Here is a 144179-nt window from a genome sequence, read left to right on the forward strand (position 1 = left end):
GAGCCGAAGTGAAAATTAGTAAATAGGAAGAGAGTTTCAAATCCCAGAAAAAGAGGACAGAAGTAATATTCAAAGAGTCCATGAAATAAATTTTCAGATCAGAAAGATACACATCACAAATATAAGAATCACAATGTATACTAGCAGGACAAATACAAAGACACATCTAGATACATTATAGTGAAACTACAGAACAGATGAGATCTTAAAAGCAGAAGAGAAAAAGGAGATCCTGTAGGAAGGAAAGACTGCAGCTGTACTGAAGTACAAAGGAAACCAGATGACAGTGGAATAACAACTTCAAAACACCAAGAGAAAACCAACTAGAATTGTATCTAGTACAACTATCAGGAATAACAGTACATGTATTTACTGAGTGTAAACCTTAAGTGTTCTCACCACACACACAAAGGTAGGTAACTGTGAGGTAATGGATGTGTTCATTAACCTGCATAACAATATGCATATGTCAAATCATCAAAATATATACAATTTTGTCAATTACACTTCCATAAAGCTGAAAAAATTAAAAATGACAGTAAAGTAAGGACATTTTTCAGCTGAACCAAAACTGAGATTACTTGAACAGAACTTCCCTCATATAACTTCTAGAAATACATCCTTTAGAAAAAAATTAGTTCAGAAGGAATGTCTGAGATACACAAAAGAAATACGATCAAAGTAAACCCAAATAAATATTTAATAATGTTTAAATGTGAGTTGGGAAATAACGGAAATACTGAACAAAGGTTGGAAAGAAAGGTGATGAATTTTAGTGTTCTAAGGTCCTCATTGTTCAGAAAGGCATTAAACACATTGATTAACTTTAGATTGTTAACTACGCCATAAAAATTCCAAGGTTAACCACTAAAAGAAGGAGGTGGAGGGGAAACACAAAAAACCTTCATTTAAAAAAAAGTTCCTGGGGCTTCCCTGGTGGCGTAGTGGTTGAGAGTCTGCCTGCCAATGCAGGGAACACGGGTTCGAGCCCTGGTCTGGGAAGATCACACATGCTGCAGAGCGACTAGGCCCGTGAGCCACAATCGCTGAGCCTGCGCGTCTGGAGCCTGTGCTCCGCAACAAGAGAGGCCGCGACAGTGAGAGGCCCGCGCACCGCGATGAAGAGTGACCCCCGCTTGCCGCAACTAGAGAAAGCCCTCGCACAGAAACGAAGACCCAACACAGCCATTAATTAATTAATTAATTAATTAATTAATAAAAATTTTTAAAAAGTTCCTGGACAACAGTGGTAAAATTTCTGACCAGTTAATCCTCACCCCTCCAAAAACATAAACCAGCCAGGACAAGTAGGATAACAAAAATTTTAAAACAATATCCTAATCAAACTAGGTGTTTCAGGAACCCCACAGTTTGAGCAGACATAAGACCTGCGCAATATTAATAACTGAGCAGGGGGAAAGCAAGCAGTATGTGAATCACAAGAGAGCCAAAGGCACTCACTGAGATATTTGGAGGACCAACTCCAGAACAGCACTGAAACTGGAAGGTGCTTTTGCCTGCTCCAATAGCAAGAGAGAACAAAGGGTCTGAGGCAGGTCTGAAAGGGCTGGGCCTCATGAACGCTTCAAAACTAACCCATACAAGTTCCAGTCCAGGATAAAGCCCCTACGAACAGACAGAATCAAATACATATCTGAAAATACACTACTTAAAAATAAAACAATTTTTTTAAATTAGCATAAATGTACATCAGAAAACCTCAACATACACACACACACACAGAAAACTAATCACAATATGGAATGGCAACACACTTCCGTCTATTGATAGGTCAAACAGCCAAAAGAAAAAAACAGCAATATATATATGAAGACTGAGAACACAATTAGCTAGTTTGATATGATGTACAAATACAGAAACTGCATTACAACATTAGTCAGGCTTTTCAAGAATACACAAATAACAACAAATTATAACATAACAGGCAATAAAACAAGTCTCAATACATTTCCATGAAGTGGAGTCAAACAGATCATGGTCAGACCAAAGTAAAGAAAAAAACATACTTGGTAATTTTAAAATATACTTCTAAACTCACAGATCAAAAGAAAACACGGAATGAACATTTACAAAATGTTTAGAAGTGAACATTAATGAAAACAGTACAAATAAAACTTGTGGGATCCAGCAAATGATATTTTAAAAAGTAAATCTTACCAAAATGGACTTAAAACAAAAATCCTAAAAGGTCATATAACCAGTAAGATATTGAATTGGTAGTTAATTTTTCCTCAAAAGGTGGTAGGTTCAGGTGGTTTTACAAGTAAGTTCTATTAAATGTTTGAGAAATGGATTATTTCAATGTTAAATAATTCAGAGAATAGAAAAGAGAGAATACTTTGTAATTCATCCTATGTGTCACTCAGCTCTCGGTTAGACAGACTGACCAATGGAATAGAATAGAAAGTCCCAGATGTTTACTTACATGGAAATTGGCCATGTAGATAAAGTTCAGAGGTAAGCATGGATTAATCACTAAACAGTGTGAAGAAAACTGGCTATCCACACAGTAAAAAAATAAATATTGTCTCTCTCACACATACACAAACCAATTCCAGGTGGACTAAAGACTATATATGAGAGACTTTCTGACTTTCAGAAGAGACAATAAATTTCTTAAAACACAAAAAAGAACATGTGAGTACATTAAAGTTAAGAAGTTTTCTTTATCAAAAAACAAAGTGAAAAGCCACAAACTAGAACATATGTGCAATAAAAATAAATGGAAATATTAGTATCCTATTATGAAGAACTCATGTAAATGAGAAAAAAATAGAAAAAATGGAAAAGGGACATCAAGAAGCATTTCACAGGAGAAACTGGAAAGACTAATAATCATGGGAACATGTTCAGCTCAACAATCAAGAAAATGCAAATTAAAGCCACAATAAAATATCATCTTAACACCTAACAGATTGGCAAGAATCAGGTCTTACAACAGAAAGTAAATGATAAACCATAATGTAAACTCACACAACCATTTTGGTAAATAATTTCACATTACCTTATAAAACTGTTATGAAGCTGATCAAGCATATGTCTTACAACCAACTCTTTTAGGTTTATACTCTAAAGAAACTTGCACATGTGTACCAAGAAACTGTATACAAGTGTTCATTTTAGCACTGTAAAAGCAAAAATATGGAAAACTATACCCAACATAAATTATAAAAATGAACCTGTTGAATGAAAAGATCAAATTACTAAGACTACATACAGAATACTATTTTTTATAAAGCTCACCAACAAAAGTAAACAATATGTGGCTTTGGTATATTTGTATAAAAACAAAAGAAAAAAAGCTAAGGAATGAATGATTGGTTCAGGACAGTACTCACCTCTGGGGAGAAGGGGAGGCTGGGGATTGGAATAGAGAAGGAACACAAAAGTAGAGTCAATACTACCAGAAATGTTCTAGTTCTTAATTAGGGAGTGAATACATAGGTGTTTTATTACTATGCTTAATAACTTCAATGTTACATATATTTTTGTATATGTATCAAATATTACATACAGAAATATAGTGATCAGTGGTTACCAGAGGCAATGTAGCGGGTGGGAGAAATGGGTACAGGGGGTCAAAAGGTACAAATTTCCAGTTATAAAATAAATAAGTCCTGGGGATGTAACATACACCATTGTGACTATAGTTAATAGAACTGTATTGCATATCTGAAAGTGCTAAGAGAGTAGATCTTAAAACTTCTCATCACAAGAAAAAAAATTGTAACTATGTGTGATGACGGATTCTTGTGGTGACCATTTCACAATACATACATTGAATCATTGTTGCGCACCTAAAACTTATGTCAATTATATCTCAGTAAATGGAAATGTGACCCAAAAAGAGAAATGGTGACCATAAATACTTTCATACTGCTACGAAGAAACTATGAAAAAGAAAATCATCTTTCCTTAAATATATATCTACAGATATTTGAGAAAGCAGAGGCATATAGCTGGTTAGGTGGAACAGTGGAATTTTTCAGTCACAAAGAATATTGGTCAACCAGTGATTAGTTGTGGATCTTGGACAAGTTATTGTATTTGAATCTAATCTTTAACTCTCTGGTGGTCCAGTGGTCAGGACTCCACACTTCCACTGCAGGGGGCACAGGTTCAAACCCTAGTCAGAGAACTAAGATCCCGCATGCCGTGGGACTTGGGACTGTAAAAATTAAAAGGTTATTATAAAGTGACTGGTGGGACTTCCCTGGTGGCACAGTGGTTAAGAATCCGCCTGCCAGTGCAGGGGACACGGGTTTGAGCCCTGGTCCGGGAAGATCCACATGCCGTGGAGCAACTAAGCCCGTGCGCCACAACTACTGAGCCTGTGCTCTAGAGCCCGCGAGCCACAACTACTGAAGTCTGCATGCCACAACTACTGAAGCCCGCTTGCCTAGAGCCCGTGCTCCTCAACAAGAGAAGCCACTGCAATGAGAAGCCGCCGCTCACCGGAACTAGAGAAAGCCCGCGCACAGCAACAAAGACCCAACACAGCCATCAATCAATCAATCAATCAATCAATCAATAAAGTGACTGGTGAAGACTATACATTAAACAAATTGTAGTTATTAATACTCCCCATGACTACTACCCAAATTTAAGAAACTCCTTATGGTTCAGATGGACTAAATTTAGCCACAACCAATAAGATAATGGAAAAATGACTTGTTAAAACAACAAAAACCACCAGAATTTTTGCATTAGTTTCCTTTCAAAGAAACCCCCCCCCTTTTTTTCACACCTATGATTCATGTATTTTGCAACTAGAAGTCTGTACCTCATAATCTCCCTCACCTATTTCTCTCCCCTCTCCCCATCCTCCTCTCTGGCAACCACCTGTTTATTCTCTGTATCTATAACTCTGTTTCTGTTATGTTCATGCGTTTTGTTTTTTTTAGATTCCACATATAACTGAAATCATACAGTATTTGACTTTCTAAAGATGATATAGACTTCTTTCACTGAAGTTACTATTGCTCAGGGTAATTTTAGAAATCTTCCATTGGAACTGTTTACTTTTGAAAAATTTTTTTCCAGTAGAGGAAAACCTAATTCTTTGAGGGTAGATTTAACCTGTGATAGTCATAAAATATTTTGAATCAAGTCTGATGAATAAAGTACATAGGGCTATTATTAAGTTAAGATTCTGGTCCAAATTAACATATAACTATGATGAGACTAATTCTCTTGGATGACTTACAAATGGATCTTCAGGTTGTTTTCAAAGAGAAGTTTCAGAAAAGTTTTTAGCAATGGCAAGTGGAAAAACATAATTATAGCTTCATGAGGTTACTAATTGGAAGGACAACATCTTAATGCATAAGGAATCTTATTTCTATATAGTACAAGTCTACAATTGCTGAAGAGACAATTGCTCAAATCAGTTGCCTTTAACCTTTAATTTTTGTAAGGGTTAACAAAAATCTTCCTATTTTCAGTTAAACATAAAGATCTTTTCTTTGAGGAGAAAAATATTCCAGCAACTACTAAATCAATTTTGTATTTGAAGGATCAAGAATAAACAATTACATAGTTTTGAAAAGATTCTATAAAAGCAATCAAACAATGAAAAGCAAAGTTATGAACACTATATAGGAAGAAGTTCCTATTCATAATAGGTACATGCAACATATTTTGAATCAATAAATAGCAACTTTCTGATCTCAGTACTTGGTAGTATATATGATAATTTATTATTTTGATTTGCTGGAGTACTACTACACTAATACATGGTTTTAAGAAAATATTATAGAGAAGTTTTATTGCCACTTGTTTACTCCACATAAAGGAGAAAAAGAGACAGAGTCAATGACATCCCAATATAATTTCTTTAGAAGTCTGATACGAGAAACCACAGAAAACATTCTTAACCAATAAGACATGAATTAGATTCTAAATGCATTTTCTATAAGACATGGAGAAAAAAGGAACAAAACTCTCAAGTGTACCATTTGCAAGAGTAGTTGATGCAATTTCAACAATCTCTTATCTAGGCATTTAACAGCACTGTAAGTTTAAAATGCATTTAGGAATTAAGAGAATGAATAATACTCCTTAGAGTACAAAGTTTATTCAGACATTTAAAAATAAATTAGTTACACAGAATACAGTGAAATTAGTCAAAAACAGTATCAAGTAATTTGTTTTTAAAGTGGCAGTACAACACAGTAAAAGCAGTGGCTTTAATAACTATTCGGGAGAATCACACAGAAGCAACTAGAAGTATTTTTTAAAGAAATATGCAAATTTTTACTTTTTCCCATTTATAATTTAGAATTTTAGCTCTACTTTATGTCTTTTTGGTAGGTGATATTAACATCTGAGGTTAAAGGGACAGGCCTCACAATTAAGTAGCCATCTTCTTTGAATATTTCATCCTTCTGTTCCTATGAATATAATCACCTTTCAGTTGCATGATTCCTTCAGCCTGATTCACATTTCATATCTCAAAGAATACGTTTTTAATAAAGAGACTGTGCATATTGACTCTACTATTAATCTTTTCATACCACTGTCAGGTCCTTCAAGGCTGTGCTTCTGACTACCCACACATGATGTAACAGGCAGCCACATGTTCCATTTACTTCACTTTACTTCCCTTATGAGTAGTTCATATTTTATGGGTAGCTAGGGTACCAACTTAGTAATGTTAGATGACTACTGTATAGATAAAACCAGTAATGGAAATGTAACACCTTCATGTTCCTAAATGCTATACACATGACAAAGGCAGAAATATGTTAAAGAAAAAAACATTTTAAATAATCTTAGAAAGAATAAAAGATCCCCTCCCCCACAAAAATACATGTAACACACTAGTAACCATACCTAGACAAGCATTAGAATACAAGAACTCCATTAGACATAAGAAATAGCTGAAGCCAGGTTTTGAGCCTTATTCTCCACATCCAGCCAGTTGTAGCCAGTCCACTGAGTGCTACGGAGTTAAATGCTTTTGGGATTGACTGAAATACGGTTACAATTGTACAAGAGAACACTGGTTCAGATCCAGCAATGACTTATGGACTTGCCCACAGGCTGACAGCAAAAAATTGGGAACATTTAAATCTGCTTCACGACAGACCTTTATCTGCTAGCTGAGCCCACTTACAATTTTTTCTTCTTATTTTTTTGATCTAATATACCCAAGGCACTGGCTTTTGTAATGTGGCCTTCTGCCTTACTGTACTGACAAGCCTAGGTTGCCATTTAATAAGGACCATCACAGCTACTAGGCAATGAACTTCAGGGCTGGACAGATGGAATAGTGTTCTTCACTGCCCCAGCTTCCTTGTGAACAAGATGACTGACAGCAGTAAACTATACTAAATTCTAAGGCATGACTAAAGGAAAATTTAGGAAGGCCTAAAAGAGAGGTACCAAACTTGCACTGCAAATACAAAATATAATATTTTAATATTCTTCATAAATATTTATAAAAATATATACATATAACAAATAAGCCACTTTATAATGCTGGTAAAACCATGAAAAGCTGTTAGATCAGTAGGTGTATCAATATCCTGGGCTTTAAAGTAATGTAAAGAAATATTTTCAATTAAAGTTCAATAAATATACTGGAGAGAATTAAATATAACAGGAAAAACAGTTTCAATCTTTCCATTTTTACAATATCTTTTATTGGTAATGATGGACTTGAAGTAATCAACAGTTCAACTACAGTCTATAAAGGGTTTTTGTAAAAATGCATTCATTTTCTGATAATAAATAAATCCAGACTCTGTACAGTTTAGAAAAACTATGATAGTGGCAAATAGCAAAATAGAAAGATAATAAATCTTGGGTTCAAAATGAAATGACTAAATCAAAGAAGAGTGTTAAACATATTTTTGGAGTCTCCTGATTAGGGAGTCATGTAATGGACACCATTCCCTCTCAAGGCTCTCTAATGGGCACTAGAATAATGTCGACTTTAAACCTTTCTTCTCTAATATCCCCTCTGGTTCAATTTTTGATTATGAAAGAAATCCTTTCGGCATGCAATGAAAAAATAAAACTGCAGATTCATTCAGAGGGAATTAGTTCAGTTAGATCTTTTGGTGTCCTAACAATTCAAACTGAAATTAAGGGCTTCCTACAGCATTCCTATAAGTTTCTGAAAACACAACCAAAGGGCACTCAGAAAGATGAAACATTTTTCCTATTTCTGTAAATATCCAAGGAATTGAAAACTCAACACCTAGAAAAAAGCAAGGCATAAATTCATCAGCACCAAGTAGAAAAGATCTTCAAATGGAGCAGGTCTGTTATGTGTCCTGATATCCTTGTGTTGATGAATAGGTTCCAATCTCCCCTCTAGAAAAAATCCACTGCCTAAGGTTAACACCTTTAGGCAAAAGGTAAAGCTCAGCAAATGACTTCATTTTACATTTTGATTCATCCACACTTTTTAAAAAAAAGGAATTTCAAGGTTTTGGCACTCCTTTAAACACATTTATTTTGGAGGAGATATGGTTTCAGGTTAGAGTGTCTTCCTTCCCTACTTCATTATTTGTTAAAGTGGGAAGTATCAACTTTATTACTAGTAGTTTCAGCTACCATTTCAAAAGTTGCACTTAGTCACAATACAACAGTTTACATTTAAATGAGACTCTAGTAGTAGTTAAAACTGTTCAAAGGTGGCCATTACAAAATCCTGGTAGTCTTTCTTGCCTATCAGATGTTATTAAATTGTTGGTGGCTGGAACTCAAGTCACATACAGTCAACCACATTACTGGACCCATGACCTACATCTCGAATTTGGCTAGTTAAACAGGCACACACAGCTACACCTGCTCCAGCTCTGCAGTGAGACACAGATCCAACAAGCTCCCACCTGAAAAGACAGAGGAGAAAGGATGTTATCTTAAAACAAATCATGATTTACTTTACTCAAAAGACAAAACAAAAAATCCCTATTATGGGACTGGTTTTGAAAGATAGTAAGCTATCCCCAAAGTTTTCTATTAACTACATGTAGCAGCATTTTAGCACTCTGGAATAATCTGTTACTGGAAGACCCCATTAAAGTGTAAAGGGGAAAAAAATTACCTATTCAGCACTGGATCAAATGCTTCTACTGTATTTAAGTATGCATTGCCATTATGACCACCAACTGCAAAGATATTGCCCATCACTGTTGCGATCCCCACTCCACCCCTGGGAGTGGTAAGGGCTGCTACATAATCCCACTTGTTGCTTCGAGGATCATACCGCTCAACTGAACTCAGAGGAGAATTATCATCAAAACCACCTGTATAAAGAAAGAGTTTTAAAATAGCATTATGTTTCATAGAAATTAACCATTAAATTTCAATTCAATAGCTTCTACAAACCAATCTTTTCAAAACATTTTAGAAAACCCCAACATCTATCACTACTACCAACTCCTATTATACATTTACTACAATTCAAGATAATTTAAATAGCATTTTCCTCAATATTAGAATTAAAAATCTTAAAGTGAGAAAAACTAAAGTCCCTATATTTAAGCAGATAATTTAGGAGAAAAAAAATCCATGGACATTCATATAATTTTCCCTTAGCTTCCTAGAGGCAAGCAAGAAAGTACTGAGATTCCTTCTCTCTGTGTGTACATGTATATATTAGATTTTTAAACAGTAAGAAGGCTTGAGAAGAGAATAAACTACACTAAGTCACTTGACTCATTTAGATATAAGTCAAAGTTTTCCAACTGTTTCCCTTAGTACTATAATCGTAATCATAATTACAGAGATGGTGGACTATGACTGAATTCTTACCAATTTTTGCCAAAAGTACATCTTCATGCTACCTATTCTAGATGCCGACAGTCCTCTCTAAAGATCACCTTAACAATGTTACTTATTATGTTCCTGATTGTTAAACATAGAGACTGCTATTTTAACAGTGCTCTTTCCTTTAAAAATATATGTGTCTCTTTTTAGGCTCCATCTCAGTCTACATGAGTAATAGGTCTCCCTGATGACTAAGCCTATTTTCCTGAGGACAGAAGTGTTGATATTATGATGGTCTATTTAGAAAGAAGGTCAGGTTAAAAAAAAAAATCAGCAAAGTCAACTTCTCTAATGGGTTTAATTTTATTAAATCAACTGAGGTAAAATTCACTGATCGGGACTTCCCTGGTGGCGCAGTGGTTAAGAATCCGCCTGACAATGCAGGGGACACAGGTTTGAGCCCTGGTCTGGGAAGATCCCACATGCCGTGGAGCAACTAAGCCCATGAGTCACAACTACTGAGCCTGCACTCTAGAGCCCGTGAGCCACAACTACTGAGCCCGTGCGCCACAACTACTGAAGCCCACGTGCCTAGAGCCTGTGCTCTACAACAAGAGAAGCCACAGCAATGAGAAGCCTGTGCACCACAACAAAGAGCAGCCCCCGCTAGACACAACTAGCGAAAGCCCACGCACAGCAACAAACCAACGCAGCCAAAAATTAATTAAAAAATAAAATAATAGTTCATAATTCAGTGACTTTTAATAAATGTAATAGTGTTATCACCACCACAACCATGATAAAAAACATTTTTTCACTATAACAAAGGCTCTACTTTTAATTATTGCTAATGCTAATGTAGAAGATTAAGTTTTTAATACAGGGTAGTTATATTTTTCATGGCCCTCTTTTTCATGGGCTCCCTATCATTTCCCTAGCTAATGCATATAAATTTTGAACAAAGAACTCAAAGCAGAGGAACAGAAAAGGGAGGATGCAATTAGCTTCCTGTACATAGTTACCTTCAAAGTTTTCTTATTCAAATCAGTTGTACCTGTTTTAAGTAGGACTTGAATGACCAAGAGGATTTTTATTATAAGGTTCAACCTGAGTCAGTCTTATTTTTACCATGTCTGTTCTACCTATAAAGGCCCAGAAGATTTAACAAGTAACAGCAACAATGATACTCCTGTTGAGATATAACATATGTCAATGCCTATGCTAGATAGGGAGCTGAGAGAAGTAGCAATGGTGTAGAGTAAGAACTCTGGGTTCTCACAGACACTGCTTCAAATTCCAGCCTTGTCAACTTATTTAGGCCTGTGACTATGAGTATATTATTCACTCTCTCAGTCTCTCACTACCTCAAAGAGCTGCTGTGATGATCAGGCTAGACTGAAAAGGTAAATTATGTTATTTCTCTTCTATAATACACATAAGCACTAAAATAGTATTACTTCTATTACTTGTGGATGTTTAAGTGCTAACAATATCCCACTCTCTTATTAAGAACTCTAAGTTTTGTAACACCACTTTATATCAACATCAGGAAGTGTGATGCATATATGTGGAACCTAGAAAATGGTACAGATGAACCGGTTTGCAGGGCAGAAACTGAGACACAGAGGTAGAGAACAAACGTACGGACACCGTTTGAAAGCGGCGGGGGCGGGGGTGTGTGTGTGTGTGATGAAGTGGGAGATTGGGATTGACATGTATACACTAATGTGTATAAAATGGATGACTAATAAGAAAAATAATTAAGAAAAAAAAAGAAAGTGTGACATATGCTAGTGACCACCTCTCCGAACTCATCTCCTCTTGCAAAGGGATTACTAATCACGATATAGCTACCCATTTACTGATAACAAAGCACCAGACACAGTTTGAGATGCTTAACATACATTATCTCGGATTCTAAAAATAATTCTTAAAGTTAGACATTATTATTCCTATTTCATAGCCCTTTAAAAGTCTTGTTACCGGAAATGTGTTGAGTGGACCAGAAATAGCACCGATTATCACTTGGGAGCTGTTAGAAATACAGAACCTGGGCCCTTTCCTTGCAATTTAACAGTACCTCCTTATTATTCATATGCATATTAAAGTCTGAGAAAGTACTGCCCTATGGTTCCCTCCAACTCTATTTTTTTTGTAAAAGACTTGTATTGTATTATTACTTTTTTAACATCTTTATTGGAGTATAATTGCTTTACAATGGTGTTAGTTTCTGCTTTATAACAAAGTGAATCAGTTATACATATACATATATCCCCATATCTCTTCCCTTTGCGTCTCCCTCCCTCCCACCCTCCCTATCCCACCCCTCTAGATGGTCACAAAGCACCAAGCTGATCTCCCTGTGCTATGCGGCTGCTTCTCACTAGCTATTTTACATTTAGTAGTGTATATATGTCCATGCCACTCTCTTTGTCCCAGCTTACCTTTCCCCCTCCCCATATCCTCAAGTCCATTCTCTAGTAGGTCTGTGTCTTTATTCCCATCTTGCCCCTAGGTTCTTCATGACCTTTTTTTTTTTTTCTTAGATTCCATATATACATGTTAGCAAACGGTATTTGTTTTTCTCTTTCTGACTTATTTCACTCTGTATGACAGACTCTAGGTCCATCCACCTCACTACAAATAACTCAATTTCGTTTCTTTTTATGGCTGAGTAATATTCCACTGTATATATGTGCCACATCTTCTTTATCCATTCATCTGTTGATGGACACTTAGGTTGCTTCCATGTCCTGGCTATTTTAAATAGAGCTGCAATGAACATTGTGGTACATGACTCTTTTTGAATTACGGTTTTCTCAGGGTATATGCCCAGTAGTGGGATTGCTGGGTCATATGGTAGTTCTATTTTTAGTTTTTTAAGGAATCTCCATACTGCTCTCCATAGTGGCTGTATCAATTTACATTTCCACCAACAGTGCAAGAGTGTTCCCTTTTCTCCACACCCTCTCCAGCATTTATTGTTTGTAGATGTTTTGATGATGGCCATTCTGACCAATGTGAGATGATATCTCATTGTAGTTTTGATTTGCATTTCTCTAATGATTAATGATGCTGAGCATTCTTTCATGTGTTTGTTGGCAATCTGTATATCTTCTTTGGAGAAATGTCTATTTAGGTCTTCTGCCCATTTTTGGATTGGGTTGTGTTTTTGATATTGAGCTGCATGAGCTGCTTGTAAATTTTGGAGATTAATCCTCTGTCAGTTGCTTCATTTGCAAATATTTTCTCTCATTCTGAGGGTTGTCTTTTGGTCTTTTTTATGGTTTCCTTTGCTGTGCAAAAGCTTTTAAGTTTCATTAGGTCCCATTTGTTTATTTTAGTTTTTATTTCCATTTCTTTTTTTTTTTTCTTTAAACATCTTTATTGAAGTATAATTGCTTTACAATGGTGTGTTACTTTCTGCTTTATAACAAAGTGAATCAGTTATACATATACATATGTTCCCATATCTCTTCCCTCTTGCATCTCCCTCCCTCCCACCCTCCCTATCCCACCCCTCTAGGTGGTCACAAAGCACCGAGCTGATCTCCCTGTGCTATGCGGCTGCTTCCCACTAGCTATCTATTTTACATTTGGTAGTGTATATATGTCCATGACACTCTCTCACCCTGTCACATCTCACCCCTCTCCCTCCCCATATCCTCAAGTCCATTCTCTAGTAGATCTGTGTCTTTATTCCCATCTTGCCACTAGGTTCTTCATGACCTTTTTTTGTTTCCTTAGATTCCATATATATGTGTTAGCATACTGTATTTCTTTTTCTCTTTCTGACTTACTTCACTCTGTATGACAGACTCTAACTCCATCCACCTCATTACAAACACCTCCATTTCATTTCTTTTTATGGCTGAGTAATATTCCATTGTATATATGTGCCACATCTTCTTTATCCATTCATCCGATGATGGACACCTAGGTTGCTTCCATGTCCTGGCTATTGTAAACAGAGCTGCAGTGAATATTTTGGTACATGACTCTTTCTGAATTATGGTTTTCTCAGGGTATATGCCCAGTAGTGGGATTACTGGGTCGTATGGTAGTTCTATTTTTAGTTTTTTAAGGAACCTCCATACTGTTCTCTATAGTGGCTGTATCAATTTACATTCCCACCAACAGTGCAAGAGGGTTCCCTTTTCTCCACACCCTCTCCAGCATTTATTGTTTCTAGATTTTTTGATGATGGCCATTCTGACCGGTGTGAGATGATACCTCGTTGTAGTTTTGATTTGCATTTCTCTAATGATTAATGATGTTGAGCATTCTTTCATGTGTCTGTTGGCAATCTGTATATCTTCTTTGGAGAAATGTCTATTTAGGTCTTCTGCCCATTTTTGGATTGGGTTGTTTGTTTTTTTGTTATTGAGCTGCATGAGCTGCTTGTAAATCTTGGAGATTAATCCTTTGTCAGTTGCTTCATTTGCAAATATTTTCTCCCATTCTGAGGGTTGTCTTTTGGTCTTGTTTATGGTTTCCTTTGCTGTGCAAAAGCTTTGAAGTTTCATTAGGTCCCATTTGTTTATTTGTGTTTTTATTTCCATTTCTCTAGGAGGTGGGTCTAAAAGGATCTGGCTGTGATTTATGTCATGAAGTGTTCTGCCTATGTTTTCCTCTAAGAGTTTAATAGTGTCTGGCCTTACATTTAGGTCTTTAATCCATTTTGTATTTATTTTTGTGTATGGTGTTAGGGAGTGTTCTAATTTCATTCTTTTACGTGTAGCTGTCCAGTTTTCCCAGCACCACTTATTGAAGAGGCTGTCTTTTCTCCACTGTATATTCTTGCTTCCTTTATCAAAGATAAGGTGACCATATGTGCGTGGGTTTATCTCTGGGCTTTCTATCCTGTTCCATTGATCTGTATTTCTATTTTTGTGCCAGTACCATACTGTCTTGATTACTGTAGCTTTGTAGTATAGTCTGAAGTCTGGGAGCCTGATTCCTCCAGCTCCGTTTTTCTTTCTCAAGATTGCTTTGGCTATTCCCCTCCAACTCTATTATACAGTAAGTCAAAAAGCAATATAGAGACACTAACTGCCATCATGCATATGAAATACCTATTCGTTTGCTTAGTCAACACAATTCCCTTGAAATGAAGGCAAGAAAAGTAAAGTAAAAGTACGGAGGTAGAGTTTTAAACATGAAAGATGAAGATGTAAACAAAGAAGCTTGAATATGAACCTTAAGAATTCAAAAGCAAATCTTAGGACTGATTCCACTTGAGCCTAAATGCAATGTAATTTGTGTTACTGACACTATCATTGTATGTCCTGTAAAAAATTAAACTAGAGAAATATCATCCACTCACCAACAACATATAAGCAACCATGGAGCTCACTAACTCCATTGCCTGCTCTTCGCTGACCCATTTCTTTAACTTCTATCCATTTATCGAGATGTGGATCATACCTCTCCACACTAGACAGAGAGGCTACTCCATCATTGCCACCTACTGCATAAACATGGTTCTAAACAAAGAAAGAAAAAAAAACACAAGACATTAGATTTTGAATTGATTTACATGTTGTCCTAATGGTAGACCAGAATGTGCAAGGGAGCAGTATTTCATGAAATAATCTGGTGTGTAATCAATTTCTGCATACTGGAAATATGAATACATCAGACCTTTCCTTATTTGGTTAGGGATGTGACACAATGCAATCCAGTGAGCAAGCTGCCACATAACTTACCACAAGAGCCACAGAGCCAACTCCTCCACGGGGAGTATTCATTGGTGCCACTGTACTCCACTGATCAGACTCTATGTCATATCTCTCAACATCATTGAAGCAAGTGTTGTCATCTAACCCTCCAATTGCATAAACTGGGCCTCCCAACGAGGCCAAGGCAATTCCTCGCCTGCAAAAACAATAAAAGACACTTCAGCATTCCGATTTGTTTCCAGAAAAAAGGTAGCAAAAAAATTGTGCTAATGCACCCATTTATCACATTAAACGTCAATGTGGCTTTTCCCCGTTATTTTTAGATTTATCAAAGCTTCTGAATAGATGGCTACAGGGTTGCCAAATTGTGCAAGTCTTTGTGAACAGTGCCCTCTGGAGTTTTATAATGCATAGCCTACACAGGTTACTTTAAACTTAAATGAAATAATAAAGGAAAACCCAACAAAATACTATAAATGGAGTCCAAAACATTCAGTTAGTAAAACACTCAGTTGCATAATTAAGAGACTGATGAACTGACAGAGATGGTTTGCTACAGAGGTCAGAAGTCAATCTCATTACTAAATTCATATAATTGCAGAGCACATTTTGTTGCAGTGTTTCATTACATCACACAAAAGAACATCAATTTTATATTACAAGCTTTATATCACACTGCTTAACTTCTGAAGGGCACTTATTTATCTTGGAACAGAAGAGAGCCCATGTTAAAAGCTAATTCATCATAATGGTGATTGAAAAAAAAATTATATCAATTTCTTAAAAAACACTGCAGCAATCAAAAGTTGAACTATTCTAAAATTTATCTGTCACTGACTTGGTATATACTTTGGATAAAGTGTATTGTTTAAACCTTTACTACCTTGCTTCTTCATCTGTCACCCATTTGAGAAAGCAGTAGACACAACTGATATTAATTTGTCAATATAGGTAAGGCACCAAGAACAGTGACTGGCCCATATTCAGTGCTGTGTATTAGCTATTATTATTTCTGGAGAGAGCTGCTGCTCTACTGAGATTCTAACTCTCAGTTTACCAAAAGAGTATCCTAGGAAAGAATTCTTAAGGATAATGTTGTCATTCATTTTGTCTCCTTAACTTCTTTTCCCTTGAGTATAAAGCAGTGACTTACAAAATACTGTGGTTATAAAAACTTTCAGGTGTGGGTGAACACATGCATGTACACTCTAGAATATACAAGTGTTATATCATGGCAGAAGTGAGTGTGCCATATAATTCCCCTCTCCCTCCACCCCCTAAACCACAAGACCATAAGACAGTATTGATTATTTCTTACTCCTCAAAACTCTCTTGATTTTTGTGACATCACATGTTTGAGTTTCCTCCTCCATTACATCTCTGGCTGGTACTTTTCCGCTTCCTTTACCAGTGCCTTCTTCTCTATTCTGTCACTGAATTATGAAGTTCCCTAAGGCCTCTTATCACCCTATACTCTCTCTGTAGGCAATTTCATTCTTTCCATGGATTTATGATAACTCTAATATGTATTTCCAGACATATATACAGCTTCTACTTCAAATCTGTGTGTCTGGATCTTCAACCTTAACTTTAATCTGAAGTGAAACTTACTGTCTACCTCCCTGTGCTAGGCAGATTTTAAGATGTCTTCCTCCACAATATTCACCCTCTGGTTTTACTCCTATGATTATGCTACGTTACATGGCAAAATGGAGATTACCTGAATGAGCTTAATCTAACCACATAAGCCCTATAAAAGCAGAGAGGTTTCTCCAGCTGGTAGCAGAAGACAGGTCAGAAACTCAAAGAATGAGGTGGATTCTGCAAGTCGCTGCTAGTTTGAAGATTGAGGGGAGCACTTGGAAAGGACCTCAGAATGGCTTCTAGGAGCTGAGAGTTTTTACTGGCCTACAGCCAGTAAAAACAAGAAACTCGGTCCTTCAATCGCAAAGAAATGCATTCTATCAATAACCTAAATGACCTTGGAAGTAGTTTCTTCCCCAGAGCCTCCATTAGAGCCTACAGCCTACACCCTGATTTTGGTCTTGTAGACCCTAAGTGGAAAACTCAGTTAAAGTTGCTGGACTTCTGACCTATGGAACTGTGAGCCAATTAATGGATGTTGTTCTAAGCTTCTAAGTTTGTCATAATTGGTTACACAGCAAGAGAAAACTAATATACCCATTAGAAGACAAACAAAAACTTTATCCTGTACACCGTCTTGCTTTTCCTAATGCAGAAAGTCACACCACTATCCATATCCAGTTGTTTAAGCCAGAAACTTAAGGATCATCTTAGCCTCTACCTTATTGTTCTTTTTACCTCCCACATCTAATTATCATAAAATCTTGTTGATTGTACACTTCTGAACTCTCTCACATATGTCCTCTTTCCTCTATCTCAACTTCTACCACTTTAGTCCAAGCCACCGTTATTTCTTCGACTAAAAATATTACAATAACCCTTTTGGTTTCCCAGACTGTTTTCACTCTGGTCTTCCTCAAATACATTCTCCACTTCATAGCAGAGGATCTTTGAAAAGAGAAATCTGATTCTATCACTCCCCTGCTATCAAAAAAAAAAATGTGTGTATTTCAAAGCACACCAGATTAAAAAATCTTGGCAAACTTGAAAGGCCTTTATTTTTTGTCTGCTATTTCAGCTGTATCTGTTGACACTATCCCCTTTGATCTGTCAGCCACACGGGACTTCTTTCATGCTCTCTGCTCTCATTCATCTCCAGATTTTCAAAGGCTCTTCATCTCTTTCCATCCACCAATCTTACACCACCCACCACTTAATCAGTCTAAATTCTTTTGTTCCTTCAGACCTTAGGTTAAATGGGACTCCACTCTCAAGCATTCTTTATTTATGCTGGTGCTAGCATTATTACCCTTGTAATTATGTCTTTATTTCTATCTTGCCTTTTAGAATGTAAGCTCTACGGAGGTAGGGACCCTGTCTTATTTATTGCTGTATCTTCAGCACTTGGTATATCTTGCAATGGGCACTTAACCAGTATTTGTTGAATAAATAAATCAACCCCTAGAGATGCTCTGTTAGGATGATGGGTTTCAATAAAACCATACCTTGAACAAACATCAGTATCCATTTTAGTGAAAAGATGAAAAAGAAAAGGGGGGAAAAACAGAAAACCACGTATTTAACATGTGAATATTATTTTGGAATGCACACTGAAACAATGATTTGGGGGGATACAAATTATAAAAACAAATAACATGAGAAAATAATTGCAGTTCTATTATTTTTTATACAGTTGGAAAGCTATTGTAGTGCTCAGGGTATATTTTAGAAGATTAAAGAAATTCAACTGCTATTTTGTTAGACAAGTTTCACTCAATTCTCGGCTAAAAACCAGCTTAAGATGATAAAGAGGCAAGAGTATAAAGATTAAAAATGTACTTAAGGATTTTCTCCCCCATTTTAATTCATGTGTTAGAATTTAAACTGTTTGTAGTTACCATGTAGCATAAATCAAGCCCTACTAAAGTATTAAAATGTCATTTATAGATAAGTAGCGTATTTTAAGACTAGGTTTCTCCCACTAAGATTCTTTCTCCTCATGAGTGAAAAAAAAGCCAAAAATCTTTTCAGCTGAACTCTCTTCACATTTCCATCTAATTTTTCATACTTCTAACACACAAGAAAACTCAGTTTAAAAATACTATGTTAAATTAATCAAGAATAGAAAACTAGATGTCAATGTATCCCCATGTGCAAAATTATCTTCAGTTGAGCACCACTAGTACATAGGAACACAACTATTTTTGAAACTTTTCTGAAAATTTAAAATTATTTCAAAATAAAAAGTCAAATAAATGCTCAGGTATGAGTCAAAACTATGACAATCATTATCATACTCAAAGACATGATTCTATTCTTAATTCTCAGGAAAATTTTAAAAGTTATAACGAAGCATCACATTGGATGCTTTAACAAAATATGTTTAAGAAGGTATTTAGGGCTTCCCTGGTGGCGCAGTGGTTGAGAATCTGCCTGCCAATGCAGGGGACACGGGTTCGAGCCCTGGTCTGGGAAGATCCCACATGCCGCGGAGCGACTAGGCCCGTGAGCCACAATTGCTGAGCCTGCGCGTCTGGAGCCTGTGTTCCGCAACAAGAGAGGCCGCGATAGTGAGAGGCCTGGGCACCGCGATGAAGAGTGGCCCCCACTTGCCGCAACTGGAGAAAGCCCTCGTGCAGAAACGAAGACCCAACACAGCCATAAATAATAAATAAATAAATAAATGAAATTAAAAAAAAAAAAAAAAGAAGGTATTTAAAGTTTCTAAAAATATAGAGTAAAAAATTAGCCCTTTCAGTTATAGGAAGCTTTCTTTATTTTCCACCAACAAATCAAAATAAATGTCCATGCTCATCTACCTCTTTGTGTTCATTGATGCCTTCATCATCCATTTATTAGTGAGAGGATCAAACATCTCCATACTACCTAAATGTTCATTTCCATCATGTCCACCCACTGCGTACACTTTACCTGTCAAGTAGAGAAGTATTTTCATTTGTTTCCAAATAAATAAATTTATATATAATCAATATATAATTAAAATAGTACAATAAATTAACTTTCAACAAGTATTCTTCTGTTCAACATTATGATCAAGTCACTTCAGTAGTCAAATGAAAATAAATGTAAGCTTCTACTTAATAAAATGCCCGAAACATGCTGTTTTACAAGTTATTTAAATGTTCAAACATTATCCCGCCCTTAGGTTTCCCAACTTTTTATTACTTAGTAGATGAAATCACTAATCATCCTTGCAAAGAATGTTTAATAAAATGAAAAAATGCTCTTGTATAAAGAAAATATAAAACTCTTAATATATCAAAACTTTTCTAAATGAAACAAATAAAAATTGGAACTATTAACATACCAAAATGGTAACTGTAACTATTTAGGTGTCTGGGTTACGGAAGATTTTTGTTTTTTATTAAAATATGTTTTCATATTTCCCCCCAAAGCATTTATACTTTTATAATTGGAAGAAAAGTGACTTTTTATTCTCCTAACAATTTATCCATGGTTCTGCAATTAATTCATTTTTTGTAACCAGGTAAAAAAACCCTCATTTCAATAATAATAATTAGATAGGTATAGAAAAAAGTTAATATATATTTATTATTTGGGTTCAATAAATATTTTTCTTTAGTTTGGTTATTTTGTAAATATAACTCAGAATAGTTTAACTCCCTTTTCCTTAATACTCATCTCCTGTTAAGCATCTATATGCAAGAGACTGTACACTGAGCATCTATGGGCATAAAGCAAGTAAACATTCACCAAATAACTTGATATACTGAAACATATTTTATAATGTAGGAATTTTCTTATAGAAAGAAATTCTCAAAGTTCAAATACTTAAAAGACCATTGTGGTGACACGATGTGATTTAACACAAAAGCAGACCCACCTTCCACTGAGATTACACCCACATGTCGCCTTCGACTGTTCATTTCTGGTCCAAAGAACCAACTGTTTTTGTTGATAGAATAGCATTCGATACTGCGAAAGGGGTCACCTGATCCACCTCGACCACCTACACAAAATAGCACACCTAAAGGTAAAGCCACAAAATAGAGGTTAAAATCACAGCTCCCCTTTTTTTTTTTTTTTTTTACAGCTTACTTTATTTCTATTTTTTATTTTTTGGCCATACCACACGGCTTGTGGGATGTTAGTTCCCTGACCAGGGATTGAACCCAGGCCCATGGCAGTGAGAGCATGGAGTTCTAACCACTGGACTGCCAGGAAATTCCCCCTAACTAAAAAAAAAAAAAAAAAAGATAAATAAGTGTGGAAAAAAACTTAGGAACTCAAAATTTTGATTAACGGGAATAAAAAAAGTTATTTGGATAGCATTTAATGTCATTATACCACTAAAAATCTAATTTTCTTTTTTTGCCCCTCATTTGAACTTTTCAAAGAATAGAATACATCAGTTATCTCAGCTTGTTAACATTCCACTATAATACGGTTGAGATCCTCACCCACCCTGAAAAATTGCTCTTGCTAGTAAGGTCATTACAAAATCCAACAAACTCATAAAGTTAATTTCTGACTGAATACAATTACAACATTTGATATACTGATCACCCTAGTTTTTTTGGAAACTCCTTAACTCTTGATTTCCATAATATCAAAGTCTCCTTTTCTCTCCAATCATTTCTCTCTTTTCTATGTTTTGTTTCATTCTCAGCCTACTTCTCACATACTTCATGCTTACACAGGAAAAGTTCAATCCTTCTACTTAAAATTCCATCTGTATCATAATGCCTTCCAATCTACATTTCTAAGCCACATTTCCACTTGATGTCCCAGAGGCACCTCAAACCCAACATAAAAGATCTCCCTTCCTCACCCACCTAAACAACCTCTTCCTTCCCTGAGGTGTCCTTTCTCTCCCTCGCTATTCCCACAGCCACTGTTAGTTCAGGCCCTCATCAGCTATTACTGCAAAATCTTGTTCTCTCTTATCACTTAGTACTCTTTTGCTTTCAGACTGTCAACTGAATAATCTAATTAAAAGGCTCTTTCAACAGCTTTTCATTACCTGCATCACTAGTTCTTAAAAATTTTATTGAATGCCACTAAATTGTACATTTAAAAATGGTTAAAATGGCAATTTTTATGGTATATGTATTTTACCACAATTTTTTTTAACAAATCAAAACTTTATTCTGGGGACTTCCCTGGTGGCGCAGTGGTTAAGACTCCACGCTCCCAATGCAGGAGGCCCAGGTTCGAACCCTGGTCAGGGAACTAGATCCCACATGCTGCAACTAGAAGATCCTGCATGCCGCAACAAAGATCCCGTGTGCTACAACTAAGACCCTACTCAGCCAAATTTAAAAAAAGAAAAAAAAAACTTTATTCTGATTCAGAATCATCAGAAGAGATATTTTATAAAACAGAGATTGCTGGGCCTGACCCCTCCCCCACCAAGAGTTTGATTCAGTGGGTTTGGGGTAGGTCCAAAATTTTGAATTTTTAAAAACTTCCCAAGTGAATGCTCATGCTGCTGGTCAAGAGGCCACCACTTGCTTCACACTATGAGAACCACTGCTCCACAAGATAAAGCCTTAGTAGAGCATAAAGGCCTTGCACTGCCCAACGCGATTTTCTCCCTCTCTTTCCCTTAATGTTTAAGCTCCTGCATCACCCATATAGTGATCATCCTTAACGTTCTGATAACAACTTTTGGTAACTCTCATTCATGTAATATACAGTATTGAAATGATTATGCTGATATCTGTCACCAGAGTCTAAGCGAGATTAAGATAGTGTGTTAAGCGTTTATGCACTAATAAAGACGAGCACAGTGCCTGGCGTGTACTAAACATTCAATATATGTAAAATAAACTGAATACCCTTTTCTTTAACTGGCACCCAGAAAAACATCTATTTATTATTCAAAACTAAGACTGGGGGTTATTTTCTCTATAAAACCTCTTCTGTCCCTTCCAAAGTAAAAATAACCACTCTTTTTGCTTCCCACTATACCTTTTGATTATATCAAAGTACCTTTAATACTTTATCACATTTACTTATTCATATGTCTATTTCCCTAGATCAGACTGAAAGTTCTCTCAAAATAGGAACGGCTATAGTCTATTTGTGTGTTTACATTTCTAATGCCTAACCCAGAACCTGGCACATAGTAGGCACTTAATATATGTTTGCTGAATGACTACATACATGAATGACCAGAACTGCTTGTGCTATCTTTTCCAACCAATTCAGTGTTTTAAATCAGAGAAATTTAAAGTTGAAAGAGACTTTAAAGATCCTGCAGTCAAAATTATTTATAAACTGAGGCCTTCAGAGATTAAGAAATCTGCCCTAAATTACAGATGTTTTATGGCACAGCTGGAATTATAATCCCAGAATGTAATCCCAATTATTGATTAGATTTTATTTAAGTGGACCCTAATATTTCAGCTACATAGGTCACCTAGGAACATGACATGGAAGGAAAAAAATTAAAATGAAGTAAAAAGATCACGACACAAATCCTTTCTCCACTGTTCTGTGTAGCCTTGGGCATCCTTTCAGTCCTCTGATTCTTAGTTTCCTCATCCATAAAATGGAATAACACCATCTTTCTCACAATAAGGATCAAATCCTTCACTAACACCTACTTTATAAAGTTCTTGCAATCATGTAAGAGATCATGTGTATGAGGGTCTAATACATTTGTCATATAACCTAGACTGCCAAAATCTCTGAATTCAAGTCTGAATCTGAAGAATTAAATACCTTGACTTCTTGAAACAGGATTCACAACTAAAAAAATCTACACTTCAAAAATTTAATACTTGAAATCAACCTATAAAAAAGGGAAAAATAAGCCATCATGTTAAACTATTTAGAAGAACTACTTCTTCATAGGCAGATCTACAACATTCAAATTTTCTTTATACTATCTAGATAAAGTCCCACTATTCATTACCATGTACTGCCTTTTGTTGTTTTTAGGCTATTCCACGGATCTCTCTTTATTTAATAACCACATTACGTCACAGCAGATGTACAGGAAGTCTCTGTTCAGAGTACTGATTCCAGAATTCACTGACCACATTTATTCTCCCTTATCTCACAAATATATTCTTTATAAAGAGTAACATAAGTGAACATAAAACTATTTTCTCAGGAAAATATGAAAGTCTGTAAATTATGGCAAATAAAGGCGAAACTACATGCCTCAAGTATAAGAGCTTTATATTCTGAGAGTTTAATGTGGTCTGTTATACTATTAACATTAGATGTATTAAGTACCTTTCTTTTGATGTGATAAAATGCAAAAACAAACATTTAAATATGCAATATGTGTTAAGCTCCATGTTTAGTACCAGGGATACAAAGTTATTAAGATACCTACCTGTCTCTGAAGGGCTCAAAACATGTCAAATAAATTTCAATGCAACATAGTAAGATGTGCAAACCAAGTGTCATTTAAGCAAAAATGACAGAGGATCTAATTCTGCCTAGAAGAATCAAAAAGACCCCCAAAGAAAAGATATTTCAGCAGTCTCTTCAGAGTGTAGAGGTCTTGTTACAGCTTTTTAAAAAATTGGCTTATTGGTAAAACTATCTGAAATCATGCACAGTAAGAATTCATATATAACCTTACTTGCCAATTATTACTTTAAGACAATCAGATACTAATCATCTTACAATTAGGTTTGGGCAAACATAACCAACCCTCAAATACAACAAAATTCCTTACAGCAGAGTTGATAAAATGAGTAATTTAATTACCAGCAGTATGTTTCCTTGGGGTAGTCCGAATGGAGTATTCAAAGTCAGGTACTGCTCTGCTACTCAAGTGAAGGTGGTAATTTCTTGCTTCATCCAATAAATCTCTACATTTTAGATTTTGTTTGACAATCTGTTCTTTTGCCACAACACCCATAAGAAAATCAACCGGCAACAGCGGCAAACGAACCTAAGATTGTGAATAGTTGCAGATATAAAATTCAAGTTGCAATTGGACAGTTCATTCTTTACTTTCACTGAAGCATGTTCTCTTTTTAAAACTCATTTATTACCTTCTAAAATCTGAATGAAGCTCAATGTGCCAAGTTCTAAAGCAATTTCCAGTACTGGTCTGTACTAATGATATCTCAAAGGGATTTTTTAAATATTCAGGTTAAAAAGCAGGTAATAATCTTTCTAATTCAAATAAAACACATTCAGACTTATCCTTAAATGGTATAGTAAGTAGGAAAGAGTCAAAGCCATTTTCACATCATATTACATCAATGGATAATCTACACTTTTTATGATAAATGGAACATGCTGATTCGCTTTCATATCATTTCATTTCTATACACAATCTTATTCATCCCTACCTGTGCAAGTGTTTCATCCAACCATTTGGAATGATGCTGAGGATTGGCAAGAAGCCACTTGATGGCTGCACTATAGACCTGCTTTTCATTCTCAATATTTAGATCACTGGAGGACAAAAGCTTATGGAGATGCTGGGGTGACACACTTACAAAGTCTTCACACTCCACCACTTCAGGAAAATGCTCACAGGCATACTGATCCGCCATGTCCATTAAGTCTATTCGATTGTGACTTTCTGCAAAGGCTCTTACTGCCAGACAATTGGAGGGATGAAAATGTAACTTCATGTATTCACAACAAGCTCTAGCCACCAGTTCAACCTGTAGAATACAGGCTGCATATAAGAGAGGCTGGACATTGTCAACAGTCAAAGTGAGTCGTGAAGAATAGACAAACTTTACCAAGTCTTCTATTGCATCACCATCAAAATCTCTGATCTCAATCAGTGTTTGCTTGGCTTCAGCCATTTCAGAGAGAAACATAGCTCTGAAGTAGGGAATAACACAAGCCAATACCAGTTTGTGACAAGAGATTAGCTTTGAGCCAACCTGTTCAAAACAAAACAAAGAGAGACTCAGTTTAATATCAAAATTAGCCTGAGATCAGCATCGAGTACATGTTGTATAGCAGGGATAAAAACTCCAGACAAGTTTAGTGTATTTGTTTTAACAATGTAATCCTTTGTCACTTACTTTCAATCTAGGCCAATTTCTTAAAGTCAGGCAATTTTCTTCTTCCAAGTGAGAGTCAAATCTTTTATACATGTATCTATAACATATATACCATAAACTATGATTTTTCTGTATTATCTCACATTTCAGAAGCATTTTGTGAATTAATGAGGCTAATAGCAAACATCACCTAGCACTTACTATGTATCAGGCACTATACTTTTTTTTTTGGTCTAAGAGTCCCTTCTTTTTTAAAAATTTTTTTTCCAATTTTATTGACATACAATGTTGTATAAGATTAAGGTATGCAGCATTATGATTTGATATATGTATATATTATGAAACAATTAGCACAGTAAGTTTTAGTAAACTATCCATCACCTCATATAATCTTTCTGATGAGAACTTTTAAGATCTACTCTCTTAGCAACTTTCAAATATACAACACAATATTGTTAACTACAGTTATCGTGTCAGGCACTATTCTAAGTGCTTTTCATATATTAACTCACTCGATTGTTCCAATGCCCCTATGAGTAGATACTATTATTATCCACAGTTTATCAGTGAGAAAACTGAAGCAGAGTAAACAAATCAATGTTAGTATTTACTATGAGCTTAACTGAAGTTTTTTCATTTCCTATTCAAATCATTTTGAAATGATATTTTATAGAAATGTAATAAAGAACACTGAAATCTCACCACTTTGTTGAAAAATTAGATTGCTTCCAATAGTCTGCCATTACAAACACAGTAGTGAACTTTGTTGTAGGAGAATCTTTGTTTACATTCTCTATTATTTCCTAAAGATAATTTCCTAAAAATAGAAATGCTGCTTCAAAGGATAAGTACTATTTGGATACATACTACTAAATTGTCCATTTCTGATCCGTTTACAATATTTGTGCCATATTCTGAATGTTATCTTGTTAAGAAAAATCTGCCAATTCAATGTATGAAATATCTCATTGTTTTACAAGTTTACTTTTTACTAATATGATTGAATCATTCATAAATTTTGGACTACGTGTATTTCTTCTAAGAACTCTTTCTATGACTTTTTTTCTCATTTGTAAGAACTCCTCAGACATTTAGAATATTAGTCATTTGTCATATATACATTTCAAAACTTCTCTTTTATTAAGTATGCTTCAAAATTTTATTCACTCCCTATGGATTTTTATATAATCCAATCAATCTTTTTCCTTATGACTTCTGCCTTAGGTGCTATGCTTGAAATGGGAATCATTCTAACAGTCCATAAATATTTACAGGTATTTTTTCTAGTTTTATGTTTTTCACAAATCTATTTCCATCTGGAAGTTTTTGGTACTGAGAAGACAGATATCTTTTTTTATTGATGTATAGTTGCTGTACAATATTATATGTTACAGTTATATGTACAATATACTGATTCACAATTTTTAAAGGTTATACTCCATTTATAGTTATTATAAAACATTGGCTATATTCCCCGTGTTGTACAATATATCCTTGTACCTTATTTTATACACATAGTTTGTACCTCTCACTCATCATCTTTTTAACACAGTAGTTATCCAGTTTTCCCAGCACTTTATGTTAAATAATCAATAAGTACAAGTAATAGGATAGTAGTGTTTTAGCAATTATCCTGTTTCCATGTAACATTTTGATTATGTAATACACTTATAGTTGTGTTTCATTATTTGGGAACTAATTTTAAAATAAGAACTCCTAAAGAAAAAGGCCTGAGGAACGTTACAATGTATAAAAGGTTTTGCTTGTAAATGCTCCTTACCCAGCTTTTTTCACTAATGTAGAGGAAGAATGAATATCACTTATTTCAACAAGTACAAGATGATTGTTTCTGTTGGTTATACTATATTTACTTTGTCAAAATAATTTAGAAGGCAGGATTTAGAGTCTACTGAGATTCAAGTTGTAAACTATACTACAGCAGAAAGCTTGGCATGTTCTCAAATTCACGTTAGCCCTAAAATGGGATCTGAAATCTGATATTAAACATTTAAAAAATAGTCTAAAAATATCTTTTTTTTTTTTTTTTTGGATCATCTGCATTGGCCACCACTGAGATTTAGTTTCTATGCAAATATTTGTAAATCTCACATGACGTAAACCTGCTCAATTAAACTACTTACAAAGACTCTATTACATAATAGTACTATAAAATAAGGTACTACAGGCGCGGCCAGAAAGGCGGCTGCCCCTCGCCTGTCACGCACTGCACGTTTGTTGGGAAACTGGTGCTAAACCATTCGTAGACTGCTTCTGGGTCGGGGTTTTATAGGTAGCAGAGCAGCTCCCTCGCTGCAATCTACTGAAAGTCAGCCCTCGACACAAGGTTTTGTGGTTTTTTTTAGTTTTGTTTTTTTTTTAAGTACTACAAGTTTCAGATAAACATCATTTTTACAATGCCTTCTCATCCACGCTGTACAAATCAATGGCCCTCAAGCTATTTTCATGTTGTTAATAAGGCTCTGTCCCTCTATAACTCGTTTAATTTGATTCAAATAAACTAAAACGTGTATATTTAATACACACACACACACAAAATCATACCGTTATGCACCGTTTCAGAATAAATACCCATCTTCTAAACAAGAAAATTTTAACAGATATGTTCACAAATTTGGGGGAGAAAGTTTATAAACTGGTAATTCCCAGTTAAGGCCCTCATACTGTTTAATGATAAAATGCAAATTTATTCTTGTATGAGAATAAATTCTCATTGCCTAAAATCCTTCGGTAGGAGTGACAGTGATTTAAAATGCTTCCTTACTCCCCTTGGACAATTTAAAGTTACTGTTATGGACTATGGCTGGTAACAGCTGTGTTTTCAGTTTTGTACTGAATTCTGGGAACATTGTTTTTGATTGGAATAAAGGAATTGATACTTGGGTGTTAGAGTTCTATAATGGCTGGAGATTTTCTTTTGTTTTCTAAGTTTTGTGAAATGTGGGGCTAATGCAAACTAACATTTTTGTAAAAATAAATAAATACCCATCTTAACTTTAAAAAGATCTTTGAGCCTTATATATGAAATAGGAACATCAAAAATTTGGGCTTCTATGCATTCATTAACTTTCCTTTGACACTATGTAGTCTCATTATGTTCTTAAGAGTTTATTTCTAAATTTTTCTTCTCTGGTACATAAATATAAGTATCAATTACCAAAAATATTTTATCAGAAATTTTAAAATGAAAGAAATCGAAGTCTAAAGACTAGATGTTTAAAACTGGGTGAAAAATACACAAACTACAAAATATTAGACATTATTATACCATTTAAAATCATATAAATACTACAGCATATGTCCTTGATACTAGGAAATTTTCTAATTTACATTTTTATTAGGTAAGTGAACATATGGATAATTCAAGATGCTCAGGGGAAAAGAAAACATGTCAAGCTTTAAACCCAAGTAGTGAAATATGGAGAATATCAACATTAACATAATGATCCTTTATTTTTTAACAAAAGCTTGAAATACAAACTGCTAATCCAAACCTTGAGTAACTGTCCATGGATTAGCCAATAGGGATCAAAATACAATGAAACAGGGACTTCCCTGGTGGCGCAGTGGCTGGGAATCCACCTGCCACTGCAGGGGACACAAGTTCGATCCCTAGTCTGGGAAGATCCCACATGCCACGGAACAGCTAAGCCCATGAGCCACAACTACTGAGCCCATGTGCCGCCAACTACTGAAGCCCGAGCGCCTAGAACCTGTGCTCCGCAACAAGACAAGCCACTGCAATGAGAAGCCCGCACACTGAAACGAAGAGTAGCCCCTGCTCACCGCAACTAAGACCCAACACAGCCAAAAAAATAAAAATACAATGAAACAAAGGCTTTTGGATTAGTAAGGCACCTCACTTCCAACATGGGGATTTAGTGGGGAAGAGTACATGGGGAAGTCAAGCATCCTTAATTTTTATTGCTGATTCAACACTTAGGTCCAACCAAAAAAACTATATGACATACTAAGTAGAATTCTATTTGAAAACAATAAATGACCGTCTGCTGAATTATGAGGTAAAATGAACAATGACATTTAAAAAAACACTAAACAAAGAACATTAAAAATTCCATTAAGGGACTTCCCTGGTGGCGCAGTGGTTAAGAATCCACCTGCCAACGCAGGGGACATGGGTTCGAGCCCTGGTCCGGGAAGATTCCACATGCCGCAGAGCAACTAAGCCCATGCGCCACAACTACTGAGCCTACACTCTAGAGCTCACTAGCCACAACTACTGGATCCCGCGCGCCTAGAGCCCGTGCTCCACAACAAGAGAAGCCACTGCAATGAGAAGCCCACACACCACAACAAAGAGTAGCCCCCGCTCACTGCAACTAGAGAAAGCCTGCGCGCAGCAACAAAGACCCAACACAGCCATAAGTAAATTAATAAATAAATAAATTTATATATATAAAAAAAAAATCCCATTAACTATCAGCCCTGACTTTCAAAAGGAACCTATCTATTATCTTACATTAAAGGTCACTTACTTTTCAAGTTTTCTTTTTTCCCCTCAACTACAATATATATTTAATGTGTAAAATCAAGAAAATACAGAAAAATATAAGGGAAAAAATTTACTCACAATTCAACAAATACTGTCAACCTGTTGGCATATTTCCTTTTAACTTTTTCCCATGCATTTTGAAACATAATAGACTGTCCTGAACTTCGTCACCTTTTCCTAAGTTTCCGAAAACTTGCAACTCTTCATGCTTATTCTACACAGTGGATGTAACACAGTTTATTTATTGATATCAGCCATTAAGACAACTTTTCCATATTTTAAATATAAACAGTATCTTCGAACATGAAGTTTTTTCAGCATTTCAGAATACTTCCTTAAGATAAAATCTGAAAAGCAGAATTAATGAGTCAATAAATATAAGCTTTTTACAGCTCTTGATACATACTGCCAAACCATCCATGAAAAACAAGGAATGAATTTACATATCCATCAGCAGTGTTTGAGAATAACCCCTTCATCAAAATTTCAAAGCAATAAATAATGTTCAATATGTTGATAACTGAAGAATTTTTCAACTGTTTTACTTCTTTGACATTTTTAGTACTTTAAAAAATCTGGCTATCCCGTGAACTATTCTTTTGCAAACTGTTGTTCTTACATAGATTTACTTCATTTCTAAGTATTAATTGTATAATCCCATTACCATGGATTGTTGAAAACAAACATACTAAAATTTTTTAAATCATTAAAAACTAAAGTATATATCAGGTTGAAATGTTTACAATTATGCCACTTAACAGTAACTCAAGCTAAATGTTTGAGAACGATATTGAAATAAATGTGTGGAAAACACACAGAACAGAAATAAAGACTGGAGGAAAAAAAGCCTATATACCCAAGTCTCCTTTTATGTACATTTATAAGCTGTATTCTAATTTTTCAGCTTAATCCCTTGTAATTTTGCCCTTTTATCTCAATTAGCTACTCTTTTTCAATAATCCACCAATTTTATTCAGTCTGAGTAGCCATAAACATGTTTAACTGCCAGGTCAAGAAGGGGTTAAATGTATAAGACTCAATGTCTTGGCTTGTAGTGAATTACCATATCACAATGCCTAGTCACATTCACTGTTCTACAATCCTATCTCACTATGTTTACTTTAAAAACCTGCACAATGAAAATAATAATTTTTAGGTAGCATTTTGGGGGTCAAATAAACAAGGATCTATGGGTATAAATACTCAAATATCCCTTCTTCTGAGCAACATTAAAAAAAAATCAAAATACTGACTTACTATTTGAATGGACAAAAGTAGAAGTGATCATTTTATTAGACTTCTTAACACAGAATGCTTAAGTGTTAAATATAAAATCACTTTCTCGGGCTTCCCTGGTGGCACAGTGGTTAAGGATCCGCCTGCCAATGCAGGGGACACGGGTTCAAGCCCTGGTCCAGGAAGATCCCACATGCCACGGAGCAACTAAGCTCGTGCGCCACAACTACTGAGCCTGTGCTCTAGAACCTGCGAGCCACAACTACTGAAGCCTGTGCACCTAGAGCCTGTGTTCCACAACAAGAGAAGCCACCACAATGAGAAGCCCGCACACCACAACGAAGAGTGGCCCCCGCTCACCGCAGCTAGAGAAAGCCGGCGTGCAGCAACAAAGACCCAACACAGCCAAAAATAAAATAAATAAAATAAATAAATTTATATTTTAAAAAAATCACTTTCTCCTTTATCATTTCTCTTTTATTAGATTATGCCTGCTCTCCGGTCAGGAGTTAACTGCTACATTTATAAGGATAACAATTTTATAACTTCTACCTCTTGGAAGTATACTACTATAATGCAGTTCAAATACTTTGTTTCTCTGCAATCTTTCAGAGCACTTATTCTTACCTGATCTGTTGAAAGTTTTGACAGCAAATAATTATAACAGAGTCTTGAACGTGTTCATTAGAATCCTATAAATACTTGTTTTAAAAAAAAAATCACAGAAACGTGCACTTTCAAAAAAAAAAAAGCCAAACAACATGACTGAAACATAATCAGTGGTGGCATCAAGAGGTGATGTAAGGGATTGTCCTCCTCTAATAATCTCTATCAACTTCTTGAGGTAAAATTAACTATGATCTTTAACAAGGATAATGACATTTCCTCAAACTACATAAAGCATAAATAAAAGCATCTTTGTAGATGCTACTCTTGTTGATCTATGACGTATAGTTTAAGCATTATGAGACCTATGCAATACCCCTTTCAAGACAATTTCCCTCTGCCTTTTCCCCACCAAATTGTTGGCCTTAAGAACCTTCCCCCACACATAACTTTAGAGCTGCTACTAGATATATTGTTTTAAAATATTTTCACTAATAAATATACATAATAATATATAAACAAGTTTTACCTTTCCCTGGAATGACCTCAAGATTATATATAATCTCCTATGTGAAGCCTTTCCAATCACCTCTCAGACATAGTTAACAGATCCTCTCCTATGCTTCCATAAAAATATCACAAAATGACAATCACTAAATTGTATGTTAGTTAGCTGTGTATGTGCCTATCTCCAGCTAAATTTCAAACTCCCTCAATGCAAGTACAGCATATTATTCAGATTTATTTATACTCTCCATATACTAAGGTAAGACCTTAGTAAATATCTGTTAAATGAGTTTGTTTTTCCAATATCAGTGCTCACTTTGGAATTTAAAAACACACTAATGGCCTTACATATGAACAATAAAACCAGTTTTGATAATTGTCTTTCTAAAATGCTTGTCCTAAAAGCAATAATGACCTAATGAAGCATACTAATAAAAAAAGGAGATGAATATACCAAAGTATAATCCTCAAGGTTATAAGAATGTAAAAAGTGAAGTTTATATTGAACAGAGCATTATAAACTATCCATAATCCTACTTGGTTTAGTTGTTCTGTGACAGTTAAATTCTGTAAGTTTAAGAAATGTTGAATTAGAATTAAGAAACAAATCCAATAACAGACCTGCTAAAAGATTAAGCTACAATTCTTTCTAATGATAAGAACAGAATATACCATAACAGCATTATCTAATCCTTTTGGAACAACAAGAATAGTACACATAATGATCCTAACAGCTGATTATTTATTGAATATTATGTACTGAGCACTGTTATAAGGACTTCACATGTTATCAATTCACTTATTCCTCACAAAAACCTAATCATCATCATAATTTTACAGTTGAAAAAATAAAAATGATAGCTCCTTTAAATTAGTGAAGTTTCTCATTCCTAAATGACTTCTATCACTGCTTCAAACACAGTAATTTTGGGTTTCCACCAAAGATTCTTTTTTCTTTTTTCCACCATAGATTCTTCTGAGGTTTTCACTTCAACCTATTGCTGAAGTTACCCAATAAACAAAGAAAAGTTATGAGATTAGTTATCACTTGCCCTAAAATGGCTGTATCCTTACTTTTCACTTAAGAAAGTTTACATGCAGTAGCTAGTAAAAATTATTCTAAGATCCAATTATAAAATGTATACAATCAATAATATTCTATTTAATTATTTTCTGACATATATTGATATGATGAACTGATAATTTATTAAATTCAAACAATCTATTTTACATTTTTATTTTTGCCAAATCCAGTGTGGGTCACTGAATTTCATACCTGCGTTGAAAATTAGAACAATGGCATTAGATTAAACATAATATACTATACAAATCAGGTGTTCTACACCTACAGTTTAGGTCTTCCTTCATTAAAATCTATACATGGCTAAACTTCACATAAAGCTAGTAAAATTATTTAATAGTTTTCTTCTCAATATCTTAGTGTCCTTACATATTTGTAGGTCCTAACTAAAAGTTTAAGTAAACAGAATGTAGGTCATTTATTTACAGTATAACACTATACTCCTGGGCATTCTGGGCCTAAAACTCAGAATTTATGCATTCAGTTTACAGACTTTTGCTGAGTGTCCCTGATCTGATTCTCTAAGGGTGTCCTCAATCCTCACAACTCTGAGCTCTAAGAACCTGACTGATCAGGAGCAGAAAGCAAAATCTAAAAGATCCCAAAGTGGCAAATCTCATGTGGAAAATGCTGCATGTATACACATAAATCCTCAAAAGAATTTAATATTACACTGAGAGATAAGAATAGTAAGAGGTACTTTAAATGAGCTATGAGAAACAATTAGAACACAGGCTCTTCAACACTGCTTTATCAATTTTCCAACTTTATTAAAACTGTCCTTTGTAGCAGAGCAACGTGATCATATAGGCCTTAGACAAAGTTTACTAAAGACTTTTTCATCCAAGTCTAAAAAACACTCTACTCCACTATCAGGTAAAAATAAACAATCTCACTTAAAGACGGTAATATTGAAATAGAGATTAAATTACAGGCATATTTTGGAGATACTGCAGGTTCAGTTCCAGACCACTGCAATAAAGCAAATATCTCAATAAAGCAAGTCACACGAATTTTTTGGTTTCCTGGTGCATATAAAAGTTATGTTTAGACTAAAAAACGCTAACCATCACCTGACAACTCAGGGCTGCCACAAACCTTCAATTTGTTTAAAACAAACAAACAAAAAACACATTATCTGAGAAACACAATAAAGCAAAAAAGTGCAGAAAAACAAGATATGCTTACACCAGAACAGGAACACACAGTAAAACACTAGTGCAGCTACATATACAACCAAGAATTCTGACTTCTAACCAACATCAAGAGAAGTGAATACATCAAGTTGTTTTTTTTTTTTTGGCTGCGCCAGGCAGCATGCAGGATCTTAGTTCCCTGACCAGGGATCAAACCCATGTCCCCTGCAATGGAAGCATGGAGTCCTAACCACCAGATTACTCGGGAATTCCCAATATCAAGATTTTTTTAATTCACAAGTTAAAAGCTAATTCCCTGGCGGTCCAGTGGTTAGGACTCCACGCTTTCACTGAGGAGGGTGCAGGTTCGATCCCTGGTCAGGGAACTTAGATCCCGCAAGCCATACGGTGCGGCCAAAAAAAAAAAAAAGCTTATCTGGTCAACAGCAATTTATCCATTTCACAAATAATAACTATTTGTTGTTTCAGGGCTCCAGAACTTTCAGAAGTGAAACTAAGAAATAGTGAATATCAACATTTAATTAGTATAATAATTTTATCTTATGCTAGGCTCCCTTTACTTACCCTCCCTTATGTCCCTTCCCCTTCAATGTAAAAAAGGGTTGAAACTAAAACCATTCTGACTATAATAAGTAAAGCACCAAAAATTTGCCTTGTGTGGTTATAGAAACCCTTATTTTATATAATACACTGAAGAGGTTGAGGAAAGAAAAAAAGACAGTCTCACCTTCAATGTGATATCACAGAGTTCTCCATTTTCATAAAACTGAAGAAGAGAACCATGAAAATCTTTCCAAGCTTCATTTGCTTCAAAGATAAAGGAGTCTTCTCCATCACCATCACCAAGTGAAGATCTGTTCTTTATTTGCTGGTGCTGTTGCCTTTTCCCCTTTGTGAAGCGATTCCTAGCTTGTTTTGCATTCATAGGTTCTGAAGCCATTTGTAATACTCTTCTTTTAATACAGCTCTCTTCTCAAACATCCCATTTATTCTTTTGTAAAGGATGGGGAAAAGGCAGAAGGTAGATGCAGTCCATTAAACTTCAGACATTTTTCAAAACCTACTCAACTGCCATTGCCCAGTTAGCTGAGACTGAAAAAAAAATAACAAAACACACATAAAACAACCACTCAAAAAATGATTACTAGAAATTATAGTTTACCAATACCATACATGTAAAATGACCATATAAATCATTGTTGAAAGAAGAACAGGTGACTTTGTATTTTTACACTAAATGTCACATAAGCCACCTTAGCTAATTGTATCAGGGACTCCTTTAAAATCTAATTGGAAAATTGTGGGAAGATGGTGGAGTAGAAGCACAAGGAATCTGTCTCCCACATAGACAACAACTGCACTGACAGAATCTGTTTGATGTAACTATTTTGAAACTCTGGAGTCTGCTGAAGGATTACAACTTCCAGAAGACTTAGTAAATTACAGTTGACTTTGGTCAATTTCAGCTCTGTGTACAGTAGCAGCTGCCCACCCTCAGCCATGTGGCAAGCAGCTGTGCATGTGTTTCTTGAGCAGCTTGCACAGAGTTTGCAGGAGCCACAGTAGGCAAGAAGGACTCTATCCTCTGAATATCAGGGATCTCTCCTCTGATTGCTCACTACTGTTTCTGATCACAGAGGTGCAGACAAAGAGGTGGCCAGCCACTGTTATTGCACCTCCTCCCACTGTTGCAAGCCCCTCCCTCCCATCTGAAGTGACTTCCAGGATATTTTAAAGGCTGGTGCCCTTTACCGCTGCATTTTTCACTATTTCCCCTTTTGGGAGTAAGACACTAAAGACTAAGACATTAAAAAACAACTGCATATACAAGGAAAATTAGAAAGTGACCATGCATGCCCAGGAAAAAGCTCAGAAAAGACCTGAGAAGACTTTAAGTTTAAACCTCAAGCTGATCTTCAGCATAAAGATAGCCCACAACAGTTAAAAAAAAAAAAAAAAAAAAGCCAAACAATAACAAAAAAAACAACAAACCTTAAGGAATAGGGAAAAATCTGATTTTCAGAGTTACCACATTATTAGACTCAAACGTCTAGTATTTAACAACCGAAAAAAATCACAAGGCATACAAAGAAACAGAAAAGTATGGCCTATTCAAGGGGAAAAATAAATCAACAGAAACTGCCTGTGTCTAGTAAAAAAATGCCATTAGTTCTTTTTCAAAGACTTTAAAACAACTGTCTTGAAGATGCTCAAAGAACTAAAGGAAGATGTGAACAAAGTCATTTGTGTTAACAAAATGGAACTATCAATAGAGAAACAGAAAACCTAAAAAGGAACCACAGAGAGATTATGGAACTGAAATATTAATAACTGAAATTAAAAATTCATTAGAGGGGGGCTTCCCTGGTGGCACAGTGGTTAAGAATCCGCCTGCCAATGCAGGGGACACAGGTTCAAGCCTGGTCTGGGAAGATCTCACATGTCATGGAGCAACTAAGCCCGTGCACCACAACTACTGAGCCTACGCTCTAGAGCCCACTAGCCACAACTACTGAAGCCCACGCGCCTAGAGCCTGTGCTCCGCAACAAGAGAAGCCACCGCAATGAGATGCCCGCGCACCACAACAAAGAGTAGACCCCACTCGCCACAACTAGAGAAAGCCCATGTGCAGCAATGAAGACCCAATGCAGCCAAAAATAAATAAATAAATATTTTAAAAAATTCATTAGAGGGATTTGAAGGCAGATCTGGGCAGGTAGAAAAAAGATTTAGCAAAGTTGAAGCTAAGACGATGAAAATTATCAAGTCTGACAAACAGAAAGATTGAAGAAACATAAACAGCACCTAAGGGACCTGTGGGACAACATCAAACAGATCAACATACATATCATGAGAGTCCTAGAAGGATAGAAGACAGAGAAGGGGGCAGAGAGAATATATGAAGAAGTACTGGCTGAAAACTTCCCAAATTTAATGAAAGACATGAACATAAACATCCAAAAGACTCCAAAAAAGATGACCTCAAAGAGACCCACACCAAGACATATTATAATCAAACTTCCAAAAAGCTAAAGAGAGAATCTTGAAAACAAGAAGAGAAGTGAATCATCACATACCAGTGATCTCAATAAGATTATCAGCAGATTTCTCATCAGAAACTTTGGAGGCCAAAAGACAATGGGTGGATCTGTTAAAAGTACTAAAAGACAAAATGTGTCAATGAAGGATCTACATCCAGCAAAACTGTCCTTCAAAAGTGAGGGAGAAAGTAAGACACACCCAGATAAACAAAAGCTGAGGGAGTTCATGATCACTAGACCTGGTCTGCAACTCAAGGGAGACCTACAAGATGAAAGAGATGAAAGAACACTAGACAGTAACTCAAAGCCATATGAATATAAAAGTAAATACATGGGTAATTAGAAAAGCTAGTATTATTGTAACAGTGGTTTGTAACTGTACTTTTTATATTTGAGAGACAAATACATTTTTAAAGAATTATTAATGTAAAAAGCTATTTTACTGTAATTTTGCTTTATTACACCAAATCATGTTTCCTACATAATTTAGAATACTTAAAATAATAAGTAAAAAATAGAACTTAAATAAAATTGAAATTAAACAATTTCAATAATTTGAATTTTTAGTTCATGTTTTTAGGCACACAATGTATAAAGATGTAATTTTGTGACATCAACAACTGAAAAGGGTAGAGATGAAACTGTAAAGAAGCAGAGTTTTTGTCTGTTATTGAAGCTAAACTAGTAATAAATTCAAATTAGAGTATTATAATTTTAGGATGTTAAATGTAATCCTCATGATAACCACAAAGAAAATGCCTATAGAGTATACACATAAGAAAATAAGAAAGGAACTTAAACATTTCACTACAAAAAAAATCAACTAAACACAAAAGAAGACAGTAATACAGGAAATGAGGCTCAAAAAGCTCTAAGGCACATAGGAAACAAATAGCACAATACCAGAAATAAGTCCTTCCTAATCAGTAATTACTACAAACGTCAATGAATTAAACACTCCAATCAAAAGACAGAGATTGGCAGAATGAATAAAAACACATGATCCAATTATATGCTGTCTACACAAGACTCATTTGAGATCCAAAAACACAAACAGGTTGAAATGAAAAGGATTGAAAAAAATATTCCATGCAAACAGTAACCAAAAAAAGAGCCAAAGTGGCTACACTAATATCAGACAAAAATAAGATTTTAAATTAAAAATGTTACAAGAAACAAAAAAGGACAGTATATATTAATAAAAGGTTCAACACAGCAAGAAGATACAATTATAAACATTTACATATATGATGACAAGTCATGAAAACATATGGAGCAAAAACTAAGAAATGAAGGGAGAAACAGACAGTTCTACAATAACAGTTGGAGACTTCAATACCCTACTCACAATAATGAACAAAACAACCAGACATAAGTATGGAAACAGAGAACTTAACACAATAAACCAACTAGATCTAACAGACATATACAGAACACTACCCAACAACAGGAGAATACACATTCTTCTCAAGTGCATGCACATGGGATGTTTTCTAGGAGAGACAACATATTAGGCCACAAATTAAGACTCAATAGATTTTAAAAGATAGATATACCAAGTATCTTCTCTAACCACAACACAATGAAGTTACAAATCAATAACAAAAAAGAAAAACGAAAAGTTTACAAAATTGTGGAAATTAACACAATTTTAGACAACTGATGGATCAAAGAAGAAATCACAGAGAAATTAGAAAATACTTAGAGACAAATGAAAACAAAAACACAACATACTAACACATGAGATGCAGCGAAAGCTAAGCTAATTTCCCACTAAGGGGGAAATTTACAGTTTTAAACACATCAAAAAAAACCCCAAAACATCAAATCAACAACCCAACTTTAAAACCTCAGGAACTAGAAAAAAGACGAATAAACTAAACCCAAACCTAGCAGAAGGAAGTAAATAATAAAGGTTTGAGCAAAGAGAAATTAAACAGAGAACAGAAAAACAATAGAGGAAAATCAATCAAGCCAAAAGTTGGTTCTCCGAAAAGATCAACAAAATTGACAAAACTTCAGCTAGACAGACTATGAAAAAAAGAGAGGGACTTCCCTGGTGGTGCAGTGGTTAAGAATACGCCTGCCAAAGAAGGGGACATGGGTTCAATCCCTGGTCCAGGAAGATCCCATATGCCGTGGAGCAACTAAGCCCGTGTGCCACAACTACTGAGCCTGCGTTCTAGAGCCTGTGGGACACAGCTACTGAGCCCGTGTGCCGCAACTACTGAAGCCTGCACGACTAGAGCCCATGCTCCGCAAAAAGAGAAGCCACCGCAATGAGAAGCCTGTGCACCGCAACAAAGAGTAACCCCTGCTCGCCGCAACTAAAGAAAGCCCCACGCAGCAACGAAGACCCAACACAGCCAAAGATAAATAAAACTGAAAAAAAAAGAAAAAAAGAGATAAGCCTCAAATCACTATATTCAGAAATGAAAATGGGGACATTACTATTGATTCTAAAGAAATAAAAAAAACTATAAGAGAAAATTATGAACTGTACACCAACAAACTGGATAACCTAGATGAAAAGGACAAGTTCCTAAAAACACAAAACCTATTAAGACTAAATCACAAAGAAATAGAAAATCTGAATAGACCTATAACTTGTAAAGAGATTGTATCAGTAATCAAAAATCTCCCAACAAATAAAAGCCCTGGACCTTATGACTTCACTGGTAAATTTTACCAAACATTTAAAGAACTAATACCATTCCTTCTCAAACTTTTCCAAAAAATTGAAGAGGAAGAAACACTTCCTCACTGATTCTATGAGGCCAGCATTACCCTGATACCAAAGCCAACAAGTGTTGGCAAGGATGGGGAGAAACTGGAACCCCTGTGTACTATTGGTGGGAATATAAAATGGTACAGCCACTGTGGAAAACAGTGTGGTAGTTCCTCAAAAAATTTAAAATAGAATTACCATATCATGCAGCAATTCCACTTCTGGATATATATCCAAAATAACTGAAAGCAAGATCTTTTTTTTTAATTGAAGTACAGCTGATTCACAATGCCATGTTAGTTTCAGGTGTACAGCACAGTGATTCAGTCACATATATACATATGTATATAATAGATATTCTTTTTCAGATTATTTTCCCTTACAGGTTATTATAAAATACTGAATATAGTTCCCTGTGCTATACAGTAGGTCCTTGTTGGTTATCTATATGTTAATCCCAACCTCCTAATTTATCCCTCCCCCCCCTCATTTCCCCTTTGGTAACCATAAGTTTGTTTTCTATGTCTGTGACTCTGAAAGCAAGGTCTTGAAGAGATATTTATACACCCATGTTCATAACAGCTCTAATCACAATAGCTAAAACGTGGAAGCAACCCAAGTGTCCGTAGACAAATAAACGGATAAGCAAAATGTGGTATATACATACAATGAAATATTATTCTGCCTTAAAAAGGAAATTCTGCAATATGCTATAATGTGGAGGACCTTGAGAACATTAAAGATATTATGCTAAGTGAAATAAGCCAGTCAAAAAAAGATAAACTGTATGATTCAATATATGAGGTACAAGTAGTGAAAATCATAAAGACAGAAAGTATAATGATGGTTGCCAAGGGCTGTGGGGAGAGGAGAATGGGGGGCTTGTTTAATGGGTACAGAGTTTCAGTTTTACAAGATGAAAAGAGTTATAGGAATGGATGGTGGTGATGACGGCATAACAATGTGAATGTAAATAATACCATTGAAACATGCACTTAAAAATAATTAAGATGGTAAATTTTATGCTATGTGTATTTTATCACATTAAAAAAAATCTAATTTGAGAATAATTCAATAGCACATGACTTTCAGGATGTGGAATGCACTATCTCCAAAAAGAGAGGCTATGAGCTAAAAATTTTAAATTTAAAGACTATCCGATGATGCAAAGCAAAAATAGAGGGTATTTTGACTGAAATAGGTTCATCCTAGATTTTGAGGTCAGATCATGGTTCCACCATTTACCAACAGAGTAACCTTGGGCAAATGACAATCTGCTTAAACTTTAGTTATCTCCTCTGTGAAACAGAGAAACCACTTACCTTACAGAAATATTCTGGGGGTTAGAGATACGGTGTTGCTAAACACATACACTTGCATTATAAAAATCTCATTTTATTTGCACTTTCACATCGAATTTACTAGTATTTACATAAAGTCAAACTTACTCATTATCAAAGCATATTTGATGACTATTCACACCACCAATAGTTCTATGCTACAATCCTATTTTAGTGACAGAAACAAAGAGACTTTAAGTTAAAATCCGTGATTATACCACTTACTGGCTTTTTTTTTTTTTTTGAAGGCTTTGCTAACCTCAATTTCTTTATCTGTAAACAGATATACCTATCTACTTCATAAGACTATTCTGAGAATTATATCAAACGCAATAATGGATTTACAAGTGCTTATGAAAGTATGACCCATGTTGCAAATACTGGTATTATTAGCATGGAAGCTTCACTTACTATGCAGTTTCTGAAAATGATAAATACCTTAACTAGTCTTTTCCTGTATTACCTCTTTATTGTTAATTGCATCAACTATTTCCAGCTTTTGACAGGAACCAAAATGGTCAATGTAAGACTACAGATTATAGTTATTAATATCCTTTTTTTTTTTTTTTTTTGGCTGTGCCACGCAGCATACAAGATCTTAGGTTCCCCAACCAGGGATTGAACCCGTGCCCCCAGAATTGGGAGCACAGAGTCTTAACCACTGGACCTCCAGGGAAGTCCCAATAGTTATTAATATCTTCTTAAAGTTACTGTGGTGGACACATGATGGTGACCCCCAATGAGTCATGCCTTCATATAATCCCCTTGAGTATGAGAAGAACCTGTGACTTGCTTCTAACCAACAGAATATGGAAAGGTGATGAACTGTCACTCTCTTGATTATGTTACTTTATATAAGGTTGTGTGAGAGCCTCTCCTGCAAGCCTTGAAGAAGCTAAGTGCCATGGAGAGAGCCACGTAGCAGGAAACTATAGGCAATCCCCAGGACCTGAGGGAGGCCTCCACCTGACTGTCAGTAAAAAGTTAGGGTCCTCAGTCACACAACTGCAAAGAAATTCTCCCAACAACCTAAATGAGTTTGGAAGTAGATTTTTTCCATAGTTAAGCATCCATAGGATAACAAAGACTGGCCCACACCCTGACTGCAGCTTTTGTGAGATCCTGAGCAGAGGACCCAGATAAGCCAGACTCCTTACTCACAGAAACCGAAAGATAATAAATGTGTGTTGTTTTAAGCCACTAAGTTAATGGTAGTCTGTTAAACAGAGTAGAGAACTAATACAGACACCTTCTGTCAGGTCTAAAATTTTATCTGAGGAAAGCATGTATAGATGTTCTAATAGGCAGCAATCACTCTAATATCTTTTAAGTTCACATTTCTGATGCAGAATAAACAATGAACAGATGGAACAAATAGAAAACAAATACCCCAATTTGTAGTTGAAAACCTCTTCAGTAAACAGTCAGTAAGTATTTCAGGCTTCACAGACAGTAAATCTCTATCACAACTACTCAACTTTGCCAATGTAGCACAAAAGCAACCACAGACAATAGTAAATAAATGAGCATAGATGTATTTCAGTAAAACTTAATTTATAAAAACAGTTGGTGTCATTTGGCCCTTGGGTCATAGTTTGCCAAAACCTGAGAAGGATGGCTGATTTAAACCCAACTATGTCAATAATCATGTTAAATATAAGTGGTCTAAACACCCCCAACTAAAAGGCAGAGACTCAGGAATACTACTCAGCAATAAAAAAGAATAAGGCATTGAAACATATAACATTATGCTGCATGAAAAAAAACCAGTCTCAAAAGGTTACATACTATATGATTCCATTTATGTAACAATCTTGAAATGACAAAATTATAGAGATGGAGAGAAGATTAGTGGCTGCCAGGGGCTAGGGAAAGATGAAGGAAGAGGAGTGGCTGGGGCTGTAAATGGGTACCACAAAAGATATTTGTGATGGAACTATACTATATCTTGACTGTGGTAGTGGTCACATGAATTTACGCATGTGATAACATATACATTCATAAATTAGTGCATGTAAAACAGGAGAAATCTGAATAAGGTAAGCAGACTATATTAATGTCAATTCCTTGGTTGTGATATTGTTCTAAAGTTATGCAAGATATTAGCATTGAGGGAAACTGGGTGAAGGATATACAAGATCTATTATTTCTTACGACTGCATGTGAATCTACAATTACCTCAAATAAAGGCTAAAAAAAAAAAAAAAAGACAGACTGGGTAAGAAAAAGTGGGGGGGGAAAAAAAAAGTGAGACCCAACTATAAGTTGCCTACAAGAAAAGAGCCACTTCAAGTATAAAGATACAAGTAAGTTAAAAAGATAGAAACAGATATACCATGCTAATAGTAATGCTAATAGTAATAGTAAAGAAAATGGAAGTGGCTGCATTATCAAACACAAACTTCAGAGCAAAGAAAATTACTAGTGATAAAAAAAGACACTATATAAAACATAGATATCCACATGCAAAAGAATAAAGTTTGATTCTTACCTTACACCATACACAAAAATTAACCCAAAGTATATTAAAGATCTAAATGTAAGACCTGAAACTGTAAAACTCCTAAAAGAAAACATGGGGAAAACACTTTATGACACTGGATTTAGCAATGATTTCTTGGATATACGACCAAAAGCACCAGCAACAAAAGAAAAAAAATAGACAAACGGGACTATATCAAACTTTAAAACTTCTGTGCAGCAAAGGAAACAATCAACAGGGTAAAAAGGCAACCCACAGAATGGCAGAAAATATTTGCAAACCATATACCTGATGAGGGGTTAATATCCATAATAAACTCCTATAACTCACAATAAAAAACTGATAATCCAATTAAAAATGGGCAAAGAACCTAAATAAACATTTCTCCAAAGAAATACAAATGGCCAATAAACATATGAAAAGGTGCTTAACATCACTAATCATTAGGGAAATGCAAATCAAAATCACAATGAGATACCACCTCACACTTTCAAAACAAACAGAAAATAACAAATGCTGGCCAAGATGTGGAGAAACTGGAATCCTTACGCACTGTTGTTGGGAATATTAATACAGTACAGATAGAACGTAAACAGTATGACAGTTCCGCAAAAATCTAAAATAGAATTACCACATCATGCAGCAATCTCACTTCTGTGTATATATACAAAAGAACTGAAAACAGGACCTAGAAGATATATTTGCATAACCATGTTCACTGCAGCATTATTCACAATAGCCAAGAGGTAGAAGCAACCTAAATGCCCATCAATGGATGAATGGATAAAGAAAAAGTGGTATACACATAGAATGAGTATTATTCATAGAATGAGTATTATTCAGTCTTAAAAAAAAAGAAGAAAATTGTTATATGCCACAACACAGATGGACCTTGAGGACATTTATGCTAAGTGAAATAAGGCCGTCACAAAAAAGACAAATACTGCATGAATCCACTTATATGAGGTATCAAAAGTAGTCACATTCTTAGAAAAAAATAAAATGGTGGTTACCAGAGGCTGAGGGGTGGGGAAAAAGAAGAGTTGTCGTTCAATGGGTATAAGCATTTCAGTTTTGCACAATGCAAACACAGTTAACACTAATGTACTGTACACTTAAAAATGGTTTAGATGGGAAATTTTACGTTGAGTTTTTTACCGCAATAAAAAAAAAAAAAAAGACACTACATACATAAGAGGGTCAATTCACCAAGAAGATATAATAATTTTAAGCGGTGGAGTCAGGACTCAAACCTAGCCAGCAGGACTCCAAGTGTCTGTGCTGTTAACCCCTGCACTACTGTTCAGAGCATACTGCAAGTGAAACAGAATTACAGAACAAAAATACATGAAAAATCAAAGTCTAATTCTCCCTTGTAAAACCAGCTATTTTTTCTAATTCCTCTGCTTTTGCAAGTGGCAACGCCATTTTTTCAGTTGCCCTAATTCAAATCCTGAGCCAATCTGACTCCTTTTTCGACTTACATAACCCATCAGTTTTAATTCCCCTGATTTCTACTTGGGAAAAATCTCTCTCCTATTCATCTCTTTCTTCCTACTCTCATTGAACTCTACTCTCTTTCACTGTACTCTAATTCCTATTTTCCATTAACCAATCACCATGCCCCTCTGTCCCATCCCTAAACATCTATCAAGGGCAAGGCTGCAAGATTTATCTAGCTCTAAGTGTCACTTCCAAACTGCTTAATGTTATGTATTTCAACAGCTTATCCAGGCATTCAAGGCTCTCCTTGCTCTGACTCCAGCCTACCTCCCAATCTTTTGCTACATTAATTTTTGACACCAAGTAGGGAAAAGGGGGGGAAAGACTATTTACTAAACCACTATGTGTCACATATTTTTCCAGAAATCTTACATATACAGTTGCCCCTCAGTATCCACGGGGGATTGGTTCCAGGACCCCCCTCAAATACCAAAACCCAACGATGCTCAAGTCTCTTATACAAAATGGCATAATACAGTTGGCCCTCCCTTTCCACAGATGCAGAACCTGCAGATACAGAGGGCAGACTGTACTCTGTCATTTAAGCATTACAACTACATTATAGATGGCCTAAACATCCCTGACTTGCCCTGTCACACAGGTAGAAAATGGTGGAAGGGACTTCCCTGGTGGCGCAGTGGTTAAGAATCCACCTGCCAATGCAGGGAACACGAGTTCGAGCCCTGGTCCAGGAAGATCCCACATGATGCAGAGCAACTAAGCCCGTGTGCCACAACTACTGAAGCCCGCATACCTAGAGCCCGTGTTCCACAACAAGAAGCCACCGCAATGAGAAGCACACGCACCGCAACGAAGAGTAGCCCCCGCTCTCCGCAACTAGAGAAAGCCCACGTGCAGCAACAAAGACCCAATGAAGCCAAAAATAAATAAATAAATTTATTTAAAAAAAATGGTGGGAGCTAGGGTTTCAATTCAGTTCTGATTAAGCCCATTCTTCTTCTACTATATCACAGACTTCACTATTCCATTTTCCTCAAGTTTATGTACAAGTCCTCAAGCTGTTCCTCATGGGGCAATGATGTGAAAGCCTAGCTTATTAAGTAATGCTTCTTTCATGAAGTCTTCTCTAATTCTTCCAATGGGATGTGATCTCCCTTCTATGAACACAAATAGTACTTTGACTTTTCTAATTCATTCATTTTTCTTCCCCTTGTGTTTTAGACATATCTGCTTAATACAGTGTGAACTGTTTGAAAAGATTATGTCTCAAAAACATCTACGTATCTTACCTTATATCAAACTACTCTAGCTTCTGTCTAGTAAAAGGCTTTATTATGGTCATAAAATTATTTCCTTTGTCAGAGGACTGCTCTATAAAAAGGGCATTAACAAATATCATTTTGATAAAGTTACTTTTACTTTTGACATCAGATTTGGGCAAGACACAACAGCTCAAAAACTTTCTATACTAAATTTTTTTAAAACGGTCTATTTAAAGAATGCAATGTTTTCAACTTTTTTAAAAGTCTATTATATAAAATAGAACAGGAAGACAGGAGCAGGAAAAAGATATTTACCCTAAGACACTCACTCTATAGTACTTAGCCAAGGGACTTCCCTGGTGGTCCAGTGGTTAAGACTTTGCCTTCCAATGCAGGGGGTGCAGGTTCAATCCTTGGTTGGGGAGTTAAGATCCCACATGCCTCGCGACCAAAAAACCAAAACATAAAAAACAGAAGCATTACTGTAACAAATTCAATAAAGATGTTAAAAAAAAAAAAGATAACATCCTAATAAGAACTGACTGTGGGGCTTATAAAGACTGCATATTAATAATGAGTGCAAGTGTAACTCCACCTAAACTCTAACCCAGAATTTTTTTTAATGTATCTAAGATGCTGACTCCTAGTTAGAAAAAAAGATGATACTCCTTCTTCCCCCAATATATTAAGAGATTAAAAACACCAGAAAAAAAGAGAGATGGTCCATGGAAGTTTGTTTCTATCATACCCTGGCACATCATGGCACTGAGGCAGACAGGAAGTTGAGGCCATTTTTATTGTTCCTCTAAGAGCCAGTAAAGTCATATCAACCAACAAAATAGGAAGTACTGAAGAAAAAAATACTTCAAACAGAAGAAGATAGGTTTTACTGGTTCACTGCAGGAAATACACAACAAAAATAGTGTACTTTTACACGTAAACACAACAATTTACAATGAATCACAGAAAAGAGGCCTTACAGCAAAAGCATAAAGGTACTACTGTGTTAAGTCAGCCCACTTTACTCTCTATTTTCAAACTTCTTTGCATTTATAATCTGACATTATAGCATGTACTATCAAGATGAAATACTATTATGCAGAATACTGTATTAACTCATACTGTATTATCCTCAGAAAGGTCTTTACAGGCAAAGAGTGACTTTTATACTAAATATTAATCAGAAGAGTACTAAGTAGAAAGAATTGCAAATGGCACTTTGATTGAAAGCACCTCTAAAATAAACTCAATGCTATATAGTTACTGATGCAGTACTTACTATAGGCAGCAATAGTGCTATTAGACTCATTCTTCTTTAAAATAACCTTAGTTTGTACTCTTTACAATTGAGTTAGAAGAAGATTTTAAATGATACAAAATATATTTTATAGCAGTTTCTGATTAATTTTAGAGCTATATCTGAAAGTTGACAGAGAATGTGTGTGTATTTACCAAACTTAACTCGTGTGGATTTGTGAAATAAGATGGTAAACTCCACCTTATGTTGTATAGAGGAAAACATGACTGTATGTAATTCTCCACACACTTCATGCTATTTCATACCTCTCTGCCTCTGTTCAGGCTATCTTCTCATTTTGAAATGCCCTTTACCAACTCCCAGTCTTATCAACTGACTTACTCATTTGTTAAGACTCAGCTGAGGTTCATTTGCTCAAAAAGGCCAGCCCTGAATATCTCCCTTATTCCTAGCCTGGATTGGGTGTACTTCCTCTGTGCTCCTATAACAATTTAATCACATCTTTTTCATTGCACTTATATAGTGGATTATACCATACTCAACTTTTTAGTCAAATTTATAATACTCGTAATAATTGCCTATTCACTACTAGTCTTTCCCGTAACACTATATAAGTCCCCAAAATATAGGCACTTTCTACTCACTCCTACTGTTCCCATGTTGAGCACAACACATGGTAAATAGAGGTAATAAAAATACTTTTGGAATGGATGAACAGATTAATTATGAACCCTGGAGACTATTTTTCTATTATCTAAATCAACATATAAATTATCTTAAAATAACACTGCATTCTGCATATATTATTTTAATCACAATCATAAAGGATGTCACTTAGCAGACATTTTTGAATTACTTCATTTCACAGGTAAATGTTTCTTAAAATTTATTTTTTTACTTTCAAGTCAGAAAAAAATTAAGCTATACTCATTATTTCCTTTTTATTTACAAAAGCAAAGAGTATAGAGATTTTAAATTTTGAATCAAATGGTCCAGAAAAAAATATATTATGCCAATAATTAAAGGAGAATCTGCTGCTTTGACAAACTGAATTACAGCTTCAGTAGTTCCTAATCAGTAAAGGTACATGCAACTTCCAAGAATTTACTACTGTGACTTACAAAAAAAGTGTTTCTTAGCATTAGCATGTTCAGATACAATTGTTATTTGTTATCAGAGTCTGCTTGTTAAATACTACTGTCATTTCCCGGGTCTAAAGACAACATTTTCACTGCACTGTATATTTTGTAAGATGTTTCTATTTTAGAGTCTGTTTTATTGAGAAGGCATTCTACTGATGCTTCACTACCAATAATCATTTCCTTGTTTGAACTGGACCACGTAATTTATTACAGTCACAATAGTTTAAGGGTCTAGTATAAAACAGTTTTTTGAAAAAAAAGGACTTAAAGTTTACCTAAATATGTGAATTGCATTTGCAAACTCTTAAAAGGAGCCCCTATTATTATTTTTACTTGAGAATGTCATAGAAGTCACAGGGTTGTACTCAGATAACAGATGATAATTACTTGAATAAAAAAATGAAGCCTACTAAAAAATTAATTTACCAATTATTTGTTTCCAAGTGTCAAAAGATGAGATATTTCCCACTCAATATATGAAATAAAGCAAAAAACACAAAGCTAAATAATAATTATTACTTACTTCAGGAAGAGCCATGCTGGTCAGGCATAGTCCCTCTGAGTAGAGCACATTGCTAATCTTACATAGAGCTTGCGAGGAAGTGTGGCGTTCAGTGACTGGTGGACTTGCAGAGGCTTGCAAAATCTTGTTCACTAAGGGAAGTTGTTGTTGATTTATTACACTGACTTAAAATGAATGCTAAAGAACTGTCATTTACTGAGTAAGCAGATTTGAAATTGGTTCTGATGACTAATTGTTACCATGGCTATACAAGAATCAGTCTTCTCTTTGGAGTTTGGGAACTTCCTTTTATTTTTACAAAATAAGCACATAAAGCAACATATGCATATATATACTAAGGATATATACTACCTATGTGGTTTTATAACATTTCAAGAAATTTCAATAAAAAAACAAACACTGTCAGTGTTAAGGATAAACACCATTTGTCTTATATTAATCATTCAATCAGTCATCACATGTTATATTGCAGGTTCTGGAAATTCAAAGACGAATATGAAAAGCAACAACAAAGTGCTTTACAGCAGTACTAGCAGTACTATTCAAAGTGGATCTGGTCCACAAACTTTTTTTTAAACAGGTATGCAGTGAGGTAGTACACAAATGGAGTGTCTAGAAACTCTGATAGCAAAGTTATATTTGAAAGTAATTTTATGTCTGTTGAATTTCATAAAAAATTGAAGTTTGAATTTTGTGTGTCCTTTTTTTCATTTCATTTTTCCAGTAATTAATTTATTTTTGTTGTCTTTACCAAAGTATTAGTTCACAAACTAGTTTTTCCCCACAGCGTCTGAAAAGCACTACTTTATGGGACTCAAGAAAGGCAGGTAGCCACAATAGGTGAGGCTGTATTATGTTTTGCTACTAAGATACATGCAAAAATAACATGTATTACACACCAGGAAAGTACCCACATCAAAATCTGAAGAATGGTGTTGTTAGCGGCCTAGACTAAAATCCCTCAGCAGATGATACAGCACACTTAAGAAAGGCTGCATCATCAGTCCTCTAGATGGATGAGATTATAATGAATGGAAAAACAAGTGACTCATTAAAATGCTTCAAGAGTCAGATCCTAAATGTGAAGAAATTTAGGAATACCTTAACCAATCTATCTCTTGTATTTTTCCTTTTTTTAAAAAAAAATGTATGCAAAAGCATAATCTAATTTTTTTAAGTAATCTGTCCCCCCAAAAGATGAATAAGACATGACATAATTCCCACCATTAAGGAGCTTGAATCATCTAGACGGGACACAAACAGGTGATAATAATATTGTGGTAAAGGCAATAGTAGAGAAATATGCCGGATAATATGGGAGAGCCTAAACTAGCCTTCGTGATCAAGAGGGCTCCCCATTGAATGCAATAGCTCACACGTACTCAAAGTTCCCATTCCACTTTATCCAACTATAACCAAGTTTCACACACTCTACTCCCTAAATTTTTCTCATATTGTTGGCCTTGCTTCTCTAGCCACACCACTTTAGTCACAGGCCCCATCATCTCACAGTTATTATTATAGCCTCCCCACAGCCTCTTCTCTCCCCAATACATCCTTCTTACTGCTGCCAGTTATCATTCCCAAATTCAAATCTGATCACATCACCTCAATGCTTAAAAACTTCCATGGATAATGTAACGGTAAGTAGAAAAAACTAGGTACAAACTGTATGATCTGTATTTTATAGATGTATATGTGATAGGTTTCTAACTTGAACTGCTGTTTACAATCAATTAATGAAACAATTCCAAAGCCTCTATTTTTTACAGAGAAATTTATGAAGGAAAATAAGGAAATATAAGTTTAAAGCTGGCTGCAGAACTTTAAGGCATGGGCTATACAAAGTATAATCCCAAAGCTCTTCAAATTCTAAGAAAGAAAGAGAAATGACTAAATATTTACTCCTATTATAGCTAGCATTGTTTTAACTAGGTTAAATATTCCTATATATTATAAACATTTTATAATACTTTAAAGTCCCTTATATAATGATTATACGGTACACTTGTTGATTTTATAGGACTTAAGAAGTAGCATGGTATAGGAGAAAAAACAGTGAGTTAGGTATCAGAATTGGATTTTAACTAACTGCATTACTGGGAAGTTACCTAATCTCTCATGTCTCAGTTTCTTCATTTATAAAAGAACAGCACTGGTCTAGGTCAGGGGTCAACAATCTTTTTCTGTAAAGGGCCAGACAGTAAATATTTCAGGCTTTATGTGTCACTGAGACTGTCACAACTACTCAACTATGCCATTGTGGTAGGAAAGCACCTATAGATAATAAAGTAATGAGTGTGGTTGTGTTCCAATAAAACTTTACAAAACCAGAAGCAAGCTGGGTTTGGCCTACAAGACCATAGATCTGGGAAATCGCTGTTTACAGTCTTCCCTTGATATCCTGGGGGATTAGTTCCAGGACACGGCCCTTCGTACCAAAATGCAAGGATACTCAAGTCCCTTATATAAAATGGCATGGTATCTGCATATAACCTATGTACATCCTCCTCTCATATACTTTAAATCCTCTCTGAATTTATTATAATACCTAATACAATGTAAATGCTATGTAAATAGCTGCCAGTGCACAGCTAATTCAAGTTTTGCTTTTTGGAACTTTCTGGAATTTTTTTTCTTGAATATTTTCGATCTGAGTTTCCTCGAATCTGCATATATGGAATCTGCATATACAGAGGGCCTACTGTACTTCTAGTTCTAAACTATGAGAGTACTTTTTTCCTATTTAAAATTATTTAAGCTGTTGCCTTTCTTTTTAGAGAAATCTATAGTCATATCTAACACAAGGCACATAAACTAGTGGTTAATAGCAGACTTTAGAGCCAGTTTTGAGATTCCCTACTAGTTGTGTAACCTTGGGCAAGTCACTTAAAATCACTCTGAGCCTCAGCTTTCTGTAAGACTGTTGGGAAGGATAAATGAAGTAGTATAAGTAAAGTACTTAGCCCTGTATCTAGTTCACAGCAAGTATTCAATAAATGGACATTATTACTTTTACAAATTATGTGATCCTCAGCCCTTGATGAGGAACACAATCCTCCAATCAACATTTTTTCCAGCAAAGAAATAAAATATGCTATATAATGATCTACATTCAGATTCAGTTTTCACTATAGCAAAAGATGAGAACTGGCCATATTACTCTAAGTCTTTCTTTTTTAAAAAATAAACAACAGTCAGCATTAGTTGAGTGCTTACTATCTACTTTGTATGTATGACTGTATGACTTTGGTTAAGTTATATAACCTTTTGTCAGCCTCAGTTTCTTCACCTGTAAAAATGAGGAAAGTTATAGTACAAACTTCATAATTCATAAAATTGTTATAAGGACTGAATTAATAAATTGTCTGGCACAAAAGCTATACAAGTAACTGCTATTATTTGAGTTAGATATTTCACATTTATTCATTCCACTCCTCAGGACAACTCAAAGAGGTATTATTCCTATATTTACAGTTGTAGACATTAAGGCTCAGAGAAGTTAAGAAACCTACCCAAGGTCACACAGCTATTAAGTGGCAATGCCCAAGACTCAACACAGGCTTGCATGACTATACAGCCAAAACTCTTAACACTAGGCCAAAGATGGCATTAACTGTCTTTGTACAGGGAGTGTAACTACATCTTTGTATAGTATGTATAGATTTTAAGAACTAAAATATGGATGTTAATAATATTCTCCCCATACAGAAAATGTTTTTGAATTTTTTTTTAAAGTTCAAGAGTAAGAGAACACACATAAAATCACTGATTTTTTAAAAACTGAAGTATAGTTGATTTACAATGTTGTGTTTGTTTCAGGTGAACAGCAAAGTGATTCACTTATACGTATTTTTTTCTTTTTCAGATTCTTTTCCCGTATAAAATCACTGACCTTCTTAACATGACAGTATTACCATAGATAAAATTTTTGCTAAAATGATTCCTGTTTTCTGTATCCAATTAATTTAACTCAAACTTTCATTATTAAAGAAATACACAATCCTCTGCATTAAAATAACTAAAGATGAAACAGTGACTTTTATATATATATATGCGTGTGTATACAGATATACACACACTATGCAAATGCTGACATTCATCTCTAACTGATCTTCGAGATCCATATAGACCTCTCAGACTATTTTTATAAAGTGCAAATCTAGAGAGCTAAACATAGTTCTGCTACTTTATAAATCCCCAAGTATTTATTTAGAACCTTGAACTTTGAAAAGCATTCAGATATCAAATGAAAATAGCAATATCAAAGGGGAAAAGAAAAAAAAAAAACTCAAAAAAGAGGGGGACTTCCCTGGTGGTCCAGTGGTAAAGAATCCGCCTTCCAATGCAAGGGATGCGGGTTCGATCCCTGGTCAGGGAACTAAGATCCCACATGCCACGGGGCAACTAAGCCTGCGGGCCACAACTGCTGAGTTCATGCACCTCAATGAGAGAGCCCACCTGCCACAAACTACAAAGCCCAAGCGCCCTGGAGCCCGCGCACCACAACTACAGAAGAGAAAACCCGCACACCTCAACGAAAGATCCCGCATGCCTCGACGAACATCCTGCGTGCCTCAACTAAGACCCGACGCAGCCAAATTAATTAATTAATTAATAATTTTTTAAAAAGACATTACTCCACTGATAGACTCATTCATAAGTTTGTATACCATCACTTGATCCACCTCATACTCTTTAGACCTTGTGACTGCTACTGGTAACTGACCCAGAAACAGAAGTTGGCTTCACATTGTAAAGCCTTATAGCCCAGCAATCTATCACTAACAAAGAAAATAGGGCAGTTTGATACAGCTTACTTGCAAACTCTATTACAGGAATGAACTCAAACTTAGAACACTAACCTACTTCTGAAATTCCCAAAATGCAAATAAGATTAATTTTAAATGTCATAATTAAAATCACAAATTAAAATTTAATCTACATAAGCTGACTGTAAATTTCACATTCTTTCCAAAATAGCAATGCTGAATGTTAAAATGATCATCAATTAGGATTCAATATAACTTCACATTCCGTGTTATATAAGAAGAAATATTACAACATAAATATATTATGTAAGTATCATCATCTAGTTTGGAAGAGAAAATACTTAATTTTCTTTAGCATTTGGTGTTTTGTTGAGAAAAGAAAAAAAGTCCAAACTTTAGAATAAACAAACCAAATTATCTTTTAGCATTTTAAAATCATATTCTAACATGCTGGATTGTATTAGGGTGACATTCTTTTTTTTTTTTTTTAATTTATTTTCTTTATTTGTTTATTTATTTATGGCTGTGTTGGGTCTTCGTTTCTGTACGAGGGCTTTCTCTAGTTGCGGCGAGTGGGGGCCACTCCTCATCGCGGTGCGCGGGCCTCTCACTATCGTGGCCTCTCTTGTTGCGGAGCACAGGTTCCAGACGCGCAGGCTCAGTAGTTGTGGCTCACGGGCCTAGTTGCTCCGCGGCATGTGGGATCTTCCCAGACCAGGGCTCGAACCCGTGTCCCCTGCATTAGCAGGCAGATTCTCAACCACTGCGCCACCAGGGAAGCCCCAGGGTGACATTCTTTGCCATGCATTTTAATGCCCATCAAGGCTGGAGGGGTAGGAGGAGGAGTGAACATTATCTGCCTAACAATAATGGATCAATCAGTGGTGTGCGCTCCAGGTATAAGCAGCAGCACTCTTATTGGTATGAACATAATATGTCAAAAATATCAACCTCTATTTCTAGAAGAAAAACAGGCACTCACGGTGCTTCAAAAATTATCTGTATACACATACACAAACACAAAATTCTGTTCACTTTCCTTTATCAAAAAAATAATTTTAAAAATAATCTGCAGAATATCTAGTAAAGAAACCTCCTTAGATAACTGAAGCTAATGCTTCAGTTCAGTTAAAAAGGGTCGTGAACTCCTTTTAAACATACATTGAAAGCTGTGGGTCTTCTCCCCAGAAAAACACAAATTCACACAGAATTCAGACTCTTGGAAGACCATTTATGGACACATCCATAGATCCAGGTTAAGAACCACAGACAAAGTAGAAATTTTCTCAAGGTCCCTTTGACCCTCTTCCATAATTTTACCTCTGACTCACAAGAACCAACTAAATTATTCATAACCAGACAATGAACTCTCTTGTACAGCCAACCCTTAAAAAAAAAAGTTTGACAGTACTTACATAAGCAGTATTCAAAAGAAAATAAACTACACTGGCAGCATTTTGAAATATAGCATGTGACTAATGATACTGATGAATATGATAGTGCATTACAGTTTATAAAATGACTTCACATTATAAAAATGAATATTTTTACCTCCTTTTACAGCTAAGGAAATAGAGGTTCAGAAAATAACTTGACAGGGTCACACAGCCAACAACTGAAGAGCTGGTATTCTAATCCAGAGTTGCCTAGTTCCAGAACTGAGCTCAATATGTTATTATATCCTGATGCTTCCACAAGAGCCCCTCACACAAAGAAAATAAATTTTTTTTTAAAAAAGCCTAATGGGTCACATTTTAGTGTAGCTGTGTCTTGAATATTGACATCAATTTTTTTAAAAAAGTATATTTCAAATGTTCCATTTCCTCTTGCTTCATTGATTTACATAAAACATGTTTTTCAGAAAAGTGAAGAAACTCTCAAGCTAATGAGTTTCAGGACTGAAAAATATGACATTTTCTTATTCTACGAAGCATTTCTTCTCCCTCATCTCTTTAGTTCTTAATACACAAAAATAAATGACTCTTTGTTGAAAATTCAAATATAAGAAACCAGTTTAAATATCCAATGTTTTAAAACACAAAAGCTATTTGAAATTAATTTTTAGGACGTTCAAAATAGCCCCTTTAATCTTTTCAAAATGACAAACCCATTTTCAGTTCTCTACAACTCTTAAAAGAGTTCTTGATTTTTTGAAAAAGGGTCATTTGTCTAATCCCACAGAATGTACAATGCCAAGAGTGAACCTTCAGGTAAACTCTGGACTTTGGGTGATGGTGTATCAATGTACGTTCATCGAGTGTAACAAATGTACCATTCTGGTGTGGGGATTTTGTTAGGGGAGACTGTGCATACATGGGGCAAGGCAGGGGGCATATGAGGGCAGAGGGTATATGAAATCTGTACCTCCCACTTAAATTTGCTATGAACCTAAAACTTCTCTAAATATAGACTATTTTGATAAAGGGTGGCGGGGGGGGGGTGTCTAATTTATCTACCTCACTTTCTTCTTAACAAATGAGGAAATAGTATTTTTTAAAATTGCCCTCACTGGCTGTGAATTAAATTTCCTGCCAGGATACAGAATGTGCAATTATTACAGAATATATAGAAAATAATAGTAATCTTATCAAATGCTGAAAGAATTAACAGCTTTAACTGTTAACATGATGAAGCTAAATGCAATAGAGTATGGTATCCTAAGATTTCTTTTGACATTTATGTTCATACTCTTCGTATCTTAAGGGTGATATACAAAGTGACTGAAAGTTTGAAGTAGGTCATGGGTTGACTGACAAACTAAAGTGGGTGCCCCTAGGAAGGAGGAGGAAAAACAGCAGCCAATGAAAAAAGCCACCGCCAAGTAGAGATCCTCTGCTTACCCAAGTCTACCCTCTGGCAGAATCAAGACTCGAGGGAGGTGGAGGAAAAGGATTTCCTCATAGAACGAAAATGAAGAACACCAAGAGTCGAGCAAGTATCAACCTACACAGGAAAAAAAACAATGCAAAGAAAAACATGCAACGAGCAGATAAAATACCTGTGTCGACCCAGTTTCTTTCAAGAACGTTTTCCCAAAGAATCTTCCCAAAGTGGTAACATTAGCATAAGGTAAAGGGCCAAACACAGTTATGCTATTAATGCAGACTAGAAGGAACACTGAGAAAAGTTCAATTTTGTACGAAAAGTCATCCGATCCAACACTGCCAAGTGGGAACACATAAAAAAGCTTTTCAAACTCAGGCACCCAAACGCTCGGACAGTGCGAATCCAGTAAAGGACCAGCCCCGGGCTAGAAAACTCGAGCGAAGTAGATAAATCGCCTCCCGCAGGAAACCAGCAAGCTAAGCCCAGAACTGAGAGAAAGGAGGAGAGAGCAGGCATCCGCGACTGTAAAACAACTCCATTGAGCAGCTGCGGGTTTTGAAAGAGGCTGCAGTTTCTGGTGTCACACCGGGAGGCACTCTTCGATCCGGTCTCCACCCCCGCGGACGGTCCACCGGGCGCGGGCTGCAAGCCCCCAGCACCGGCCAGTCCGACCCTCAGCGAGCCCCGCGGACCGGCCAGTCCCGACGGGCCACGAACCCCTCAGGCGGGCCAGTCCCGGAGGGGCGGCTAACCCTCCGGGCGGGCAGCAAGGCCCCGGAGCGAGCATCCCGGACCGCGGTTAACCCCCCGGCGGGCCACTCGTCCGGCGCCGCAGGGCCTGGAGTCAGCCTGCCTGCCCCACCCCCACAGGCCGCGGGTCCCGGGGGTGTAGGGCCGCCCTCCCCGGACCCCGGACCCGCGCCCACCGCACGGCACTGCTCATGCCCGGGACCCCCGCGAAGCACCTGCTTGCCCCTCTCTTCTTCGAAAGACCCAGAGGAGCGAGCCAGGGGGCCGCTGGCGAGGCTGACAGAGCCAGAGGCTGGGGTTTCCCTCGGGGAACGCGACCCCGTGGGAGCGACAGAAACCGTGCAGCGGTTTAATGGGCCCAAACCCTCTCAGCTGTGGAGTTTGGGTTACTGCGCGCAGGGCTGGAGTTTCCCCGCGCCACAGGCGCGAGCCCGGGCGGCGATACGATTTGGGGTGAGGGAGGACTTGGCAGGAGGGGACAGCACCGCACAAAGGAAGAGGGGAGTGAGGGGGAACGAGCGTCCGGTTACCTCAGTCCTCGGCTCGTCCTTCCGCTCGATTCCTCCCGGCCTCGCCAAGGATGCAGCCGCGCTACCAGGTTCCCGCAGCCCCGAGCGGCGCCGTACCAGCCCCGCGCGAGAACCCGACGGACGCGCGCTCTTTTGCGCGGCCTCGCCGAGCCCAGCCGGTGCCTGGCGTCCTCTCGCCCGCGCCTGCGCACAGCACTCTGGGAAGTGTGGTTTCCAATTACCTCCTCCGGGGGTCCGCCCCCGCCCCACGTGCTCTCGGAGCCCAGCTCCGCTTGGGTAGCGGGAGTTTTCACCCGACTGGGAGCGTTATCCTGCCGGATGCTGACGGGCCAGGGCCTAGCGGACGTCCCCAAAACACATTTTTAGATAGGCCACGGCATAAATATCTGTGGAGTTATCCGTTTCTTCACTTCTGTGGCAGTACTATAAGTCCCCTCTTGATCATGGTGAGGGTTCTTAGGGTTTATGTCTCTAAAAAAAAAAAAAAAAAAGGAAAAAAAGGCTTTTACTTTTATTGCTGTCAGTTTCTCCGCAGGCTCTACAAGGATATATAAAACAGCTGGTGTTTATAAGCACATAACCACAGTTTATAAGCCCACGGAAGCAGTTGATTGACCTAAGCACTCGCTGCTAAAAACCACTGCAAGTAAAAATGATGTTGAAATAAACTGATTTTTCGATAAAGTCAATGAAATGTAGGAGGAGGGGGATAATGAGAGAGCAAAGAAAAAACTTTGAAGAAGGATATTCCCCGAAATGTGTCTTTTGTTAGAGCAACCTCTAACTTTCACAACCCTAGGAATCTGTTTCAGAATAAATTCAATCCTAGGTACATTTATAAATATTAACACATAGGTTTGGATTGATTTTGCTAGAAAAGAGGTTTTTTTTTTAACATTAGCATCTTATGTAAAAACCCCAAAATGACTTTGAAATTTCATTTCTAGGGGAAAAAAATCACTTTTTTTTTTTAAATAGCAGAAATAGAAATAAATCTTAATACTTCAGAATATTTCTCTTCAGAAAATTATATTTTGCAAATTTAATGTAAATACATTTTGAAAAATAGAGCAAGACCAGTTTTAGTGTACACACACACACACACAAATTGTAAAATTTGTCTGGAAGCATGATGTAATACTATATATTTAATAAGACCATGTTCTAATAGAATTTTTTTATAATCTGAACTTCTTTTTAATTGCATGTGCAGTATCTTCTAAAAAATGCTTATAGAACAGAACTGCTCTTTTTTCCTCTGCTAATTGACATATACCAAACTACTTGTAGTTACTAACAACATCAAAGAAATATACACAATATTTCAATATGGTTACCATTTATTTTTTCAAAAATATTTAGTGAGCACCTACTATATGCCAGACACTGAGTTAGGAACTGGGAAATACACAGTGAACAAAACCGAATAGTCCCTGCCCTTGTGGAGACTTAAGATCTAGTGGAGGAGATGGACTAAACAGATAATGAGAAATAAAAAAGGATGCAGAGAGGCTTCCCTGGTGGCGCAGTGGTTGAGAGTCTGCCTGCCGATGCAGGGGACACGGGTTCGAGCCCTGGTCCGGGAAGATCCCACATGCTGCGGAGCGGCTGGGCCCGTGAGCCACGGCTGCTGAGCTCTGCGCGTCTGGAGCCTGTGCTCCTCAATGAGAGGCCGCGACGGTGAGAGGCCCGCGCACCGCGATGAGGAGTGGCCCCCACTCGCCGCAACTGGAGAAAGCCCTCGCACAGAAACGAAGACCCAACACAGCCAAAAATAAATAAATAAATTAATTAATTAATTAAAAAAAAAAAAAGAAGATGATAAAAGGAAACTCAAGTTTCTGGAGGGTCTAGTACATGCCAGGCAGCGTGCTAAGGCCATAAAAAAAAAAAAAAAAAAAAAAAAGGTATGCAGAGGGTGGCAAGGGGAGTGGGGAGCATATAAGGTATACCAATATAGAGCTTTTTGTTGGGAGAGGGGAGTCAGGCAAAAATTCTGAAAGTTAAATGAAATTCTCAAACCAAATAATAAACTGGGGGGGGGGAATCCTTCCCTAAAATGTGATATATCCACAACAATGCTCTCAAATAATTATTTTTAAAAATAAAATCTTACAAAACAAGATGCATCTTGATGGGATTCAGAACATGCTACCCCAAAATATGGCACCTTGTCATATTGAATATCTTAAACTGAAAGAATTTGAGAAAACAGAAGCAGGAAGGTCACTCTTCATTCCCGCCTCACTCTTCTTCCCCAAAACAGGTCATCAAACGCCCATATAAAAAGTACCCTCCCTATACCAGGACTAAAGAAGACATTTATATTGCCAGAGATGGAATTTAGGGCCGAGAAGTCTGTATAAACATACCTAAGATAAGCTAACCCTTATCTTCTTAGTTACTTCTTCACCACTTACTAACCCTAGCCCAAACACCACTGTCTTGTCAATTCTTCACACATTTATTGTTTCTTTGTCTAAAAGGTGTAAAACCTTCTTGCTCAGGTCACTTCTTTGGGTCTTCATTCTCTTGAATGTACATGAAGTCTCCCACATACCCGTAAAAATTCAATAAAATGTGTATGCTTTTATCCTGTTCATCTATCTTTGTTTCATTTTCAGAGGTAGACAGAGACCCTAGAAGAGTCAAGGAAAACTTCTTCCTCTACTACAACCTCAATGAAAGAAAAGAACACACATTTCTTAAATATGACAAAGATATCTTCTTAGCTTTTATTCATTCTTCCCTAGCTCCATTTGAGAATAAACAGGACTAGCCTTAATAAGTAAGGACCTTTCATTAGAGACTCCTTACCTTCCCTAAAGTTCCATAAATTAAAATTGGTAAAGATCTGATATCTGTTGGCTCACTGTCTGTTGTACTTTGGTCCAAATAAATTGCAATGTTTTAACCTCAATTGACATTTGCATTTTAAGTCTTTATCTCTAATCCTTGAATAAAAGGCTTTATACAATCTCCAAAAGAATTTCAAATGGGGCCTGCCAAGGGATTTGGAAAGATTAATGAAGGGGACCATTTTATTTTCATTTGCAGTGGAGGCAAAGCTTTCAGTCAGTGGGCAGTCCCCTGGACAGCTGCCTGTCTATGAAAATTTCCTTAAAGAGTCTGAACAAGCAAGACCACCCCTCCTGACCTCCTGTCCAGGTCAGAGTCACTGGTTTGCAGTTACCTTTCTTCCCACTCCTCAACTCCCATTTTATCACCCTCCTCCTCAGCCAACTGCCGGCTTCAGCTTCCCCTTAACAATCACTTCCTGCCTTCTGCCCCATGATATACTGGATGGCTGCATTTTCTGGCCTCACCCTAGTGGCCTGACTTAACCTATTTTAGTTACTTTATGATAGTTCTTCCATCCATTACCCTTGCCATTAATCTGACACAGGTATCTCTAAGCCTTTGCTGACCATTTTTCACTCTCATCTCTGAAATATTTAAATTTCCCTAATTTCTCTCTGGGCCTTTGTAATTGCTATGCCTTCTCCCTCTTTGCCTGGTTAACTCCTACTCGCCAACCAACATCAACCTAATTACTGTTTTCATCAGGAAGTCTATCCCGGTTACAGTTCCCCTCCTCTCTATTCTGGGTTAATGCTTCCTGTACATGCTCACATTACAACCTATTTTTGCCCCTCAGGTAGCACATATCAGTGAGCATTTTAATTAGATATCTATTCTTTCATTTGTCTGAAAACTTCTTAAATAGAAAGTAGGAGCACAGTACTTGATCTGAGGTGGCTGATTAACAAATACTTGGGAAATAAATGAATGCATATCAACTTTGTGCAATAAAGAAGGACCCAACGAATATTTTCTGTGAAGAAAATATTTTAGGCTTGCGGACCTTCAGGTTTCCGTTGCAACTATTCAACTCTGCTTCTTAAAGCACGATGGCTAATTCTCACTGGTGCCTCCAGAGTATATATATAACAGGGAATTTGAGTTAAAGATTTGAATGGAAGGAGTGGGGCTGCAGCGTTGGCTAGAGGACAGTACTTGAGGATATGTTTACATAGCAGGTACACTGTTCTTGTTTAGAGTGATTATTTATTTGGGGTAGTTTGGGGGCAGGTCAGTAGATAGAGCTAAAACAGAAGGCATCCTTGGTATAGCCACTGCCAGTTAAGGTTGTGCACTAAATTATTTCTTTGGAAAATTACCCGTGTTGGTGAGTTTTTAAAACGTATCATTTAATTCAGGTTTGCTTTTTTCCCCTCCACTTTTAACATTTCACTTCGGCTATTCCATCCTGCCCAAGTTAAATCACTTTCCATTTCCCATGAACCTGCCTAGACATGGTTGAACTTTCAAGCTGCCTTTGTGGGAGCTGTGGAATCTTCTCTCCAGCAATACGTGACATAACAGGATGAGAGCATTTTGCCTCTATCCCTACCACACTCCAGAAGTCTCCTGACTTTAATTACTAGAAAAACCCATTTAGAGAAACTTTGTTTTCCAACGTTTGAAATGTGTGCAATACACTTCTGAGCAAAGTTGTATCCATATGTATGGTAGAAAGTGGTACAGTGATACAAATGTAATTGTGTTTCAATTCCAATACTATTCCAAATGTATGATCTCTATGAAAACTACTGTAGATCTATATTACATTAGCTTTCTGATATCATCTTCACATTCTCAAAGAAATTCTATCCCTGAAAGGTTTCTTTTTTTTTTTTTTTTTGAATTTTTTAAATTACAATGCAGGATGGCAGATACTGCTAGTTCCTAAACAGTATCTTCCTGCCTTCTTCATTAATGAAAGAACCCCAGTTTTTTTGAAAGGATGACTAAGTACCCAGCTAACAAATTAGTTGTCACACTCCCTGATAGACTAAGTTCTATTCATAAGGTGTAAGTACAAGTGTTGCATGGGACTTTAGGGATGGCTGCTTAAAGGGAATTTATTCAGCTGGAAGGTACCTCTCTTATCGTTCTTTCTTCCTGGAAATAATGGCTTGAGTTTTAGCAGCCACCTTGGACTATGAGGTTATTTGAGGGTGAAAGTCATGTACAGGATGATGGAAGAATGACAGAAAGAGCCTAGGTCCCTCATGACCACTGAGCCACGAAAATAGTCCTGCTACAAGCCTTTCAGGGTTAGAAGTTCCAGTTGTGAAAAGGATAATATTTGTATGTGATAAACAAAATGTGGCTGCTTCTAAATTTTAGAACTGGCAGAGTGGACTGCCCAGGCTTGCAGGCTTTCTTTCCTTATTAATTAGCAATTTAGGACTGTTCTTTCACTGGGCCAGTGGAGAAGGAGGAACAACAGTCAGGAGACAGGAAGAGATCAGCAGGTGAAAACCATTGATTGAAAGAGATAAACCAGGGTTGAGTAATCAGATAGGGTATGTGAATTTACTTCACTAGGCCTTGACCATTTTGCACAGAAACCTTAAGACAATACTTTGAGTTTATCATGTTGCAACCTTCTGATGATGGTGTAATTCTTTCCCCTAAATGGCTGTAATTCTTTCCCCTAAATGGTTACAGGCTCTCCTGTAACCACAGACTCATGCACTCATAATCCCTGCACAGATGGTGCAGAAAGAAGCTCAAATTTTCAGATCCTCTTTGTAAGTGATTCTCTTTGGAAGTTTATAAGCCAACGTTGAAAAAAAGATATTATTATAATTGCATTTCATTTTCAAGGAAGCAGAACCAAAAGAAAAACTTTCAGCCAATTTCCTCAGAGGCAAAACTGGGTTATTAGAATAGAGTAGCCTGTTGTTCAGCCTATATGCGAAGTTTCAGTTGCTACTTTTATCATCAGCTGAGCCTTGATTCAGAAGCCCGTGCCTAGCTGGTTGGAGGTGCCACAAAGACTCTTGCTTTATGCTCACAACTGTTGAATAGAAAACAGATGAGGCCAAAGCGGGCTCAGGATAGACGATATGTGATCACCTTTGCTGCGTGCTGCCTTGGCAAGCAGTCATTTACATGTCAGTCAAGGAGTTTTAAACTTCACTCAGGCTACTGTCCTTAAATCTGGACTACCTCTTTTCTTTAGAAAAAATTTAAAAGCAGTGTCCATCTTACCTGCCTCTACTTCTCAATGTGAACCCTTTCCTCAAGGTCTGCCAAAAGTCTCCCTTCTCTCGGGCTTCTGTGGTGGCACAGTGGTTAAGAATCCGCCTGCCAATGCAGGGCACATGGGTTCGAGCCCTGGTCTGGGAGGATCCCACATGCTGAGGAAGAACTAAGCCCGTGCGCCACAACTACTGAGCCTGCGCTCTAGAGCCCACGAGCCACAACTACTGATCCCGTTCACCTAGAGCCGGTGCTCTGCAACAAGAGAAGCCACCGCAATGAGAAGCCCGCGCAACACAACGAAGAGTAGCCCCCACTTGCTGCAACTAGAGAAAGCCCGCACGCAGCAACAAAGACCCAATGCAGCCAAATAAATAAATAAATAAATTTATATAAAAAACAAAAGTTTCCCTCCTCTCTCCTCCAAAGAAGCCCGCTCTCACCCTCTCAGGCAGGCTGCTGGCAGAAAACTCACGGTACATTTAATGAGCCATTTGAGGCAAATTTAATAAAGGTGTGGACAGGTTCTAGGAAAAGCTAAAAGGAGCATGCAGTACTCCTGAGCTAGTAAGAGAGCAGTTACCAGAACTGGAGGGGAGAGAAAGCTGTGTGTAGAGGCCTGCTGACTGTAATAAAGCCTTGATGACCCCCTGCAGGAAGGGTGCTAGGATAGAAGTACCCCAATCTCCCTCTCCTTCTCTTTGACTTCAGGTGACAACCCCTGCCAAAGGCAGCTTCTGGAAGCCGGTGGACAAGGAAGTCTGTTAATTTTGTCCATCATCGTAGCTTTTCTGGCACAAAGCTGTATAGAGAAGGGTGAAGAGGGATCTAGAAAGACAACTGGAAGATATTCAGTCACCTGCTCTGACATTTTTGCTCATGCTGGGCTTATCACCTACCCTCATTTTCAACTGTCATATAATCCACTGGTCTGGTCTAGGATTCAAGTGTATGACCCACTTTTAAATACAGAAATGTTTCTCTCCTCAGTTGGCATTTTTAGCTGCATCATTCACGCTGACACTTAACCATATACAGCCTTTATTGTCACTTAAATGTTTTCAATGTATATAAGTATCCTGTTATATTGTAAGCTCTGTGGACCAGAATTTACGAGTTATGCTTCTGTTCTATGTCCATAGCACCTAACACAGTGCTCAGCACAGACCAGTTGAAACAAATTGTAATCTTCTTAATTCCCTCCTTCATTTTATCCCCACCCCCTACCTGCCCCAGCGGATGCTTATACCTTCATATTATTTTGTGGACACTCAAGGTGAAAAAATCATCTAAAATCACCATTAGATGGTTCTGATGAACCTAGGGGCAGGACAGGAATAAAGACGCAGATGTAGAGAATGTACTTGAGGACATGGGGAGGGGGAAGGGTAAGCTGAGACAAAGTGAGAGAGTGGCATGGACTTATATATACTACCAAATGTAAAATAGAGAGCTAGTGGGAAGCAGCTGCATAGCACAGGGACATCAGCTCTGTGCTTTGTGACCACCTAGAGGGGTGAGATAGGGAGGGTGGGAGGGAGGCTCAAGAGGGAGGGGATATGGGGATATATGTATGCGTATAGCTGATTCACTTTGTTATACAGCAGACAATAACACAACATTGTAAAGCAATTATACTCCAATAAAGACGTAAAAAAATTTTTTTTAAATAAAAATAAATAAATAAAATCACCGTTAGAAAGCACAGGAAGTCTAGATGTGTCTGTAGGGGTGTTTCTGAAGTTGGATAGTGGAGTGTGAAGGTCAAAGCTAGGCTTCCATCAGCAGACACCTGCAACTCTTTACCTGATGGCTTTTTCTATCTGCCTCACTAGCCCAAAGGCAGGGGAGGCTAGAAGTGCTGGGAAGTTCCAGTCTCCAATCTCCCCACAAGCAGCTCTCAAATAGTGACTGAAGGGCCTTGGTGACTAAAAATCAAGCAACCTCACCGACCTGATGAGGGGAGGGGGCGGGCAAATCTGAGGTACCTTCTACACGGTTTCCCAGAATTCCCCTGGGGTTTGAGCCCAGCTGCCCACAGGGCTGATCTGCATAATTCATCCTTTTTTTAAAAAAATTATTTATTTATTTATTTATGGCTGTGTTGGGTCTTGGGTCTTCGTTTACTGTGCGAGGGCTTTCTCCAGTTGCAGCAAGCGGGGGCCACTCTTCATCGCGGTGCGCGGGCCTCTCACTGTCGCGGCCTCTCTTGTTGCGGAGCACAGGCTCCAGACGCACAGGCTCAGCAATTGTGGCTCACGGGCCCAGTTGCTCTGTGGCATGTGGGATCTTCCCAAACCAGGGCTCGAACTCGTGTCCCCTGCATTGGCAGGCAGACTCTCAACCACTGCACCACCAGGGAAGCCCCGATAATTCATCCTTAATTAGCTTCCTTCCCTTTGTTTTTCTCTCTCCCTCTCTGCTGCTGCCAGTGCTTCTTGGAATCACCCCCCAAATGAAATACGGACTTAAATTCTTACCTTCACGTTTACTTCTAGGGTAGAATGATGTGACATCACCAATGATATTCAACCCATTTGTAGTAGGAATATACAAGATGTACTTTTCTTGATATAACTTCTATGTCCTGACATTTTCCTCTTTCTTTGCTTTCATATCTAAACATATTATTGATCCACCTAAGAAAAATTCCAAAGACATTTAAAAAAATTAAAAATAAAGTTAGTGTTTTTTTATCTTATTATAAAAGCAATATATGCTTATTGTTGAAAAATTAGAAAATAAAAATAACACCACTATTCTAAAATAGCAACTGTTAATATCTTGCTGTGTATCCTTTTGGAACATTTTCTTTACATGAATTAATGTAGGCTTTTTTAATTGCTTTTTTTTCCCACTGAAGAATATATGTTGAATAACTTGACAAGTCAAAAAATATTTATGTTTAACAACATTCAAAAATGATTGCAGAGTGTTTCACTGTATGGACTTACTACTACTGTTTCTTTAATCGTTTCACTTTTAGTTATTTTGAGTTTTTCAGTTTTCAAAAAAAAAAAATTACTAGGTTGTATAACTTGTAACTAAATGTAACTTCTAACTAAATCATCAAGGTACTTCCCCAAAAGTGGAACTGCTACATCAGAGAACACATATATTCAAAACATTTTTGACATCTTACCTAAGTGACTCCTACCAGCAATGTATGAGATTGTTTATTTCCTGACAGTTCTATCAACTCTATTTTCTTCTTTAAGCCTTTGCCAATAATTAATTTCATTGCTCTGATTAATAACAAGGATGAACTTTTTAATATTCCCATTGGTCATTCTTTTCCTTTTTTTATGATTTGCCTTGTTTCTGTGCATAAAGACAATTGTAGGAAGACAATGCTGCTGTAATACTAGCTGGAGGTTATGATCTCATTGCTTTTTTTTTTTTTTAACATCTTTATTGGAGTATAATTGCTTTACAGTGTTGATCTCATTGCTTTTTATTAATTGGTTGGTTATTCTTCCTCCAAGAACAGTCCTAAAAAAGGCCTCTGACCTCTCCTTGCTTCAGATATCTAATTCACACTTAAGTTTAACCTCGACCCCTGTACCAATGACCTTTCACATCAGTGAAAGCAAGATAGCAACCTACTGCATCTCCATTAGCTTTCCTATCAATATTCAGTTTCAGCATATTGAGTCCTGACTTCCAATCTGTTGCCATTCCCAACTTTCTCAGTTCCATCTAAACTCTCTTGGCCTCCAAAATTTGAAATAGCAGAGCTTCTTTTTTTTTTTTAAGAACTATATTTTATTTTTTTTAATTTAATTTAATTTTTTATAATGAAACTCTCTAGGAGTTAAGCCAGCATTTTATTTATTTATTTATTTTTGGCTGTGTTGGGTCTTCGTTTCTGTGCAAGGGCTTTCTCTAGTTGCGGCAAGCGGGGCCACTCTTCATCGCGGTGCGCGGGCCTCTCACTATCGCGGCCTCTTTTGTTGCGGAGCACAGGCTCCAGTCGCGCAGGCTCAGTAGTTGTGGCTCACGGGCCCAGTTGCTCCGCGGCATATGGGATCCTCCCAGACCAGGGCGCGAACCCGCGTCCCCTGCATTGGCAGGCAGACTCTCAACCACTGCGCCACCAGGGAAGCCCAGAGCTTCTTTTTAATCTTGTTTTCTTTTTTGTACTCAAATCCAATCAAACATGATTATGTATTTTCTTTGTTCATAATATTTCACAGATTTTCTCCTAAAGCTTTATCTCTACAACCATGACTCTAATTTAGACCCATCACATTCTATCTAGAGGACTTCTCCCTTCAGAGCTAATAGAGTTTTATGTGTACAATTTTCAATATTTTAAAATAATTAAATTTATCCTGCACTTAATAGTATATGTGTATACATAAGGTATAAAGAATAATTAAAGTCTTACTCTGAGGGTTCCTTTCCAAACACATTCCTCTCTCTCCCACAGAGGTAAATACTATCCTGAATGTATGTTTATCATTCTCATATATTGCTTCGTAGTTTTACCCTATTTGCATTTAGTTTGCATGCTTTTGAACTTTAAATAAGCAATGTCATATTATATGTATTTTTTTGCAACTTGCTTTTCTTTTTTTTTTTTTTTTTTAAACTTTGGGTTTATTTATTTATTTATTTATGGCTGTGTTGGGTCTTTGTTTCTGTGCGAGGGCTTTCTCTAGTTGCGGCAAGTGGGGGCCACTCTTCATCGCGGTGCGCAGGCCTCTCATTATCGCGGCCTCTCTTGTTGCGGAGCACAGGCTCCAGACGCGCAGGCTCAGTAATTGTGGCTCACGGGCCTAGTTGCTCCCCGGCACGTGGGATCTTCCCAGACCAGGGCTCAAACCCGTGTCCCCTGCATTGGCAGGCAGATTCCCAACCACTGCGCCACCAGGGAAGCCCCGCAACTTGCTTTTCTTGCTCAACATTATATGTAAGATTTGTCCTTGTTGATGGTTATTCATTTATTTTTACTACTGTGTAGTATTGCATTGGATGCCTATACCATAATTTACTCATCCCCCCTATTGATAGGTATTGAGTTGTTTTCAGTTTTTTTTTTTCTATTACAGACCACGCTGCTATGTACATTTGTGACATGTACAAGCTTACATAGCAAATGCAAGAGTTTCTCTAGATGTGGAATTTGTGATTTCACAGTGTTCATAACTTTGATATCACTAGATAATGCCAAATTGTCTTCCAAGATTTACACTTACGAAAGTTTCTGAGGATTTCAGTCGTCCCACACTCTGACCAGCACTTAATTTTGCCAGATTTCTTAAGTTTTGCCAATCTGGTAAATATAAATAGTATCTCCTGGTTTTAATTTGAATTTCTAGTTATGAATGAGATTTTAATGTTTCATATATTTATTACCAATTTAGATTTCCTTTTCTGCAAAATTCTTCTTCAATTTTTTCCTTATTTTTCTATTGGATTTTTGTTCTTTTTTCTGACTAGTTTTTAGGAGTAATTTTCAATATTCTAAATAGTAATCTTCTGTTCATTATCTGAGTATTAAACATCTTCCAGTTTGTGGCTTCTTACTTTTTAATGATATCTTTTGATAATCAGTTTTTAATTAGAATGTATTGATAATAAAATCTATTAATCTTTACCTAATGGGTTGAGGTTTTTATATCTCCTTTAAGAAACACTTTCCAATTGAGACTTAAAAAATTTTCTTCTAAAACTTTTGAGTTTTACATTTTATATCTAAATTCTTAGTCTATTTGAATTGATTTTTGTAAATGAAATTGTTATCATGTTACCATTTATGCCTACACCATAGCCAGCCTATAGAAGATACTCAGTATTTTTCCACTTCTTTTTTTATTCTTTGATTTATTATTTTAAATAAATGTTTTTTAAAACATGCTTATTTCAAGCTAAATGAATCTTTTAGAAGCACTCCACAATGCACTCTTTGTTATCATTTAGATGTTGCGTAAACTACTAAAAACACAGGCAAGCCAACAGTTTACCACAATCAGCATTAAATTCTTGGACGTACCACTAGATTTTAGAGTGGGATGAATTCTGGGTCCATAGTGTAGATTGTAGAGATATTTTTAAGTATTTGATCTGCTAAATGAATAAAATGTAAAAATATCCCTGTGTTATCCTTTGAGATGAATTGGTTAAGCTACACCTTTGTGGGGGAAAAAGCATGGTTGTTATCAGTGAATCATCATCTATCATGATCTCTAACTATAGCAAATCAAGCATTAAAAATTATGTTCTATACTTCATATTGTATATTTAAATATGACCTCCTTAATGGAATATGAAGATGTATGATAAAACAAAGAGTCTCTCTCTTCAGGTTTTTCAAACCCTACCAGTTCCTAATATACCCCCAGGGGAAAGCCAGACCCATTCAATGACTTGGCACCAGAATTAAGGTAAAACTTGTCTTTGAGATAGGCACAGTGGGAGGAAGCGAAGGCACCATAGTAATAGTTGTAAAACACTTGGAGCTCCCTCTGCTGGAATATATTGGTATAGTAGTAGTAGTAGTGCAGTAGAGCAGTAGTGAAGGAAGCACTCTACCTCTAAGATAGAAGAAATGGAAACAAAAGGAAACAATCTAAAAGTTAGCTTTGACACCAGGTTAAAGGGAAAGTTTAAAACAACAGAAGACTTTCTTCTAGACAAATTTTGTAAAATTTGTCATTTTCCTTCTACTTTAGGGATATTTGCCTTATAGTACAAAAAGCATTATCTTGATTCATTAATTGACACCTTATGGGAGCAGCCTCAGGGAAGAGCATAACATCATTTTAGAACGTTGATGACTGAAAATGTATTTATAGACTAGACTTTTATTCATTATGTAACTTTTGGAAAGTCATTTAACTTCTCTGTATTGTGTCACTCTAATTTTAAAATGAACATGACAATAACAACCCCAAACTCTTTGACAATGGAGGGTAAATGAGAAGCCAAAGATGTGAAACAAACTTCCAAGGTGTCACATATCCTCGTGGCTAAAATCCCAGAACTGGTTGGTAACCATGTTCCCAGATGAATAGTGTTGAGTCCCAGGCACTGTGTCAGGTCCTGGTAACACAGTGATGAATAAAGACTGTCCCTCACCCTCCTAGAACGCACAGTTTAACAGCCTATGGGAGAAGACACTATAATAACACAAACAGTAACAAAAAAACATGGCAAATCCTATAAAAGAATGTATTGGAAGGTTATAGAGACACATAATTTTCTAGATGGTCAGAAAAGGCTTCAAAGAAAAGTTGTGTTTGAGTTGGGACTTGAATGATGAGGTACTTTCCAGTATATATTTCTTTCTTAAAATTTTTGTTTATTTAGCTGTTCTTAGTAGGAACTCTCTTCCAAAAATGGTTTTTAAAAACATGATAATTAAGGGAACAGAAAGTTAGCCTAGTTCTATTTTATTTCATTGGAAGTCTTAATAAACAACATACTGATGCAACCATTAGTTTAATAAATAAATTACTAGACTGAGAAAAATATATCAGCATGGGAATAAGGAAAATATTGGCTGATGTACAGGGAGAAATTAATGGAGAGATAGATTATAAGTTATATATTTATCATTTATATCCTACTTCTGAAAATAATGTTAGGCTTGATAGCTTTTAGTTGGTATATTAAAGATAATAATACAAATTTACCATTAGTAATGATAATGTGTTCTGTTTTTGCTCTCCCTTCCAAAAAAAAAAATCTGTGTCCTGTTAATACTTTAAGATCCTTGGATGCTAAGCATTATCTTATATTTCATGCATTTAGCCTTTAATGATTTCTCAACAGGCAGAGTCTTAGAGCAGGAAAAAAATTTATAGCTGCACTTGCCTACATTAGAAAAGAAGAAAAACTGTAGATCAATAACCTAATTGTATACTTTAAGGAACTAAAAAATGAAGAGAAAATTAAACTGAAAGCAAACAGAGGGAAGGAAATAATAACTGACTGGAATTATATGGAATGGAAAATATAAAAATAAGAGAGAAAATCAAAGAAATCTAAAGCTGTCTTTTTGAAAAAGATCAACACAATGACAAAGGTTTAGCAAGACTGGCCAAGAACAAAAGAAGGAAGACTCAAATTACTAAAATCACAAATGTAGGCATGGACATTACTACCAACCTTACAGGAATTAAAAAAAGATTATAAGGGAATTCTATGAAAATTATATGCCAATTATAGGTCTAGATAACCTATGTGAAATGGACAGATTCCTAGATTTGTTCCAACTTCCCAACTCATTTTATGAAGCTAGTATTACTCTGATACCAACAAAGACATAAGAAAAGAAAACTATAGACCAATATCCCTTATGTATATAAATGCAAAAGGCTTCAATAAAATACTGGTGAAATGAAGTCAGTATTATATTAAAAAGATTATACACCTTGATCAAGAGGGATTTTATCTCAGGAATATAAGAATAGTTCAACATATGAAAATCAATCATTTTAATATACCATATTAAAGAATGAAAGGGAAAAAACTACATGATCATCTCAGTAGATGCAGAAAAAGTACTTGACAAAAGCCAACACCATTTCATGATAAAAGCACACAACTAGACGCAGAAGAGAATTCCCTCATCCTGACAAAGAATAACTATGAAAAATCACAGCTAACATCATATTTAATGATGAAAGACTAAAAGATTCCCCCTAATATCAGGAACAAAGATGTTCCCTCTTGTCACTTCTGTCCAACATTGTACTGGAGGTTTACCCAGGGCAATTAGCCCAGAAAGAGAAATAAAAGACATCCAAATTGGAAAGGAAAAAGTAAAAATTTCTCTATTCACAGAAGACGTGACTTTCTATGTAGAAAAACCTAAGGAGTACACGCATACACACAAATTATTAGGGCTAATAAATAAGTTCAGCAAGTTTGCGGGATACAAGATCAATACACAAAAATCAGTTGTATTTCTATATACTAGAATAAACAATTCAAAAATGAAATCAAGAAAACAATTCCATTTACAATAGCATCAAAAGAAATCTAAGACTTGTACATTGAAAACCATATACATTGTGGAAAGAAGTGAAAGAAGACCTAAATAAATAGAAAAACATCTCATGTTCATAAATTGGAAGATTTAATATCATTAAGATGATAATACTTTCCAGATTGATTTAGAGATTCAACATAATCCCAGCAAGCTTTTTTGCAGAAATTGAAAAGCTGATTCTAAAATTCATGTGGAAATGCAAGGCGCACAGAATAACTAAAACAATCTTTAAAAAAATAACAAAAAGTTGGAGAATTCACATTTCCCAATTTTAAAACTTACTACATGGACCTCCCTGGAGGTCTAGTGGTTAAGACTCTGCACTTCCACTGCAGGGGGCACAGGTTCAATCCCTGGTCGGGGAACTAACATCCCACATGCCAGGCAGTGTGGCCAAAAATAAAAAACACTTACTGCAAAGCTACAGTTATCAAGACAGTGTGGTACTGGTGGAAGGATGGACATATTGGATAGTCACATGTAGAAGAATGAATTTGGATACCTATTTTGTACTATACACAAAAATTAACTCAAAATGGATTCAAGATCTAAATGTAAAAACTAAAGCTATAAAAAAAAATAAGTTAATTAATTTAAAAAAAGCAAAACTAAAGCTATAAAACTCTTAGAAGAAAACCTAGGCATAAATCTTTGTGGCTTTGGATTAGGCAATGGTCTTTAGATACAACACCAAAAGCACAAGTATTAAAAGAAAAATTTTAAAGTTGGGCTTCCTCAACCCTAAAAACTTCTGAGCTTCAAAAGACATCATCAAGAAAGTGAAAAGACAACTCACCGAATGGGAGAAAATATTTGCAATAATATATTTGATTAGGAATTTGTATCCAGAATGTATAAAGAATATTTACATCCTACAATAAAAAGACAACCCAATTTTAAAATGGGCAAAGGACTTGAATAAACATTTCTCGAACAACGGTATACAAATGGCCAACAAGTGTGTGAAAAAATGCTTAACATCATTAGTCATTAGCAAAATCGCAAATCAAAACCACAGTGAGATGCCACTTCACACCCACTAGGATGGTTATAATAAAAAATACAAACAATAACAAGTGTTGACAAGAATGTAAGGAAACTGTAACCCTCATACATTGCTAGTGGGAATATACAATGGTGCAACCACCTTGGAAAACAGTTTGGCAGTTCCTCAAAAAGTTAAAAGTAAAATTATCGCGTGGCACAGGAATTCCACTCCAGGTATTTACCCAAGAGAATTGAAAACTTATGTCCGTACAAAAACTTGTATGTGAATATTCATAGAAGCATTATTTGTAATAGCCCCAAACTGGAAACAATCCAAATGTCCATCAACTGATACATAGTGGATAAACACAATGTGGTATGTCCATACAAGGAATATTATTCAGCCCTAAAAGGAAATGAAGTACTGATATAGGCTACAACATGGATAAATCTTTAAAATATTATGCCAAGTGAAATAAATCAGACACAAAATGCCACATATCCTATGATTTCATTTAAATGTAGTGGCCAGAGTAGACAAATCTATAGAGCCCCAAAGTGTATTAATGGTTGTCAGGAAGTGGAGAATGACTAGGAATTATATAGTGGTGATGGTTGCACAACTATGTGAAAATACCAAAACCCACTAAATTGTGCACTTAAAAAATTAAAAAACAAAACAAAACAATCATAGCCTCAACAACATTTTAAAACTTTGGAGGTAGCTAATAATACCTAACACTTTCTAACACTAACTATTGTTAGCATTCAAAATCCATTGCAGATATTAACTCATTTAGTGCTTATCACAAGCCTATGACATAGTCCTATTACTATCTCCACTTTTTAGAGGAGGAAACCTGAACTCAGAGAGGTTAAGTAACTTGCCTAAGGTTATGCAATTAAGAAAGGGACAGAGCTAGGATTCAAACCCAAGCAGTCTGACATGGAATCCATTCAACCAACACATTATTTGGCTTGCCATTGTGACTATGCAACAAAGTTCCAAAGGAACTGGTAAACAGGAAATATGTTTATAAAAAATAATTCATGGTGACAACTATTATTGTGCCTTCTAGAGGATATTGGAAATTTTAATCTTTTTAAACAGAGGAATACAACAATTTTTTTTTTATTATTAATTATCCTGGGTTAGGAAAGGCCCTTTCCTGGCACTTACATTTCAGATGTTATCAGCAACATGCAATCTCAAAAGCTTCCATATGAATTCTCTTTGAAATGTGTGTTTTTATTAAATCTTTGAGCTCTGCTTGCAGTACTCAATAGACTTTGAAACATTCACTTTATTTTGAAGTGGCAGCTGGGAAAAAAACAGGATGGGACATTTGGCTCTGATAGTTAACAAGGGCTGAGTTTCTTTTAATGCTGCCAACTCAAGCAGACTCAGTGAGGCTTGTGCTGCAAGCTGCTAACAGTGGGATTCAGTTCATACTGGCGAGTCTGGCCAAGGTCCACTTTGTCTCTGCACAGAGGAGAGCACTTCAGAGCAGCTGACGGCTTATTCCCTGCCATGCCAAGATTAATCTGCTGTATGTTCACTCATGTTCATGATCAAGGATCCCAAAAAGAAGGTGTCTTTTGTCCCAAAGAGAGGCTGTTTGGTAGAAAACGTCTACATACATCCAATGTAGTCATTGATTATCTTGAAAACAGGAAAATCTTCATGTGAAGTAGTAACTGAGAGATACAAGACTAAGGGCAGTGCCTAAGTGCTAGAGATGGTGATGGCTCTGACTGTTTCCACTCTTGCCTACCATAATTCATTGTCCACACAGTTGCCAGAATGAGAACGAGGCTAGAAAAATTGAGATGACGTTTTACTTTCCTAATGGCTTTCCACTGCACTTAAAACCCAAAGTTCTTACAATGGCCTATAAAGCCCTACGAAATCTAGCCCAGGCTGCATATCTGAGTGTGTCTCCTACTTCTAGCTTCTTCAACAACAAATTGCAAAGAAAGAAAGAGTGGGAGGGAAAACTATAAGTCTGAAGAAAGTTAAAAAACCTATAACGTAGAGAATGGACTTGAGGACACGGGGAGGGGGAAGGGTAAGTTGGGATGAAGTGAGAGAGCAGCATTGACATAGATACACTACCGAATGTAAAATAGGTAGCTAGTGGGCAAAATAGATAGCTAGTGGGAAGCAGCTGCATAGCACAGGGAGATCAGCTCGGCGCTTTGTGAGGGGTGGGATAGGGAGGGTAGGAGGGAGACGCAAGAGGGAGGGGATATGGGGATATATGTATACGTATAGCTGATTCACTTTGTTATACAGCAAAAACTAACACAACATTGTAAAGCAATTATACTCCAATAAAGATGTTAAAAAAAATAAAAAATAAAACAAATATACAAGATAAAAAAAACCTATAAGGCACATGTAGTGCATACACTCCAGTTGGATTCTGAATTGGACAAAACTATAAAAAATTATGAAGCAATTAGAGTGACTTGAACATGGATTGGATATTTGTATTAAGAATTTAGTTTTTCAGATGTAATAATGGTATTGTGATTATGTTGTGTTTTTTTTTAAGAGCTCTTAGAGATACATACTAAAATCTAGGTGAAATGGTATCATATCTGGGATTTTCTTCAAAATAATCTAATGAATTGAGGAGGAGTGTGGAAGTAAAAATAAAATAAGATTGACTATGAGGAGATAATTACTGAAGATGGATGATGAGTACATGGGATTTTTATACTATTCTCTTTACTTTTCCTAGGGCTCTTGACTTTTCTGCCCACTTGCCATTTCTATTAGTTATCTCCAAACCTAGGACACTATCATTGTTCTCTTTATTGATTCTGAAACTGTAAAACAAAACCCTATTGGTTGGGATTACTGCAAATTTCTATCTGATCACTTTCATGTCCTCTTAAATTATTCCCACCTTTTCCACTGTGTTTCTCTAAGATTTACCCACATTCTCAGGCCCTCAGATCCTGTGACTCTTCCACTCCAACAGAAGATGTGGTCTTCTACTTCACCTTTGAAGGCTTAGGTCATCCAGCATGAAATCTCTTTCTTCCTCTTGGCCTTCTAAAAACCTCTCTTTAACCATATTTTCTTGAAATTTACCATGTTTAATTCTTGGATAAATTTTACTCTGGATCTTTTTTTTTTGATTGATCTTCTACTATATGTAATACTTGTCCATTTCAAACATAATTCAGATAGGATCAAAATCCAGAATTCAAGGATAAGAAGTGTATATCATTACAAAAATATTTTTATATACTTATATATGCAAACATGTATCAAAGATCATAAAACCTGTTTTTTCTTAATAAATTTATTTATTTTATTTTTGGCCACGTTGGGTCTTCATTGCTGCACATGGGCTTTCTCTAGTTGCGGCAAGCGGGGGCTACTCTTCGTTGTGGTGCGTGGGCTTCTCATTGTGGTGGCTTCTTTTGATGCGGAGCATGAGCTCTAGGTGCGGGGGCTTCAGTAGTTGTGGTGCACAGGCTCAGTAGTTGTGGTTTGTGGGCTCTAGGGCGCAGGCTCAGTAGTTATGGTGCATGGGCTTTGTTGCTCCGCAGCGTGTGGGATCTTCCCGGACCAGGGCTCAAACCCGTGTCCCCTGCATTGGCAGGCGGATTCTTAACCACTGCGTCAGGGAAGAATCCAAAATCTGTTTTTATAGCAGACATGGAGTTAGTCACAGGACTATCCCAAAAGATGAAAACATTTGGGTAATTGCATCTGGAAAAACTCAATAAGAAAACAAAAATCAGTTTGCACAATGGGGAAGGATCTTTGAATTTCAGCTTAATTAATTTAACTCTTGATTTAGAAATCATGTTTCAAAGTTGGTGTTTTCAAGTCAGTATTTTAAGATTTCTGTAAGCATTTAAAACAACAATCCTTTTTCTACTGAAAAGAAAAGTAAGGCTGTAACTTGTCTTATGTTCATCTTTATATCACCAATGCTTAGCACATAATAGATGATCAAAATGTACTAGCTGAATTAATTAATATATGACCAACTCTAATATTTACCACCTTTTCCCTTTAACAAATATTTATCAACAGCCTACCATAATGTGCTATGAAAAATCTTATCACATGATCACCCAGGGAAAGTGTTGGAGCTGGAGGGAAATGCACATATGAAGGTCTGGTGGTATAAAGAAACTCGGTGTGTTGGAATACAGAAAAAAGGCAAGTTTGGCTGGAATGTGGTGACAGAGTGGGAGAGAAGTAGGAGAGGGGAGTCAGGTGTGTACTCAGGGGCCAAATGCTGTCAGGCTTTATAAGGACTTTGTGTTTTAAGGGCAATGGAAAGCTGTCAGGAAAGCAAAATATTATGATCTGATTTTTTTTCTAGCCTTGCTCTCATTCTCACTACTGTGCAGACATTGGATTGTAGTGGGACAAGAGTGGAAACAGGCAGAGTTCTTTCTGCCTCCAGTAGTTAGGCAATGCCCTTACTCTTGTGTCCCCCAGTTCTGACTTCACGAGGTCATTTTCGTGTTCTCAAGATGAACTTGAGTCATATAGAAGAAGATTGTAACATAGGGGAGTTAAGGATGCTTAACCATATCTAACACACAAGTCGGGGGTGAAAGAAAACCTAGAAGTGCCAAGAGGAGGTAAAATAAAAAGCAATTATTATATCTCTTCCCATTAGTCTTTAACTGAATGACTGAATCTCCTTTGAATCAAGTTAGTTTCTTCTATAAATCTTATGAGCAGTCCCAAATATTACAATTCTGAAGAGTTTCCTTGGCTCACTGGTGGTTGTAATAAAGTCCCACTCCCTACACTGTTAAATTCAAGCTCCCAATTGTACTTAGTATTTTAAAGAAGTGCATTTGTTTTCTTTTCTGGGTCATAACCCAGTTTGCTGAAAATCTAGCAAGATCTTTGATGAAATGTTATAGGGTCTGTGAGAATGAATTGAAAGTCTTAAGTTAAAACGATATACTTAAAGTTTATAGGACAAGAGAAAATTAAAGTTCTAGAATTAGTGAAAAGTCAGAACATTTTAAAGAATACTACTATGAGGACTCTGTAATTTAATAATAATATTTCAATTAATATTAATAAATATTTAAAGCATTTTGTAGGAGACAATTGTAGAATTGAATATTTGATAAACACATAAGTAGATTACTTTATAAATTAATTTTGACAACACAATACTTATTATGAATTAATGAACAATAAACACATGATAAAATCATAATCAGAGAACTGCAAATATTTTGCAAGAGTATTTTGTTTAAAAACCAATCATATTGGCAAAGATTTAAATGAAATAGTAATGCCTAGTGTTCATGAAGGTGTAGGAGAAAAGACATGTACTTTTAAATAATGCTGATGGGAGTGTAAATTGGTACAACTTTTCAGGAAGCACTTTAGCATTCTCTATCAAATGTTTAATGTGCCCATCCTTTGCTCCAACAATTCCAGTTCTAGAACTTGGTCCTACAGTAGCATTTCTGTAGGTACATGGATACATATAAAAAGATGTTCATTGCAGCATTGTTTGTGGTAGTAAGAAAAATTGGAAACAGATTAAGTAACTTTCAAGACAAAATTGGTTAAATGAGTAATGGTACACAAATATAATAGAATACCATGCCATGACTAAAAACAACGAAGCAGATCCATACATAATGACACAGAATTACACCCACAATCTTTTTTTTTTTTAATTTTATTTATTTATTTATTTATTTATTTATTTATGGCTGTGTTGGGTCTTCGTTTCTGTGCGAGGGCTTTCTCTAGTTGCGGTAAGTGGGGGCCACTCTTCATCGCGGTGCGCGGGCCTCTCACTATAGCGGCCTCTCTTGTTGCGGAGCACAGGCTCCAGACGCGCAGGCTCAGCAATTGTGGCTCACGGGCCTAGTCGCTCCGCGGCATGTGGGATCTTCCCAGACCAGGGCTCGAACCCATGTCCCCTGCATTGGCAGGCAGATTCTCAACCACTGCGCCACCAGGGAAGCCCCACAATCTATTTTTGAACTGAAAAAAATGATGTTAGAATATGATCTTATGTTGTAAAAATAATAGTGAGTGAGTGTGTATTTGGATTTGCATGGAGAATGGTGCTTCTCAATGAAGCCTAACCTGAGCTCCTTGTTTAAAATTGCACCCACCCATCTTGCATTCCTAACCCTCCTTGCCCTGCTTTACTTGTTTTTTTCCATAGTACTTAGCACCTTCTAATATACCATATAATTTAAGTATTTATTATTTGTTGCCTTTCTCCCTCTAGAATGTAAAATCTATGAGAACAAAAATAAATATTTGTCTATTTTGTTCATGGATTGTCCAAGAGTCTCTATAGGACATTGCCTGGCACAAAGTAGGTACTCAATAAATATTTGTTGAATAATCAATGAAAAGAAGGATTCCCGGGGAGTAGGATTAAGGGGGGTGATGGGGACTTTTACTTATGCTTTATACATATTTTTATTGCTAGAATTTTTATGATTATATTTTGCCTTTGTTATTTAAAATGATATGTAACAGAATTACAAATTCTGTATTTAGTTTTGAAATGTATAGTATCACTGGTCCTTCGAGTTATAAGAACCCTGGTTTTCATGTCCTAGGAAAATGAAGAATGTGTTCAGTATGAGTCACGGCCATCACTAAGAACTGTGCCTGAGGCTAAACATGACTAACTACAAAACCCATGTTTTAATTGTGTAGAGGAAAAATTAGTTCAGTTCTAAGTGTCTTTATCTTGTATAAATGTCCATTGATTCATATCTTTCTCCTTTGTTTGACCATTTGCTCCTTGAGTTTAAGGATGAATCTTAATTTTAGATTCCTCTAGGCATAGCTCAAATCTCATCCCTTTCATGAAATTTCCCTGCCTATCGTTAGGTGATCTTTCATTCTTTACATATGTACAGTGAACAGAGAGCACAAATTTTCCTAAATAATCCAGATTTCAAATTCTTGGACCATTTTTCTTCTCATAAATTTCTCAAAATGTCCTAGCAATTCCAGAACTTCACTATCCAGGTTACATCTCCTAAATATCTCTGTAGCTCTGAGGAGAGGCACAGCATACTTTCTACCTTTTAAAAATAGGAGACAGCATGACATCTTGGAAAGAATATGTAATCTTTGAAGTAAGACATCTGGAATCCTCAACTTGGTCTTTTATTAATGGCATCACCTTGAGTAACTCTTAGTATCTGTTTTCTTTTCTATAAACCTAGGGATTGTAAAACCTATTCTGAAGCAATCTGTGAGAATTAAATGAAATTATGTACATAAACCACCTACTTCAGTGTCCAGCACATAGAAGATGCTTAATAAATGGCATCTTTTACTATTTATCAAGAAACAGTAATAGAAGTATAGCAGTTTACTCCTGCTATAAGTCACTCAGTTCTTATTTCTCTGTACTGTTACCTTTTCCTATCTGTGCATTTTTCTCTTGAGGACCAGAATGTAAGCTGCTCAGGGAAGCTTTAATTTTTTTATGTTTTTTATTGTGCCTAGGACAGTGAGATGCATAATAAATGATTATGGATTGAATAAAGCAAAACAAGATGTTTGGCCTCTGAGTTTGGGCATCAAGAACTAGTATTGATAAAAAACAAGGTCCGACTGTATAGCACAGGGAACTATATTCAATATCCTGTGATAAACAATAATGGAAAAGAATGTAAAAAAGAATGTATGTATATGTATAACTGAATCACTTTGCTGTATAGCAGAAATTAACACAACATTGTAAATCAACTATACTTCAATAAAATAAATTTTAAAAAAAGAACTAATATTGAATCGCTAACATTAACAGTGTCTGTGGGACATCAACAAGGGTATAGTTTTTTAACTAGAGTAATTATTAAACACATATTTATCGAGTGCCCAGTATGTGCCAAGCCCTTTTCTAGATACGAGACGAGTGAAAGTTGGAAAGAAGAAAAATTTCAAATACTGGTTAACACTATGAGATAAATTGTATCCATATTTTTTCTATTATTTTTGTTAATATAAACGGTAGCACTTTTATCCATTTGCTGCAGTTCTGTCATGTTTGGTATTAAGACCAATTTACTTGACATTGTATGTGCTTGGCATTAAAAGCAGGATAAGAATTCTATTTTCAAAAGGGCATAGTTAACTGCTAGACTCTCTGCCAAAGCAATTTTCCCTCCCTTCCTTTAACCTCCGGAGGAGACAATTGGTTACATTCTAAGCAGAAGATTGCTCGGAGAGTGGGCAGCAAGCCCTGCGTGGGCAGCCTGCTCGTTTAATTTTAAGCGAGATCTTTGTGCCTTTTATTATATTAATTAGTGCATTGGCAAGGTCGAATGGGATTTTTAAAACAGCAGGGGTTTTGCTGATCCCTTAATTTGCAGTTTGTGATGGCTCTTTTGTTTTTGTTTTGTTTAATCTTTCCACTCATTAAGCCCTTCAATCTAGCGTTAGCTGTAACTCCCTGTAATGCTAGAGCTGGGGGAGTGATATGTAAAAAGGGATGGTGGCTGTGATGAGGAGGGCAAGATACACTTTCTCTTTGGCGCTGGTTTGAGAGTGGGCAGCTACCCTTATTTTAGGCACCTAGGAATTTAACTACAGGTGTGAGCTCTGAGAGAGACCATGCCACGTAGCATGTGTTTTTCAGTGATGTGTAGAAAAATTCTTCAACCTTTTATTCAAGCTTTAGGTGATGCAGGTAAAAATCACTTAATTTAGACATCCTGGGCTGGTGAAGGCACTGGGGGAAATGCATCAGGAAGGAATGTATTTGTGGATTTGTGTAATTGCATGCTGAGGGAGAGTTTCCTGCTGCCCTGCTTATCTTCTCACCGCTGTTTGAGGGCAAAGATGCTCCTGGGGTTACTTCATCTAATTCTCATCAGACCCATCTTAGTTTCTTGCTTCACTCTCAAATTCTATGTGAATCTCATTTCCTTCTCCACTCCCAGGGCAGGCTTGATCCATGGCTTTGAGGGGACAACTGCAAGGTCAGCTCCTGCACCCCTATGTCCAACACCTATAAAATGGAGGAAATTGTTTATTACTTAAAAATATTTGTTCTTGAAAATTCAAACTTTTAAAAAATATGGGGCTTTGGTGTGGCGCAGAAATGCCAAAGAGTTCTTGCTGAGGAAAATTTGAGAATTAAGATGTGATGAAGTAGTGAATAGATGCTTTATGGTTAATTTGGCCGTGTAATGAAACATCCCATTTTAAACCAGGTTTCTTTTATGTTTTCTTAAATGTATTTTGTTAAATTCCCAATGGAATAGGTAAAGTTCATGTAAAAATATCATAACCAAACAAGTTCTTCCAAAATGAATGGAGTTTTTACCTTAAAAGTTACTACTCTTTTTGGGGGGATCCATTTGTAACTGCTCAGGAGGCAGTAAAATGAAATGGCAAATCCTATCCTCCTTCCCCCACCGTGAGACCATGGCAGATGCTTGGGAACCACGGCGATCCTGAAACAAACAAACAGACAAATTCTTTAGAAAAAGAAAGACATGAATATGGAGAGTCATTATTTAAATCATTTACTGTAAAATAGCCAAGTTATAAATAAGCATGTAGAAGAGCCTCCAAGTTATAAGCTAATCTGCTTTGAAAAAACATCAGGCACCGTGTCTAAAACTAATTTAATACACACTGTTTCTTTTTGCGCTCTCTTTTTATTTCTCTTTTTTTTTTTAATTAATTAATTAATTAATTATTTTTGGCTGTGTTCGGTCTTTGTTGCCACGCACGGGCTTTCTTTTTTTTTTTTAAACTATCTTCTTTTATATCTTAGATTGCATTTTTTTTTTTTTTTTTTTAGAGATTGGAGTTTATTTATTTATTTATTTATTTATTTATTTATTTTTGGCTGTGTTGGGTCTTCGTTTCTGTGCGAGGGCTTTCTCTAGTTGCAGCAAGCGAGGGCCACTCTTCATCGCGGTGCGCGGGCCTCTCACTATCGTGGCCTCTCTTGTTGCGGAGCACAAGCTCCAGACGCGCAGGCTCAGTAGTTGTTGCTCATGGGCCTAGTTGCTCCGCGGCATGTGGGATCTTCCCAGACCAGGGTTCAAACCCGTGTCCCCTGTATTGGCAGGCAGATTCTCAACCACTGCGCCACCAGGGAAGCCCCACGGGCTTTCTTTAGTTGAGGCAAGCGGGGGCTACTCTTCGTTCTGGTGCATGGGCTTCTCATTGCGGTGGCTTCTCTTGTTGCAGAGCACGGGCTCTAGGTGAGTGGGCTCAGTAGTTGTGGCTCACGGGCTCTAGAGAGCAGGCTCATTAGTTGGGGCGCACGGGCTTAGCTGCTCCATGGTATGTGGGATCTTCCCAGACCAGGGCTCGAACCCGTGTCCCCTGCATTGGCAGGCAGATTCTTAACCTCTGTGCCACCAGGGAAGTCCCATCTTTTTATTTCTTTTTCAAAGGAAGTGATGCTTGAAAGGGTACATGGCATATTTTTTGAAGTGTTCTATTCATTCACTAATAATGAGAAATGTGTGGTTTTGAAAACTATGACCGGGACTGTTGAACACTTTGAAGGCCATCTAGGTTATGAAAAATGTAATTGTTTTTGGAAAAGTCATCAGTGTTAAGTGTTTTGTGCAAGACTTGTGTAAGGTGTTTGTAAAGTGTCTGAATGTTTTTTTTTTTTTCTGAGACATGGTCTGGAATAGGTAAGAAATATTAATGACAATTTATCTTAGAAGGGATGTTTACATTACAGTTTGATTTAACTTCCCTTTAAATTTTATTATGTATTATTTATTCCGGTTGGGCATACATCAATGACTTGTTGACTATAAAAGGTTAGCCACATTGGGTATCTGTGTGGCTTATCATCTTACAGAGGAAGAATTTTATCTTTGACTATCCTTTTAAGGAAATAAAGTGACGTAGAATGGCATAGAAATACGGACAAAACAATGATCTTCAGAGTCAGATAAACCTAAGCCTTGAATCTAGGCTCCACAACCTACTGGCTGTGTCACTTTGAACAAGTTACTTAACCTCTCTTAACTTTAGTTTTCTAATCTATAAAATGGGAATTCTAATAATACCTCCATCTGAGAGTTATTGTGTGGAGCATGGGAGAAACTGCACATAAAAGTGCTTAGCACATTGCCTGATACATGCTGATACTAAAAGTGGATAACTATAATTATTTCTTCAAAGACTGTCACTTTATAAAAATAGGTAGGCCTCTGTCTTTTTAATAAACAAAGACATATCTCTTCCTTATATACAATGGGATTTCACTGAATGTTCATAGACCATTACACTGAATGAAAATCATAGGTTAGGAATCAGATCCAAGTTCCTACAAATGGGTAAAGAGGATAATGCTTTCCAAGTTTCAGCAGAACAAATAGAGATCAGTGGGAGGGATCTGAAAAGAGACACAAAAACACACCAAACTAAACTGTTGGATGGATAAAATTGACAACAGGTCACAGCACAGTGAAAAAGGGTGCAGCCTCTGTCACCAGTCTACCAGGGTTCAAATTCCAGCTTTACTACACTAGTAACATGATATGGGGCAAGTTACTTAACCTCTCTGTGCCTCAGTTTCTTCTAAAATGAGGTAAATAAAAATACCCAAAAGAGTTGTTGAGATGATTCCCAGAGTGAATATTCATAAAGTGTTTAGGACAGTGCTTGGCATATAGTAAAAGCTATGTAGATATTTGTTCAATAAATAAATATGAGTTTTCTTATTACCTAAAAACAACTCCATAGTTATTTGGCCACACTATGCAGCTTGCAGTATCTTAGTTCCCTGACCAGGGATCAAACCCCAGATCCCCCAGTGGAAGTGCGGAGTCCTAACCACTAGACCACCAGGGAATTCCCAACAAATCCATATTTAGATTGTAAGGGTAACTTAGTATGAAGAGCATCTCAGAAGAAATTCCTGTAACATATACAAGGCCCACTTTTGCATTTTCACTATTTTTCCTATTTTCTTCTTCTTTTCCAGAAAAAAAAGATATTATTAGGATCCATTTAATTGTGGGAGAGGAGAGCTATGATTCAGTCATTTATCTTTTTAAAGCTTTTTTTGGTGTGTGAACTTGTTTTGATGAACACATAATTTGGTGTTCAGCCTTAATGCTTTCACCAGCATTTTTGAACTGAACCAAAAGGGCATAGGAAAGTTACTGAAGAAGTGGCCTTTGAGGTGCTTTTATTCATTCCTCTAGCTCAGATGACCAGAGGGACCAATGCAAACAGAGTATGCTGGGTCCAAGACTGGCAGTGAGCCTCCACCACCAAAAGCACTGGCATGCTTTTAAAATTGGAAGTTTTTCATTTTAGATGAGACTGTAACTGATTTCCATTTTTTAGCAGGAAGCTTTGATTCTTGATAAAGATCTGCTTGTTGCTCATTATGCATCATTATCATTGCCTCTGAAGTATATTTGGGGAAAAGCATATCTCCAGTTTTCCTTCTGGGAGCATTTTACTAGATCCTAAAGCAGTTTAATCTTTTTTTTTTTAAGCTATGGGATAAGTTCTAATTAAAAAATACTTTTATTTATTAAAACCCAATTTGTTTTCAATTTGTTTTTCTAACGTGTAATTTTTTTCTTTGTTTATTAATTGCAGAGTTACTACACTCAAAACAATTCCAAATCTAGTAACTATAAAAAACAATCTCATGGACTGAGAAGGAAGTTTCTTGAACAGGGAGTCCTCTCTGCCTGGTACTATGGGGCCATAAAAATGACTAGGCTGGCTGAAACCATACATAGCAATCTTCAGCATCAATGGGAAGAACTGCAATTTTCTGTGGTCTTCTGTCAAAACATTAAAACTGTTTTACTGTTGGTTATGAATGTATAAGGAAATCAAAAAAATAGTAAAACTAATATTTATTTAGTACATTGTAATTTAAAACATTAGACATATTGATAACTTAAATGTTTATTTGTAAAAAATGTATCACAAAAAGTTTGAGTAGTGCTCGCCTTCTTCTAATTGCATAACTTATGATATGGAGTAGGTAACTTTTCTAAGCTTTAACTAATTCTCATATTCCTTTCTAAGTTTGGATCAGCTTCCAGTATTTTATCTTTTGTGCTTTCAATGTTGTAAAATATCTCCAAGAGTTGCTTTAATGTAAAGTGTTTTTCTGTTGCCTTTTCCACTGGGGCATCTTTATCCTTTTCATTACAACTGCTTTCCTCATTTATGTCAATAAGTTTGCCTTCACTAAGTTTCTCTGGCTGCATATGTAATGTCAATATTCCCATGGTCTGCTCTTTCTCTATAACTCCATTTATGTTTGATTTGAATTTTATATCTAGTGATACCACTTTTTGTTTCTTTGCTGTACTTTCATATTTCTTGGCCAATTCCTTCTTTCAATGATCCATTTTGTAAAATGTCACATGGGTTTATCGCTGGGAAACAAGAGGGGACCACAACTGCATTTTTGCTGTCTGTGTGTGAACTGAATTCCAGATGTGCAGGGACCAATCACTGACATACTTTAAAAGGAGTGACATGATTGGTCACTGATCATGTGTGCATCTGCTATTTACATAGTGATTTGTGGACTAAAAAGCAAGCTGTAAAGTTGATACTTATATAATTACTCAGTTACTCTACCAGGGTAATAGAGATTGGTAATAGAGATTGTTGGGGGATGGTGTTATTTAACTATCCTGTGGAACTGAATTGTGAATATCAGAACCATGAAAAGTGAAGACTGACTCTATATAATTTGCATGCTTTCTGTAGTAAAAGTTGAGAAGTGTTAAAGCAATGGCTCTCAACATATTGCCTGGGTGATCATTCTGGAACACTTATTTGATTACATCATTCCTCTGTTAAAGATACTTGAGTGACTTTTTGTACAAGACTGTGAGAATGAACACAATCCCTCATCTTCCCTGTAGCCAGGCCCCCCCACCCTTTTCTTTTTGGCCGCACCTCGTGGCATGTGGGATCTTAGTTCCCCGACCAGGGATCGAACCCGCACCCTCTGCATTGGAAACACGGAGTCTTAACCACTGGACTGCCAGGGAAGTACCAGGCCCTTTTCAACATGACTTTTTAACCGCTCCCATCAAGAGGTAGGTCTATTTCCCCTCTCCCTGAATCTTGGTTGACCTTGTGACTTGTTTTGGCCAACAGGATGCAGTGATGTTCTGCCCCTGCTTTGTACATTTCCTCTCTTGAGACCCTCCTCCCTGCTGTGTAACCATATGGGTGGACCTAGCCAGGAAAGAATTGTCCAGCTAAATTTACAACAAAGTGCCCACCCACAGAATCATGAGCTAAGTAAATACCTTTGTTTTAAGCCATTAAACTTTGGAGTAGTTCGTTATGTACCAACATGTCACTAAGTATTCCAATACATATAGGACCAATTCTAACCACAAGGCCTCCCAGTCATTGCTTGGACACCCCTAGCAACAGAGAACTTCCCACCTTTAAAAGTAACTTTCTCTACTTTTGTGTAATATGAGATTAAAAATAAAACAAAACCCAAAAAAGGTGGCACTGATAATTATAGTTATCAAATCTTTGAAGAGCGCTGAGTATTTTTGAGAGTTATTTCTTTATAATAACTGAAATCTATTACCCTGCAGTTTCTATTCATTGGACCCAACTTCCCTTCTTAGGGGTACATAAAACAATCTAAATTTCTCTTTCACATGGATGCTCTTCAAATATTTAAAGGTAGCAATTTTGTGCCTCATGAGGCCTTGCCTCTTCATCCTAAGTATTTCTAATACTAACTGACATGTAACTTTCTCCCAAGACTCTTGTCATTTCCATTTCACCAACAAATTCCTCCCCACTGGTCAGAGTTTGTCACAGAGGAGCAATTCCCCTAGTCACCTTCTTTTTTATTTATTTATTTATGGCTGTGTTGGTTCTTCATTTCTGTGCGAGGGCTTTCTCTAGTTGCGGCAAGTGGGGGCCACTCTTCATCGCGGTGCGCGGGCCTCTCACTATAGCGGCCTCTCGTTGCGGAGCACAGGCTCCAGCCGCGCAGGCTCAGCAGCTGTGGCTCACGGGCCTAGTTGCTCCGCGGCATGTGGGATCCTCCCAGACCAGGGCTCGAACCCGTGTCCCTTGCATTGGCAGGCGGACTCTCAACCACTGCGCCACCAGGGAAGCCCTCCCCTAGTCACCTTCTCTACATGATAAAATCGTTGAGCAAGTCAGGAAATTTTCAGATCACTGCTTTTCAGCTGATTCAAGGAGAGCAATTTTGTAATCTGCACTATGAAAACAACGTCCTTTTTCTTTTTTTCCATCTGGCCTGCTATAGCAGGGACTCTTTAGAAATGATCCTGAAACTGTTTCAAGGACAGAAAAAAATTAGAAGAAGCTAGGATTCAAGTAGTTACACTTGCTAGGCACAACTCGGGACTATTCTAGAATCTTTTGTATCTAGTGTTCTTGTTTTAGGAGGATTTTTATCCTTGGAGAAAGACCTGTTTTACCTCTCATATTGCTTATGTTTACTTAATGTTGCTATTTGAGCCTCTAAGGCCATAAATATTGATTTTCATCTGGATGCCTTCTCTTTACATCTTGGGTCCAGCCCCAAGGCTGTGGAATCCTCACCTAAGACAACAGGAGCTGCTTCTGCCATAGAACTGTGCACAGTAAGCAATGCCCTGTGTTAGGACAGAGTGCCAGGGTAGAGACCAGAAGTAGGGACCAAAGTTTGCTGAATATGTAAAGACAGCCAAGAATCAAATTTGGGAAGTTGTGGGTTTTTTTAGGTGAGTGACTTGTATTTGAACATCATTTATTGGTTAGAGAGGGTATAATACATGTATGTGTAATCAGCCACTAAGATCCAGGGTGAACAAGGGGAAGTGAGTTACTTTTGCATCTGCTCCCAAATCTGCAGTGATATATCTTTTCACCCTGAGTGGGGGGAGGAGAGGAGGTCCTTCAACTTGGCTTCTTACAGTAATTTTTGCTTAAATTGCTATTAGAGCAATGTCCTCCGACTGGTCCTATTTTCCAAACTGTGTTTTCTACCACCTTATTGCATCTCTCATGGCAAAAGTCCTCTGCGTATTAACACATATATGGAGGTCTTTTCAAATTCCCATTTGTGCATAGCCCCCAAATTTGCCAATTTGAGCTGTAGCAATTTTCTTTTGAGTTGTAGCAATTTTCTTTTGAACTCTGGCCAGCATTTTTTCACCAATATAAATGCATGGGTGTCTTTGAGTCCACGCCAATTCCCAATGCTGGATCCTGCACATTATATTAATTGCCATCCTTTCTCTATGTCAGTGGTATGTTCTACTTACAACTTCAAATTCTCTTCTCCCAACCCTGCTCTCTTCTGAAATGTTTCTAGTTACTGGTGATATGTGGTCTAGACGAGAGTTCCTCATATCTGCCTGATCAGCAACCCCACAGAAGCCATTTGGTCTTCAGAAAATCCTTTTTAAGTAGGTAAAGCAGGATAAAGGTTGGGGTGAAAATCAATATCCAGCCACCTAGGTCATCAGGAGTTTCTTGGATTTTTGCATTCTGAGAAGGTCATATGGCACTGGGTTATGTCTGGGTCTTTGTCTGAAACATTCTTTCTTAGACTACACCTCCCTTAACCCTCACTCACCCCAACTCCAGTCTGTAATCACTGTCTCAGTAGTTTCCCTGATTTCCCTGTGACACTGACTGTTGAATTCCAAAGGCCCTCAGAGGTCATGCTATATTAGGGTCTATTCCCCTTCTGTCACCAGGAGTCTAATAGTTTGGTAGTAACCGTGAGAGGCAAATCTGGTTCTAAAATGATGATTTCATCTGAGATCGAACTGAATTTTCCACCTTAGTTCAAAACAGCCTGGAGACTTTTAAAAACGAAATCACAACATAAAACAAAAAAACTTGTTACCTCTACATCATTTGGATGCCTGGTCCCTGAAAGAGCTGGCTAAACCCGGCTTAAAACCCTCATATCGTGGTCTGTGAAGGTCCAACGTTCCACACACTGCTCTCTGCCTTCAACATTCTCCTTCCCTTCAAACTGTCTCTGATCAGCCCCGTGAGACCCTGGAGAATAAATCTGTGTATTCAGCATTTTCTACTCACTAAACTTCCAGCCTTTCATGATTTTTTTCCTGCAGATCTGCATGAAGAACGGTGGTGGTCCCAAAGAGATGTCACCAAGTAGGTTTTTGTCATCCTCCTTCCACCACCCTACTCCCTTCTTTTCTTCCTTTCTCTCTCTCTTCCTCTTCTGAAACTACTGCAAAATCCATCCACTTGTCTTATGTAGGGCTTTCTACCCACATTCAGACCCTCTCAATTTCTTGGCTTCCAACCTACACAGGTTAGACAAGGCATTTCTTCTGTGCAGATACAGTATTCTCCCTGAAGGGAATTCTGTGGAATTCAATTTTTCCACTTCATTACACTAGAAAAATAGATTCTGAAAGGTTCTGCTATGGCAGGAACTATTTACAGTGTCATATTTTGGGAGGAGGTAACATTTCATCTTTACTTTTGTAGTCTATTGCTTTTTTTAGTTGATTTTGCCAAATAGCCTCAAATAACACAAGCTAGAATAATTTTGACAGGCTCCTGAGATAGAGAAATACTTCACCCTTGACCCATATATTGTTGATTTGGTAATGCTTTCTTTTTGCATCTCCTTTCCTTAAGACTCTAAGCTGATGAAGACTCTCAGCTAGTGTAATTAATTGGTTTCTCTTTATTGCGGTGCAAAGCAAAGCTGAGCTACTCTCTTTCTGCTGATCTCCTTATCTCTTGTTTAAGCAGATTGTTTGAAAAGAAAGAGGAGGAAAGGGGAAGGAGCAGGAGGAAGAAGAAAGAGAAGAGGAAGGAGGAGAAGGGCTACTTCATCATTGTTTCTATTTCCCCCTAACTTGCTACAAAGGCCATCTGAAGCCTTGGGGCTGTCCTGTTCTGGTAGAGGACACTACATATGCTCTGAAAGAAAACTTCCATTTGATACACATTATTAAGCATGATTTCAGTAAGTGAAAGGGAGGACAAACCATAAATGAGATACATGGCTGAGAATGGATTATAAAGAAATACATTTTCTTCTTCTTTATTTATATTATTAATCATTGAGGGGAGGAAAGGAGGTTTTGTCCTTTTGTTTATTCCATTATTTCTCTTTCTTGGAGAATCTCTGTGTTTTACTTATTTTGTCAAAATTTAAATGAAGGAATTTAAAGAATAATACTTTTTTATTTCAAATACTTCGAGGATTTACTGAGTTATTTTTCTGGTCCGGTAGTAAATTCATTCCAGATGGAGCTTCAAAGAGTTTTTTGCCAAGGTTTATATCAATATAATAATGTAACAAAAATTGTCAAGTCATAAAATTCTGTTTAATGCACCTGCTTGCTGCTCCATCTCTTTCCCTGCTCCCCATCTCTTTCTGTTTTTAATACTTTATAATTATTTAACATTGTTTCCACTCTTTTTGGACACCACAAATTTTATACCACTTCCCTTTTAGGAAGGAAAGAGAATATGAGTAATAATCCGGCTGCCAAATGACTCAGAGTTCCCTTACAAACAAGACTTCCATGACAGTTAGAAATGGTGAACAGAAGGCAGATCAGAACTTTATGTCTATTTAATGATTTACTGTAGACCCACTGCCTAAATTGCTTTAGGCCCTTCCTCATTTCTTTCTTCTTTTTTAAAAAATTTTGTTGAAGTATTGTTAATTTACAATGTTGTGTTAATTTCTGCTGTACAGCAAAGTGACTCAGTTATACATCTATATATACAATATATATTATATACAATATACATTCTTTTTCATACTCTTTTCCATTATGGTTTGTCATAGGGTATTGAATATAGTTCCCTGTGCTATACAGTAGGACCTTGTTGTTCATCCATTCCATATATACTAGTTTGCCTCTGCTAATCCCAAACTCCCCAAAAATGTGGAACACTTCATGAAATTTGTGTGTCTAATCTTCTCTGTGTGATTCCAATTTTATTTCATTTTTTTTATAGTTGATTTTTTTTTATTGGAGTATAGTTGCTTTACAATGTTGTATTAGTTTCTACTGTACAGCAAAGTGAATCAGTATATGTGCTGCCGAAGCGAGCACGCTTCCTGATTTCTTTTTGCTCCGCAGTCATGGTCTTACTTTCATGGATGACTTATTCCTATGCTCTTCCTTCAGATTCAGAAGATGAGTGTCTGAACTAGCCAGAGAAGTCCACTTTTTTTGCTGTTAAAGAAAATAGATTTATTGAGCAATTTTTTTATATTTCATTACATACTTTTTGACAACTGCTCTAAGTAGCATCAATTTTTAACCATCTGCCTTTTCATAATTTAAATTTTTATCAGAGAAATACATGTACTCAGATTTTAACAAGACTTGTGCTGAAACACAGTGTCCAGTGCCACACTCAATCCCACCATCATTCTTCTCACCAGAAGAAACATTTGTTTCAACTAGCTATTCATGGAATTTATTTCCCCATTTCTAAATAACATGTTTATACTACTATTTCTTGGGTTTTTTTTCTGTCATTTTACATATTCCCAATTGCTTTCTACAAATTAACCATCTTACACTTCCAACAGCTTCTCTCTAAACTTGCACAATCTTCCTCCATCTAACCTCCCAGTATAGTTATATGATCCTTTTTAATTAAACACATATTGAGAGTTTACATTATTATGACTGTGCAAGCATTATTCACAAGGGAGCCATATATCGTACTATGATTACTTTTCCTTTCCTTTACAATTCCCAACCCCCTGTTTTTAATTGCCATTTTTTTTTTTTTTTTGGCTGCACTGCGAGGCATTCGGGATCTTAGTCCCTGACCAGGGATTGAACCCACGCCCCCTGCAGTGGAAGTGAGGATTCTTAACCACTGGACCCCCAGGGAAGTCCCAGTAATTGCCTTTTTAAAAAGCTTATTCTTTTTTAAAAAAAAAACAATGATACTCTTTTTTTATCTACACACCCCTTATTCATTCATAACTCTTGAGAGCAGGGTCAATCTCCTCTAAGTTATACATATATATCAGGTAAGTAATCTGCTTTTCTCCCCCCCTGCCTATCCCCCACCCCTTCCTCTTTCTGCAAACAGCTGTCCCCTGGAGCTTTCTTCTGTTCTGATTGGGATTGGTTGCCCTCTAGGTCTGACACACAGATCCTGTCCTAGAATTTTCTTTGCCTCCCTGTGTTGGAGTTCCTATTTCCTAGGTCCTACACCTTTTTTAGTTTACTTTCCATTGTGTGAAGAACCTCTTCTAGTAGCTTCCCAAGAAAGGACATATGATGGGTAAAGTTTCTGAAAATTTGGAATGTCTGAAAATGACTATATTCTACCCTCATATTGATTAATAGGTTGGGAATTTAATTCTAGGTAGAAAATTTCCCCTGGGATTGTGAAGACATTGTTTCATTGTCTCCTAGCTTCCAGTGTGAATGTTGATAAGCCTATTTTTTTCATTCACAATCTTTTATGTATAAACGATTTTCTCTTTCTGGGAGATTTTAGGAGTTTTTCATCATCCTCAGTGTTCTGAATATTTATGATGGTGTGTCTCACTGTCAATCTTTCTCATTTATTCCACATGTTATTCAGTGGGCTCTTTCTACTTGAGAAGTCACAACCTTCATTTCTGAGTAAGGTCCGTGAGATAAGGAATTTTACTGCTTCCCTGTTTACTGCTGAATTCTCATCACCCAGCACAGGGTCTGGCATATAGAAGGCACTCACTGAAAAGAGAACAAATGAATTCATGACTAAATAAATAGGGGAATTTTTTGGTTATAGTTCTTTGTTAATTCCTCCCCTCTTGTCTTCTCTGGAACTCTGGTTCGCCTGTTTTCTATTCTTCTCTCTTTTTGTTTTAAAACTTTGTCTCTTTGTTTTAATTTCTGTGACATTTCCTTGGCTTTATCTTCTAAACTTTTTATTGCATTTCTTTTTTTTAAAATTTATTTATTTTTTATTTTTGGCTGCATTGGGTCTTCGTTGCTGTGTGCGGGCTTCTCATTGCAGTGGCTTCTCTTTGTTGCGGAGCATGGGCTCTAGGCACTCAGGCTTCAGTAGTTGTGGCATGTGGGCTCAGTAGTTGTGGCTCATGGGCTCTAGAGTGCAGGCTCAGTACTTGTGGCTCATGGGCTTAGTTGCTCCGCGGCATGTGGGATCTTCCCAGACCAGGAAGGTCTGGGAAGGCTTGAACCTGTGTCCCCTGCATTGGCAGGCGGATTCTTAACCACTGTGCCACCAGGGAAGTCCCTATTGCATTTCTAGTATCTGTAATATTATGTTTCACTTCCAAGATTTCTCCTTTTGTTTTCTAAAAGTTCCTTTTATAAAATAGCACATTTTTCTTGTTCTAAGGGTATTTTATATTTTATACAGTGTCTTAAATCTTTGAGGATATCATTATATTTATTTGCTTGTTTTACTTTAATTTCCTCAAAAGTTAGTTTGCAAAGGTCAGTTTGCTTCTTTGGGGTTTACCCCTCTGGGGTTTAGATTTCAGGTTTCTCTGTTCTGCTGTAACTTATCTCTCATCCATCTGCTTTGTATATTCTCTTCTCTGTTGTAGTCTTTTCTTTTTTTAATCCTGTGACTTTATATCTTTTAAAGTTACCTTCACTGCCATTTTAGAGGAGTTATGAGAGGGAATGATGGTAAATTTATGTTTTAATCTATCAGTTTCACTAGAATTTCCCACTACATTTTTCAGTGAAAAGTTGAAAGGATTTAGGATTAGGTGGCTTTTTCCTAAGGACTTGAGCACAGCATGAGAAAATACTCTTTAACTATCATGAAGATGGTGAATGAACTTATTGTTTTGGGATAACAAAATACAATGTTTCAATAAACTGTCCTAGCATTGTCAAACATTTTTTATGTGTGAAAAGGTGTTCTAGATTTTGTTTAAAAGTTCTACTGGGGCTTTCCTGGTGGCGCAAGTGGTTGAGAATCTGCCTGCTAATGCAGGGGACACGGGTTCGAGCCCTGGTCTGGGAGGATCCCACGTGCCGCGGAGCAACTAGGCCCGTGAGCCACAGCTACTGAGCCTGCGCGTCTGGAGCCTCTGCTCCGCAACAAGAGAGACCGCGATAGTGAGAGGCCCGCGCACCGCGATGAAGAGTGGCCCCCACTTGCCGCAACTGGAGAAAGCCCTAGCACAGATACGAAGACCCAACATAGCAATCAATCAATCAATCTTAAAAAAAAAAAAAAGTTCTAGTGAATTTCTTGAGGATTTATATAACTTTTGATGGACTTTGCAAAAATCCCCAAGGAAAAGTGATAGTGAGGGCTTGTCTACCTGAAGTGGGGAGGAGACAAGGAAAAAAATAACACCTCTCAAAATTAACCTTTTCTATATATTAAATGTAGAAAGAACAACTCAAGGGCATTACCAATAGCACTTTCATCGCAGAGTGGCGCTTAGATGGCAGATCATTTTGCTCCCTCTGGGAGGGGCTGTTTGCAAGGAGTTTACTGAATCAGCCTGTCGCGGCTGGTATCCAAAATGAAAATGAAAGGAGTCATTGCTAGAAGAACAGATGATAAAGTTTAGATAAAATTTTGTTTCCCCTCAACAATCTAGAGCAACCAATATCTAGAGCAGTGGTCTTTTACTTTTTAAACCATGTAGTTAAAAACAGTTAATACATACACATATTAAAAAGTCAAGTAGTGCTAAAGACTTAAAAATGTGTGCCCCTTCACCACTTTTACTGCTTTTAGCTATTTCTTCTGATATTTACATGTGTATTTCAAGGAAAAAAAAGATATAATCATTAGATTCATCAATTTTAGATATTATTGACTTCAGTGGTAGCCCACTCCCTCTAAGAGGCAGACACAGAAGTGAGAACTTCCTTAGGGTAAATGCCTGTGAGAAAAAATGGAAAGGGACCTTGGAGAAGGCTAGGAAATGCTGTCAGATTGCCTGCAGTTCTTACTAAGTCAAGAGATAGGGAAGGGCAGAAGATAGGGTGGAGTTACCTTAGACCACAGAGCAGCTATAAGGAAAGGTCAGCAAGGCCACTGGGGAGTCCTTGAGTCACAGTGACCCATCGGAGGAATCCCCTATCTCTCAGTCATTGGCTGGGAGCACACCATGGGTATGACCTCCACATAAACATGGTGATGGATTTCAAAGTGCAGTAACTGGGCCCATGGTAGATATGCTCCCCGCATCTAGAGATCTGAGAGGGGACATTCTCATGCCTGTCACCACTTTCAATATAACAGGTGAAGATTTTAGCTCCCTTACACAGACCTCCTTCCTGTTTTTCTTCCCTCCAATATAATTACACTCCAGTTTTGATTAAACCCATATTCGGTGCTTTCATTATAATGATTATATAAAATTTTGCCCCTAGCTGAGCCAGATAATGCATTATAATTATAGTATATTTATATGTTTTGCTTTTCCTAGAGATAATAATTGCTTCATTTTTTCCCACTTGTTTAGTTTTTTTTGAACTTATGGATCAACTTGCCCACAATTCCCAATAGGTTTGTAAAATACCTCTTAATATCAATTTCCATATAGTAAACTTAGCAGCAAATGCTAGGTTCAGGGCTGGTAAATGTTTAACAACTAGCTCTCCTGGGGTGGGAAGGTTAGAAACCCTGATATTTGGCTTTTTCCCTTCTCCTGTGTAAATACTCCCACCATGGCAGATTTCAAGCTATCAATGTGATATCCCTGAATGCAGAGCTGGGAAGAGAAGCACACAGCCATTAAGGACACCCCCAACAAAAATATGGGCAGAGGTTTACTGGAAATAAAATGTTTTAAACTTGTAGTTTCCATAAGTATTTATTAAAAAGTAATTTTATAATTTTATTTTCCTTTAAATTTACTACAATTCTGTTATAACTGAATGCATTTTACATCAACAATTTACCTTTAGGTTTTCATGTTTGAACATCTTGCTGTCATTGGGAACACTGGGAAAAGAACAGTAATTTTAGTGCTTCTAATACTGACGATTCATCCATCCATCAAAAACTTGCAGCTTCAAAACAAATTTTACATGGAGGTAGCCATGTGACTGAGTTCCAGCCAAAATAAGGCAAGAGGAAGCAATATATGTCACTTGTAAGCTTAGCCTACCAAAACCTCCATTCTCTTTTTCACCTTCTGTTGATGGAATGCCGAGGACAAAGCCCTCTAGGAGGGCAGAGCCACATGAGAGTAAATTGGTCTCCTGAACGGATTTCATGTTGTAACCACAGGACCAGCTTGAACTGGTTCTACTCTGTCAGTGACAAGATTCTGAGTTGTTTTTCAGAGACAACGGAACAAAGCCACAAGTCATGCAGCTGAAGCATGCGCACAGAAAATTCTGACCTCAAATAACACTCAGAACCAAAGGACCAGGATGTGACCGAAACCTGAACACCGGAACCCTTTCAGAAGCCAAGGGTCTGTTGTCCAGGAAGATCCAGAGCTGAAGCCCTTTGCCGTATTTTACCATAAATGGCCAATTTCCAAACCTCTGATGGAAACCTGCCCCACCAGCATTTCCACATACCAAGCTGTTTCCCAACCCCTTAAATTTCATCCCGAACCCCAGATATGGGAGACAGATTTGAGGCCTGCCTCCTGTTTCCTTGTCGTCAACCTCACAATAAAGCTCTTTTCTCAAAAGCCAGTGCCATAGTAGTGTTACCGAGCCCAAGCTCGTATTGCTCGCCACACAACAGGCTAATAAGTCGAGAAGACGAGCTGCTGGGGCAAGGAATGGCAACTTTATCTGGAAAGCCAGCAGACCGAGAAGACGGTGGACTCATGTCCCCCCAAACCATCTTGCCTGACTTGGTACTCAGGCTTCTTTTATACCAAAAGGAGAAGGAGTAAAGTCAAACATTTCCTGCTTCCTATCAGCCTCTGGATGGGATGGGTTAATTTCCTCCTGTCTGCAGTCATTCACAGGTGGGCCTGGTCAGGTTATTTCCTATGAGCTAAACAAAGGTATTTTAGCTTAATGCTCATTACCTGGGAGGCAGGGTTCCTAGAGATGGGCCATTATGTATAATTTAAGCTTATAGGCAACATCCCTTTAGTGATTGACTTGTAGTAGAATACAAGTTTCTTCCCTATTACAGTATAGGCTTCTATGTGTGTTGGGCAGCGAGTCCTTGCTTGGTAACAATGTGAATGATAAATAAAATCTTATTCTATGAACAGCTGGGATTTGGGGATTTATCTGTAAAAGTGATTATTGTTACCTTAATGAATACACTTCTTTACACAACTATTTTGCACATTGAGTTATTCAAGAAATATTTAACACCTAATAAATAGCAGGCACTTTTATCAGGTAGTTGCGATAACAGTGGTAAATAAGACTGATAAAGTTCTTGGAGCTTACATTCCCTCAGAAGGGAGAGAACCACTAAGCAAATAAGCAAATAAATAGTAAACAAATATCAGTGGGAGGTGCTATGAAAGAAATACAATAAAGTGAAGAATGACAGGATAAAGAGGCTAATTTAGATGGGGTGATCATGGAAGCTGAAGTCTGAAGGATGCCTCAGCTGCATTTTCAAATGCTTCTTTTGACAAGAAGCATTTTTTTTTTTTGACCATGCCACGTGGCGTACAGGATCATAGTTCCCCGACCAGGGATCGAACCTGTGCCCCCTGCAGAGGAAGCACAGTGTCTTAACCACTGGACCGCCAAGGAAGTCCCTAGGAATGGATCATTTTTAAAAAGAATATTTCAGTGCTTTGTACCTCTTCCTTCCCAGTTTGGCAGAAAAAGTTAAATGTCCACCCAAACTCCATGCTCCCTCTCACAGTGTGCAGGTATCACTGGAAAGCAGCTGCTCAGCTAAAGATTGTTTTTTCCTGGATGTTCTTGACTAGTTCTACACTGAGGCCTTTTTTTATTATGGCAAAATATGCTTAACATAAAATTTACCATTTTTAAGTGTACAGTTCAGTGATGTTTAGTACATTCACATTGTTGTACAATCATCACCACTCTCCATCATCCCAAACTAAAACTCTGTACCTTTTAAAGGTACAATCCCCAGTCCTCCTTCCCCCCAGCTCCTGGGAACCACTGTTCTACTCTCTGTCTATATGTGTATGGCTATTCTAGATACCTCATATAACTGGAAGTATACAGTATTTGTCCTCCTGTGTCTGGCTTATTTCTCTTAACATAACGTCTTCAAAGTTCATCCATGTTGTAGCATACGTCGGAATCGCCTTCCTTTTTAAAGGCTGAATAATATTGCATTGTATGGATATAGCACATTTCGTTTCTCCATTCATCTGTGGATGAGGTGGGGCTGCAGGTTTCTTAGAAGTGGCTGAGGCTTCTCCATTCTTCTCCATTCTCTCTTACACCATCCACTTCAGAGAACTCTGAGATCCTAGAAAACAGAACTACAAGAAGGAAGGGCCGTGTACCCTGGAATAACCATGAAAGCTGCTCTCTGACCAGGCACACCTGCCTGGGTCCTTTATATGAATAAGAAAAACACTTTCATTGTATTAGCTAACCACTGGAAATGTGGAAGTTATTTGCTACAGTATCTTGTTTTACCACAACAAGCATTATCAGGCTTCTCATACTCCTTTATCTACTTGGCAAAACACTTTTTGGTCACTGACCCATGAAAATATTTTTTTTCTCTCTTTACTTCCACAATTTCTCTGCTTCTAGAAAACCACAGTCCCTGAAAAATCAAGAAAGCAAACAGTAATGAAGTGGCACTTTGCACTCCCCGTCCCCCTCCCCCGCCACTAAAAGTAGGAATTGTGATGTCTTTTCCGGAACCTATTCTAGATTAGCCCATCTCTCACCTTGACTGAACTAAGATATCCTTCTGTGTGAACATGGATCATGTTTCAGTTCAAATAATGAATTTTCTTTAACTGAGACTGAACCAAGTTCTTCATACCAAAATCATCAGGCCTCCACTTGGCAGGGGCCCTGGCAAATCAAGAGCAACTGCTGCCATTTGTGTTGATACCACCTCCAGATGTGTTATGTTGGTTTGTTTTTGTTTAAGCATTGCCAGCCAGAGTTCATAATGCTCAACTTTCTCCTGTCCAGCAAGGTCCTGAAAAAAGAGGGCAGAGCGTTCTATGAAGAGTGTACAGACTCTGATATGATGCAGCCACCATCGGGTGATAAGTTACATAAGTGTAAATAAAACACGTTAACAGTTTCCATGCTGATGAGAATGACCACAGGGTCAGACTCTCCACCCAGATTTCCAGGATTCCAGGAGCCCTAGAGACCTCTGAGCTTTCTTCCCTCAAATCTATTTTCAGGCCATTTCAAAAAGATAAGTTGCTCTCTAAGACATCCTTTAACTGACAGGTGAATTTTCCTTGGATTCAATCTGGAATGATTAAAAAGCAGGTAATAAAAAATTTGAAATGTGTGTTGGAAAAGTCAAGGGACTGTAGCTGACTCCATCTCTGCGGGATCAAAAGGCCCTCAGAGCACGGTCTCTCTTGGAGTTCAGAGCTGGCATTAGCTGAAACACCAAGCCTCGTTGTCTCTGGCCACACTGGGTCCTGGGGCACCAGCTCTCAAAGGTCCCACTTGAATGGGGAATGGAGGTGGGTGAGGGTTAGATAGAAAGGGAAGGGGGAGAGAGGAATGGGAATTTAAAACATTACAAATGGTTAGAAATTAGAAAACATTAGAAATGAGAGAGAGGGAGCAGAATGAGGGCGAAGGACTTGGCAATGTGGTAGATGAATTAGGAGGGGAGGAAATGGAAGGAGAAAGGGAGAATAAAGTGGGAAAGGAGGAAAGGGGAACAGAAAAATGGGAAATAAGGAGGAGAGAGGGAAAGGGATGGAAATTAACCATCACTGAGTACCTCTACATAAATGGTAAACCACCTTGAGGTGGAGTCTCACTTTCCAGCCTGAAGGGACAGAGGCTGAGGCTGGGGTTTAGGCATGATGTCTATGAAGTCTTACCCTGGATGAGGGCTGATTGGTACTGGAGGTGCCTTCAGCCAGGACCAGATCTATAATCTGCAGGGCCCTGAGCTAAATGAAAATGCAGGATCCCTTGCTCCTAAATTATTAAGAATTTCAAGATGGCAACAGCAGAGCATTAAATCATTCGTGGGGTTCTTCTGGGCATAAGACTCTGTGCAAATGTACACATGTCCATGAAGTTGGTCTTGTCTTCAACATATTAACTTAACTAGAAAGTTAGAAAAGGAACTCCAACAGTGTCTATATGATATAAAACCACCTGGTTTACTGAAACTGGAACTTTGGCACCATTTAAGTAAAATGGTTGCTTCTTTGAATTTTTCTCAACTATTTACCTTGTGGTATATGAATTTAGCTCAGAGTTTTCTTTCATACCTGGCTCCACTCTCTAGAGCTTTAGCTTTAAGATAAGACTCGTGCTTGCTTACTGGAAAATGACAACTGTGAAATTAATAGCTACTCATAGTTTTTAATATCAGGCTCAGAGATGATATTAATTGCACAATAAAGGGTCAAGTGTTAGCTCACATTTATTGAACAGAGGGAGAGCTTGTGATAAGTTCATGCAGGCACACAGGGAAAATGCATGGAGAAGAAATTCATAAAAATGTAATTATGTCCAATTATTAGGAAGGCTGAATTAGTTCATTTAACTCATATATTTTATTTTATGCTAAAAATAATAAATTAAAATGATATTAGGCTCCCTTTCTCCTGTATTCTACATAGCTCCAATTTTCATATTTAGTTTGTCTTTTTTGCCAATGAAAATTATGTTCTTACAAAAAAGTCAAAGATTAGGAACTTGCTGGGTATCTCTGCTTGGTTGTTGACACCTAGCTGTCCTTTACCCACAGAAAGGTAGCTGGGTTTCTGGGCAGGAATCTCCCAGCATGCCCTACTCTTGCTCAGATGTAGGATAACCAAGATTATCACCCTTTTATTTTTACCTTCCTCCAGGATGTGCATTTCTCAATCTCTAATCCACCAAGTTTGGGATTTTAAAAGGGCAAATCTAAGTTTTATTCAGAAGATACCAATTATCTATAGAGAAACTAGCACTCAAAAACATTTTTATTCTGAAATAATTTCAGATTTGCACCACTGTGGCAAAAATAATACAAGTGTAACCTTCAACCAATTTCTCTAAATGTTAATATCTTACACACATCATAGTACCATTATTAAAACTGGGAAATTAACATTGTTATCATTCTATAATCTACAGATCTTATTCAAATTTTGCCGGTTATCTCATTTCTAGATTTAAAAAATTGAATATTTTACCCACTGAAAATTTCTTTCTCTTCTTTGATTATGCCCTCTGCCCAATGATATATCATGTAACATAATGATAACCCAGATGTATATAGTATTGTATTAGGGGCTTGACTTACTTAATATGAAATGGCCTAACTTGGATTAGATTGATATGAAATAAGGAATATTCCCAATAACATGATATGTAGAATATATTCAAAAATAATAGAAGAAAGAGATGGAGGCAATCCAAATGTCCATTGACAGATGACTAGATAAAATGTGGTATATACATACAGTGGAATACTATGCAGCTTTAAAAAAGAAAATCCTGTCACATAATACCACATAGATGAACGTTGAGGACATTATGCTGAATGAAGTGAGCCAGTGACAAAAGGACAAATACTGTATGATCCTACTCCTGTGAAGTATCTAAAGTAGTTAAAATCCTAGAAACAGAAAGTAGAAAGGTGGTTGCTAAGAGCTGAGGGCAGGAGGGGAGAGGGAATTAGTGCTTAATGGACAGAGTTTCAATTTTGCAGGATGAAAAAGTTCTAGAAATCTGTTCCACAAGAATGTCAATACACTGAACACCATTGAACTGTACACTTCAAAGTGGTTAGGATGGTGAATTTAATGTTATGTAGTTTTTAAAGTCACAATTTAAAAAAATAATAGAAGAGGTGGAAGCAGTTAGAAATAAGGATCAAACAAGCTGGCAAAAAGCTGACAATTGGAGAGGCAGCGTGACGGGTATATGAGTCATTATACTATTTTAAAATATATTTTAGAAGTCTGTATAATAAAAAGCTGAAAGAAAGAAAGAAAAAAGGAAAGAAGAAAAGAAAGGAAGGAAGGAAGAAAGAAAGAAAAAGAAAGAAAGAAAGGAAGGAAGAAAGAAAGAAGAAAGAAAGAAAGAAAGAAAGAAAAAGAAAGAAAGAAAAGAAAGAAACGAAGAAAGAAAGAAAGAAAGAAAAAGAAAGAGAGAAAAGAAAGAAACGAAGAAAGAAAGGACTTCCCTGGTGGTCCAGTGGTTAAGACTACATGCTTCCAGTGCAGCAGGCCCGGGTTTGATCCCTGGTCAGGGAACTAGATCCCGCATGCTTCAACTAAGAGTTTGCATGCTGCAACTAAAGATCCCAAATGCCACAACTAAAAAGATCCTGCATGCCACAACTAAGACCTGGCACAGCTAAATAAATAAATAAATAAATAAATATTTAGAAAGAAAGAAAGGTTTCTAACTCCTGGATAATATTTTCGTAACATTATTTATAATCACACAGCATTCTTGATCCAAAGTGAAAATAGCATTTCTCTTATGAAAATATTTTAGTTGAATTGTTAACTGTCAAAATAAAACTCAAAATTAAAAAAACAACAACGCTGGAAAGACCTTGACAACAGACATGACACTAGAAAAAAATTTTAAATCATCTCAAATCCTACCACCCACTAGAAATATTTTAGTGTATATACTCCAATTTTTTTTTTTTAGCTGCTCCACACGGCTTGCAGGATCTTAGTTCCCCATCCAGGAATCGAACCTGTGCTGCCTGCAGTGGAAGTGTGGAGTCTTAACCACTGGACTGGCAGGGAAGTCCCTGTAATACATTTTTAATCGACTTATTTATATAGACAGGAACCCACAGGAAACATTTGCCCAGGGTCTTGCACACCCTAGAGTTAGCCCCGGAACTGGGATTTTGGTGTTAGTGAGTACCCTTGAGGAGATTTCTGAGATGGAGATTGTCATAGTAAAACATTTAGAAACACACCTGGAGCTGACAAGGAAGAAGTCAATAGTCAAAGTATACAGCAAAAATAGGCAAAGAGAGCTCAATATCTGTGCTTCCAGGTATTTCTCTGAGTTTCACTCACAAAGGCTTAAAGCCAAAAATTGGATTAAAAAGGGAAAGTTTTTTCTTTGCATCTAACGTTGGGATTTCATTTATATGGGTCAGTTCCTAACTCAAATCCTCAGATCCTTTCTCTGACACTCAGAGAAAACAAAACTTCTTACTGTGGCCTGTGTGGTCTCCAACAGTTTGGTATCTCTTTTGGCACGTCACCTACAGCACTGCCCACTTGCTCGTCCACTCTGGCCTCAGTGGCCCTCATACAGTTCTTCAGAGAAGTTTGTTCCTTCATCAGAATTTGCACTTTCCTTTCCCTAGATATTTGCACAGGCCATGCTTTCACTTCACACATATTTCTATCCAAAAATGTTAGTTCTCAGAGAGTTCTTCCTTGACTCTACTATTTTGTTATTTATTTATTTATTTGGCTGGGCTGGGTCTTAGTTGCGGCACCCGAGATCTTTAGTTGCGGCATGTGGGATCTAATTCCCTGACCCGGGATCGAACCCAGGTCCCCTGCATTGGGAGCTCGGAGTCTTAACCACTGCACCACCAGGAAGTCCCAACTCTACTATTTTAGAAACTCTTTCTCATGACACCTGCAGTCTGTTGTTTGTTCTACCTATTAGAATGTGAGCTCCATTAAGGCAAGAAGTTTGCTTTATTCACTCATGTTTCCCGGGGTCTAGAACTGTGGTTGACACTCAATAAGTATTTGTTAAGTAAATAAAAAGTAAATAAATTGAGAAAAATTGGAAACATCCTAAATGTTATATTACAAAGGAATGGTTAAATATAGTACCATTTAGTACTGTGTGCCCATGAAAAAGGATGCGGTTAAACTCTATATACTGAAAGAAAAGGCTTTGGGCATGTGTTGGTCAGTTAAAAAAGCAAGTTACAGAATATAATGTGTGTCTTGTCTTGAAACAATTTGTGTAACACGTGCAGTAAAAGAATGTAATGTATTTCTCATATATGTGCTTGTGCCTGCATTAGAAAAAGATAGGAAGATTGTACATTAATAGTACACTTAGGGACTGGGATTGTGCGGGGCGGGTTTATATTTTTTACTATACATATTCCTCTTTTGAAGTAAGTTTTATAATCATACTTTAAAAATAATACATTTTAAGGTTTCTCTCATAAAGTTCTTAGTTTTAAGGCAAACAATTAAAAGAATATCATGAACAAAAATTATTGCCAAAGTAAAAAGGAAAAAAATCTTAAAACAATAGTACTCTGCTCAGTGCCTCACATACAAAGGACTCAGTAAGTTTCAGCACATACACCAACACTCCTAACTGTCAAAGAAGCCGGAGTTGGGAGAATCCCTTGTCCCCCTCAACATCTGCAAGATCTCTCTGCTACCACCCAGATCCTTGCTTCCTGAAGGAGGCTCACAGAGACTCAGAGATTAGAAATCGAAACTCTTAATTTTATAACTACAAGAGGTCATTTTTTAAAAGCACAACAACACATTTATCATTTGTTTTTAAGAAATTGCTTTTATTAATGATTTGTTTTTAATGAGGATAAAATAGGATAGTCAATGTAAAAGCAGCCTATAACATGTGTGAAAAACACAGAAAACAAGATTATTCTTGATGTAGTTGGAAACAGATTTTTCTTTCTATTAAGAAAAAAAAAGACCACTTTGTTATCCCCTCCATCTCTCAGATCCATGGTGCACTATTAGGTAGCCAGCCTAGTTCCTTTCCCTGGGTTAGCTTTCATTTTTGAAGCTCAAAACTGTCTAAACATCTCTGGTACCAATGATATGTGAAAGCATAAACTACAAAGAAGAGGTTACCATGGGGTTAAAATTTTAGATACTCTGAGATTCAAGAGAGAGTCACCTTTCGAAATGTCATAGTATTTTAAGAGATTATGAAAAGGGCAGAAAGTGTGGCGGGTCCACTCTTGGTGGATATAAGAGCTATATAAGGGACAGAATCAGGTGAGAAAGTTCTGTTTGGGGCTGATGAAAAATGGAGAAGCTAGAGAAAGCTCCCAAACATTGAGTTTCATAGGAGTAATCTTTCTGCCTTTTGGAGCACAGCTGCCTGCTTAAACTTGATCTCTAACTTTTCACTCACACTGTGTACTTGCTGACATTCTGTGGCCTGGCTACAGTTTGGAAGACTACTTTAAGAACAGTCTTAAAACTTCCCTGTGTAAATAAGTTCTTTTTGTATTTACGGTCAGGGAGGTAGCTTTGTCCACCCTTAAATGGAAAGAAAAGAAATGAAATCTCTTAAAGAAAAATGACCCTTTTAAGTATGTTTATGTAAGCATAGAAGTTTTTAAGAGGCATGGAATAAAAAATAGGTCTGACTATTAAAACTACATAAATAATCTCGAGAAATAGAAAGACAGGTGATTAGTCTTGTTCATTTGACCACTGCTAATGTCAAACCAATGTTTTTAATATTAATGGCATTGAAAAATGTGAAATAGAGCTTTGAAGCATTGACTCTAAACTTAGTTCCACATCATTAAGGTGCATACATCTCAGCCTGGAGCACATTTATTCATTTCATTTTGGTTTTGTGGCCAACCACTGCTTCAAATTGAATATCCTGTATGTGATTTATGGCTGCCAAGGCACGTTCAGGAAGAAATCTGTATGAAAAAAAGATGACAAAATTTCAATTTAAAATCTTTGACACCAGAGTTCTTTTATGTTGTCAGTTAAAAATACCCTGAGAGTTATCTGGTTTGCATTTAGTTTTCTTCTGTTCTTTCTTCACATCTACCTCTCTCTTTTTTTGTGTGTGTCTTTTAATACTCACAGTTCAAATATTATGCAAATATAAAGAAAGCACTGATATATACCACTCTTCTCACCTTCTCATATTAGTAAACTATTACATGAAATCCTATGTGAGTAAAGACCTAAAACTGAAGATCTAGGCTTATTGCTGTAACTGTCAATGAATCCTGATGCTAAGAGTTCACAGAACAGCACCACCAGAATCCATTCCATCTGCCTCTCCACCTCTCCTTGAGTTTTTGCTGAATATCTATTGATATTATGCCCTCTATAATAAGGTAGACTAAAGTACTTTAAAAACAGCTACTCCCTTTGAGGAGCTTATTGTTTAGCTAAGAGGCTAAACAACAGGCTCAGATGGCTTCACTGTTGAATTCTACAAAATGTTTAAGAAGGAAAGAATACCCATTCAACACAAGTTATTCCAGAAAAGAGAAGAGGAGGGAATACTTTCCAACTCAGTTTATGAGGTCAGTGTTATCCTGACACAAAAATCAGACAAAGACATTACAATGCAGGGTTGGTTTAATCTTTAAAACGAGTCAGTGTAATGCACCATATGAACAAACTAAAATAGAAAGACCATAATATCTTAACATATTCAGTAAAAGCATTTGACAAAATCCGTATCTACTCTTGATGAATACGCTCATCAAAGTGTAATAGAAGGGAACTTCTTCAACCTGATAAAGAGAAAATGAAAAAAATCTATAGCTGATATCATTCTTAATTGTGAAAGACTGACTACTTTCCTCTGAAGATCAGAAACAACACTTGGATGTGTGTTTTCACCAATCCTCTCTGACATTGCATAGGAGGTTCTAGCCAGTGTGATAAGGCAAGAAGTAAAAAACATATAGACTGGAAAAAAAGAAGTAAAAGTGTCTTTATTTGCAGGAAATATGATCATCTGTGTAAAAATGTCTGTTAGAATCTACAAAAAAGCTACTAGAAGTGAGTTTAGCAAGGTTGCTAAATACAGATCAAAGTGCAAAAATCAAATACATGCTAGCAACAAACAATGGGAAATAGAAACTTTTTTAAAATGCCATTTGCAATAGCATAAAAACCATCAAATACTTTGGGATAAACCTGACAAAAGGTGTGTAAGACTTGTACACGGAAAATTACAAAATACTGTGTAGATATATTGAAAAAGATGAAAAAATAAAAAGATACCTTGTGTTCTTTGTGCTCTTGGATTTGAAGACTCAATATTGTTAATATGTCTGCTCTCCCCCAATTGATCTACAGATTCAATGCAGTCTTAATCAAAACCCCAGCAGGCTTCTTTATAGACCCTTTAGTTTTAGCTAGTTCACCATATTGCATTCTCTTTAAACTGTCTTTCCTTCAGTTAGAATAGTCTCTGGCAAAGACTGGGCAGAGGTGATAGATGGAGTAGAGAAAATGAATCATTCTCTTTTTATAGATTGAGTAAGGTAATAGTAGAGGAAACAACTCTTCTCCCCAGGCATGAAGAATTTCCATGGCAACTTTCACAACTGAAAAACTCTCCATAATGATAGCTCTATCAGTGTTGTAGTATTTTAGGTGTTTTGTGCTGTACTTACTTCTCTAGTGTTAGGAAGATATTGAGATATGATGGAACAAAAATCATTTTCTTATTGGTAAGTATTCCATCTATCAAGCTTCTTGCAACTTCATTTGTCTCCAATACAGGGCATAGTCTGTGATTAAAAAAGAAAAGTTTGGTCCTTTTTGTTGTTTTTTATAATTAACAAAAGCAGGAAAATTAACTTATCTTTTCACTAATTAGGATTTAAAAGCTTCCAGGGGCTTCCCTGGTGGCGCAGTGGTTAAGAATCCACCTGCCAATGCAGTGGACACGGGTTTGAGCTCTGGTCCAGGAAGATCCCACATGCCATGGGGCAACTAAGCCCATGCACCACAACTACTGAGCCTGAGCTCTAGAGCCCACAAGCCACAACTACTGAGCCCACGCACCACAACTACTGAGGCCCACAAGCCTAGAGCCCATGCCCCGCCACAAGAGAAGCCACCACAATGAGAAGGCCGCGCACCACAATGAAGAGTAGCCCCCGCTCGCCGCAACTAGAGAAAGCCCGCACGCAGCAACGAAGGCCCAACGGAGCCAAAAATAAAAAATAAATTAAATAAATAAATTTATTAAAAAATAATAATACAAAAATAAAAGCTTCCAGGATTCACTGCACAAATACTGCCTGCCTTCCCTCCCCCATGCCACGTTGATGTTTTGTTATCACAATCTACTACTTTCACATCCAGTAGGTGTGCTTCATGGCTCACTCAGTCAAAACATCAAAATGGTGGTGAGGAATTAGATAATAGAAGAGAAGAGGAGCCAGGCAAGGAAGAGTAGTGGGTAGGACTGATCAAAGGATAGAAAGGAAACATCTGGCATCTTTCTTCAGGGCTTGTTAGATATGAGAAGAGAAATCTATAGCTAAGTACACTTGCTTTCTTCTTATGAGAAGAGAAATCTATAGCTAAGTACACTTGCTTTCTTCTTATGAGAAGAGAAATCTATAGCTAAGTACACTTGCTTTCTTGTGGAGGTATCCCACAAAGCTGGATTGTTCTGAGGGCGTTTAGTACTTGAGATTCACTGCTGACTTGCCTATGCTGAAGTTTAATGAGAGTTCAAGACATGCATAGGGAGTATTACATTACAACTAGAGGTGTGACCTTGCTTATACTGAAGACTGTATACATGGGTTCTTGAGAAGTATTCATAACCACAGGCCAGTATAGCATGCCCATTAATGCAAGATGATGACAGGAAATTAAAATGTAAATGGATTGAAAGTATTGCACCAAAGTTAAGTTGTCTAGGCATAGGCTGAATGGCTTAGTGACTACAAAGGTTGTATGGAGGAGTTAAGTAAGTAGTCACTGTTATAACTTCCTTCCCTGAGATATCAAGTGATTTACTTCAGATTATTATGTGATTGAGGTTTCCATGACTTTGAGTGGCAAGCCAGCAGAGAGTAATACACATCAATAGTTTTCTAAATTATTGGGTACTACTTCTTCCCTCCCTGATTTCCCCTACCTGGGTCTATCAACCCTGTCTCTGAGCCAAGCCTCACATTAGTATATGGACATGTTAGCCTTTGCCAAGGAAGTTCAGAATCAGGTAGTCTGGGTGAGACCAATTCCAAATTTTCAGCATTGCCTGGGTCAGTCCCCCAGATCATCCCCAGGAACCCACATACCCGAGGTCGTATTAGCATTACTCTTGTCATCTATTTTGCCTTCCCCTCTGGAAGACCTGGTACTCTGGGCTCACACTAAGCCTGAATGCTTACCAAGAGGATTTGTATTGGGCCCAATTTCCTATTTAAGAAAACTGAGCCCAGAGTCCCAATTATATCATTGTATTTACTTACGTACAGTACCGTGTACTTGTTAAGTACTTGTGTTCTAACACAGTTAAGGACTCAACTGCCAGGGAGTGGCTACAGCTCTGGAGATGACGCAGCTAATTCAGAGTTTCAGAGTCCGTAGCTTCAGATGAGGCTGAGCTTAAAAGGGAATTTGTTAGCTCCTTTGAATGACTATATTTAGGACTAATTCCCTTCCAATAATAAATTGGTTTCAGATTAGCAAGCTCAGTATATTTTGTTAACCTGTAGCAGAATGTTTATTAGAATCGAGGCAAATTGTGAAGCAGGTGTATTAATTTTAGGGTCCTTATCCTCACCTTTCTGCTTTTTTCCTCTCTTTGCAGGGCCAATTTCTCCTCTCTTGTTGTCTCAAATCTTCCTTTACCAGAAACAAAGTACTTGGTCAAGAAATTCACCTTGGACTTCCCTGGTGGTGCAGTGGTTAAGAATCTGCCTGCCAATGCAGGGGACACGGGTTCGAGCCCTGGTCCGCGAAGATCCCACATGCTGTGGAGCAGCTAAGCCCACGTGCCACAACTACTGAGCCTGTGTTTTAGAGCCCGTGCACCACAACTACCGAGCCCTCGTGCCACAACTACTGAAGCCCGTGTGCCTTGAACCCGTGCTCCGCAACAAGAGAAGCCACCGCAACGAGAAGCCCGCGCACCGCAATGAAGAGCAGCCCCTGCTTGCTGCAACTAGAGAAAGCCCGCGCTCAGCAATGGAAGACCCAATGCAGCCAAAAATAAATAAATTAATTAATTAAAAAAAAAAGAAAAGGTCTCAGTTTAAAAAAAAAAAAAAGGGCTTCCCTGGCGGCGCAGTGGTTGAGAATCCGCCTGCCAATGCAGGTGACACCGGTTCGAGCCCTGGTCTGGAAAGATCCCACATGCCGCGGAGCAACTGGGCCCGTGAGCCACAACTACTGAGCCTGTGCGTCTGTACCCTGTGCTCCGCAACGAGAGGCCGCGATAGTGAGAGGCCCGAGCACCGCGATGAAGAGTGGCCCCCGCTTGCCGCAACTGGGGAAAGCCCTCTCACAGAAATGAAGACCCAACACAGCCAAAAATAAATAAATATATTTATTAAAAAAAAAAAAAAAAAGAAAGAAATTCACCTTGACTGAGGGGTTAAAGACTCAGCTTACTGCCGCTTCTAGGAACATTTGCATTTTAAAGGAGGACAGGGTGGTAGCCCTGATCAAACGCATGTGGTTATATTTACTATGTCATTGTTTTCCAAACCTGCCTCCAGAGTTACCTGGTTTCCTTGTAAACAAAGCAAAACAAAGCAAAACATTCTTGGAGCTCGTTTCACTCTACTGAATCAGAATCTCTAAGGAAGAGCCTGAGAACATTTATTTTTTATGTAAGCGCAGTGATGATGCTTAGGATCAGGCAAGTTTGGAAAATGTTGGAGTACTTTGTGCTAGCACTGTGGCCAGTGCTGTCGAATATGGAAACGGGGCATATACCTGTGCCTTTCCATACTCTATTGAGGAGGATGAACCGTGAGCGGGAGGGGGGAGGTGAGGTAACATTCGTTTTGGGGGTGTGGTTTCCAGGAGAGGACACTCTTGCCATCACCCCCGAAGCACACCTCTCCATCCTGCCCACCCCCATTCTCACTCCCTCTTAACACCTGCGTGTGTGTTGAGTCTTTCACCTGGACACGAGTAAATACCCAATGCCTGATTCATTGGCAGCTGATCACTCCTACTAGTCCCTAATGCATTTTTCCCCTTTGTTCATCTAATTTCAAAGTGAAAACCTAAAGGCAATACAATAACATCTTCGGTTTTTTGTTTTCTGTTTTCTGAGTTGACCCACCTAAAAATTTCTCATGTAGATTTCATACCAATTTCTCATGCCATATTTCCATCTTAACTTGATTTTGACCTTACCTTGTGCTTGGGTTTTTGGTGAACCCGGTATTCACAAAAACTGGGCAGAGACACGAGGTTTTGATACCCGTTTTTCCCAAGGCTTCAAATTCTGATGTCAGAGCTCGGTGGAAGCCAACAGCAGCAAATTTGCTGGAACTGTAAGAGAATTATCCACCCCTGTTAGCTAAGGGAAAGTGAAACATTCCTCAGCTTTCTGTGAGAGGAAAATGTTGATTTTGTTTGAGAACAAATAAAAGCCAACCCCCCAAATCTTCCACGTGGTCATCTATTTTCATTTACATTTTCTTATCTGATTTCACTGAATTCTGAATGTACCAATTTTTTTATTAGCGGTGATAACAATAGAACAAATTCTAATAACTTTGATTGACTTGCTTACTGCTCATTCTGCCTATAAGGTTTTTCCATTCAATCTTTAAACTGTTTTCTAATCAGTTTTTACTGCTGTTTTTATTTTGAAAAATATGAATCAGGAAAATCATGTTTAGAAAAAGTATGTAACTAATATCTGTATTAACAAACTTCTGTGGGACTCTACACATATCTCCTCTCTCTCTTGATAGTTTCTCTTTTGAAATGTGGAGTTCACTTTGGCTTCTTAATTTCATTGTGAAGATCTGGAGTAAAAAGACTTCAGGTGGTGTGGGTGTGTTAGTGTGTGTAACATTCAACATACTACTTTGTCTTCTTCCTTTGATTTTCTGATCTTTAAAATGCTGGTAATAGGGACTTCCCTGGTGGTCCAGTGGTTAAGACTCTGCGCTTCCAGTGCAGGGGGTGCAGGTTTGATCCTGAGTTGGGGAACTAAGATCCCACACGCCGCACAGTGCAGCCAAAAAACAAAAAAATAAAATAAAATTCATTTATAAAAAGATGCTGGTAATAAAATATAGAGCCATCTTGAGGATTAAATCAAATAGCATATGCATAATAACTTTATTACCTATAAGGAGCTATGTAATGTTAATTGTATTTTTGACCCAGATGACAAGAACCATAAAGTTAAAGGCGGGCTGCTCTCTTAAAGGAAAAGAAAAAAGGAAAACTATTATTACATTGGGTTTCCACATTTCTAAACATTAAAACAATATTAAATGTTTAATCTGAAATTCTGATTTGTGTTTTAAGATGGTAGAGGCAGCTTGAAACAACCATATGTATGTGCAAGGACACCTTAACCTACAGTGAAAATTAACTACATCTGTGACTACATTTGGTGTCAGAAATAATTTGGTCCGTGACCAAATTCAACCTTGAACATGGATGTGTAGGTAAGTAATAAACCAACTAACTACCCACCGCCATCCCCACCCACTGATACACATGTATTGGCTGTTACAAAAAGAATTGGCCAAAACGTTAACAAATTAAATTTTTCTATAAGGTTGATATAAGACCAGAATAAGGAAATGAGATGCCATTGAAGGAGTGTATGAAGAAAAGATATTTTGCAAATAGTGTGTCTTTAGGGAGTTCCCACCTTCGTCTCTTTATGTCCTTGGTAGAGCATGGAATATGCTATCTGCATCTTTTAATACGGTAAAGGCTTTCTCTCAATCCCTGTCTGTCTGTCTCTCTCTCTCTCTCTCTCTCTCACACACACACACACACAATCTTTCATGGCACAAGCACACTGGAAAATGTTTTGATCCAGGAGCCACTCTGTTTAGCTTATCTTGGGCATGCAGGCCATGGCATAGATTTGTGTTCATTTGGACTTCCTTATATTTTGCTTCTTAGTCTGTGAGTTCTTTCTTTCTTTCTTTTTTTTTTTTAGTTCCTTATTTCCTTTATGAGCATCTACTCATTCCAGGATACAATGGAAACATGCTTGGCATTACTGTTTTCTTTCATTGCTCTGTGGAGGAGTTCTCAGAAATCTAAAAATATTTTAAATGATTTTTCATTTAAAACCAGTTTCATTGTTTTAGGAGAAGTCATTTTTAAGAGTTTATTCTAAACTACTGTATACATTCTGTAAATCCAAATTATCTGCTATGAGATTTTTTTTAGCTTTTATTTTTTGCAAGGCATTTGACTTTTTGTTCTAAGAAGATTCAAAAATGAAGAAAACACAATTCTAGCTCTCCAAAAATAAATAAAGAAAACAAAGAAAAATTAAACAAATTACCTGTTATGAGGACTGGAATCTGAGGTCTAATAAAACCTTAAAAGTATAAAAATATATAGCACTGCTAGAAAGTAATACTTACCAATATGGAATAATATAAGGAATCACTCTGTGGCCGCATACTGAAGCCACTGTGACAATGTGGCCATGGTTTCTCTGCATCATCGCTGGAAGAAGTGCCTTTGTGATCTTCAGGATCATTGCAGAACCAAAAGAAACAATGATACAGGTGTTAAGTTTCCAAATTAGGTAGTTTTATTTTTAAGCCAAAACGTCATTTGAGACAACTTTTTCGATGAAATGAAATACATGCCAAGATTCCATGATTACTTCTCCACCGATGACAGAAATGAAAAAAAGATTAAAACGATTGTTTTGAGCTGGCATTGAGTGCTGTGCACTGCATATCACATGCCAAGAACTCATCTTAATATCCCTCTTCTTCCCTTCAGAGGGAATCAAATATCTCTTTTATGGATCCATCATCTAAACAATATTATTAAGGGAAAAATTCAGAGTTTTCAGAGCTGAGAAAATTCCGTATGGTAATCTGGTATCATGTGATTTTTTTTGTTTGTTTGTTTGGGGCTTTATCTTTCTAATGAGAAGAGTTAAAATCTTGTGTACCTATATCAAGTTGAGTAGAAAAAGCTGAGTCCTGTACTGACCCACGGTCATTATGCATCATGATTAGATTTAGTATCTCCCTATTTGTAATACTGTGCATTATATGTTGATGTTACAGGAAACCAAAAGTCTTTCTTTACCTCCAAAAAGCTTTACTGTTTGGTGAGAAATATCAATACTATTTTATGAGAATTTTATAAACCCACCCTATGGACCCTGTGCAAATTCATAGAGCCAAGAACTGCCAAACCAAGCCACCTCCAAATTCCTGACCCACAGAAACCGTGAGAGGAATATGAACATTTATTCTGGCTTTAATCCACTAAGTTTTGATATAATTGTTATGCAGCTGTAGACAACGAATACATGGGGTCTCTAAGTAGTTTGGTGGGCATAATAATTAATTCTCATTAGCATGTGTGAGGGGCTTGGGAAAATGGGGGAACACATCTCTCTTTTTCTTCTCTCTTCCAGAATCCAGATCTGTCTTATGTTCTACACTAATATAGAGGCACTGGAAGATTAATTCATATAAATACTCTCTACAAAGACATATTTCAGTCTCTCACAAAACCAAACAATTGTAAGAGGTCTGTAGAGCCTTATCTCTAAGCTCCAGCCTGATCTAGTGCTTTGCCCAGAGTTCTAGCCAGAAGAACCCCCAACCCCTATATAACCCAAGTAGTGAGTTCTTTGTCCTTTCTGTTCTAAAATTCTATGACATGAGGTCACAAGTGAATGTACACAGTATGTATTTTCTCTAAAGCATTGAAAAGGTGTACACTGACAATCCTTAGGAAAGCTCCATGAATATTTTTTGAGCGCCCAGTACATGCCAGGCTTTGTGTTAGGTACTGGTGGATAAGGCAGACTAACTAGCCTACATTCTGGTGAGTCGTGTCCCCTTGAAATCTGTGCCCTTCTGTCAGAGACACGAATATTGGATGATTGTTGTTTTAAGGCAAAGATATGGAGTTTCCCATCCAGAAGGATGTGAACTCAATTATGAACTTCATGTACCTTAAGAGGAGTTGTCAGACATACACAAACTAGGAATATTTCTGACTCACGCTCACCCAAAAATGTCCTAGGATGTTGACCTCAAAAGTTTTGGTAATCTCTTCATCCTTTGTACTAAGAAGGTCAGCTGGATATATTGCCCCAGCATTATTCACCACGATAGTTACATCACCCACCTCTTTCTTCACCTGTTGAAATAGAAAGAACACATTCATTGGGTGTAGTATCGAAACTCAAAGTTTTGGGGCTGATATCATCCAGGGATTAGATTCTTTATTCTGTTTGATGAGATCTCTCAGAGTTCAGGCAGGAAAGAGCTTTAGTCCAAAGAGTGGTTGCCAAGGGGACACTGTCATAAAGCTGGGGTAAACTGTTTTTTTTAACATCTAAATTTCAGTACCCAGTACATCATAGATATTTTTTGAAACTTACCAATAAAATGAAATTAATATTTGTGTTGATTGATATATCTGTTCTAACTAAATATTTTAAAAGTGCTAATTGAGTAATCCTGTTTTCACTACCTACTAGCTACATGACCTTGGTCTGACATATCAGTTCTTACCAAATATTTTTAAAGTACTAATTGAGTAATCCTGGCTCTGCCACCTACTAGCTACATGACCTTGGTCTGGCTTAAACCCTCTGAATCTGTTTGCTCACCTGTCAAGTGAGGTTAAGAGGGTTATTGTAGGGATTAAATCAAAGGGTACAACCATTTTCAGAGTGCTTGGTCCATTGTATTTGATATTTACCCTTAAAAATTGTTATAATAATTATTAATATTATATTTTCTATAGAAGATTAGATTGGCACCAACATAAATAAAATCTCAAAGAGGAAATATTTAAAGGAAAAAATAAAGGAATTACTGCAAAAGTAATAGGACTAAAATGAAAGTAGAAAGTTATCCTTTTCCCTGGTGATAAATCTTTTCTCTGTCACTCTGTACAGCTGCTCAAACTTCTGACCAGAATGAAATCGATTAATAATATGAAACAATAATAATAGGCAGAGTTGAGTGGATTATATGGAAGGAAAAGTTCTATGTCCTTCCTTGTTCACACAACTACCTCAGTTAGCAAAGGCTAAAAGAAAAACAAATCTAATTTAAATTAGGTAGTCATAAAGAACCTTTTCATATTCCATGTAAGGGGACACAAAATTACGGGAAGAAATTTGTATTCTGAAGTCTCACCTGGTTTACAGAGTCATAAATCTCTTCTCTGTTACTGCAGTCTACCACAAACACATGTGTAATGGCCCCTAGTTTTCTGCATTCAGCTGCAGTTTCCTCAACGCCATGCTGTAATTGGAAAAAACAAATTCCAAAAGATGTAGGTCAGTGAGGGGACAAAAGTGAGGGAGAAAGCATTGGACAAGAAATTTTTTTTAAGATTAAAATTCACGTCCAAAATGTCCCACTTGTTTGTAAGCAAATTTCCTGAGAGGCACCGCTTGCCTAACTCGCAGAGATTATACCTGGCTTTTCTGCCAGGGAAGGCTCATGTTAGTCTCACGTGTTTTCACTTGTTTTGCTACATTCTCATAGCTTAAAGAACATGCTTGAAAGATGTTGCTCTTTGTGGTATCATGAAAGGAGATGTTTGAGTATGGAGAAGAATACTCAACAATATATTTAACATATGTTTGTTGAGCACCAACTATGTAATAGGAAGTAAAGCACCTAGCAGATTGTAAAAATTTTAGGATTGCGTGCATGTGAGAGAAGGCACGAAGAAATTCTGTCACATATTCTTCTTTGTTTTTTATTTGGTTTTTGCCTTGCCAGACCTTTAAAAAATACATTCCTAGCTCAACAGTCTGCTCTGGGGCCAGGTTTGGTCCATTGGCTGTAGTTTGCTAACCCCTGTTCTTGCCTGTCCTGTGAGGTATTGGGTTGGCCAAAAAGTTCGTCTGGGTTTTTCTGTACGATGTTCTGTTCGGTTTTTCTGTACGATGTTCTTTCTGTTACAGAACATCGTACAGAAAAACCCAGACGAACTTTTTGGCCAACCCAATATTATCCCCATTTCAGATAAGGAAACTGAGGCTGAGAGAAATTGTCTGCTCAATTTAAACAGTTTGGAAGTACACTGGCTCCTGAGTCTATGTTATCAAACCTGCATATCATGGCATAAAAATCACTGCTAAGGTCTCAGTTATGTTCCCTTCATCAAACCATCCTGATGGGGACTTCCCTGGTGGTTCAGTGGTAAAGAATCTGCCTTCCGATACAGGGGACGCGGGTTCGATCCCTGGTAAGGGAACTAGGATCCCACATGCCGAGGGGCAACTGAGCTCTTGCGCTACAACTACTGAGCTCGTGCACCTTTACTAGAGAACCTGCGTGCAAACTACAGGGTCCACGTGCCCTGGAACCCGCGCGCCACAACTATAGAGCCCATGAGCCCTGGAGCCTGTGCACCACAACTAGAGAGAGAAAACCTGCATGCCACAACTAGAGAGAAGCCCGCACGCAGCAATGAAAGGTCCCACATGCCTCAGTGAAGATCCCGCGCCACAACTAAGACCTGGCACAGCCAAAAATAAATAAATAAATAAATAATAAATCTTAAAAAAAAAAAAGCTATTGGGTGCCATGACCATAGTCCTCTTCCAACTCGCTCTCTGCAACTAGATGTGATGGGTAATATGGCACTTGTACTTTAAACAACACCAACAACAAAAAACCCATCCTGATGCATATGTAGAGTAAGGCTCCAGGGAATTTAGTTACCAAACTTAGAGAAAGAAAAATAAAAATATAAGCAAATGTTAAGTCAAATAAGTTTTTAAACACCTGTCTCACTTGTAACTTTAAAAGGTGGGTAAATGAATCCAGTACCTTATTAATATCCCACAGAACCAGTCTGCTCTTCCGTTTTGCAAATTCATAGGCAGTTTGCCTTCCTATTCCATGCCCAGCTCCTGTAATGAGAACAATCTCCCCAGCCACAGATTTTCTCCTCTGGGGAATGAAAACCTTCACCAAGGATTCTAAGTAGGAGTAGATGATGATGATGATAAGCAGGAGGAGATCCAAGATAATATTCATGGCTCTGCTCTGTACTCTTCTCCTCTGGTTCAGTCCCTGTCTATTCCCAGCAAAGAGCCACCCTCTTCAGAGAGCTCCAGGGAAGAGCTGTGTTCCAGGTGTTGATGGGACTGGCAGAGGTAAGCTACATTTGCAGGCAGGCTTTGTCCATGTGTTCTAATGCGTTAGATACACTTTGAGCTTTTGAAGTGGTATCAATTGCTAGTAAAAACTTGGCACGGGGACAAGGGAACTCAAGAGAAAGTCCTCTCTGGATTTACTTTTTGGTTGTTGTTGTTTAATACTATATTTTATTAGTTTTCAAGCACTGATTTGACATCTATATACCTTGATTTAAAAGTTTATCTTTTATTTTGTATTCGGCTCATACTCAATTAAGTTTAAAATGAATGCAAGCATAATATAGGGCATAAGTTATTTAAAAGTAAACCATTTATCATTGGAGTGAAATCAGGTCATGGGATTTATGGTAGCTAACAGTTCAATGAAATGGTGCCCTCTTACTGTATCTATCATTCCATTTCTCTACATTTGCACCTCCGTCATCCATGCCTATTCCCATGTGCTAATTGCTATTACATTCCACAGTAAAGGCATAGTTTTAAACTTCCTCTACTTTCAGGAGGCACACTTTTCTTGCAGTTCAGTTTATGAACAAAAATGATCAATATTGGGGCTTCCCTGGTGGCGCAGTGGTTAAGAATCCGCCTGCCAATGCAGGGGACACGGGTTCGAGCCCTGGTCTGGGAAGATCCCACATGCTGCGGAGCAACTAAGCTGTGCGCCACAACTACTGAGCCTGTGCTCTAGAGCCCTCGAGCCACAACTACTGAAGCCCGCGCACCTAGAGCCTGTGCTCCGCAACAATAGAAGCCACCGCAATGAGAGGCCTGCGCACCGCAATGAAGAGTAGCCCCTGCTCTCCGCAACAAGAGAAAAACCCACACGCAGCAACAAAGACCCAACACAGCCAAAATTTAAAAAAATAAATAAAATAAATTTATTTTAAAAAAGACCAATATTTATTACTGTAGTGAAATCAATACTCTGATTTATTTGCCCAAAGTTAATTAGGACCAATTCTTTTTATTCTGCTAATAAAAAAACTCACTTTTTTAAATTCAGGAGAAACATTAGCACCTTTTATCCTTCTTAAGCAGCTCTCTGGCATAATATGGACTTACTTTCTGAGAAGCAGTTCTGTTCTATGTTTCACCATGGCAACTGAAAAAAAGATGCACAACCTAAAAAATGAGAATTATGTTTTATTTGGTGGCCTCACTGACGACTATAGCCTGATGTTATACCCTCTCAGACAGTGTACTGCTCCAAAGAGGTAAAGGAGGAGCTGATAGGGATAGAGTAGGATAATCAAATAGTTAGTTTAGGGAATTCCCTGGCGGTCCAGTGGTTAGGACTCTGTGCTTTCACTGCCGAGGGCGCAGGTTCAATCCCTGGTCAGGGACTAAGATCCCACACGTTGCATGGTGCAGCCAAAAAAAAAAAAAAAAAAATTAGTTTAGAAGTCCCACTAGGGGACTGTAGATAGAGAGGGAACTTTAGGGGGCTTTGGGAAACCACAGTAAGTTAACGATCATTCAAGAAAGCAATGGGAAAATCTTGAAACTTTGTGGGCTTGCTTGACTTGTGAAACAGAGCAAATCGCTTAGCAGCAAAGCCAGACAGACTTGCTTAGCAACAAAACCATGCAATGCAGGCATGAGTCATGCCTGAAGACGATAAAACAATAGTGGAAAAAGAAGGCCTACATCCCGCCCAGTGAATGTCAACAAGTTAATGACCCCCTAGGACATGCTCTCTTCACACATAAAAAGTAGTAATTTGGGAAAGGTGACACTTCAAAGTGAAAGACTGTCATTATACTGAGACCTGAAATAATTTTTCCATAGCACTATGACAGTCCTGGATGGGCCACATAGTGCCAAAAACGCCCCCACCCAACAGGTAGGAGGAGTTGATGGAAGACTCAAAGAAGGAGGAAGAAGATGGTCTCCCCCACACCCGCCTTCTCCTTTGATTATAAAAATGTAACCCACTAACGCTTGCTTGCCTGCCTGCTTGTTTGTAAGCCTCACAAGTGTCCTATTCTAATAAATCACTTCTTATCTATCACTTTGCCTCTTGCTGAATTCTTTCTATGCTGAGACAAAAAGAGCCAGAGCTCCTCCGAGCCACACCCCACCCACCCACCCCGAGATGCATTTCTGTGGTTTCAGAGCCAGGATATATAGTAGTTTTTGCTGGGATAAAAATGTAGTCGAACATCAAAGTTTATTGCTAATCACAAAAAACAGACATCTCAAGTTAATAATTTTAGTGCTTTTCTTTTTTTTTTTAATAATTCTTTATTTATTTTATTTTTTTAATTTTTGGCTGTGTTGGATCTTCATTTCTGTGCGAGGGCTTTCTCCAGTTGCGGCAAGCGGGGGCCACTCTTCATCGCGGTGCGCGGGCCCCTCACCATCGCGGCCTCTCTTGCTGCGGAGCACAAGCTCCAGACGCGCAGGCTCAGTAGTTGTGGCTCACGGGCCTAGTTGCTCCGCAGCATGTGGGATCCTCCCAGACCAGGGCTCGAACCCGCGTCCCCTGCATTGGCAGGCAGACTCTCAACCACTGCGCCACCAGGGAAGCCCTAGTGCTTTTCTATGTATGGGAAGATGCAAGAATCTGGGCTCCTTGACATTATTCCTTTGATATGCATCTTAACTATTCTGGGCCAGTGTCCTGTCTTTCTCTATCCTGAATTCCCCTCAAGGTGCATGGTTGGGCAGCTGCAGTGGCTGACGGCTTGATGGAGAGCAACATTCATTGTTTACGAAATGGCAGGCAACAATTCTTTGTCCACAACCATGAAGTTTTACCTCTAGAAATAATCCTAGAGATACTGCATCAGCTAATGGTCGTTTGGTATCTCTCTGTGAAATGTTTTTGGTTTTGTTTTGTTTTTTAATGAAGGAAAAGAAGAAAGTAGAGATATTATCTTAAGGAATCTTAAAGCATGGACTAACCAAGCTTAGTTTGATTGATTTATTCATAAAAGCTCAGTATCAGTCTCAATTTGCTAATCATTTTACATGAGATGCCTATTTCCCTGAAAACCTCTTGTGTTTGGGGGAGATTATAGGTTATATCAGTTCCCTTTGTGATAATTTGGAAAAGAGCATTAGACCAAGAGCCAGAAGTATTCACTTACAAGGGGTGTGACTTCCAATACCTCAAAAGTGGAAACAACTTAAGTGTTCATCAATGGATAAATGGATAAACAAAATGTGATATATGCATACATAAGGGAACAAAATTTTCCACCCCAAAATGTGTCTCCTTGGCATGAAGATTAATTTAGGCTGATTATTTTTAAGAAACAGAAGACTTGGGAAGTCTTTCTTTTTACTTCCCCATAAGCTGCCTAAAGAATTTAGATAAAGGGCCTATTCCCAGAAGACGTGCTAAATATATACAATGGAATATTACTCAGCCATAAAAACTAATGAAATGTTGCCATTTGCAGCAACATGGAGGACCTGGAGGATATCATACTAAGTGAATTAAGTCAAACAGAGAAAGACAAATATTATGTGATATCACTTATATGTGGAATCTAAAAATAATACAAATGAATTTAGTTGCAAAACAGAAACAGACTCACAGATATAGAAAATAAACTTATGGTTACCAAAGGGGAAAGGACAGGGAGGGATAAATTAGGAGTATGAGTTTAATAGTACACCCTACTATACATAAAATAGATAAACATAAGGATTTACTGTATAGCACAGGGAACTACATTCAATATCTTATAATAAGCTATAACAGAAAGTAATCTGAAAAAATATGTATAACTGGATCTCTTTGTTGTATACTTGAAACTAACACAATATCGCAAATCAACTATACTTCAGTTTAAAAACAGCTATGGAGATGAATGGTGGTGATGGTTCCACAACAACATGAATATACTTAATGCCATTAAACTCTACTTTTAAAAGTGGTTAAGGGACTTCCCTGGCGGTCCAATGGTTAAGACTCCACGCTTCCAATGCAGGGGGCAGGTTGGATCCCTGGTCTGGGAACTAAGATCCCACATGCTGCACAGCATTGAAAAGATTTAAAAAAATAAAATAAAATAAAATAAAATACAAATAAAAATGGTTAAAGTAGTAAACATTATATTATGTATATTTTACCACACACACACAAAAAGTGGCATGACTTCAAGCAATTCTTTTTATTTTTTCTATGTCTCACTTTTCTTATCTGGAAAATAATGATAAAAGTAAATGCTTCTGGGTAAAATGCTTTTACCCAACACAGAGCTTTACCAACACATCACAAGTTCAACCTTCCTCACATACCCACACACAAGGGGGATATGAGACTCAAATGAGAGAGCATGTATATGAAGTAGATTTGCAAGTAGTAAATGGTTATATAAACCAAATAATAATAATAGTAATAGCTTAAATTTATTAGGTGCTTACTATATGCCATAGACTGATATAAGGGCTTTATGTAACAACTTACTTAATCCTCACAGGAAATATTTGAGGTAGGTCCTATTAGAATGAGCATTGTATAGATGAAGAAACTGATGGAGAGAAAAGTGAAGTAACTTGCTAAAGTCACATAGCCAGTAAGAGGTTGAGTTAGGATTCAGGAAGTCAGATTGCAGAGCTCCAACTTTTAACTTAGACCAACTAAGTTAAAACCAACCAGCCAAATAGTTCTCAACCAAGGATACTTTTGCCCCAAAGGAAACAATTTGCCATGACTGGAGACATTATTGGTTGTCACACCTCAGGCATGCCAGTGGCATCTAGTGGGTAAAGGCCAGGGATGCTGCTAAACATCTTACAATCCACAGACAGCCCTGTGCATTGAAGGAAAGAATTATCCAGCCCCAAGTGTCAGTTGTACCAAGGTTGAGGCATCCTGACCTACGCTATACTATATTGCATTGGAGAGAGTATAATTGGCTCTTTAGTTTTAACCCTGAGTGTATTTATAAAAAAAGAGTACTTGACTATATCAGTCTGCATGCAGGTTTGCAGTGATGTTTATATGGAGCCATTTAAATATTTAAATATTAACATAGGTGATTTAGATCAGACCTCATGCTGGCTGCAACATCAGGAATCTGTTTTCAGCTTGAATGCCTCTAAGTTCAATATTTCACTTGCTCAGAGTGGGCCAGACCAGAGGACTCACACCATGCAAATTCATATACTACTGATATACTTCTAAAAGGCAATTAAAAATTTTATAGCAGGATCTAGATTCTTTTACCTTCTGGGATATCTGTATTATCCAAGAATTAAGAAACTTTGAGAAAGTGAAAATCACTTTGTTAATGTTACTTAGTTCACATTATGCTCAAATAGTTTGGATGCTGAGAAATTTCATTCAGACTGAGATCACTTGGAAAACTACCTTTTATTATTTTTTTTGTTACCTTGGGGTGAGAATGTTCATATTCCTCAAATACAGGTTTAACTTTCTCAACAAATGCTAGAAACATAGAATCTACCCCCTTGCTTTTTTTTTTTTTAAGTGTTGAAGAGTTTTGTTTGCATGTCTTCATGACATCATTGGCTTCATTTCAACAAATTTTCGCAACAAGTAAAAACGCTTAGTTTACTCTGATCACATGTTACATCAGTTTCTTCCTACTGATATGAATGAAGGCACATCAAGTTTATCATTAATTTCTCTTTGCATTACATTTTAGGATGAGTTGCTTTTGGAAAAATTTTCTTGACTAAACTAATACCATCTATAACATTTAGATTCTTATTAAACTGAAATATTTTTTGAATTTCATCTGCTTTTTTTTTTTCTTTTAAATTAATATCCCTCTTGAGAGCCACCCCTCTGACTGCCAATTTTAGAAATGTAATGATTTTTACACAGGTAATAATAACCAGAAAGGGAAAAAGATGGAATAGCATAACTAGCAGATTTATAATTTGGAACACAGATAATAATGATGGTAATATTAATCATAGCATTTACATAGCAAAAGAAAGGGAAGGAAAAGGAGAATGTGGAGAGAACATTGGCAGAGGTATCATCCGAGTTGGACTTTACCTTCTGAGCAGAGCCATTCTGTGAATGTCACTTGCACACTGTAGAGTTCAGAAGAGTTGATATGATATTGTAATTGATGATGGGTAGGTGGTATATCATGGTGTAAAGAAAGGTCAACACTAAGCCATTATTTCTTTGGAGGCCATAAAATGAGGAAGTTATGGAATCTGTGCACATTGTTTTAATCCACAGTTTGTTTAGTCTAACTATAGTAATCTGCCAAGTAGAAGTTTAAGAATATAATCTTTTCAAATAAATACTTTTTTTTCCCCTTTCTGGAGGGGTTCATTAGTTCACCATCAAGGATTCTGTGTACTGCCAAATTGATAAAGCAGTATTAGGTAGTCTTAAAGGTCATATAAACTTTATCTTGAGGTTTCCAAACCTAGTGTATATCCAACTAAACAAACCCCCAATTCACACCTCATATAGAGCCTCAGCTTATTTTTGGTTTATAAAACCCCTCGCTTCATCTCTACACATCAATCCTGCTTCTTTCCCTGCAGTAGCAAAGAAAGGGTCCTGCTCTCTATAATTTGCTTCTCAACCATTTGTTCCTTGTTCCTCTCATTATTCTTCTTTCCCTATTAACTCTTCCTGTTACAGGACCTGTCTTTTTTGCTTTCAACTGTTCTTTGATCTCTTCCATCATAAAAATATTCAGTGAACTCTTTCCCCATCCCCGTTTGCCATCCTGTCTTTCATCTCTTACTGTCAGGTTAATTATAGTGATTGACTTGTGGTTTGGCTACCCATTTTCTTGGGAATATAAAAATCTCTTGCCCTTTTACTGTACCACCTGGTACAAAGTGCTGTGACCGTCCTAAATATAAGGAGCTAAGTGAGCTCACAGGAAGGGCAAATCATCTAGTCCTGAAGATGGGGGTGGAAGGTGAGCCATAAATGGGACCTAAGGGTGAGAAGGGGTTAGCTGGATGATGAAGGGTATACGAATGTTCCAGATATACGAAACCAGGTGTATGGGTACCAGGAGGTGAGAGACCATGGCACATTCAAGGAATAGGAAGTTCTGTCTTGGAGCACAGAGTGTGGCGTAGAGAGAAGATAGAGACACAGCAAAGGCTTAATCTCTCAGAGTCTTAACAACAGTGAGGGCTAGTAAAAGGTTTTGAGTGGGAGACTGCTATCATCAGATTCAGAAACGCTGCAAGCTGGAGATTGCATTTAAAGAAGGATAAGAAGAGATGAAGGGAGACCAGTTAGGAGGCTTTTCAGTAATCCAGGTCAGAAATGATGGTGGTCTGAATGAGGGTGGTGGCAAAGGAGATATTTAGGAGCTAGAATCATGGAAGAAATATGCATTCATTTAAAAAATATATATCAAATACTTGGTATGTTTTATGGGCCGTTCCAGGCATTGAGGGTATAGCAGTGAACAAAATACATAAAAACAAATCACTTCCTGGACTTCCTTGGTGGTCCAGTGGCTAAGACTCTGAGCTCCCAATGCAGGGGGCCTGGGTTCGATCCCTGGTCAGGGAACTAGATCCCCCATGCCGCAACTAAAGATCCTGCGTGCAGCAACTAAGCTCCCGTACACGGCAACAAAGATCCCGCATGCCATAACTAAGACCCGGAGCAGCCAAATGAATGAATGAATAAATAAATAAATATTAAAAACAAAACAAATCTCTTCTCTTGGGAAGCTTACGCTCTAAGGGCAATGTTGACAATAAAGAGCATAAGTAAGCAACATATGTCGCATGCTCCATAATGATAAGTGCCAAGGAGAAGATTAGAGAACAGAGGGAGAAATGGAAATGTGTGTAGGCTGTGTAGGCAGGGTTGCAGTTTTAGGTATGGAGTGAGAAATTCTGAAAAGACCTAAGGAAAAAGACTTAAGAGGGAGCTAGCTATGTGGATATCTGGAGGAAAAGGTTCTGGAGACAAAAGAGTAATGTACAAAGGTCTTGAAATGGGAGCATGTTTGGTGGGTTGAGAAACATCAAGGGACTAGTGTGGGGCTTCCCTGGTGGCGCAGTGGTTAAGAATCCGCCTGCCAATGCAGGGGACACGGGTTTGTGCCCTGGTCCGGGAAGATCCCACATTCCAGGGAACAACTAAGCCCGTGCACCACAACTACTGAGCCTGCGCTCTGGAGCCCGTGCGCCACAACTACTGAGCCTGTGCTCTAGAGCCCGTGCACCACAACTACTGAGCCTGTGCTCTAGAGCCCGTGAGCCACAACTACTGAGCCCATGTGCCACAACTACTGAAGCCTGCACGTGCTCCGCAATAAGAGAAGCCACCGCAATAAGAAGCCTGCGCACCACAATGAAGAGTAGCCCCCACTCACCACAACTAGAGAAAGCCTGCGCGCAGCAACGAGGACCAAATGCAGCTAAAAATAAATAAATAAAATAAATTAAAAAAAAAAAAAGGGACTAGTGTGGCTGGAGTTAATTGCAAGAGGGTGAGGGTAGTGTGATGCTTAGGTTTATAGGTCAACATGGTTAGGCTACAGTTCCCAAGTTATTCAATCAAACACTAATCTAGGTGTTGCTGTGAAGGTATTTTGTAGATGTGGTTAACATCTACAATCAGCAGTCTTTAAATAAAAGGAAATTATTCTTGATAATGTGGATGGGCTTCACTGCATCCATTGCAAGCCTTTGAAAGCAAAACCAAGCTTTCTCTGTGCTATAGACTGAATGTTTGTGTCCCTCCGAGGTTCACAAGTTGCAACCTAATCTCCAATGTAATGGTATTTGGAAGTGTGGTGTTTGTCTCAGGGTCCAGCGAAGAATCATGACATTGGAGCTATACAAAATGTAGCCAATATTCAATTCACAAATCACTTGGTTTTTGCACAAAACACAGGTTAGTCAAAGTAGGGAAAATAGGAAAGGGGTTAAGAACCACTCCAAGGAGAAGTCTGGGAAGGAGGCATCTCAGCACAAGCAGTGGTCTCTGGTCCTGCCACAGGTTGTGAGCGGAAGTCGCCCTCTACTCTGACAGAGCCTCCAGCAGCTGTCCGTCTAGAACAGCTCTCAGCAGGGGGAGTCGGGTCCTCCAGTGAAGAGCCTTCAGTGGGTTCATTTCAAGGAGTATGCATGTGGGGTGTAACGATTATGCCCCAGGGGGTCTTGTCTCTATCAGTTACTCCTGTTCCAATGGACTCTTTCTGCGGATGCTGCCTCCAAAATTCCTTATTTAAAGGAACACACTTAATTTATCACTCTAACACACTTGCGGTTCTATACCAGCCGTTTCAAAACAACTAATATTGAAGTTGACATTGGCCATTATAACTTGGGGCCTTTGGAAGGTGATTAGGTCATGAAGGTGAAGCCCTCATGAAGGAAATTAGTATCTTATAAAAGAGACCTCACGGGACTTCCCTGGTGGTGTAGTGGTTAAGAATCCGCCTGCCAGTGCAGGGGACACGGGTTCGAGCCCTGGTCCGCGAAGATCCCACGTGCCTCGGAACAACTAAGCCCGCGAGCCACAACTACTGAGCCCACGTGCTGCAAATACTGAAGCCCGTGCGCCTGGAGCCTGTGCTCCGCAACAAGAGAAGCCACTGCAATAAGAAGCCTGTGCACCGCAACGAAGAGCAGCCCCCGCTCGCTGCAACTAGAGAAAGCCCGCGCGCAGCAACGAAGACCCAATGCAGCCAAAAATAAATAAATAAAATAAATTAAAAAGAAAAAAAGAGAGACCTCAGAGAGCTCCCCTGTCCCTTCTGTCCTGTGACGACACAGCGAGAAGACAGGCTGGCTGACTGTGAACCAGGAAGCAGGCTCTCACCAGACACTGAATCTGCTGGTGTCTTGATCTTGGACTTCCAGCCTCCAGAACTGTGAAGAATAATTTTCTGTTGTTCATAAGCCACCTGGTCTTTGGCATTCTGTTACAGCAGCCTGAACTAAGACACCCTGAGTAAGAAGAAATTCTGCCTCAAGACTGCAGTATCAACTTCTGCCCAAGAGTTTCCAGCCTGCCAGCTTCCTCTACAAATTTCAAATTTTATAGCCTCCACAATCATATGAGCCGATTCCTCAATTCCTTGAAATACATCTCTCTCTTTCTCTCTCTCTGTCTGTCTGTCAGTATGTATGTATATAAAACCTCCTACTGGTTATGTTTCTCTGGAGAACCCTAATAAGGTAGTAAAGTAGCAGGTAAGAAGACTGGACAACATATGGCCTTGTAGGTCATGGTAAGGACTTTAGCTTTAAGTTTTAGATAAGAAGTTAATGAAGGATTTTGAGCTGAAGCATGACATGATCTCATATTTCAAAGAGTCAATCTGGCTGCTGTGTTTGGAGTAGAAGAAAGGGGAACAAGAGGTGAGGGAGACTTGGATTGGGAGTAGCAGTGGGGATGAAAAGAGGTGACAGAATTCTGGATATATTTTCAAAGTGGAGCAAACAATTGTTTTCGTGATGGATATGGGAGTGAGAGAGAGGAATTGAGGATGACACGAATCTTTTTGGCCTGAGCAACTAATTAATGGGGTTTGGAACAGGTTTGGGATAACATTAAAAGCTCACTTTCGGCAATGCTACCTTGAAATGCCTATTGGCCGTATGGGCAGAGATATCAAGAGGGCACTGGATATCTGTCTGGTGTTCAGAGGGAAGATTTGGGCTGCAAGTATAAATGTGGGAATGATGATTGATATTGAATGTGTGTGCTGGGGATTAGGATGTTGGTGAGGTGAGAGATGAAGGTGACGGAAGAGGAGGCAGGTATAGCTCCAGGTTTCTGGTTTAGACACTTGTTAAAAGTGTCATTCTGTTAGGGAACACAGATGGGGTAGAGAAGATGCCAGGTTTTCCATGCGTTGATTTAAAAACATCTATTTAACTGGAACTGGAGATAATATAGGAGACTATGTAATCTAATTTGATCTTTTTATAGATGAAAAAACTGAGATTTCAGAACAGCTAATTTGAATTACATTGACCAGTGCTCTTTTTGCAGTTCTAGGGTGCCTGTAACTATAGGGAAGACTATAAAAGTAAAAGGCACATCTCCCCAATGCTGAGGTTGACCTAGTCATTCCTAGACCAAAAAACCCCCCAAAACCAAAGAACTCGAGTGGTCAGATTGGCTCTCAGGTCAAGTGGAAACTCCTGTCTTTTTGGGGGAAGGATTTGATGTCCAGTGTAGATTACGACTATTCCAATATTTTCAGGCTCAGCATTTTAATTTCAAGAAACTTTACCTATCTATCTATCTACCTATGTATGTGGCTTGTGGGACCTTAGTTCCCCAACTAGGGATTGAACCTGCACCCTTGGCAGTGAAAGCAAAGAGTTGTAACCATTGGACCGCCAGGGAATTCCTAATTTCAGGAAACTTTAGACTATGGTGATTTGGGGCCAGGCCTGGTTGGATTTTTTTTTTAATTAATTAATTAATTAATTTATGGCTGTGTTGGGTCTTCGTTTCTGTGCGAGGGCCCTCTCTAGTTGTGGCAAGCGGGGGCCACTCTTCATCGCGGTGCGCGGGTCTCTCATTATCGCGGCCTCTCTTGTTGCGGAGCACAGGCTCCAGACGCGCAGGCTCAGTAATCGTGGCTCACGGGCCCAGCTGCTCCACGGCATGTGGGATCCTCCCAGACCAGGGCTCGAACCCGTGTCCCCTGCATTGGCAGGCAGACTCTCAACCACTGCGCCACCAGGGAAGCCCTGGATTTTTTTTAGGTGGAATAATTGGGTATCTGCATTGTAGCATTTTATTCTACTTTAAAATAATCCCAGATTGAATAGCTTCAATTGCCATCAGAGATTTTCACTGGCTGATTTTGGAATATTGTTTAAACATAAAGGAAAGCTTGAGTAAAAGTAGAGGTTGTATAGGGTGATGGTTCAACTCTCCAAGAATTCCACTGAGGCTGTATGATAGTGAGGTCAGCAAACATGGGTTCAAATCCTGAGCTTGACTTCTAAGTAGCCATGTGACTTTACGTGTTTGGTGAACTTCCCTGGGCTATAGTTATCTCATCTTTGAAATGGGGATAATGATGTCACACACACAGAATTGTCCAAGGAGGTAAATCTATCACCCAGCCTGGGAGAGGAGGCTCTTAATTGCTCCCCTTCCCCACTGTAAAATACTTATTGGCAGTTTACTCACTAGCCAGGTTGGTGTTGAAAAGGTACTGAGGGTCAGTTTTAACCCTTTTCTTTGGTCTGATTCCCCACTCTTTCTAACCCTCATTTCCATTAAAAAGTGTAGATTTCTGGCAAGTGAGAATGGTGGCATGGGGCCAGGGGTGGGGAAGAGTGTTTCTGAAGCAAGCATGGGAATATTCTCAAAGGGAATAGGAGAGAGGCTGGTGAGCCTCAGCAGTCTCATGGCAGAGCCCCAGCATGATAGCAAGGGCTCAGAAGAAGGCTTTAGGGTGTGTCCAGGGAGGGTGGCTCACCGCCACAGTCAGGATTTCTGTACCCTGTAAAGGAGAGAGCCATCGATCTTCAAGGTCCTAGTTTAGGACCACAGGGTACCATGACAGTTGACAATTGGGAGTCTTTCTGCATTTACCTGAAAACAATGTAAGCCTCTCTGATTTTGGTGTGACCCTTACAAGTAGCACGGTTGATGGCTGAGATGGATTTTCCCATTAAACTATTGAGAAATGGGTTCAGAGTTAGCATAATATCCAAGAAGTACCTCGCAAATATACTTGGTTTTGAGCATAATGCTGAACAAGTTAACAAAAGGGTTTAAATTCCTTACATGTAAATGAAAGAGTTAACACATACCCCAGAGTGTTCTTGTGAAGAATCAATGTGTTAACATAAATGCCTTAAATGGTGATGGACACACAGTAGGTTTAATTTTTTTCTCCCCACCCTATACTTAAGAATTTTGAGGAACTTGTCACATTCCAATGAGTCTGAGAGAAACTAAACAGAATATGTAAGTCAGTGTAACTATATACAGACATCTGCTTAGATGGCATTAAAATAAGGTTTGGAAATTGAGCACCAAACATTCATAGTCGGAGGAAAATCAGGGCAATATTAATAATAGTGATAATTACAAAGATAGTAGTGTATAACATTTATTACTTATAGTATACTGTAATATTTTATAGTATATACAACATATATACTATATATAGTATATATTATATTACTTATATAATATAGTATACTGAATATTTTAAATGTATTATTTTGTTTATTCCTCACAGCCCTATAAAGACTTGTTGTTGTCTCCATGAAGAAACTGAGCTTCAGAGAAGTTAGATAACTCATCCATGTTCATGTAGCGAGCAAGTCACAAAAACACAACTTCATCTAACTCCAGAACACAAACTGTGAGTCTCTATGTTAAGGTCTAGGTAATCTTTATTTAATTAACAAACATTTTGGTGCCTCCTATGTGTCCATCAACTCTTCAAAGTGCGAGGATATAGTGATGAAAACCAGGCAAAGTTCCTTCTCTCAGAGAGTTACCTTCTAAAGGACTCTGATCACCGAAGGCTTACATAATGTGACAAGTCAAACGTGAAACACTTCACAGGTTTTAATTCACTTATTCACCAAGAAGATCCTTGAGCTTCACTACCTAAACCTTTAAGGTAGTTTCAACCATAGTTCCTAGAAGAAGGGGCTAAAAAGCCTGACACAAGCCACTTAATGCTTTTGATCTCTTGAATTTTTTCTTTAAGGCTCTAGGTCAGTAGTTCTCAAAGTATGATCTTTGAACCAAATGCCTGTAACAGTTGCTTGTTAAAATAGAGATTCCTGGATCCCAATACAAACATCCTATATTAAAATCTCTAGAGGTGAGATTTTTCTATTTTTTAAATTGACTTCCCAAGTGATCCATGTCGGGGAAGCCTGACTTTAGAGACAGGCAGGAGGAGGCTTTTTTCTTCTTTTCCTGACCAAAGGCACCTCTTCACTTTCCCCTGACCAGACTCACTGCCACACAGCCTTCCCAGAAAAGTAATGGGGTAATGAGCTATGATGAGACAGTCTTTAAACCAGCAGCTTCCAATCTTGGCTGTACATTAGAATCACCTAGAAGGTTGTATCCCTCAGAGACCAGGCCACAGACCATTTAGATCAGAATCTTGGGAGCAGGTATCAGGCGTTAGCATTTTTTAAAATCCCAGGTGAATTCTAAAGGGCACCAAAGTTGAGAGCTACTGCTCCCAAGAAATGTTTCTCAAATTTGAATATGCATACGATCACCTGTGGGTCATATTAAAATACAAATTCTGATTCAGGAGATCAGGAGACTCTGCATTTCCAACAAACTCCCAGGTGATGCTGACGCTGCTGGTCCATGGACCACATATGAAGTAGCAAGGCTCAAGGGTCTCCAAAATTATAAAAGATTATTTAGCAATTCCTATGCTTCAGTATAATTTTGCACAAAGTAAGAGCTCAGTGATTATCTATTGTATATTTAAATGAATATCTAAAACCTGACTATGGTCTCCTCCAAAATCATTGTCCCATAACTCCATTATGTAATAATGCTTAAAAACTATCCTCCTTCATACGCATTCATTTATAAGACAGGACTTCCAGAATTATACAAATTTCTTTCTTAAAAAAAAAAAACACAAAAAACTTAAAAAAAATATGGAAATTATTCAGTTCCTTCACCCAACTGCTATACCAATCTTGCTTGAATGATTAACAAATGTGGTTTTAAAAATGGATGGATTCTAGGTCTTCCCTGGTGGCGCAGTGGTTGAGAATCTGCCTGCCAATGCAGGGGACACGGGTTCGAGCCCTGGTCTGGGAAGATCCCACATGCCGCGGAGCAACTAGGCCCGTGAGCCACAACTACTGAGCCTGCGCGTCTGGAGCCTGTGCTCCGCAACAAGAGAGGCTGCGATAGTGAGAGGCCCACGCATCGCGATGAAGAGTGGCCCCCGCTTGCCACAACTAGAGAAAGCCCTCGCACAGAAACGAAGACCCAACACAGCCAAAAATAAATAATAAATAAATTTAAAAAAAATGGATGGATTCTTTAAGCCTATTATTTTTATTAATTTAATTACATTTAATTGTACTTTTATCAAATGCCTGGTTTTAAATCTGAGTAAAAACATATAATAGATAACCTTTATTTATAATGGTGACAAACATCACTGTGGCTTACCTTTCCACCACTGTTAAAAAGCTTATAGAAGATGGAATAAGGATCATTTTCTGCTCAGTCAGGATCCCATCTAGCAGCTTGTTTACCACTGCCTCAGGTTCCAGGGTGGGTCCCAAACTGAAATCAGAAGCAGTCTTCAGAAACAAAACATTTCAATGACGTTTTAGCTTTGGTTTGGTGCTAAGTGAGTAAGTTAAGTTACCATACAAACCATAACATAACTGACTTGTAGCATCTAGCCCAACACAGATGCTCAAAAATGATAGCTGTTTTAGCATTAATAATAACAAAAACAGGAGGAGTCTTTCAAGATGGTGGAGTGGAAGGACCTTGAGCTTACTTCCTCTCATGAACGCACCAAAATCACAACTAACATCTGAACAACCATCGATAAAAAAGACTGGAACCTACAAAGATCTTCTACATCTAAAGGCATAAAGAAGAAAACACAATGAGATGTGAACAGAGTACCTGTCAGGCAAGAGCTGCTGTGATGGTTTATGATGATGCCAATAAAAAGTGGGTGCCAGCTGGTGGTTCAATCAGGTTCAGCAGAGTTCATATATATCATCATACAGGCAACAACACATTCAGAGTGGTGGGCGGGAAGATTCAGGACCATCAGGTCGTGATAAATTGTGCCATTCCTAAAGGGTTGCTAGACAGGTGTATGGTCTCAACTTTGGCAGCAAAGAAGATGCCAATGTCTTCACAAGTGCCATGACGCATGCCTAAGAAGTGTTGAATTCACAGGAAACAGGGCCAATATTGCCTAGACAAAATTCACAACTACCTGCCCAAGTTCAGAATGGCCCATCACAAGAAGAATTGGAAATTCAAAGAAGGCAACTACAAGAACAGCAACGACAAAAGGAGCTGGAGCAGGAAAGGCTGGAGAGAGAAAGGATGGAAAGGGAGAGATTGGAGAGGGAGAGGTTATAAAGGGAAAGGCTGGAGAGGGAGCGACTAGAACAGGAGCAGCTGGAGAGAGAGAAAGAAAGGGAATGTCAGGATCGTCTGGAGCGGTAGAGACAAAAGCGGGAGAGGCTGGAGAGACCGGACCGGGAGAGGCAAGAAAGAGAACGGCAAGAGCAGCTAGAAAGGGAGCAGCTGGAATGGGAGCGAGAGCGAAGAATGTCAAATGCTGCTGCCCCTGCCTCTGTGGAGACTCCTCTAAACTCTGTGCTGGGAGACTCCTCTGCTTCTGAGCCAGGCTCGCAGGCAGCCTCTCAGCCGGCCGAGGCTCCAGCCCAACAGGGCATTGTCTTGGGACCACCTGCACCTGCACCCCCTCCTCCACTCCCACCAGGTCCTGCCCAGGCATCAGCCGTGCTCCCTCCTTCCCCAGGGCCCCCTCCACCCCCTCCACTTCCGTCCTCAGGGCCCCCGCCTCCGCCTCCTCCACCACCTCTTCCTAATCAGGTACCCCTTCCTCCCCCCCAACCTCCTGCTCCTCCCCTCCCTGCATCTGGATGTTTTTCGGGATCCATGTCTGAAGACCATGGCCCTTTAACTGGACTTGCAGCTGCAATTGCTGGAGCAAAACTTAGGAAAGTGTCACGGATGGAGGATGCCTCCTTCCCAAGTGGAGGGAATACCGTTGGTGTGAATTCGGCCTCATGTAAAACAGATACGGGTGGTGGAAATGGACCCCTTCCATTAGACGGTAGTGGTTTAATGGAAGAAATGAGTGCCCTGCTGGCCAGGAGGAGAAGAATTGCTAAAAAAGGGATCAACAATAGAATGAGAACTATAGGAGTAACTAGGAGTCGAAAATAATTTAGCTAGATTAGGACTGACAAATTTCACTTTTAAATCTCTAGAAGTCTTGGGAAAGAAGTCAGATGCCATTATACAAGTTTTATTATCCTATTAAGACTATTTAATGAACAATTCTAGAGTATCAGAGGAATTAAAATATAGGAATATGCTCAGCTCTAAGTCCTTGATCTCCGTATGTAACCCTTACATTTATTAGGTCTTGATTTAATTTTCAGCTTTCTTACTTATTTCCATGTTACATCTTTACTGTGTAATCATCCTGGTATATGTACTACTGAGTAGCAAGTAGTCCCTAAAAAGTGGCCTTTGTTATCTGGGTGTTAGAATAAGGGCACTTAGCATGGAGTTGCACAAGAGTTGGTCCTGAGTTTTTAACATTTTTTTAAAAAATAAATTTATTTATGTTATTTATTTACTTTTGGCTGCATTGGGTCCTTGTTGCTGCACGCGGGCCTTTCTCCAGTTGCGGTGAGTGGGGGCCACTCTTCGTTACGGTACACGGGCCCCTCATTGCGGTGGCCTCTCCCGTTGCGGAGCACGGGCCCCAGGCACGCGGGCCTCAGCAGCTGTGGCGCACGGGCTCAGCTGCTCCGTGGCATGTGGGATCTTCCCGGACCAGGGCTCGAGCCCGTGTCCCCTACATTGGCAGGTGGACTCAACCACCGCGCCACCAGGGAAGTCCCTAACATTTTTTTGATGACTTAGAAAAAAGATACATAATCAAATTTATTCATGAAATTTGCTAATGTCACCAAACTGGGTGACTAACATTTTGGGGAGGCAGATTTTAAATGTGTGCCACTAGTTCAGAGAAGTGAGGCAAAAAAAATTGGATGAGATTCTTTAGTAACAAATACAAAATAGTTCATTCAGAAAGAAGAACATGTAGTAAAGTAAAACTGGGACAATTGGAAAGTGTAGTATTGTACTTAAAAGTGAGCATGATAATTGGATACATGAAGGAGAGCAGAGCTTAAAACATACATGATATAATCTTTCATTCTCAGCATAGGTCAGTCATTTATTAGAACACTGTGTTCACCCCAGCACCCCGACGCAACAGTATTACATATGAAAAGCTTGGAGATGTCACTGCAGAGGAAATATAATAATGAAAGCGATGGCTTTTGGCTCAATAGAGGCAAAAATGAAAGGCAATGGAAACTTGAAGAAGACTAAGCAGTCCTTTAGCCTGTGGGATAAGAAGGTAATGGGTGCTGAGGAGGATGACTCTAGAAGTTGAAGGATGCTAGTGCCTTGAAAAGTGTTCAGAGAGAAATTCACTTTCAAGCATATCGCTACCAGACTTCAATATTCCCAAGCTCCATCAAAGCTCACAAACACCTGTGTAAACAGTATAGCATACTATCTCATTTACACTGTGGCCTTGCTAACCTACCAATCAAATGGTGTTGCATTTACTGAACTTTCCTTAGTTACTTGATCTCTTTACCTAAGGTCTTAGCCTCTGTCAGAAGAATTTTCATTAAACTTAAAGGCTGTCCAATATCATGATATTAAAAAGACCAAAAGAAAAGTCTTCCAGAAAAAATTCAATTTCTTGGCAGACTAAAATCTTAATCATTAAAATATCAGTACGTGGAAATATTTTATTCCCTGATAGTCTAATTTTAACAAGAGTTGCAAATCTTATTAAATAAATGTAGGTAATGGATTTTGTAGAAACTATCCAAAATCACTTCAGGCCAATCTGCTGGGGTTGAGAAGAAGAATCCATGTAGGATCATAAGAATACTTAGGGAGAAAGAGTACTTTCAGGTAGAAGAACTGTGTTTGATTATCTAATTTTACCACTTAAGTAGCTGAATAATTTTGGGGATGACATCTCTACTCTTTAAAGCTCAGGTTTTTGTTTTTATGTTTAATCTGAAAAATGGAGATAAAGCAGTGGTATGCTGGTAAATGTGTAACAACTGGCTCTCCTGGGAACAGAATTACCAGTTTTGTAGCATTTTCCAGTTTCTATGGTATAAATACTCCCACCAAAATAGCCAATTTCAAGCTACCAACATGGTGTCACTGAATGAATATAAGCCAGCTTTAGCACTCTGGGGGTAACATGATGGTTAAATGGAAAATGTACATATAAGTACTTATACAGTTATACTATACAAATGTTACTTGTCACCTTCTTATATAACATCTTTTTTTATGGTACTAGTCAATGAAAACTAATATCTTTCTGTAGCACACACACAAAAACTAAATTTTTAGAGAAAATAAATTTTGTTATGTATATTACATATAGGAGAGTAGACGTTTTAAAAGGATGAATCAGAACATACAATTATTGTTAATCTAATAAATCCAGATTATGCTGCATTATTTATACATTAACAGAAAAGAAAAAAATAACTTATTTAAGGGAAAAGTACTTAATTAAAAATTGTTCATATATCTAATAATGGAGCCCCAAAATAGATGAAGCAAAAAATAACTGAATTGAAGGGAGATATGGACAGTTCAAAAGTAAGAGTTGGAGACATTACTCCCACTTTCAACAATGGATTGAACAGCTAGACAGAAGATCAGCAAGGAAATATAAAACTTGAACAACAGTATAAATCAACTGGACCTAACAGCATCTAGAGAACACTTAATCCAACAACAGTAGAATATGTATTCTTCTTAAGGGCACAAGAAACATTCTCCAGGACAGATCATATATTAGGCCACAAAACAAATCTCATTAAATTTAAAAATATTGAAATCATAAAAAGTATGTTCTTCGACCACAGTGGGATGAAATTAGAAATCAATAACAGTACACACCAATGTTCATTGCAGCATTATTTACAATAGCCAAGATACGGAAGTAATCTAAGTGTTCATCAATAGATGAGGGGATAAAGAAAATGTGGTATATATATACAACAGAATATTACTCAGCCCTTAAAAAAAATCTTGCTATTTGCAACAGCATGAATGGATCTAGAGAGTATTATGCTAAGTGAAATTAAGTCAGACAAAGAAAGACAAATCCCATATTATTTCACTTATATGTGGAATCTAAAAAACAAAACAAACAAACAAACCAAATAAAATGAAAACAGACTCATAGATACAGAGAACAAATAAGTGGTTGCCAGAGGAGAGGGGGAAGGAGTGGGGACAAAATAGGTGAACTGGACAAACCTCCAGTTATAAAATAAATAAGACACACTGATGTAATATACAGCATAAGGAATATGATCAATAATATTGTAATAACTTTGTATGGGGACAAATGGTTACTAGACTTATCATGATCATTTCATAATGTATGTAAATGTCAAATCACAATATAGTACACCTGAAACTAACATAATATTGTTCATCAGCTATATTTCAGTTAAAAAAAGAAATTAAGACTTCCCTGGTGGCACAGTGGTTAAGAATCTGCCTGCCAATGCAAGGGACACGGGTTTGAGACCTGGTCCGGGAAGATCCCATGTGCCCCGGAGCAACTAAGCCCGTGCGCCACAACAATTGAGCCTGCACTCTAGAGCCCGCGAGCCACAACTACTGAAGCCCACGTGCCTAGAGCCCGTGCTCCGCAACAAAGAGAAGCCACTGCAATGAGAAGCCCGCACACCACAACGAGGAGTAGCCCCCGCTCGCCTCAACTAGAGAAAGCCCGTGTGCAGCAACGAAGACCCAGCCCTGCCAGAAATAAATAAATAAATTTATTTTAAAAAATTATGTTAAAAAAATAAAGCTAGAAAGGACTTCCTTGGCGGCGCAGTGGTTAAGAGTCCACCTGCCAATGCAGGGGACACGGGTTCGAGCCCTGGGCCAGGAAGATCGCACATGCTGCGGAGCAACTAAGCCCATGCACCACAACTACTGAAGCCCGTGCGCCCAGACTCCGTGCTCCACAACAAGAGAAGCCACCGCAATGAGAAGCCTGTGCACCGCAATGAAGAGTAGCCCCCGTTTGCCGCAACTAGAGAAAGCCTGCACGAAGCAACGAAGACCCAAAGCAGCCATAAATAAATAAATAAATAAATAAAATAAAATAAAGCTAGGAATAATGAGGCTTTTGGGGTCAGGGACCTAGGTAAGAATTCTAGTCTGAAGCTCTGGGACTGTGTGACCTTGGGCAATTTTCTTAATTTCTCCAAGTTTCAGTTTCTTTGTCCATAAAATGAGCATAGTAAAACTTATCTTGCAGATTGTTATAAGGATTAGAGCTGGGGTAGGCAAACTATGGTGTGGGTCCAAATCTAGACCTCTTGTTTTAAAGATTAGAGGTAATTTATGCTAGGTATCCTAGCAGGGTACCTGGTATCTAGTAGGCTTTCAATAAATGCTTTTAATAAGATGATTTCTTGATATCCAAGTTTATTTAACAAAAATAACTCTTAGCTGTCAAAAAAATTACTTGGAGCACCTGATTATACTTAATTCCAATAAACTCATTATATTATTATGCTGCATTATAACGCTTACAGTAAACCAGTTTCTTTGCAGTATGTTAGATGTGTAAATATAACCAATGAACTACATCTCTGAGGTGCTTTAAAAGAGAATTTAAGTTCCAACATTAATATAATACAAATTATTTTGAATTGGTCATCTAGAGGTTATTTCCTTTTTCCTCGAAGGCTATCCCTCTGCGTAAAAAGGAAAGTTCAGTCTGAATCTCAGTTCTGCCAATTTAAGTCAGGTTACTTTATCTCTCTAAGCAAAGTATTGTTGTGAGGTTTAAGAAAATTACAGATTTTATATAGGGTCCAAAATATAAACTAAAGTAAGAATTTTTCTGTTCTCTAATTAAAACTAAGTTTCTATATTAAAACTAACTTCACCTTTGGCATCCACTCTAATATCAGCTTATCTTCAAAGGGGTTCGTGTGGCAGCACAAGCCCCAGACCCTTCCTTAGCCAGGTTATATTCCTGTGATTAGGCTAGAATCAGGCCAACTTCTATTTATACTTCCCCTCCCCACCCCCCAGAGCAAGCGTCCCAATGATCTCTTAATTGCACTAATAGAGCTTTGCCAGGAGAGGGCACCCTTGCCCAAATGAAGGTTAGCTTTGTGCCGGATTCTTCTGGGGGCAAGGGTAAAAAATTCAATTATAATTAAAAAATATATTCAATATAATGTCTTTTTAACTGCTGAAAGACAGTCTGAGTGAAAAACTTGACTCAAATATATTATTTTAGTGTCTAAATATTAGCAAATTTTATCCTTGGGGATGGTACTCTCCTCCTCCTTAGATAACATCTTTCAGTTTCAGTGAACTCTTTTTAAAATTAATTAACTAATTAAATAATTCTTATTGAGATACAACTGACATATCATATGATATAAGTTTAAGGTGTACAACCAGTTGATTTGATACATTTATATATTGCAATATGATTGCCACCTTAGCATTAGCTAACACCTCTATCACATTACATGGTTATTTCTGTTTTGTGATGGGAACAATTAAGATATATCTTCTTGGAGGACCTTCAAGATGGCGGAGGAGTAAGATGTGGAGATCACCTTCCTCCCCACCAATACATCAAAAATACATCTACGTGTGGAACAGTTCCTACAGAACACCTACTGAATGCTGGCAGAAGACCTCAGACTTCCCAAAAGTCAAGATACTCCCCATGTACCTAGGGTAGGGCAAAAGAAAAAAGAAAAAACAGAGGCAAAAGAATAGGTACGGGACCTGCACCTCTGGGAGGGAGCTGTGAAGGAGGAAAAGTTTCCACACACTAGGCAGCCCCTTCACTGGTGGAGACGGGGGGGTGGGTGTGTGGGAAGCTTCGGAGCCTCGGAGGAGAGCACAGCAACAGGGGTGCAGAGGGCAAAGCGGAGAGATTCCTGCACAGAGGATCGGTGCCGACCAGCACTCACCAGCCTGAGAGGCTTGTCTGCTCACCCACCGGGGTGGGTTGGGGCTGGGAGCTGAGGCTTGGGCTTCAGAGGTCA

General features: G+C 37.7%; 2 protein-coding genes and 1 pseudogene across 7 annotated transcripts; 1 reads left to right on the forward strand and 2 right to left on the reverse strand.

Annotated features, from left to right (window-relative positions):
* Positions 1–7703: 7703 nt before the first annotated feature.
* Positions 7704–59405, reverse strand: KLHL8 (kelch like family member 8). Of its 5 annotated transcripts, XM_061191562.1 has the most exons (11): positions 59225–59405; positions 35833–36197; positions 25718–25864; positions 25316–25636; positions 24723–24909; positions 20875–21018; positions 19829–19940; positions 15453–15621; positions 15071–15230; positions 9080–9281; positions 7704–8864 (listed from the first exon to the last, which is right to left on the reverse strand). In XM_061191562.1, exons 2-11 carry the CDS (start codon positions 36043–36045, stop codon positions 8741–8743), a joined length of 1779 nt encoding a protein of 592 aa, XP_061047545.1. In that variant the 5' UTR covers positions 36046–36197; positions 59225–59405; the 3' UTR covers positions 7704–8740. The 5 variants fall into 5 exon arrangements, with proteins under 5 accessions (XP_061047545.1, XP_061047546.1, XP_061047542.1 ...); XM_061191563.1 differs by having other exon boundaries at positions 25466–25864; XM_061191559.1 differs by having other exon boundaries at positions 25316–25864.
* Positions 59406–108878: 49473 nt separating this feature from the next.
* HSD17B13 (hydroxysteroid 17-beta dehydrogenase 13) lies at positions 108879–121254 on the reverse strand. Of its 2 annotated transcripts, XM_061191565.1 has the most exons (7): positions 121045–121254; positions 119395–119502; positions 118253–118384; positions 116632–116738; positions 114416–114553; positions 110695–110811; positions 108879–108969 (listed from the first exon to the last, which is right to left on the reverse strand). In XM_061191565.1, exons 1-7 carry the CDS (start codon positions 121252–121254, stop codon positions 108879–108881), a joined length of 903 nt encoding a protein of 300 aa, XP_061047548.1. The 2 variants fall into 2 exon arrangements, with proteins under 2 accessions (XP_061047548.1, XP_061047549.1); XM_061191566.1 differs by lacking the exon at positions 119395–119502.
* Positions 121255–136912: 15658 nt separating this feature from the next.
* On the forward strand, positions 136913–138240 carry LOC133091829 (protein enabled homolog; annotated as a pseudogene).
* Positions 138241–144179: the final 5939 nt, after the last annotated feature.

The sequence above is a fragment of the Eubalaena glacialis genome, chromosome 5 (genome assembly GCF_028564815.1).
Source record: "Eubalaena glacialis isolate mEubGla1 chromosome 5, mEubGla1.1.hap2.+ XY, whole genome shotgun sequence".
Taxonomy (NCBI): Eukaryota; Metazoa; Chordata; class Mammalia; order Artiodactyla; family Balaenidae; genus Eubalaena; species Eubalaena glacialis.

Excerpts from the sequence above, each read along its gene's own strand:
- KLHL8 (XM_061191559.1), bottom strand. The coding sequence starts at position 36,045 with ATGGCTTCAGAACCTATGAATGCAAAACAAGCTAGGAATCGCTTCACA. Across the intron at positions 15,622-19,828 it reads GCATCAATGAACACAAAGAG|GCGAGGAATTGCCTTGGCCT; the intron begins GTAGATGAGCAT and ends TTGTTTTTGCAG. Across the intron at positions 8,865-9,079 it reads TTTGATCCAGTGCTGAATAG|GTGGGAGCTTGTTGGATCTG; the intron begins GTAATTTTTTTC and ends CTGTCTTTTCAG.
- HSD17B13 (XM_061191565.1), bottom strand. The coding sequence starts at position 121,254 with ATGAATATTATCTTGGATCTCCTCCTGCTTATCATCATCATCATCTAC. Across the intron at positions 116,739-118,252 it reads ACATCCTAGGACATTTTTGG|ATCACAAAGGCACTTCTTCC; the intron begins GTGAGCGTGAGT and ends ATGATCCTGAAG. Across the intron at positions 110,812-114,415 it reads ACCAAAAACCCAAGCACAAG|ACTATGCCCTGTATTGGAGA; the intron begins GTAAGGTCAAAA and ends TTTTAATCACAG.